At 35.9% G+C, this 144,179-nt stretch overlaps 7 protein-coding genes and 2 pseudogenes across 10 annotated transcripts; 7 read left to right on the top strand and 2 right to left on the bottom strand.

Moving 5' to 3' along the window:
• The first annotated feature begins 19,430 nt into the window (after window positions 1–19,430).
• On the top strand, window positions 19,431–19,510 carry LOC121236272 (annotated as a pseudogene).
• Window positions 19,511–61,700: 42,190 nt separating this feature from the next.
• LOC121234591 (transcription factor bHLH162-like) lies at window positions 61,701–63,969 on the bottom strand. Its single transcript, XM_041130586.1, has 3 exons — window positions 63,755–63,969; window positions 61,877–62,218; window positions 61,701–61,769 (listed from the first exon to the last, which is right to left on the bottom strand). Exons 1-3 carry the CDS (start codon window positions 63,893–63,895, stop codon window positions 61,701–61,703), a joined length of 552 nt encoding a protein of 183 aa, XP_040986520.1. The 5' UTR covers window positions 63,896–63,969.
• An 18,186-nt stretch (window positions 63,970–82,155) lies between these two features.
• Window positions 82,156–84,608, bottom strand: LOC121236143 (polygalacturonase 1 beta-like protein 3). Its single transcript, XM_041132659.1, has 2 exons — window positions 84,386–84,608; window positions 82,156–84,282 (listed from the first exon to the last, which is right to left on the bottom strand). Exons 1-2 carry the CDS (start codon window positions 84,464–84,466, stop codon window positions 82,423–82,425), a joined length of 1,941 nt encoding a protein of 646 aa, XP_040988593.1. The 5' UTR covers window positions 84,467–84,608; the 3' UTR covers window positions 82,156–82,422.
• A 5,612-nt stretch (window positions 84,609–90,220) lies between these two features.
• LOC121235151 lies at window positions 90,221–92,638 on the top strand. The gene is made up of 5 exons (XM_041131424.1): window positions 90,221–90,574; window positions 90,866–91,111; window positions 91,877–91,958; window positions 92,117–92,331; window positions 92,445–92,638. Exons 1-5 carry the CDS (start codon window positions 90,312–90,314, stop codon window positions 92,563–92,565), a joined length of 927 nt encoding a protein of 308 aa, XP_040987358.1. The 5' UTR covers window positions 90,221–90,311; the 3' UTR covers window positions 92,566–92,638.
• An 8,155-nt stretch (window positions 92,639–100,793) lies between these two features.
• On the top strand, window positions 100,794–108,159 carry LOC121235149 (E3 ubiquitin-protein ligase SIS3). The gene is made up of 10 exons (XM_041131420.1): window positions 100,794–101,063; window positions 101,214–101,252; window positions 101,830–101,896; window positions 101,988–102,061; window positions 103,289–103,427; window positions 103,539–103,631; window positions 104,024–104,092; window positions 104,662–104,781; window positions 106,587–106,700; window positions 107,544–108,159. The coding sequence occupies exons 1-10, from the start codon at window positions 101,035–101,037 to the stop codon at window positions 107,943–107,945; spliced, it is 1,146 nt and encodes a 381-aa protein (XP_040987354.1). The 5' UTR covers window positions 100,794–101,034; the 3' UTR covers window positions 107,946–108,159.
• Window positions 108,160–110,358: 2,199 nt separating this feature from the next.
• On the top strand, window positions 110,359–116,680 carry LOC121235147 (protein EXECUTER 2, chloroplastic). The gene is made up of 12 exons (XM_041131419.1): window positions 110,359–110,746; window positions 112,243–112,359; window positions 112,445–112,510; window positions 113,329–113,435; window positions 113,516–113,597; window positions 114,042–114,740; window positions 115,206–115,332; window positions 115,435–115,604; window positions 115,711–115,785; window positions 116,041–116,133; window positions 116,233–116,455; window positions 116,490–116,680. The coding sequence occupies exons 1-11, from the start codon at window positions 110,429–110,431 to the stop codon at window positions 116,332–116,334; spliced, it is 1,956 nt and encodes a 651-aa protein (XP_040987353.1). The 5' UTR covers window positions 110,359–110,428; the 3' UTR covers window positions 116,335–116,455; window positions 116,490–116,680.
• A 955-nt stretch (window positions 116,681–117,635) lies between these two features.
• LOC121235150 (CASP-like protein 4A3) lies at window positions 117,636–120,568 on the top strand. Of its 2 annotated transcripts, XM_041131422.1 has the most exons (4): window positions 117,636–118,624; window positions 119,447–119,582; window positions 119,968–120,079; window positions 120,229–120,451. In XM_041131422.1, the coding sequence occupies exons 1-3, from the start codon at window positions 117,996–117,998 to the stop codon at window positions 120,031–120,033; spliced, it is 831 nt and encodes a 276-aa protein (XP_040987356.1). In that variant the 5' UTR covers window positions 117,636–117,995; the 3' UTR covers window positions 120,034–120,079; window positions 120,229–120,451. The 2 variants fall into 2 exon arrangements, with proteins under 2 accessions (XP_040987356.1, XP_040987355.1); XM_041131421.1 differs by lacking the exon at window positions 119,968–120,079 and having other exon boundaries at window positions 117,643–118,624; window positions 120,229–120,568.
• Window positions 120,569–129,109: 8,541 nt separating this feature from the next.
• LOC121236159 lies at window positions 129,110–133,926 on the top strand (annotated as a pseudogene).
• Window positions 133,927–136,682: 2,756 nt separating this feature from the next.
• On the top strand, window positions 136,683–140,498 carry LOC121234549 (protein KINESIN LIGHT CHAIN-RELATED 3). Of its 3 annotated transcripts, XM_041130512.1 has the most exons (4): window positions 136,683–137,000; window positions 137,237–137,276; window positions 137,508–139,673; window positions 139,999–140,498. In XM_041130512.1, exons 3-4 carry the CDS (start codon window positions 137,572–137,574, stop codon window positions 140,210–140,212), a joined length of 2,316 nt encoding a protein of 771 aa, XP_040986446.1. In that variant the 5' UTR covers window positions 136,683–137,000; window positions 137,237–137,276; window positions 137,508–137,571; the 3' UTR covers window positions 140,213–140,498. The 3 variants fall into 3 exon arrangements, with proteins under 3 accessions (XP_040986446.1, XP_040986447.1, XP_040986445.1); XM_041130513.1 differs by lacking the exon at window positions 137,237–137,276 and having other exon boundaries at window positions 137,572–139,673; XM_041130511.1 differs by lacking the exon at window positions 137,237–137,276.
• Window positions 140,499–144,179: the final 3,681 nt, after the last annotated feature.

Here is a 144,179-nt window from a genome sequence, read left to right as displayed (position 1 = left end):
GTTGAAAAAAGATGAGTTTGATCAACATATGCCAAATCCAAAACCAATAATTCGGGTTGTAAATCAATCCGGTCCAGGTGAAGGATCGAAATTACATCATTTTCCTGTATCGGACAGGACCAAACACCTTAAGGGACCAGACCTATAACAACCGGGCCCAACACTAAACTGCTTTCTAAAATTTTTTGAATTTATACGTATGGAAAGCCAGTTGTCAAATATTTTTATGGGCCGATATTTTTTTTTTTAAAAGACAAGTTGAAATATTGCAGAGTTTGGTTGGTGGCCCAAAATCTAAGAGAAGAGCCCTTTTTATTTATTTATTCACTACTAATCTTGGACCCAAATTTTTTAAAGTGGGCTTTACCCGATCACCCCAAGACCCACGCCCGTTTTTATTAAACTGAGAAACCAACGGCTGTTGTTTGTAAAAACTCCCCACCTTTTTCACGTCTCTTTCCGTTAGTCATAAGCATGCACGTCTCTTTCCTCTCTTTTATCTAGGGTTTTATCATCACCTCTATATATATACGCGTATTCCTCTACTGCATGGAGAAACTGCCCAAACCTTGTTGCTATCGCCAGCCACAGCACAACCCCCATCGTGTTGCACTCCATTGTCGTGACCCAAAAACATCCACCGCAACTCGGTTTTCATCCAACCACCCTGTAATAGCCCACTGCCCTGCCCCATGTGAAACCGGCAACCACCTAGATTCCCTTCTATAAATCGCAACCACCCACACACACGGCAACACCACTGCAAGTCATTGCTGTGGATGCTGCACGTCCTTTCCATCACTCGATTAGCCCCTATATTTGCTCATCAAAACAAAGCACTCCGTTTTTCCCCACCATGAGCCGAGTTTTACCACCAAGCCGCTACCACCCCTCCTTTTGAGTTCCAGCATGTTCGCACTGCCGTCCATCATGAATCAACCACTGGCCAATGGGTAGCATCCTCTCTCGCTCTCTATACGTTAAAGGGTTCATCCCCGAAAACTTCGCATGACACAGCTCCTCCCTACGCAACCACCAACAACCAACAGTGAGGCCACGCCACTGCAGACAATTGCAACAGAGGGCGTTGGAGAACCTTTCATCACCACCAAACACCCCCAGCCCACGCGTTGCCCGTATGTGAGATTTCTCTCTATCCCTTGGTCTCCATCTCTACCTCCCTTTAGCTCTCTCTCTCTCTCTCTCTCTCTCTCTCTCTCTCTCTCTCTCTCTCTCTCAGTGCATTGCTGTCGGGACAGCCACCGCCCACCGCAACCCAGCTCTGCCACGATCTCCTTCCCTCATGGTGAGCTTCTGTCGCACGTCTTCCCTCTCTTGTGAGTTTTAGAAATGTATGTGTGTTTCTAAGTGCTGCAATTATGTGAAGTTATAGGGTAGGGGGAGATTATAGATTTATGAGATTACTATTTTTCCCTTAAGCCAAGTAAGATTTGAATGTATATTTTAAATGGGTTTTGAATGGGCCATGTTTTTAGGTTGGGTTTGGTTTTATGTTCAGCTTGTATTTTACAAAAGTTTTTGTAGTTTAGACTTGGTCTTTAATTGAAGTTGAGATTTGAGATGGATTTTTGTTTATTAAGTGGATATTGAGGATTTTGGAAAGTGATGGTATTTTAGGGTTATGAGAATTCTAGATTTTTTTTAGGAATTAGAATAGGTTGATTTGGTATTTAACATTAAATATTGAAATATGTGTTCAATTGAAAATTTACGGGGGTTACGTGATAATTTTATAGTTGATGAGCAATTTCTGTACGACATTATTAAGGAAAAATTTTTGAAAAGCTAAGAAGTCCAGGTAAGCGGGGTTCCTATGCTAGATTTTACATAAAATAAAAATGAATTGAGTTTGATTTATGAAAATGTGCATTATATGTTTTGAAAAGAAATTTGAAACGACCTCAGCTATTTGTTCTGCATTACTCATGAAATTCTGTATAAGAATAAAGTATTTTCTGGCATGATTGGTGTAGACATGAGCTGATTTTTAGAATTCTGTTATTGAACTGAGAAAAATGAGCGCATATGAAAATTTGATAATTTTTGCATATGACGTGAAGATGTTCTAAAATTGTTTTGGAAAATGTGAAATGATCTGAATTTCAGTTTCTGTTTTGATATGATGTGACTTTTCAAAAACCTTTGGTATGACTTTCTGATTCAGGTTCTGATATGGTGATTCTGATTCTGTTTTGCTCTGATCTCTGCCCTGTCACGGGATACAATAGTGAACTCTGGCCCTGTCACAGGATATAATAGTGACCTCTGGCCCTGTCACATGATATAATAGTGACATTTGACCCTGTCACGGGATACAATAGTGACCTTTGGCCTTGTCATGGGATACAATAGTGACCGCTGGCCCTACCACGAGATATAATAGTGGTCTCTGGCCCTACAACGGGATATAATAGTAGTCTCTGCTCTGAGTGCAATCGCTTTGATAACATGGTGATTTATGTTTTGGTTGGCTTTCCATAGAATGAACAACCCTACCACGGGAGTTAAACACGACTTCTGTTCTGATATGATGATCTGATATGATAAGATGAAAATATTTAGTCATGTTGTGCCAAATGAGTCTTTGAATATGAAAAGTTGGTTTCTGAATATGAAATGTTTGAAATGTCACTTTGATTTTTTGATAATATGTATTTTTGAGATTTGCATATTGAAATTGAAATGTTTTGTTGCTGCATTCTAAACTCTACGAAAATGCTCATGTTTACATACTAGCATATGTTCTCTACTTACTAAGTTGTTGATAACTCCCTGTTATCTTCCTAACATTTTTCAAATATTTTTATGGTTCAGCTGGAGATCAAGAGTAGGAAGTATTGGAAAAGTTTGATGATCATAGATGAATGAGTGCTAAGAGTACAAATATTTTGGAGGATCATATTTAGGAGTTTCATCTCTAACGGTTATTTTGGTACGTTAAGTTATGAATAATTTGAATCTTTGTGGGGGATATTATTTTATTTTATTGACATTTTTGTTTGATATGGACACAGATTTTTGGATCGAATAAATAAGTTGAGTATTTTGTGGAGTTTCTGTTTATTTATTATTGATTGTTAGAGATGTTCTTAAGTGATAGAAGTTAACTCTTCGAACCTCCGGGAATAGGGCATTACAATACCGGTAACTATTAGTTCGGTCTGGTTCGTTTGGTCTTGCCAAATTATTTTGTTATTTTGTTTCATCTTGTTTTGCAATTAAATTAATAATTTTGTTAAAATTACTAAAATTAAAATTAAGTGAATTATTAATGTGGATTATGTAACTAACTCGTTAAAAAAATATTTAACTATAATTATATTTATAATGTTGATAGTTACTACTTACTAACTGAGACTTTACTCTTTAGTATACGTAATTATTAATAATGTCATACATTTTATATATGGTTAATGAAGATCAAATAATTTTATTGTACATTGATTATTCATGCTTGCTTGCAAATTAGGTATTTTAAAAAAATACTTAATTACTTTAATTAAGTATAAGTAGTAGAGTATATATGAACGTTTGATGTATTAACTATTTACATATAATGACGTATATAAATTATCACATGATTTATGATTTATTATTAATTGATAGCATATATTATTTTATATTTTATATTTTATATATTCAATAATAATAAATTAGATGAAAATTATATCATTAACTCATATAATTACTATAAAAAATAATATATTAAATTATTAATAATATTTTAAATATATATAGTTAGGTCCAGTCTAAAATTTATAGACCCTAAGACCAAACCAAATTTTTTCGGTCCACAATTTGTTGGACCAAAATCGACCGGTACAATTTTTGGTTTGGTTCGGTCTAGATCGAAAATTTCGTTCCAGATAATTTTTTCGATCCTGACTGAAAGTTGTATACCCCTAGCAATAATGTTAAGCGAAATAAGTTGACGTGCATGCTTTTGCGAGCATACAAAATACGATAACGGTTCCTTGGTGCTCATCCCCCCACCCCCAAAGCACTTTTACTCTCCTGTGAGCACTTTGCTTTTCCATGATGCTTGCTGAGGTCGTGAGCTACATACTCCTTTATGTTAGGGGTAAGCACGTTCGTTTTCGTGGCGCTTGCATGTGGGCGAGCACTTTTGCTCTCCTCGGGGGCGGCACTTTTGCACTCCATGATGCTTGTCTAGCATACGGACACTTATCTTTCCCTTGTTCTTGTCAGGGGCAAACATTTTTTCTCTCCCTAGAAGTCGTATGGTGGGTGAACACCTTGTTTTCCTGATGCTCGCCTGGGGGGCTAGCAGTTTTGTGCTCCACACTTTTGGGGATTGCCAAAAGGCCAAGTTCTAGCTTGCTATTACCGAGGAGGAAAAAAAAAATAGGCCTTTGCCTAGGATTACTGAGGAGGAAGGGAACTTAGCCTTTACTCAAGATCAGCAAGAAAGACCAGTTTCTACAAGGCACTGGTCATGATTATTGAGCTGAGAAAAATAACTTGCTTGGCATTATCGAGCAAGGTCAATCTCTACAAGATCTCCTCGCGACTACTGATGAGGATTCAAACTAAGCCTTGCTCGGAATCATCGAGTAAGACTAATCTCTACTAGACTTTTTTGCGATTATCTAGGAGGAAAGAAGAAGACCTACACAGAAGCACCAAAAAAGCCTTTATGGTGACATTGAAAATACTTCCATGGAGGCGACATAAAGAACTCATTGGAGGAACCAAAAAAAGATCTCATTCGAGATCAATGAGTAGGGCAACGAATTAGGGTAGAATTCTCTGGTAAACCGCATCCTGAACCATCAAGCCCTAAAATTCACAACCGAATGGTCCCCCTAAACCATCAACCCTAAAATCCATACCAGACAAATTGGAGAACACAACACAACAATTTCATAGAAGGGAAAAATAAGAAGAAACACAACATCAGGCAACATGAAAGCCTGAAATGAAAATAGATATGAGAAAGGAGGAACTCGAGGAAGAAAACCATATAAATGGATGGTGTTGTAAAGCTAAAATGGGGGGTTGAGTTCTGAGGGCAGAAGTGAAAAGGAGTGGCCAACTCTAGAATGGTGAATGCCTATGCCTGTCAATATGAACCATGCATAGTACCTTTACCATGGAACTAAGTGCACCCAAACTTAATTTGGTTGGAGGTGATCGAAGAACGACTAGGCAAAGTAAGGGTACAGAGACAAAAAGAAGGAAGTTGGGGACTAAATGACCTAGAACCATTCGAGAAGGAATGTGCAAAAGGGAAGAGGAGTGGGCCCAAACCTGTCAATATGAATCGTATAGGGCACCTTCTCCTTGGAACCAATTGCACATAGACCTGATTTGGTTGGAGGTGATAGGAACTAGAAATAAAAAGAAGGAAATTGGGGACCCAATGACCAAGAACCACTGGAGAAGAATGGGCAAAAGAGAAGAGGAGTGGATGCTTGAGAGCGATGAATGCATGAGCCTGTCAATATAAACCATGTGTTGAGAGGTGACTTGATTCCTATTGAAAAAGAGTACCTACAGATTGTTAGCTCAAGTGAAGTTTCAGATAGAGAGTTCGCTCGTCACCCGCTCAACACTCAACTCGAGCGAGAAGCCAACCCATGAGTTCGCTCAACACTCACTTGACAATCAGCTCGAGCCCAACGCCAATCCTAATTTTCGCTCGAGCACTACTCGATATACCGCTCGAGCAAATGTTCAGTTTAGGGATTCTCGCGCTGTGGAGTATATATACATAATATTGTTTATGTATTTTCCTTTTGAAGCAGCCGTATTATGCACACACACACACACACACAGAGTCATTTTATAAAGAATCTTAAGAGTTTATTGGGTTTATTGGAGCTCTAGGATTGAAGATTCTGTGATTGATCTCTTATACTCTACCTTTGTTAATAGTGAATTCATTGAGACCGATCTCGCCAGTGGACGTAGGCTCACATTGAGTCAAACCACTTAAATCTTGGTGTCCTTTTTGTGATTGTTGAATTATCTTTTTGATTTGCTTCCGCTAATTCACTTTAATTTAGTCGCTGATAACCAGTTAATCCCAAAAAATGGCATCAAAGAGGTAGGATTTGTGCGAGATCTTGAAGGATGGCTATGACAAAGTTTTAAGTGGAGAAATTTGACGGTTAGAACGGTTTCAATTTATGGCACATCAAGATGAAGGCTTTGCTGCGACAATAAGGTTTGTCAAAAGTATTGGATGGAAATGTGTCTGATGATTCTCTTGCACCTTCAAGAGAAGAAGAAGAGAAAGCACATAATGCTATCTTGTTGTCACTATCAGATGGAGTTTTGAGGGAGATTGCTAATGAGGAGACCACTGTTGGTCTTTGGACTAAACTTGAGAGCCTGTATATGAAGAAATTGCTAACCAACCGTTTGTATCTGAAGCAACGGTTATATACACTCAAAATGAAGGAAGGTACTCCTATCTTTGAACACTTAGATGATTTAATAAGATTATTACGGATCTAAAGAATATTGACATTAAGCTTGAAGAAGAAGATCAAGCCTTAACTGTTTTGTGTTCGTTCTTGTGTTGTTTGATAATTTTGTGAATTCCATGTTGTATGGTAGATATACTATTTCCTTGGCAGATGTGAAATCTGCTTTGAATTATGATGAATTTAGAATTAAATTGAATGTATATGGCACGGATAATCAAGCCAATGGCTTGTTTGTTAAGGGTTTCTTTAGCAGGGGTAGATGCAGTGAAAGGGGTTCAGAGAAGAACATGGGTAAATTCAGGGGCAGTTTATAGTCAAAATTTAATAAGAAAAATGTTAAATGTCTTTACTGTCATAAGTCTGATCATTACAAGAATGAGTGGCCTAAACTGAAAAATAAGGAGGAATGAACTAGTTTCTGTAATACCGTTAGTGTTACTGATGAAAATTCTAACAACTATAATATTGTCTTAGCAATTTGTGGCTCTAATAGTCGTTTTGGTGACAAGTGGGTCATTGACTCAGTTTGTACTTTTCATGTGTCCCAAGAGGAATTGGTTCACTACCTATGAGGCAGTCAACAGTGGTTCCATTATGATGGGAAATGATATGGCTTACAAAATTGTTGGGATTAGTTCAATTAGGATTAAGATGTTTGATGGGATTGTTAGAACATTGTCTAATGTCAGACATATCCTAGAGTTGAAAAAAAATCTTATTTCATTAGGCACTCTTGATTCTCTGGGTTTCTGGTACACCAATGAAAGTAGAGCTATTAGAGTCAATAAAGGCTCCATGATTGTAATGAAAGGAGATAAGACAGAAGGTCTTTATTTCCTTCAAGGTAGTACAATGATAAGTGTACCTGCAATGTCTATTTCATATGATCCAGACTCAAATAATATCCGCTTGTGACACATGCATTTGGGTCATATGAGTGAAAATTGGATGTCTATTCTGAGTAAGCAGAGTTAGTTGTGTGATAAGAAAATAGGAAAACTTGAGTTTTGTTAACATTGTGTGTTTGAAAAACAGTGCAAGGTTCAGTTTACTATAGGGGTTCACAAAACTAAAAATATTATAGACTATATTCATTCCGATCTTTGGGGTTTATCTTCGGTTCCATCAAAAGGTGGAGCTCAGTATTTATTCATATTCATTGATGATTACTCAAAAAAGTCTTGGGTCTATTTTTTGAAACAAAAGAGCGATGTATTTGCTAACTTTAAACAATGGAAGGCTTTGATTGACAATCAGATAGGTAAGAAGGTAAAACGATTTCAAACAAACAATGATATGAAATTTTGCAGATATGAGTTTGATGAATTTTGTAAACATGAAGGTATTGTCAAGCAACACATAGTTAGACACACTCCACAGAAAAATGGAGTGGCTGAATGGATGAATAGGATTCTCTTAGAGAGAGCCCACAGTATTCTTTCAAATGCCGGCTTGTCTAAAGGTTTTTGGATTGAAGTAGTCAACACAACTTGCTATTTGGTTAAGCGCTCTCTAGCTACAACTATTGAATTGAAAACTCCACATGAGGTACGGTCTGGTACTCCCGCTGATTATTTAAATTTAAAATTTTTTTTATTGTCCTGCCTATTTTCATGTTAATGAAGGAAAACTTGAGCCAAGGGCAAAGTAGGGCATATTCATTGGATATGCTAGTAGGGCAAAAGGATTCAGGTTGTGGTATACTAATTCTAAATCACCCAAGTTTGTAATTAGCAAGGATTTGTATTTGATGAACAATCCATGCTTAATCCGAGAAAGGAGTTTACTGTGTTTAAAAGTGAAGAGTAAGGTAATGGCAAGAAGGTGGAGTTGCATGTTGAAGTTTCACAAGGGGTGCCAGGATGAGCAAGACTACATTATAGCTATTAGTAGATAGATGAGATAGATCAGGCTACCTCAAAGATATGCTTATGCAGACATGGTGATGTATGCACTTACAACAACATATGACAATGTTGGTCTAGAACCTTTCAATTATTCAGAAGTTGTTAAGAGTAAAAAGTCTGCACAATGGTGCGCAACGATGACTAAAGATATTACGTCTCTTCACAAGAACCAAACCGGAGATTTGGTTAAGTTTCCTAAGAAGACAAAGACTGTTGTTTCAAATGGGTCTTCAAGAGAAAAGAAAGAATCCAGGGTATTGTAGATGCAAGGTACAAGGCACACTTAGTTGCAAAAGGCTATAGTCAGAGAAAAGATGTGGACTTCATTAAAGTTTTCTCTCTAGTTGTGAAACATAGTTCAATCAGAGTGTTACTTGCTATGGTGACATTGTATGACCTAGAGCTACAACAACTTAATGTTAAAACAACGTTCTTACATGGAGAGATTGAAAAAACCATTTACATGCATCAACCAGAGGGATTCATTGTTGAAGGTAAAGAGGATCATGTATGCAGATTAAAAGAATCATTGTATGGTTTGAAGCAGTCTTCGAGGCAATGGTATAAGCATTCTGATTTTTTTACGATTGATCATGGTTATTTGAGGAGTAGCAATGATAGTTTTGTTTCTCACATGCAGTTGTCTGATGAGTCTTTCATTTACTTACTACTTTATGTTCATGATATGCTTATTGCTACCAAAGGCATGTATGATGTTAGATTGTTGAAAACTCAACTCAGTAATGAGTTTTAAATGAAAAACTTAGGTGCTACAAATAAGATTTTGGGGTGAAGATCCACAGAGATAGGAAATCTGGAAAGTTGTATTTGTCCTAGGGAAAATACATTGAGAATGTTCTTGAGAGATTTGGAATGTCTAATTCCAAACTAGTAAATACACCCCTTGCTACACATTTTAAACTTTTAGCATCTTCATCTCCCCAGACAAACGAGGAGGAACAATTCATGACTAGTGTCTCATATTCAAATGCAGTGGACAATATTATGTATGTAATGGTTTGTACTCATCCAGACATTTCACAGGAAGTGAGCGTTGTTAGTATTTACATGGCTAATCCGGGTAAGGTTCATTAGCAGGCTGTAAAATGGATACTCAGTAATTTGAAAGGGATTTAGAATTTTAGCTTAGTCTTTGTTAGAGAAACATATTTTTGTTCCAAGGTTGTTGGTTATGTTGATTCTGATTATGTTGGAGACTTAAATAAGAGAAGATCATTTATAGTGTATGTATTCACTTTGTGTGGTTCTGCTATTAGTAGGAAAGCAATGCTACAATCCACTGTTGTTTTATCAACTACAGAAGCAGGATATATAGCAGCAACAAAAGCTCTAAAGGAAACCATTTGGTTGAAATGTCTAATCAGTGATTTGGGACTACAACAAGATGAAATTTCAGTGTTTTGTTACAACCAGATTGAAATAAATTTGACCAAAAATCAAATGTATCATGAGAGAACTAAGCACATTGATATCAGGTATCATTTTTCTTCAGAAGGTTGTTACAGAGGGTGTGATAGAAATTTAGAAGATTGCTACTATTGAAAATCCAGTAGATATAATGACAAAACCAGTTCCAGTGTACAAGTTCAAACTCTGTTTGAGCTTGATTGGTGTTCGAGATTTGTGATTCCTTTAGGGGATTTGGTGGAGGGGTCGATTCTTTGTTTGATGGATTTTTGTTAGGCTTGATGGAATCCAAGGTGGAGATTTATTGAGAGATGGCTTGATTCCTGTGGAAAAAGCACTTCTACAGATTCTTCGCTCGAGCGAAAAACACTGCTCGAGCCCAACGCTAATGTTCGCTCGAAAATTGCTTGCACGCCGCTCAAGTGAATGTTCAGTTTAAGGCTTTTCGCGCCGTGGAGATATATACATGCTATTCTGTATGTATTTTACTTTTGAAGCAACCGTATTATATATATATATATATATATATATATAGAGAGAGAGAGAGAGAGAGAGAGAGAGAGAGAGAGAGAGAGAGAGAAGTAGAGAGAAGCAGTAAGAGATTTCGCGTCGCGGAGTATATATAGCAGCTTGGCTATAAGTCGACAATTCCAAGTCCTAAAATATATTTCATCAGTCAAATATCAGACATTGTGGTCTCGAAGCATACCACAAACTCAGTCCCTATTGCACATGAAGCAATAAGAGATTTGTCTCGTACTTTTCCATAAAATAACTCTACTAGATAGCAAAATACATAACCATAACTGTATTTTTCATCATTAGAATAATCCCACAAAATAAGATCTGAATATCCAGCCACCTTAAGAGTATTAGTTCTTCTTAAGGCAACAATATAATCTTTAATTTCTTACAAATAACGTTGCACTTTTTTCATAGCTTTTGGGTCAAACATCCTTGGGTTACTTTGACAACGACCAAGAATGCCAACTGAAAAACTGATATTCAACCTTATATAAATTTGTGCAATCATCAGATTTATTATAACAATTATATACAAGATTTCCTTAACAACCTATTCAATTTGAGGATACTGTATAATACTGAGCATGTTACTTTTTATTTTTAAAGCATTTATTGAAATTCAATCTCAATTACGAATGATGTCTCGTTCATAAATTTCATTTTTAAAGTTCTTTAGAGACATAACTTTAATATCATACTACAAACCATAATTCATACTTGCCAAAAGTCATATACATGCATGACCATAAATACAAATATACTCTCACAGACTCACGGATATATATATTAACAATATTTTTCTTAATTCCAAAACAGTATTGGTATTATCAAATTCAGATAACAAATTTTTTAAGATAACAATTTTTTAAAAAATCTGTTACCTTTTCTAAGTAATCATTTTATTCAATTCTTGTAGATTTCAGACTTTCACTTTACAATTATTTTCACATCTATTCAATATAATTCTAAATCATAATGAGTTACTAATGTCTTAGTGATCCTTAATGAGTTCTTTCAGGTTTAATAGAAAATTTCTCTGATTAATGCTCATTTTTTAATAAAATCCTTAATTATAAGTCTAACTTTATATCGTTCAACATTGCCCTTAAAGTCCGGATTTTGTCTCCAAGACCCATTTACATTCGACTTTTCATACATTTCAGATAAAATTACAGAATTTACACTGATCCATTGATTTCAATCACTCTTTTATGGATCGATCTGTTATAGAATCATTTATTTCTATCATTTGTAAAAACATATGTAAACATTTATTTGTTTTTATATTACATTCAAACTTTGAAAATACACCACGTAGTCTAACCAAATAGCAAATTAAGAAGATTACAAGATTTATTTTTATATCACATTCAAACTTTTATCTTCTGATTTCTCTATGACCAATTAGTTATTTTTGATTCACGACAATCACATCTTTAGTTTTTATACTCTCACTGATTTTGCCAACCATAAGAAATTTGACATTTCAATTTTCTCAAAATTAAAACCATAAATAGAAACAAAACAACCTAGATCATTTAAATCTCTCTAAGTAATCAATAATGATAATGTGCTCAATAACAATTATAGGATTCAACTTTCATTCATTTGGGTTATAAAGTATTACTTTAATTTGATTATCCATACTTTAATTTAATTGTAATTCCTCCCCATGAGAAGTACTTCAAGAATTACCAATGGCTTGAGACTTCTCATGCACCAGATAGATACATTCACATTGTGAAAATTATCTATAAAAATAATAAAATACTTATATGAAATATTATAGAGAAAAAGATTTACATGCGTTATATGCATTATCTCAAGAAACTCTCTATTCCTTGTACCATATTTTCTTGATATGTTTAATTTGCTTTCCTTTTATATAAATCAACACATATCATGAGATTAGAAAATCTAAATGCAAAAACTATTTTATTTACTAATCTCTATAACTTTTCTTGGAGATATTCTCCAACCTTTTATGTCACAAATTATGTTTCAAATTCTATGCCAAAAATTGTAAAATTTTTCATAAACCATTTTTCATTTGGTTCCAATAGATGCCTCATGAGTGAATAGGAAAAACTTTTAACAAAAACACTATTATAAAGGTAGATAACTATTTTATTGGAAGGAAAAATGGAATAAAGATAATTGGCATTTTGAAACAATTTAAATATTTGAACGTTTGTGCCTAAGTTCAACCACTAAAATAAGTATCAACATTTATAGAGTTTGATTTGAAACTTATACAGACAAAATAAATATGAACATTTGCACTCAAGTTTAACTACTAAAATAAGTATCAATATTTATAGAGTTTGATTTGAAACTTATACAGACAGAATACATATGAACATTTGCACTCGAGTTCAATCTAAAAAAAATGTATAAACATGTATAAGATCTGATTCGAAACTTATATAGAAAAAAGGTTTACCTTTCCCTGCGAATCATGTCTTATGCTTAGGGCACCTAAACCTTCATGTATCATTGTTTCTTTCAAAATTCAATTGATACAATTCTTTATATTTTCATTACCATCGTTTTATTCCTTTCCCAAAAGATACAATTGCTTTTCAATACAAATTAACAAAATAAATCTAACAGCCATGCTACCAACTCGTTCATATCTTGTTACTTTAATGAAGTAATAACGCGTTTGAAGTAAACCATTATGTACAAAACAAGAAGATTTCATCATTTCCATTCCTAAAGTTCAATGTTTGATATGTAATAACTAATTTCATCTTCTTAAACATTATACATTTCTGACCCTTACCACTATTATTAATAATAATTGATTTTAGACTTAAAATAAGTGAAAGAGGGTCTAGAACTTCCAACTTTGTTTTGATGGATGAACTAAGTAATGTCATCAAAATTTTCATTTGGGAGTAGATCTTGACATACAAATTATTCACTCTACCATATTCACGTTACTATGGGGTTTAATGATTTGTCACAAAAAATTAAGAAAATCTTGTACCTTTGGGCAACTAATCTTTTCTTTAATTTTGATATAAATCATTTGCCCCATATTGGATAAGCAAATATATACATGTCATGATAATAAGAGCCAAGATAAACAATTCATACATGTATTTAATAATAACGTGTACATAGGATTTAATACATGTATTTAACAATAATAACAAGAATATGACATTTAATAAAATTTAATACATGTATTTATCAATAATAACATGCATATAAATAAACCTTAATACAAGTATATACCAATAATAACATGTATAGAAAATTTAATAAAATTTAATACATGTATTTAACAATAATAACATGCATAAAAATAACATTTAATAAATTATATACCAATAATAACATGTATAAAAAAAATTTAACAAAATTTAATACATGTATTTAACAATACTAACATGCATAAAAATTAATTTTTTTTAATATTCTCTTATTGAAAATATTAAAAAACAATATAATTTAATTGGATCCGGGTCAGAACTGGATCCCGTCGACCAATACAAACACATTGCGTGATGCAATTCAATACTCGGGTTGATCCATGGGTTTGGCATTAGTGATTCAATCATTTTTTTTTTAAAGTCAGTTCGGGTAGGGGTGTTCACCCGGGTATACCTGGACCGGAACCCGGGTTTCAAACTCGGGTCGGAACCCAGACCGGGTTGGTCTGGGTCAGACCCGGGCTGGAACTCGGGTGGATCTGGGTTCCGGGTTGTACCCAGATTTTTTTTTTTAAAGTAAAAGCCTTTATTTTATTAAAATTTTTTTCTAAGCCAAGTTCATGAAACGTTTTAAAAATACTAAATGCATGTAAAACAATAAAACAAATCCAATATTCATCTATGCATGCATCACAATGCAATCCACTACATATGACACTATTGGTATTTATAAATTACATTACCAAACACAAAATTAAAAGAAATGAGTTGCAAAATCAGAAGCACAGTCTTTCCATCAATGATTTAATCTCACACCAAAAAATAGTCCATTATCAATTCCTGCAGCTAAGAAATCAAAAAGCTCATTAACTAGTTTTGCATATCATATTCAAATAGAACATTAAAAGAGAGTATAGAAAATTAGTATAAAAATTGATGGTTTTATGGCCATGAGATCTGACATTGTTTTAAAAGCTTCAATTGGGTTAATTATGATTTTCCTTCTTGAAGGACAGAAAATGGCACATGCAGATTTCAAGAATTTTGTGCACAAGCTGGAATAGATTTGAAAAAGCAGAAGGCAAAAGTAGCAGAGTAACTGCACTGTGAACAAAACAAAAAGGAGAGTTTCATAATAAAAACGACGTTTTTTAGAAAATGCAGGCATGGACTCGAATTAGCAGACATATAGATAAGTAAAAAAATTAAACATAACCAAAACATAAATGATAAAGAAAAAAAAAATGAAAAAAACAGAGTTCTTGGACAAACATCGTTGAACCCTTGAATCTACACATAACTCATAAGTATCATAAACAAAATGTGGCAACACAGAACATGTAATAAAACTTGAACCTCTCTTTTTATTTTACTTAAACATGTAATAATAATAATAAAAAAGTCTATAACACCTGTCCAAAGAAACAAAGTATTGAAGAAATAAGTTTTTCTTCCATTGTTCTCAAAACTTCTATCATTCTTTTTCCTCCAAATCACCAAACCAGGTAGAGAGGCACAGTTCTAAAAGCTCTAAAATTAAATACTCTCTTCACTACCTTATTAATATGATCTACGCTATCTCCAAAAATCCAGACTTTAAACTTAAAAGCAACTTATAATCAAGTAAGATGAGAGGGTCCAGAACAGTGCACACATTAGCCTCAGGAAACGTATGCACTTTAACTAAACATCAGACTAACCTTCGTCTCTTTCCTTTCTATGCTTACCTTTTCAAAACTATTATATAAGACTCATATGCAGTCTGGGCACAGAGAATAAGAAGCAAGCACACAAAATCCATCTAAACAAACATAGAATGACACCAATATCTCTCGTGTGTAGGTATAATTTCTCCAAAAACGCCCAATTCACACTGAGAAATAAAAATAACAAGATACACATGTGCAATAGCGCAAGGATAAAAACTAACCAATTTAGTCATAGACCAAGCAAAATAACACGCAATAATATGAGGGCAGGAAATGGGGAGTACCCTTTCTTTGCGTGCAGCTTTCTTTTGCTCCAACTCTTCGAGGGCGAGGGCGAGGGCAGGGCAGGCTTCGAGGCCCATGAGCTTCTGTTGTGCTTAAGGGAGAGCTTCTTGGCTTCCTTGGCCCTCTTCTTGTCGTGCTCCTTCACCTTCCTTACAATATTGTATTCAACAGTACCATTTTGCTCGTGCTCTCTCTCACAAACAAAAATAAAACCATCTCTATAGATGATAGTGGTACCATTTTACCAGGTCTAGAAGGCTCGGATGGATGTCAGTGAGAGATGGGTTTGAGAGCTTGATGGGTATGAGTGTGTTGGTGGGCGAAGAGGTGTACTGTGACCTTAGGTTGGCTAGTTTGGCCGAGGAAGAGATGATTCTCAAAGCTGAGCTTCCACAAGCCATTTGTACTCGAATCAGCTACTTCTCTCCATCAAGTAACCATCAAGATCATCACGACGACGGCTAGGGTTTCGTAGCTTGGGTTGAGAGAGAGATAGAGAAGGGGGTTCCGGGGTCACGGGCTGAAGGAAATGTATTTTTTTTTTTTACCTTTTATACAAATCCGGTTATACCGAGTTATGAATATGGAACCCGGGTTTCATACCTAGATCCAGACTGGATATATCTAGTTTTTATAATACAGGTTCTGATTATCCCACTTCCGAACCCGGTCAGGAAAAAATCCAGTTCGGATGAACAGTTCTAAGTTCGGACTGGGCCAACTTCAGCCCACTATTTTAATTGTTGTGTCACTCAATACTTCAAACAAGGTCTCCTTGGACTTGGACTAGATCTTGTAATTATAATCACTTGTAATTATATCGAATTGAAGGTACTAGCTAGGGCATAATTTGTACACACACAAAAAAAAAAAAAAGGTGGTACGTACCCACTAGAGGAATACGTCAAAGCTGTATTAATATTCCTAGCAATAATCCGTACGATTGTTCAGCATTAATGCTGATAATTAAAGTTCTCTTTAATTTCAGTTTAATCTAATCTATATGAGATACCGAGAAAGAGAAATATTAATTATTACAATAAAAATTAAGAAATTAAACTTTATGAGATCAGATCGATCAATATTAATAATTAATGGTTGTCAGCTTTGGAAAGATGCAGTGCGAAAGACTTTTCTAACGATCGATCGATATTTTAAGTCTCAGAAACGTCATTGTTCCATGAATCTCTATCATGGTAGAATATCTTTAACGTGAATATACGATAACACATATTAAATATTTTAACATATTTTAACATGGATATTAATAATCGAATTTTTAATTTTTTTTGATTCGTAATAATAAATAATAATTAATAAAATATGTATCTTTCTCTATTTATTTGAAAAAGAAATTAATCTAACTATGAAAGTATGATTGTCTTAATAACTTTGTCTTCTAAGTATCTTTTGATAGCTAGAGGCACAATGATATTGTAAGTGAGAACCCTTAACCCCTCAGATTTATTTATAGACTTTTAAATATCAAGAAATCTAAACTTTGTGTTTGATTATAATTAGAGATATAAAGTTAATCTTATCTCTTAAGAGTTTTCTTATCCCATTATAACTCATTTATTAACAGATAAATTTTAAACTATTTCAAATTGATGGATGTGTGAGACCTAAAGGTTAAATAAAACTCTTATGGTTAATCCCAACAGCATTCACAATACCTTTTCCTTGGCACCAGGTGCGCCCAATTTTGATTGGAGGTGATAGAAGGAACGACGGAAGTGAAAACGCCAATGAAGCCTACACGGATCATGGAAGTCAAAGTGCATAAATAGGGGCAACCAAATCGCTGCAGTGCCAAGACTCCGCTCTGTAGGACATTCTCATCTATTCAAGTGCAAAGAGAAACGTAACATGAACTCTCTCTTTATCTATAGAGAATCTACACTCTATGGACAACCATCATCAGACATCAAGTTCTAGCACTACAAGAGTCAGCACTTTGATGCAGTCAAACCTTCTCCTTTTCTGTATTGATTTCTGTCTTCCTCTTATAGTCAAACCTTCCCTAATTTCTGTTTTGATTTCTACCTTGTTTTGTAATTCCCTCGTGTGCAAGACAAATTGCACATCCTCCAAGGTTAATGTTTCTCTACCATACATCATGGTTTCCTTCAAGTTTGTATATGAAGTGTCTAAAGAACTTAATAGAAGAATATCTTGATCTTCATCTTCTATGTTGATGTCTATGTTTGCAAGATCTAAAATAATCTTGTTAAACTCATCAAGATGTTCTTTCATAGACATACTTGGGGTTATTTTGAAAGTGTAGAGTTTGGTTTTCTTGTGTATGCGATTTGCCAAGGACTTGGTTATATAGTGATTTCAGCCATATACCTGATGTTGTCTCCTCCTTGGCAACCTTTCTCAAAACCTTATCACCAAGAGACAAAATTATGGTGCTGTGAGCCTTTTGCAAGATCTTAGTCTTCTCCTTGTTGGATAAAGATCCCATATTCTTTTTATCCAAGAAATGCATCCTACAGACTTTGTTGAACAAGAAGAGCTCGCATCTTGATTCTCCATAAGCCAAAATCATTTTTTTCAGTGAACTTCTCCACATCAAACTTGGTTGTCCCCATCAACATGGCTCTTATACCACTTGTTATAATTTTGAGTCTTCTTTATGATCAAACTCAGTACTTGAATGCCAAGAATGAATCATGAAGAGTGCAGGAACTTAAGAAAGCAATGTAAAACAATGTAAAGAACACCAAGAGATTACGTGGTTCGATACTATTGATCTACATCCATGGCCGGAACCATCTAAGAGCTTTATTGAAGATTGAAAACTCACAAAACCGGATTACAAGATCATCATCTCTCTCATTTGGTTTACACAATTCTTGAACAGAACTGTCAACCTCTCTCTTAGACTCGATCTCCCTTTCTCTATTTTATTCTATGTGATTTTTTCTCAACTTCTCATTCACGTGTCTTACAGTACAAAAAATAACACTCATATTTATAGTTCTCATTTGAACTAACTTTAACACTGAAAACAAAAACCTTTTCTTGCCACCTCAACACATGCTGCATGAGTATATTTGGCTGCCAGCTTCTTATGGTTGAGCTAAAGAAAAGGTTGACATCACAACATAGAAGCTATCTATCCCATGTTAACTAGAAGATTAAGTCCACTTTCGTAAAGATTTCTGAACTAGATTCTTCATCACCAAATTCAAATTCTGCAACAATCATCTCAGCTGACACTTGATCTTATCCATTGTATTTATTCCGTTTCATCCTTTTTATCTTCCTTCCGCACTTATTGTATTTTTTGTATTTCAAAACTCATGTAATCTTATCAATTCAAGATATATATAAATATAGCAATAAAGGAACAGTTTTGGCATTGAGGCCAGAACACTTTTATTATTTCTTTCATGGTACCACAACCACTCTACTCACGCATCTAATCGATCCTCCCTCTTTTTTTTTTTTTTTTTTTAAATGGCTGCCTCATCCTCTACCTTTGTTGTTCCCAATCTTAGTCAGCTTGGTTCGGCTAAGTTGGATGAGACTAACTATTGGTTGTCTCAACTTGTCTCGATTCTTAAGAGCCATGACTTAATGGGCTTCGTGGATGGTTCTCAACTGTGCCCTTTCCAGTTTCTCACTGATGACCATGGGAAACAAACTACTAATCTGAATCCAGAATACATTCTCTGGAACCGAAAGGATCAGTTTGTTTCAGGATGGATTAATGCCACCCTCTCTGATAAGGTAGCACCTTCTGTGTATGGTATTACCTTTGCCCGACCTGCTTGGCTTGTCTTGGCCAACAAATTTGCTTCCCCATCCAGATCTCGCATCAACCATTTAAAAAGACTTCTTCAAACCTTGCATCAAGGTTCCATGAAGTGTGCAACTTACCTTGATTCTGTAAAGCAACTAGCAGCACAGTTAGGGGTTGTTGATAAGCCTATTGATGATGATGATTTAATTTCTTATATTGTCAATGGTTTGAACCATTCTTATCACCCTTTTGTTACCTCTCTATCCCTTGCTACCTGAGAGAAGCCTCTTTCTTTTGAAGATTTTCAAGCTGAACTGTTGTCCTATGAATTACTCTTAGAAAACCAGTTGCATACCATACCACATGAAACCAACAATTTTGCCTTGTTTGCTCCAAAACCTTCCCAACAATACTTCAACCGCAAGCTAAAATATCCTACCAAACAACATCAGCAACCTTTCCACTCTCAACATTACTCCAAACAATCAACCCCTTCCCCACCAAATAATCATTCTTATCACTCTCCTAGACCAAACTAACACCAGCAACCCTTCACTACTCCCAAATCTCCTTGACAGATCTGTAGCAAATCAAACCATAGGGCTCTTGATTGTTTTCACCGCATGGACTATGCCTATCAAGATCGCTATCCTCCGTCACAGTTGGCAGCTATGATTGCTCAAACCAATGCTCTTTAGATTGCAGATGAACCCTAGTTTGCTGACAGTGGTGCCAATAAGCACATCACATCCAATCTTGAGCAGCTAACTCTTCAACAACCATACACTGGTCAGGGGCATGTTGCTATTGGTAATGGACAAGGTTTGCATATCAAAAATACTGGTTCAATGACTCTCCATACTCCCACTTCTAAACTTAAACTCAATCATGTTCTTCACTGTCCTCAAGCATTTGCAAATTTACTATCCATTAATCAATTTTGTCTTAAGAATCATTGTTTCTTTATTCTATCTGAAACTCATTATTTTGTCAAGGACAACCACACAGGGCAGACACTGTTGGAAGGACGGAGTAGTGGTGGACTCTATCCTATTAATTTGCAGTCATTAGTTCTCAATAAACCACTTGCTATGGCAGCAATTGTAGGGGTCAAAGCTTGTGTTTCAGTTTGGCATTCTAGATTAGGACATGCTTCAAATTCAGTTGTAACTCACTTGTTGAGTAAACATTCACTACCATATGTCAGTTCCTTGAATAAATATGAAATATGTGAGCCGTGCCAACTTGGTAAAGGCAAACAACTTCCCTTTTTAAATTCTAATCGAATAACAAGTTCTCCTTTGGAGCTTATACATTCAGATGTTTGGTCTTGTTCGACTAAATCTCTTAATGGTTGTCATTACTATGTTATCTTTATTGATGATTTTTCTCGATTTTCTTGGCTCTATCCACTCCAAAATAAATATGATGTCTATGTATGTTTTATCAAATTCAAAGTTCTCATTGAAAGTCAATTCTCTTGCAAGATAAAGCACTTCCAAACCGATGGGGGTGGGGAGTACATTTCTAAACAATTTCAATCTTTTTTTGAAACCAATGGAATTAGCCATCGCATAACATGTTCTCACACTCCTTGGAAAAATGGAATTGCTGAGAGAAAACACAGACACATCACTAAAATGGGATTATCTTTACTAGCCCAATCTCATTTACCTACCACCTACTGGGTTGATGCCTTTTTAACTGCCATATACATCATCAATCGTTTGCCTACACAGGTTCTTAACAATGAAACATTATTCTTTAAACTATTTGGTACTCATCTAGATTATACATCTCTTCGAACTTTCGGATGTGCTTGTTATCCTCTTTGGCGCCCATATGCCTCTCACAAACTCATGTTTCGTACGAAGATATGTATTGTCCTTGGTTATAGTTCAAATCAGCGTGGTTATCGGTGTTTAGATCCTACCTCCCATAAAATTTTTATTTCTAGGCACGTGGTTTTTTATGAGCATGCGTTTCCTGCAAAGGAAGGCTTGCAGTCCTCACACCCTTCCACAGTGGCCTCATCTAATGGTAATCCTTTCTCTATCCCTTTTCCTTCAAATTTTGATTATGATTTATCTCTAACAAATATTGATTCTAGTTTATCCCTTAGTAATCCCGCTGTTTCAAATCCCTCTCAACCTTATCTTGAACCTCCCTCCATGTCACCACATACTCAATCTCCTTCATCTACTCATTTTCCCTAATCCAACTTTACTTCTCCTATTTTATCTTCTTCTAAACACTCACCCTCTTCCGCTCCAACACAATCACTTCCCTTGACCATGCCTAGTGACCCTCCCTTATCCCATGCCTCTTCATGTACAATACCTCATCCCAATCCTCTTAGAACTCATCCTATGACCACTCGTTCCCAAACAGGACACCTCAAACCTCATGATTTTTCAGAGTATCAAACTTTTTATTCCACTAAACATCATCTTCAAGCTCTAACTAGTCTTACCATGCCACTTGAACCTCGTTCTTACAAGCAAGCTTCATTGCTTCCTGAATGGCGTACGGCTATGCAAGAGGAATATGATGCCTTAATTGCAAATCAAACTTGGACTCTCTATCCTAGGCCCTTGGATCACAGCGTGATTGACAATAAATGGGTGTACAAGGTTAAATAAACCTCTACTGGTGCAGTTGATCGACTTAAGTCCAGATTAATGGCCAAAGGATTTGAGCAAGAATGTGGTATAGATTTCACTGAGACTTTTAGTCCTGTTATTAAACCTTCCACCATTCGGATTATTCTTGCTCTTGTTGTTCATTTTGATTGGAGTATACGCCAATTGGATGTCTCTAATACCTTTTTACATGGAGTTTTACAAGAGGAGGAATATATGAAGCAGCCTCAAGGTTTTGTTCATCCAGATTTTCCTTCTTATGTTTGCAAGCTCCAAACGTCCCTGTATGGCCTTAAACAAGCCCCAAGGGCTTGGTTTTTGCGACTCTCAATCTCTCCTTGAGTTTGGATTTACCTCTTCACCAGTGGACTCTTCGCTGTTTGTTTATCATCAAGATAATTTTCATTTGTTCTTTCTTATCTATGTTGATGACATACTTGTGACAGGCACACATCAGTCTCTCATCTTCTCTCTAATTGGCAAGTTGCAAACTGAATTCAAAATGAAGGACCTGGGTTCCTTAATTTTTTTTCTTGGTATTCAAGCTCATCGAGATTCTACTGGGCTTCATCTTAGGCAGTCCAAATATATTGGAGATATTCTACATCGTATTAAGATGATTGGGGCTAAACCTTATCCTTCTCCATGTTCTTTGGGTCTTAAACTTTCTGCACATGATGGAGAACCTCTAACACCAGCCCAAATTACTGAGTATCGACAAACTGTAGGTGTTTTAAAATATTGCACTTTGACTCATCCTGACATTGCCTTCTCTGTCAACTAGCTTTGCCAACATATGCATTGCCCAAGTTCCTCTCACTGGTCTGTAGTTAAGCGTTCTCTGCCATCTCAAGGGGACCATTGATCTTGGTCTATGGTATCTGAAAGGTTCAATCACTCTTCAAGCTTACTGTGATTCCGACTACTGGTTATAGTTGGAATCCTGTAGGTGCTTTAAAATATTGCACTTGGACTGCTAAGAAATAAAATGTTGTGGCGATCTAGTACTGAAGCTGAATATCGTGCCTTAGCCATCACTACGGCAAAAATATATTGGGTCTGAATGCTTCTCAAAGACTCGTGTATACCTCTCTCTACTCCTCCCACTATTTGGTGTGATAACATCGGTGCCTTGGCCTTAGCCTCCAATCTTGTATTTCATGCTCGAACCAAACACATCAAAGTGGATTTTCACTTTATCTGTGAGAAAGTTGTTAATAAAGATATTGCTCTCCAGTTTACTTGCTCCCAAGATCAAATAGCTAATGTATTTACCAAAGGTTTAAGTATAGTTCGATTTTGTGAGCTCATGAACAAGCTACAGGTGTGCCTACCCCCCTTTAGCTTGCAGGGGATGTTAACCAGAAGATTAAGTCCACTTCCGTAAAGATCTTTGAACTAGATTCTTCATCACCAAATTCAAATTATACAAGAATCATCTCAGCTGGCACTTGATCTTATACATTGTATTTATTTTGTTTCATCCTTCTTATCTTCCTTCCGCACTTCTTGTATTTTTTATATTTCAAAACTCATGTAATCTTATCAATTCAAGATATATATATAAATATAGCAACAGAGGAACAGTTTTGGCATTGAGGCAAGAACACTTTTATTATTTCTTTCATCCTAGAGTTTCCTCCCATGCCATAGCTTTTGAAATTGTTGTGTGGGTTATTCCCTGATTGACCGTACTCTCTGAATGAGTCATTTGCACCATTACCCAACTCGCCATAGCTAGTGAAACCCGAAGCAATTATGTTGGAGTTGTTGTCTGTTGAACTCTCTAGGGCCACTGTTTGCATTCTTGCAGTAGGCTGTAAATGCTTCGGGACCCGAGTTCGTATCGTCGTTGTAGCTTGAGAAACAAAGTTTATGGTTGTTAGCATCGGAGTCTTAGTTTGTGAATTGGGGATTCAGAACGTTGACGAGTTTGTTGTAGTTCTTAAACTCCCCGGAGCTGCCGGTGGCTCCTGAGCCGTAGCTGGTGAAGTTGGAGTCAGCAACGTTTGCGTAATTGGTGAATGCTTCGCTATGGGCGGTGGAGGCTCCGTTGTACTTCTTGAACTAGTCGCCGGGGTTGTTCAGCCCGTCAGAGTAGTTCTTGAAAGAGTAGATGCCACCTCGACGGGAAGAGCCGTAGTTGGCGAAGCCTTTGTTGGAGTAGACGTACGACGAAGTTGGCTTTGTCATGCTTATTGTCCAGCATTGTGCTCGAGGAGTCGAAGGAACAGTACAAGTTGGCTAAGGAGTAGAAGGAATCGAGGTGTGCAGAGAGGGAGTTTTGGGTGGCTAGTTTGGTAAGAATGGCGGAGTTGATTGCATTGAGTGGGGAGGATTTAGACAAAAGGAAGAGTGGTTTCGGGAGGTTGTTGGAGATGCGCTTGCTCCAGTAGCGGATCAGGGAGGCTCTAGGCGTGAATGGGTTTATTAAGAAAGATGCAGCAGCGAGAGGAAGATGCAGAAGCAAGGAAAGAGATGATGCCACTCACTCATACACACGCAGATGGAATGCGAATAATAGAACGCATGGATACACAACAGAGACGCACAGAGTGTTGGAAGAATGATATTCCGTGTATTCATCTGTCATATACAATGGCTATTTATAGATACATAGGATTGGTAAATGAAATATAAAAAAAAAAACAATGTGTATTTACAGCTCATCAATTAAAATTAATCTCTTCATGACTCATCAATCTGGTGGTCTTTTATGTGTTTGAAAATATTCCTCTTCTAACTTCAATAGCCCCCACAAAATGGAGAGTAAATATTGTTGACTCTTATCTTGAGCATTAATCGATTGAATGTAGGAGAGTGTAATGGCTTGGTAAGTAAATCTGCTAACTAGAAGGAGAAGAAAACATGAGCAGTTTTTACTTGACCTTCGGAGATTTTATCGCGAACTACATGGCAGTCAAGTTCAATATGCTTTGTGCGTTCATGAAAGATGGGGTGTGCGGCAATATGCAAAGCAGCTTTATTGTCATAGTAGAGTGTAGATGGAGTGCCAATGGTGAGGCGCAGATCACTGAGTAGGTAGCGAATCCAAGTGAGTTCACATACGATGGTAGCCATTGCTCTATATTCCGACTCGGCGGAGGATCTGGAAATGGTGTTCTGTTTTTTTTATTTCCATGAAACCAAAGAGGTTCTAATGAAGACACAAAATCCGGTGGTTGATCGTCGCGTGTCTGGGCAATTTGCCCAATTGGCATCAGCATATGCTATAACTTCCACATTCGAACTAGCAGGAAGAAAAATACCCTGGCCAGGGGTTCCTTTAATGTATTTAAGAACTTTGATCACAGCATCATAATGTGGAATACGTGGATTTTCCGTAAATTGACTTAGCAAGTTGACACTATAACTCAAATCCGGTCATGTGTTGGTCAAATAAAGCAGTTTGCCAACTAATTTTCGATAAAGTGTAGGATCATGAAAAAGGTTACCTTCGTCTTTCCTTAGTTTGCTATTTGGTTCCATTGGCAATGGGGAGGGTTTTGCTGCAAGAAGGCCTGTCTCCGAGAGTACATCCAGTGCATATTTGCGCTGGCAAATTTGAATTCCTGCTTTGGAACGTCCAATCGCCATGCCGAGAAAGTAACGCAATGTCCCCAACCGTTTGATGCGGAATTTAGTTTCCAAGAAGTGTATGACAGCAAGGCTTGAGCTGGAATTTGAACTCATGAGGATGATATCATCAACATACATGAGGAGGGCAAGAAATGAATTATCTGTGCATCTGGTGAATAAGCTGTAATCCACCTTTCATTGGGTGAAGCCAAACTCAGCTAATGTGGAGGTCAGCTTTGTATTCCATTGGCAAGAAGCTTGGCGAAGGCCATACAAACTTTTCTGTAAACGGCAGACTTGTTTGGATTTTGCTGCATAGTGACGAGGAGGTGGTCGCATATAAATTTCCTCATCGAGATCGCCATAAAGAAAGACGTTGTTGACATCGAGTTGTTAGAGATCCCAACCTTTGATGGCAGCAATTGCTAGTAGACAACGGATTGAAACTAATTTAGCAATATGGGAGAATGTATCGTGAAAGTCAATGTGATTCAAGATAAAACAGACGAGATGGGAAAAGGAACATTACCTAAAGAATCATGTGATTCAGGACGCGTCATCATGGATGCTTAATGGTGTACAGTAGGTGTGGAGGCTTGTTGGCAATGATAGTCACGGCGGTATGCAGGGGCTTTGCGAGTGCGTGGTGTTCTGCGAGGTGGAGGGAGTGTTGAGGTGGAATCTTCTGGATGTTGGCTAGGCGTAGTTGTGGTAGGAGGTAACGAGAGTGAATTGTTGGTGGGGTTGGATTCGTCAGTGTGTATTGGGAGAGGAGGCCACATTATCGTTATTCTGGGTGGTGGGAAATGAGGTCACGTGTTCATTGTTATGAATGGGAGAATTGAGAGAATGGAGAGGGATAGAAGGGGTGTCGGTGGAAGGAGAATTAGTGGGTGTTGATGAAATGGTGTTAGTGAGAAAAAATGTTTGATTTTTTAGTGGAAAAATCTCTTCATGGAAGATGACGTCTCGAGAGATAAAAATTTGTTTGGTGGTGAGATCAAGCAATTTATATCCTTTGACACCGTATGGGTATCCAAGGAAGAGACATATTTTGGCGCGAGGGTCGAATTTAGTTCGAGAATGTGATAGAGTGGAGGCAAAGCATAAGCACCCGAAAACTTTTAGATGTGAGTAAGAAGGCTTGGTTTGATAAAGGATTTCAAATGGGGTTTTATTATGAAGGATTGGTGTTGGTGTTCTATGAATTAGGTAGACCGCGGTTGTGATAAAATCAGACCAATATTGTAGGGGTAAACCGGATTGAAATTTGAGTGCACGTGCCACGTTGAGAATGTGTTGGTGCTTACGTTTGGCAAGAGCGTTTTGTTGAGGTGTGGCGACACATGTTAATTGGTGGATGACGCCTTTGGAATTGTAAAAATGTGGCATGTTAAATTCGGCGCCATTATCGGATCGAAGAGTTTTAATATGGCTGCCGAATTGGGTCTCAGTGAGTGCAAAAAAAATTGATTAGAGAGGTTCAAGCTTCAACTTTGTTTTTGAGAAGATAAATCCAAGTGCATCTTGTGAATTTATCAACAAGGGTGAGAAAATATTTTGCACCATTGTAAGCTTGTGTTGAGTTGGGTCCCTAAATGTCAACCGAAACAATATCAAAGGGTTTGGTGGCTTTGGATTCTGATTCGGGAAAATAAATTTTGTGTTGTTTTGCTAGTGGACAAACAGTACAGGGAAGTTGAGAATGATCTGAGCAGTTGAGATTAAGATTAACATCATGTAATATTTGCTTAGTCATGGAACTATGTCCAAGCCTATAATGCCATAACATAAACTGAGTAAATTTTGAAGCAAAGGTATGATTGACAGATATTGAAGGAAATAAATTGTGAAAAAAAGATTGCAAGCGAGAAGGCTCTGGTCTGGACAATATCAGGTGATACAAGCCGTTACACACCATCCCCACTCCAATCGTCATCCAGGATGAAAGGCCCTGAATATAGCAAGAATTGAAGAAAACAATTAGATAGCAATTAGAATGTTGGGTTAAGGATTTGGTAGAGATTAAATTGAAGGTAAAATCAGGAACACATAAAACATGACGAAGGATTAAATGGGGCGGTAAATGAAAATCACCAATATGAGAAGCAGTTGTAGTGGATCCATTTGGCAGCTTGATGATGCAAGATGTAAGAGTGATATTGTGTGTGAAAAATTTTGGGCTACAGATCATTTGATCTGTAGCACCGGTGTCTATGATCCAAGGTGTTTGAGTGGTTATGGTGCAAGCTAGTGTGTGTGTATAAAAGGAGGAAGAGATACCGGACACGGGAAGGGAGTTGGCATTAACGTTGTTCGCAGCAGGAGTGTTGGCGTTGTTGGAAGTAGGATTTAGTAAGGCAATGAGTTGCGAGTACTGCTCTGGAGTGAGAGATGGACCATGATTAATTTCTTCCTGCACAAGAGAGGATTGATTAGCATTGGATTTGTATTTGGAACTGTTCTTGTGTCTGGAGGAAATCCATTCAACTTGTAGCATTTTTCCCGCGTGTGTCCAGGTTTGTGACAATGGGAGCAGACTGGTAAATTCGGATTTTCTTTGAAGCAACGCTCCAACGAATGGCCAGGAATATTGCAGTGAGAGTAGAACAGACGTTCACGGCATTGGTTCTGGATTTCTAAGGTCTTGGTGGCCATGGCAAGTGGAGTTGGAATAGAGTGCAGTTTCCGTCACCTCTCCTCTTGTTGGACAAGTGATAGAACCTGAATGAGAGGTGGAAGAGGATCCTGAAGTAAAATTTGTGCATGAATAGAGTCATAAGAATCATCTAAACCAATAAGAAATTGCATCACCTTATGAGTATGGGTATAGTCCAGCAAGTTTTTGACCGCACCACAAGTGCAGGTGGGCATAGGCTCATAAAATTCAAGTTCATCCCAAAATGTTTTGAGTTTGTTGTGGTATTGGCTGATGGAATCGGAGTCTTGTGTGGAGGAGGAAATAGATTTACCAAGTTGAAAAATCCGAGGAGCATTTTGTATGGAGAAACGCTCCTTAAGATCATTCTAAACACTCTCAGCTGTATCGGCATGTGCAATGCTCGATCTAAGGTCTGAGCTAACTGAATGTTGTATCCATGCTATTATCATGTCGTTGCAGCGCTCCCATGGAGCATAGAGGGGATCAGAAGTGTTTGGTGGCTTGGTGATGGTTCCATCGATGAAGCCAAGTTTGTTTTTGATGTTGAGAGCTCGGCACATCGTTCTCGCCCATGTGACATAGCTTTCGGTAATCAACAGATCATGGACTAAGAAATAAGACGCACCTTCGCCTGGTTGAATAAAAAATGGACTAGATGGATTTTGGGGGTTATTTTGAGCTCGGGATGTCATGTTGGCGTCAGAATCTTCGGTCATTGCTCTGGTACCATATTAAGAACGATGCAGCAGCGAAAGGAAGATGCAGAAGCAAGGAAAGAGATGATGCCACTCACTCGTACACATGCAGATGGAATGCGAATAACAGAACGCATGGATACGCAACAGAGACGCACAGAGTATTGGAAGAATGATATTCCGTGTATTCATCTGTCATATACAATGGCTATTTATAGATACATAGGATTGGTAAATGAAATATAAAAGTAAACAATGTGTATTTACAGCTCATCAATTAAAATTAATCTCTTCATGACTCATCAATCTGGTGGTCTTGTATGTGTTTGACAATATTCCTCTTCTAACTTCAATAGAGTTAGCTTGGAATACTTCTGAAAAGTTTGGTATGATTTCAATACTAGTTTCTGTGATCTCGGCTTGAAAAACCTACAAAGATAGCAAAAAAGCCCAAGAAGGTAGAAGAGAGTGTTATAAAAGAGATTTGTGTGATGTTAAGCCAAAACAAGGAGAGATCAGAAAGTAGAGATGGCATAAATAGAGATGGCAGCCTGTCTTTTTCCGAATCTTTGTTTTCTTTTGCTTGTGGGAACTGTTTAGCCTAAGAAAGTAAGCAGGAGTTGTTAATTCTTTTTCCCCAAATGCCAGTATATATTAATATTGTTTGTAAGCTTTGGACAGTATGAGTTAACATAAAAGCAAGAAAGAAGAAGCCAAGATATCATGCTTTTGATCAAGTCTGCCTTCAGGTAGAGATTTCAAACATTAATATATTATGCTTTGGTTCAGATGGAACACAGGCATTCTTGTAAAGAACTCAGATATGGTGCAATATTATATAGAACAAGTATCAAGGATTCTCCCTCTGTACTAGTAAAGATATTAATACAATAATCATGGCCAAAATGATAAGATAGTAATCTTTAAGCATTGAAATAGAAAAACCGGGAAACTAATAGCATAGATTAGGTAGTGGCCAGTGGGAAGACAGCTGTTGTTTTGCAGTGAACCAGAGCATCATCTCAGAAGTCGAGTTTTTGTACATGTTTCAAAGGGCTGGACACGAATACCCAAAAGAGTAGACTCTTGTAGAAGTCCAAAATAATGTGGGGGAATTCGAATTCTTGGTGTTTTGATAATATTTAGAGCTTCGATTTATAATAATCCCAAACTCAGAAATGCTTCGCTTTTGACTCAAGTGCCCCACCCACATTGAGTACTAGTGCGCAGAATGCAGCAGTGTACAGTTATAAGTCTAGGCTATCAAGGAGGGATCCCACCGGCTCTGGCAAGAAACCAAATGCTTGCTTGTTAAACCAGCAAGAGGCAATTGCTTTGGGAACAAAAAGAAAATAATATGGCTCGGAACTTGGAAGAATTGATAAAAAGTAAAAGAACCGCTGTTAAAGAGAGGCAAAAGATGCACGCACATATAACCACACTCCACAGTATATGGTAAGCAAATTCACATCCCTTGTCCCTGGGTTGCCCTAGGTGGGAGATGATGGTTAATCTTGCTAATATAGGCAAAGTTGGGATTGTGCTTTATGGCATTAATATGTGGGCAAGAATGCTACTGTTAGAAATGAAGTTGGAACTTCAATTCTGATTGCTTAGGCTAAAGTAAGTGATCTGGTTTGCTATAGTAGAAGATGAGCGAATTGATACTTGACTATGTACTGATGGCATCACAATGTGCAAAGGAATCCTCCAAGTGTGGTTCACAATTACAGCATCTTTGTATTTTTGCTTTTCCCTCTCTCTCCTCTTAATGTTCTCTCCCAAAATCCATAAGACCCTTCCACCACCATCCGTCCCTGGGGGAGAGCTTCGGCTCCTCCTTCCCTCCTACTCTTAGGAGATGTCCAACTTTTGTTTTTCAAGTTTTCCAAGAAATAACACTGAGATGGGCGTATCTACTGCCCTCTGGCCATCCAAGACTGCCACGTGCTGCACCACTAGACTCCTCAGCTACTAATCTTTCGGCTCCTAGAAAAATTTCGATCTTATGAGTAGCTCGTGAGTCCCACTGACGGACTATGCCGTGCAAGAGATTCACACGCCGCCACGTCACAGTGTGCATTGTGCCACTATGCATGATAGAAATGAGATCAGCTGGCTCAGATCTTGCAATTCTAACCATCATCCTTTCACCAGTGGTGGCACATGATCCCCACGCGCCTCCACAACCACCAACGGTTGTCCGTTGACGTATCGGACCATTTTTTGAATGTTATTTTCCTATGTTTCCACTTCTTCTAACCAAAGATCAGAAGAAAGAGGAAGTGAGAGTTTATTTCAAATAAACCGAACGAGCAATGTGCAGCACAAAACAATCTACTACGGCTTTGGTCATAGTGTTGCAGTCTGAGAATCGGACTGCAATAAAACCGCTTCAGATGGCTTCCTCTTGTGGGACATGGGTGGGAGCAAGTCATTGGAATAATTGTTGAGACCTCCCACCATTTTGAATCTTGTATCTTATAACTATGTAATATATATATATATATATATATATATATCTATATATTTATATGATATGCTTGGTTAGGAAAAAAAGTTACAACATCTTTGTAAGTGAGAAGATGAAGAAGACTAAAAAATATCCTTTTAAGTTCTTATTTGAATTAGTTGAGAGCCTCAAGTTGGAGAGAGATAAGCACATAAAGTGAGCCCAACATCATTTATTTTTAATATTATTTGAAGAATAATGCTAGATATAGTCCTAGAGTGTGCAAGCCCCGAACACTCCATTTGAAAAAAGTGGATAAATCTTGGACACTCGAAAAAAATTATTTCTAATTTTTTTCAAAATGAGTGCGCAAGACTTGTATACTTTAGGACTGCAAATATCATTTCTTTTACTTGAAATATTTATACAGACAACAATATATATTATATGGCTCACTTTATCCATATATCTTTCTTTTTTCATTTAAAACGCTTGAGTTCAGATAAGAACTTGAGGAGGCTTTAATCTTAGAAGATTCAATATTTTTGCTAATACGAAAGAGACTCATCCGAATCAGGAGCCAACATTAGTCTCCCCTTCTTTATAATTAAACCTTGTTGTAAGGAGTGACCCTTTGGAATTCCTTGGTTAGTATGCAGCTGCTTGCACAAGTCAGCAAGTTCTGAGGAGGTTTGGTAACTCCTTTTTAATTTTTCTATCCAAGTAGCTGTTGGGAATGAAATCATACCCAAGCGCACAACCCCTTTTAACTCCTCCTCCCTTCTAGAAAGAGCGTCAGCCACCTTATTCTCCTTCCCTTTTTTGTACTCAATCGAGAAGTCGTAACCCATCAAATTGGTGATCCAATTCTGTTGGGCCTCTGTGCCAACTCGTTGCTCCAGCAAAAATTTAAGAGCTTGCTAGTCAATTTTAACAATAAAGGGTTGCCTTAAGAGATATGGCCTCTATTTTTGCACCGCTGTGATTGGAGCCAGCAGCTCCTTCTCATAGGTCGATGGTAATAGTGCTTTTCCCTTAAGGGCCTGACTTAGGAAGCAAATGGGCCAGCCGCACTGGATTAACATAGCCCTGATCCCCTCCCACTAGCATCACATTCGATAACATAAGGCTTGCTAAAATCAGGCATTTTCAACACTGGTGGGTGAGAAACTACTTGCTTTAGCGCTGTAAAAGCCTCGTTGATTTCTGAACTCCACAAGAAAGAGTTCTTTTTTAGTAATGAGGTAAGAGGGGCTGCAATCAGCTTGTAATTACGGATAAATTTTCTGTAATACCCTGTGAGCCCTAGGAACCCTCTTAAGGCCTTCACATTCTTAGGCTCTGGCCACTCCAACATTGTGGCAATTTTAGAAGCATCTGCCATCACCCCCTTATCATTGACACATGGCCCAAATAATCCACTTCATTCACTGCAAACCTGCACTTGGATTTTTTTGCAAACAAATAGTGTTGTTTTAGCACCTATAGGACTTCCCTTAAATTTACTAAGTGCTCCTCTCGAGATTTACTATAAATTAGAATGTCGTCAAAAACACAAGGACAAATTTCCTCAAATAGGGTCTGAAAACATCATTCATTAACCCTTGGAAGGTGGCTGGAGCATTGATGAGGCTAGGATGCATAACCAAAAACTCATAATGACCCTCATAGGTCTGAAATGCGGTCTTGGGAATGTCACTAGGAACCACACGTACTTGGTGATAACCCGACCTTAAATCAAGCTTAGAGAAAATTATCGAACCAAAGAGCTCGTCCAGTAGCTCATCTATGACTGGAATAGGAAACTTTGACTTCACCGTTTCCTTATTAAGGGACCTATAATCCACACAAAGCCTCCAACTTCCATCGACTTTTCGAACCAGCAAAACATGTGAGGAAAATGGGCTAGAACTGGGCCTCACCACTCCTGACTTTAATAATTCAGCAACAATCTTCTCTATTTCAGTTTTTTGGTAGTAGGGGTATCGGTAGGGTTAATTGGTTATAGGTTGGGTGCCCTCCTTAAGGATTATTTGGTGGTCATGGGTACGAGGTAAGGGTAATCCTTTAGGCTCATTAAATGCCTCTTTGAATTCTTCCAATAGTTCAGAAATTTTCCCATCCAACTTCTCATCTCTCGGTTCCGTTCTGCCCTCACACACAATTTGTAAAAGAATACCCTTCCCTTTAGCCATAGTGGCCCTTAACAATTTTTCACTGTCTTCCACAATTGAAGAATTCAATTTCAGCCCCCTTAATTCTATTGGCTTTCCTTCCCACACAAAACTCATCAATAGCTTCGCAAAATCCCACGTTATAGGGCCCAAGGTCTCTAACTATTGGACTCTAAGAACAATATCACAGCTAGCTAGATCTCATAAATGGAGAGGAGGTTGAAGTAAATTACCTTGGACCTTTAAATGTACAAATCTGCATATTCCTTCATTGTTTAAGCCTTGCCCATTAGCTACTCTCACCCTCAATTTAATGGAGTAATCGACAGCCAGCTACAACTTCGTGGCTAAAGTAGAGTCAATAAAATTGTGTGAACTGCCCGAGTCCACTAATATCACCACTTGTTCCCCCTTTACACTACCCAATAGGTGCATGGTCCTCACTGTGGGGGTTCTTGAAATGGCAGCCAAGGAAATCTCTAGCTCTTCTTTGTTGTTGGGCAGTATCTCACTCATTTGATGCTCTTCTTTGTGCTGACGTGTCTCCTCCTTTTCTTCACAGGCCAACTCTATATCTCCATCACTCTCATCTTCATCTCCTTGCAACAAATAGATTTTAAGACTTTTACATTTATGCAGTGGGTTCCACTTCTCATTGCAATGGTAACACAGCCCTTACGACATTTTTCATCCATTTGTGTTGAATAAACAGGATTAGTGCCCCCATAGGTTTTTTCCATGAATTTCTAGAGTAAGAACCTTGTAAAAAATTTCCCCCTCCCACAGCAGTGGTCTTTTCTCCCATAGGTTTAGTAACTTTTTTTGGTACTACAAAGATATTCCTCTTGCATTTTTGCTAACCCATATGCTTCATTTAAATTTACAGGGTTAAGCGTGCAGATTGGAATGTGAACCTCATCTTTTAAGCCGCTAATGAAGCAACTCAGCTTGTGAGAATCTGAGAGACCTCTCATGCAATTGGATAGTGCTTCAAATTGACTCATGTAGACAGCAACAGTACCTAACTATTTCAACCTTGTCAATGCCTCCATTGGATCGTCATACGCCGTGGGCCCAAAGCAAAGAAGTAACGACCTGGAGAACATCTCTCAATCACGAAATAAACCACCATCTGCAGTCTCTTGGAACCAGACAAGGACCTCTCCTTCCATGTGGTAAGAGGTCATCAATAAACAATGAGGGAGTGGGGTTTGGTGGAAATCAAAGTAGTGGTTGACTTTAAAAAGCCAAGCAGCTAGGTTGGACCCTTGAAAATGAGGAAATTCCAATTTTACACCGTTGTAATTAAATCTTGTTGGTTCCTGGTTTTCAAATTCCAATTAGAATTGATGGTGTGGGGGTGGAGGTGGAGGAGGAGGGGGAGCAGGGTTGTTTTATTGGGTGAAAAAGGTACGTAGTATGCACTTAATTTCCTAGACATCAGCCTTGACCTCACTAAGTTCCTGTTTAATCTGGTCCACTTGAGCCTGTAGAGTATCATTTTGTTGTGTTGTTGATGTTTAGAATGGGTGTTGTCAGCTATGGTTTAATGAGATAGATTTTCTGGATAGAATTTGTGGTTTGGTGGTTTTGTATTTGTGTATTAGTTATTATTAGTGAATATATGTATTTTTTAATATTTAAAAATATTATTTTCATATTGATACAATGAGACACCATTTGCGATCCTTTAGCATTGACGTCCTATTTTTAAAATAGTGGACACTCATAAATGATATAATTAGAGTCTTGGAATAATTATAAATTATAAAAATAATTTTTTCCTATTTGATAATGCAAGATCTCATTCATCAACCAATCCAAGGAAGTAATATTGCTAACGTCATGTTTTGCACGCCCTTGGGCCAAGCTCCAACAAGTCAGGTCTTCTATAACGAGTCATGCACAATGGAGAATATAATATGATTTGGAGAGGGCGGCCTTAGGGTCGGGAATCTCTGATACCAAAGTTAGTAAATGCTCTTGGAGTGTAGTAAATAAATAAGAAAGTCTAGGGATCAGGGAGAGTTTTCTCATACCTAAGATCATCTATTTATACCACAGGTTTGAAGAGCAGATCATGCATGCTACTATGCAGTCTGGGTTCCTCGTACTATTCATTTTGTTAAAACTTCTCAATGTGGTGTGGCTCTACGACTACCCCATTAATGTGGCATGGCTCTATGAGGGCGTCATTAATGTGGCGTGTTGTCTGTGATAGAGCCATTAATGCGGCGTGGTTCTCCAACCTTCTCCTTTTTATCTGATTTTCTCCTAGTCCGTTCATGCTTCCTTTGTCAGTAGATCAACAACTCTTCGTATGTCATGCCTGCCATGTAGGTGGGCACTCGATGACTAGACACTACTCGATGGACCTCAGATCGACGAGTCTCATCCCTTGTTGCGCCATCCCTCCTACAGGTCACGAGCAGAGGATTCTCCAAGTGGGCCAAATTTGTGGCTTTTCGTCCCAGGCCGGGCTTGGCTGGGCCTCCTAGGCCTTGGAGGGAAAATTCCCTTACAGTTACCCCTCTAATTCTAACCGGACGAGTACAGTAAGAATTTATCATGATTAATCTTGCCTTCCTCCCAAGGCCGGGTACTCTATTTGGGTTTTCTGTTGTCCGGGGAGCTCTTGTAGATTGGTCACTCCTGATGGCGTCTTTCCATGATGGGCTTATCTTTTCATCACATGTTTTCAAACTCATCAATGAAAGGGTGTCAGGCGGCTCCTTGTGGTGATGTCGTCTCATGAACCGCATTTCCTGTAACCGAAGCGGCGAGGACCTTGATTGTTACGATCTATGGGAGTGTAACCGTCACATTCTTTTATAAAATGTGGGAGCGGGACCTGACTTGCTCCCACTACAATATGATTATCCATCCATTCTTGTCTTCTTGATTTTTCTTCTCTTCAACCAGTCTCTTCTGTTACTTCGCGTTCTGGCAGTGATGACTTCTGAAAAACCTGTTCAACCCTGCATCCCTGCCAATGTTGGGCCAGTGTTTTTGGGTAGTAGATGGTGCTCGACTACTGACAAGTCAACATTGGCTTTGTTAGCATTCACCTATCGAGTGCCAGAATCTATTTCATTTGAAGTCCCTAGCCCTGATGAGGGCGCCGTTGATGCAGAGGTTCAATCTAGTAAGCTAGTCTTATATCCTTCTATGTTTTCGTGCGGCCTGAGATTGCCATTTCCTCGCCCCATTCATGACCTTCTAGACCGCCTTGGTTTGGCCCCTTCCTAAATGCACGTGAACGTCTGGCGGTTATTGATTTCCTGCAGCATTATCTGGCAACGAGCTTTGTTCGAATCCTACTCGGAAGACGAGAACCTTACTGGCCACGAGTTACTTCTTGCCCATAGGGTGTTGTGCCTAAAGGGGGATGTATGTAGCTTCAAGGTGTCCCATGCCCTAGTTATCTTGGAGCAGCGGTACCGTAAAGAAAAAGACTAGTCTCCCAAGTTCTTCTTTGTTTCTAGTCATGGTTGGGAGTTTTCGGTGGGCCATGTGAACTGCTAGGAGTTTCCCATATGGATAGATCATGGATAAGTTCTGGAGGATAGGGGTTGTGCATTCGACATCCACTCATTTTGAATTGAAGCGTCTGTTCCTAGGTCCTCCTTTTTTAGGAGAGTCTGTAGGATTCTCTACCTCCCCTAGGACACCTTCCTTCTAGTGATAGGCCGATGGTTATGCGGCCGCAGGTTGCTTTACTCCGAAAGCGTTCCTCAGACCTTCCTACTCCGGATAAAAGGAAGAAAGCCCATTAGGAGGGTGTTCAGGCTGAGCACAGACCTTTTCTCAGGGTCCACGACCCTTCAATGCAAGAAATGGGTATTTTGGAATCTAGCCATCTGATTACTAAGGCAGCCCATGCGCTGGTCATAAAGGGCGAACTGGCAGGTAGTTCCCCCGCGATGCCCCTTCCCGTGAAGATTGGCGAGGCGCCTAAGGTTGCGGTTGAGATAGGCCCTCTCCTCGAGAGTATTTTTGCATAGTCCTCTCATGGTGAGGGGCAAAATTCTTCTTCTTGGATCTCTCCCCCTTCCTTGTCTAGTTTGACCGTTGGCAATCATTCTCTTGAGGTGGCCGATGAGGGGGAGGAGTTTCTTCTAGCAACCGCACGGAGGTAGAAGATTGCACAAGAGGTCGATCTTCTCTGCACGTTGAAGTCTTCAGGAGTGAAATGAATCCAGTTGCAGACTCTCTTGTTCAAGCCGACGACGGTTTAAGGGGCTCGGTCATCTCTTCGCTTGTCTAGGTTGAGCCTCTCTAGAGTGGTGATTCTGTAGGTGATGCAATCGATGAAAGTCCACATTAGGAACTGCTCACCCGGGCTGAATGTCCAAGGATGCTGCAGTCGGCCCCCTCTCAAGGCGTTTGACTAAGGAACTTCCTGCTCCTCTTGAGATTTCTAGGGAACCTCCAAAATTTGTTGGTCTTGCGGAGGCCCTTCCTTCTTTGTCCCAACTAGTCATGGAGGGGAGTCAGGAGGAAGCTATTGGCCAGGTTGTCGAATGCCTATCGGCTTTCTTCCACGAGGTTTGATTCCGCCTCTTACTTTTCATGTCCTACCTCTTCCCTTTTTCTCAGTTTTGCCTTTACATCGTCAGGGCACCTCTCAGATGTAGCATTTATCGTGAATGATCAGGAGGCAGCCACCCAGGGGAGCTTGGACCGCTCTTGTAGCAACAGGGAAGAGAAGGAACAGCTGAAGCTCGAACTCGAGAAAACGAGGCTTGACTTGTCTAGTGAGCCCAAGAGATTGAAGAAGTTGGAGCGTCGCCAGCTGAGGCACAAGTAGAACTGAGAGGAGGATAAGACCTGACTGAAACAACTCAACCAAAATCTTTAGGTCGGCCTATCCCGTGAGCAAGAAGAGACGAGGTAGTTACTGGAAGAGGTTGGCCGATTGGGATAGCTGAACACAAATCTTCAGGACGCCAACCTATCCTGCAAAAGAAGCTAAGGTAGTTCCCGATGCTTCCTGATAAGGCGTGGGGACACGGGATTTCTGAGGGCTGCAAGTCAATGTGGTCATTTCTTCTTCAAAGTCCGGAGCTACGTTCAAGGTCTTTCGACAGGTACCTTCAGCGACTTGCGCCTGTCGACATTCATACCAACGAGGCATCTTTTAAATTCAACCGCGATCTTGGGGAAGTGAAGATGCCGAACGCTTTTCTTGATTCAACCATACCCTTGCCGGTGCCAATGGATCCAGCCAACCTTGTTCCTACGACTGTTGAGTCAGGCTACCCCGCTTTTGTTGCCATTGAGGGCGATGCTACTGGCGTAGAAACTTAGGGATTTTTTGTGTTTCGTTGTATGTTCTTTCTTCTTTATCTTTTTTTTTTTACACATGTATCCGCATTTTGCTTTTCCACGACTGTACATAGAGACATAATAATCAATGCACGTATCTTTGTTTCCCAATGCCTTCGCCTTTGCCTCTTTTATTTTTGTTGTTATGTGGCCGACCTTGGGAAACGAGGTAAAGGGGTCCACAAAGCCCCTATCTACCTTTTGTGGATAGTTGTTCTTGGCATGCGGTTGTCATTGCAACCGTTATTTAGGTGGTTGTGTTTGGTTATACCTTTGTATTCCTCCCGACCTACCCCGTTGGCATCCTTCATTTTGTTGATGGAGATTTTGCTCTTCGAGTGGCGAGAGGCCGACCCGCACTCCTCTGCGAGTGGGACAAGGCAACCTTCTTGGCCTACTTTTTCAAGTTGTTAATGGAGTTCCCGCTTCGTGGAGTTGACTTTGCTGATTGAAACTAATTGATTTTCTAGCCATAGAAAATAATTGCGTTAGTGAGACATAATTCATACAAGTTTTTAAGGAAGCAAACTGGAATGTTCAACTGTTGTCACGGCCTATTGATTATTCATACAACTGCTGACGCAGCCTGTTATGTTGACTTCAGGGATGGCCTACCATGTTGATTATTTGGTACCTCCAAGCCGAGTAGCACTTAAATAGTAGAAATAAATCCCTTATAGTATAGTTACCCAACTAATTTTTCTGGATGAGTCAAGGAAAAATTATTCTTACGCCTTGCCAACTTCCTGGCTTGCTTGGTCGCATGCTAAGTGACGGTTGGTATTTTACGTGCGTGGCGATATAATGCCATTTACGTTTCCACAATTAATGGCGTCCCTTTGATTTCTGCGTTATGGCTTCGTTCTTTACTGGCATCAACTCCGCACATCGTATCAGCATATACGTTTTGTGGCGGTTGAGACAATCGAGGGATTCTGGCTCTCTGGGAGGGAACATGTGGCATCTTGTGGTGATTCATGGAGTTATGATGTTTGGGCAAGTCAAGCACCCAACCCGCCTATATAAGGACCCTTTCCTAGTTAGAATTTCCATCGTACTCACTTCTGCCTCTCTTTTTCTTTTGAAGTCCCTTCGTATTGTTTTTCTATCTTCCGTAGTTCTAATGGGTTCTTCACGTCCTAGTAGGGGAGAGGTCCTTTGGTGGCGCTCAGGCCACCGCTGGTTGTGGTGGTCCGTGTGTCGGAGGGTGGAGCCATCCATTCTTTGTTGTTGGGGTCTCAAACCCTTTATTCTCTTTCTTGCCCTTTTGCTTATTGTGCTTTCTCTTTCTCGCCCCTTTGCTTACGAGGCTCAACTTCAAAAGCTTCTCTAGATATTAGAATCTCTTCGGATGCCTGCACCAGAACTCGTTGCAAGCTTGTTCACTGTGGAGAAGTGCTTTTGTTGCAGTGGTAAATGACTTGGTCGCCATCATGTTCCGATTCTCGGCGTTATCCTCGTTGCTGTCTAAAATACAGATGGCTGCATTTTACAGTCTAGTTTCCTTGCATTCGAGAGCACATTTCCACTAGAACACTTCTCCTCCTTGTAGCCCGTGCAATTGTATGCGGCCTTATGGTGTAACTTGTTCCTGGTGACTTCATGATGTAATTTATCTTTGTAATTCTGCATATTTAACAAAATAATTTCGTGTATTCGATTGTATCCTTTCCGTATTTTCCTTGTCATATTAGTTCCAGCTTTCCTTGCAATATTGTTTTCGTATTCTCCTTGCTGTATTGTTTCCAGCTTTCCTTGCAGTATTGTTTCTATATTTTTCTTGTTGTATTTCTTCTCATACCTCCCACTTTTTTCTTTGTAATCCTACATAAGTAATAAAATAATTTTGTGCATCCTGTTGTACCTTCTCTGTATTTTCCTTGTTTGCTGACTCTTTGTGCGGCCCTTTTTGCGGCACTTTACTTCTTTTTTGCAGAGTTTTCTTTCTTCGGGCAATCGTAAGACTTAGACCTGCACTCCATTTAGGAGGGGTCTGGCCACCTCAAGTTAGCCTGCCCCTTTTTGGTTCTCCAATGAGGTAACTTCTTCGGGCCGCCATTGAGACAGTCCGCTCTTTCATTGTGATAGGAGTCAAGGTAAGTTCTTCAGGTTGCCTCGAGGGCAGAGCCCGCTCTCCTTTGTGGGAGGGGCAAGGCTGCCTTTAGGCCAACCTTTCCCTTTTAGGTCCCGCAGGGAGGTAAGTCGTTCCACAGTCTGTTACTGGATTCGCTCCCGCTCATTGACATCACAAGAAAATGTAACGCTTTGAGCCAGACTGGTGTTATACTCACTTTTCACTCACACTGGAGGTCGGGGCAAGTTTTCGAGTTGCCGCAAGGGTCGAACCCCCTCTCCTCCACTGGAGAACAAAGCAACCTTTCAGGTCTACCTTTCTCCTTATATCTCGAGGGGAGGTAAGTTTTTCGGGCAGTTTGTTAGTATACACGCTTCCGCCTGCCAACGCTTACGAGGAAGGTACATTTTTTGATGTCAGGTAGCTGAAGACTATCGCGCACTCCGTCGTAGGAGGGATAATGCAACCTTAAAGCCTACATTTCCCTATGGTATCCTACGGGAAGGTAGTTCGGACAACGATTTGGCTAGCCGCTCTTAGTCGTGATAGAAGTCGTGATAATTTATTCAGGAGGGCCGAGTTCCAGTCCCGCTCTCTTCTATAGGAGGGATAAGGCGACCCTTGAGCCAACTTTTTCCCATAGTGTCCCACGAGGAGGTAGGTTGTTCAGGCAGTAGTTTACTGGACCCGCTCTCGCTCGTTGGTATCACAAGAAATGTAAGTGTTGGGTCATGTTGGTGCTAATCCCACTCTTCATTGTGACGGAGGTTAGGGTAATGTATTTGGGAGGGCTGTGAGCTGGTCCAACTCTCCTCTATGAGAGGGATAAGGCCACCCTTGGGCCGACCCTTCCCTATAGTGTCTCGAGAGGACGTAAGTCTTCGGACAATTTGTTATTGAACCTACACAGGCCTGTTGACGTCAGCAAGGAAGGTAAGTTTTATCTTTGGGCTGCCATCGACTGACCCACTCATCACCAGGACGGATAAGACAACCCTTAGGCCTGCCTTTCCCAATGGTACCCCAAGAGGAGGTAAGTTGTTGATGACCTTGTCGCCGTGGGTCTTGTTAGTCGCATTTTTTATCGTTGGTGTCATACGAGTAATGTGAGAGTGTGTAGCAGATATTTTGTGTTGCCTTGAAAAGTTGTATTTTATTAAATAAAAAGGAATGTACAAGCTCAAAGCAGAGACATTACAAAATTTAAGGGGCCTGGGATCCCGCTTTGGGGAGATTATCGCCCATCCTCTTCTCCAAAGTTGCGCACCATCCCTTCCCCCTAGAAACTAAGCAAGGTGAACTGCAAATGGCAGCCTTCGATTGTTTCGCCAGCGATGCCCGACTTATTTTGCCCTCTTGGTGCCATTTAAGGCGGGTTATTCATCCTTCTGCTTTAGTTCCTGCACGTAGCACTCCCTTACCGACACTTGTTCTCCTCGGACTTCTCCCACTCCCTCGGGAGTTGAGAATTTCATTTTTAGGTAGTAGGTCAACGTAGTGGCCCTTAAGCAGTTGAGGGTGGGCCTCCCCATAATGGCGTTGTATGCCGACAGAGTTTTTACCACTAGGAAGTCAACCATAATAGGGGTCGTGCAGGAGCTACTCCCCACCAGGATGGATAATGTGATGGTTCCTATTGGCAGGACAATGCCTTCGAAGAAACCTTTTAAAGGCATGGGGGCAGGTAGCAGTCGAGAGGTTTCGATGCCCATCTTGACGAGGGCTTCCCAGAATAGTATGTTCATATAGCTCCTGTTGTCGATGAGGATTCTACAGGTGGTGAAGTTGGTGAAGAGCATGGTGACCACCAGGGCGTCATCGTGGGGGTACAAGACTCCTTCTTCATCAGCCACCACAAACGAGATTACCGAAGTGGGGTCGCCCCATTGTTGCTTGGCGGGATGATACTCAACTGAGTATACCTCATAGTATTGGACCCGCCTGACATGCGCTTTCCGTCCCGACAAGGTGATGCCCCGCTCGCGAACCCTCATGTTATAATTTGAATGTCCCCAAGAAGGGGCTACTGCCTTGGTGGCGACTAGAGGGATCCGACAGTGGCCCCCCTATCGCCAACCTTTGAGGGTTGTTCTCTCGTCGGTGCCGGTCACCTCAGTCCCAGCTCTTTTCCCTCTATCTTCTCCTTGGCTCCTGCATTTGTCTCTTGGCTAGGGAGTGGTGGCGCCCTTGTCATTCCGCATATTTCTTCCTTCCTCCTAGGGAGCGACAGTCCTCGGTGTTGTGTGAGGTGGATTGATGGTACGTGCAGTATCGACACATTGCTCCCCGGTCAACCTCCCTTTGAATGGTGAATGTGGGCTGGTCGTACTATGGCTCGGGTCCCTTTGCTAGGACTTCATCTCCCGCTTCTTCTGGGAGTCCCTTTCCCTTTTCTCATGGGGTTTGGCCTTAGGTGGGGCCTTCTCCTTTCTTTTCGCACGCTATATTTCCTTCCTTCATGGCTCAATCAACACTCGGAGAGTGTCTTCCGCATTGATGAAACTGTCAGATTAGTCCATGAATTCCCGCAACATCGCGGGAATCTGCCTGGCCAATTCTGCCATAAACTGGGAGTGCGGCCAAATGCCTCCTGGGAGTGCCGCCAAGGTGATCTTCTCGTCTTGATCGTCAACGGTCATGCACTCTTTGCTCTTTATTGAACTGGATCAGCTAGGATTTTAGGCTCTCATCCTCAATTTGTTTGATAGTGAGGAGCTACGCTGACTGGACATGAATTGGGTTAGGAACAGCCTGGCTAGCTCATCGAAGTTGTCCACTGATTTAGATGCCAGTGACCCAAACCATACACGTGCTGACCCTTTTAGGGTCAGCGAGAACACCCTACAAGCAATTTTCCCAGGGAAACCATGCAACATCATGTGAGCACTGAAAGTTTTCAAGTGCTCAAGAGGGTCCCTGCTTCTGTCATACGTCCGCATAGCAGGGACTTTAAACTTTGGTGGCAAAGGGAATGCCATCACATCTTCAGTATAGGGAGGACCCGTGCCAATGAGCAACTGGTTTACCATCGACGACATACCCACTTTCCGCGCTATTTCCTCGTACTTCTCCTTGAGGCTGCGGAGCTCGTCCTGCATGTATTTTTGCTCATCTTCCTTCTTGGGTCTCTCTCGCTTGCGTATTTCGATACACCTCTTGCTCACCATCATTGGCCTCCCCACTCTCTTGGTCATGTTGGGGTTTTTTGAGTTCTATAGTCTCCTTGCAGAGTGTTTCCACCTCACTAGTCAGTTTGTCACCCACTCCTCCATGGCATCTCCCACGTTTCTCCTAAGTTGTTCAGAACGCGTTGTCTCAGGCATGGGAAGGACACACAAGATCACTTATGATCCCACAGATGGCGCCACTATTAACGTCGCATTTCGCACACCCTTAGGCCAAGCTCCTAGAACTCAGATCTTCTACAATGAGCCATCATAGAAGAGAATATAATGTGGCTTGGAGAGGGCGGTCTTGGGGTCGGAGAACTTCTGATGCCAAAGTTAGGAAATCTTGAAGTGTATTAAATAAGTAAGAAATTCTAGGGATCAGAGAAAGTTTCCTCGTACCTGGGATCAGCTATTTATATCACAGGTTTGAAAAGCAGATCATGCCTACTGCTATGCAGTCCGGGTTCCTCGTACTGTTCATTTTGTCATAACTTTTAAATGCAGCGTGACTCTGCGACGATCTCATTAATGTGGTGTGGCTCTGTGACAGCGTTATTAATGTGGCGTGTTGTCCGAGTGGTGGAGCCATTAATGCGACGTGGTTCTCCAACCTTCTCCTCTTAATCTGCCTTTCTCCTGGTCAGTTCATGCTTCCTCTATTAGTAGATCAACGTCTCTCTGTATGTCACGCCTATCGTGTGGGTAGGTACTCAATGACTAGACACTACCCGATGGACCTCAAATCGATGAGTCTCATCCGTTACTGCGCCATCCCTCCTACATGTCACGTGCAGAGGATTCTCCCAATGGGCTGAATTTGTGACTTTTCATCCCGGGCCGAGCTTGGTTGGGCCTTGGGGGAAAACCCACCCCCTTACAAATATAGTTATGATTTTTTATAAATCTCATCTCTTAAGCATAACTGAAAGCTTTCTAGATTTAATCTTGTGCAAAATATCACTAACTACAAAAACAAATAGGATTTTTTTTTTTTTTTTTTCAATTTTAGATTTTATCATCTAGTTACGCAAACGGTAGTTTTTTTCGTTGAAATAGTAATCTGCTTAAACCGTATCATATTTACGGGTGTAAAATAGAATAACAAACCTGCTTTACCTCATGCAATATTCAAAACGTCCAAACTTTAATTTTCTCAAATTAACTACTATTTTTTTTTTTTTTTTATGATTCTAAATTCAAGTTGAGTACTTTATTTATCTTCAACTCAAGGTTTCAATGTACATTTAAAGCTTCAATTGAAGCGGATAAAGAATAATTTATGTATCAATATTTCTTCAAATCGTTTTTAATTAAGGAAAATATTGTACGTGTCCATCGATTTGTTTTTTTTAACCTAATGATTAAGAAAATAATTTTTAATGAGTTTGTATTTTTATTTTTATTTTTTAATGTTTAAAGGAATTTAAAACATGTTCGAAAAAAAAAATCCACATTCGGTGGCCACCCTCTGCGGATTTTTTAATTATTTAGTATTGTTTTCATGTCCACAATTTTCTAACACACAAGGTCAATATTGCATTTTTATTTGTATTTTTATTATACAACCAAATCAATCTCTTTCAGTTGGCATCTAGATGTTATTGCTACACTACTCGGCAGTGTGAGACTTTGACACATGTTTTATGTTCGAGTGAATTTGCGTCACAGGTCTGGGATCGTGCTGCAGTGGTGATGGGGATGCCAGTTATGACTGGAGGTACCTGGTGGGAGCATGTTTCCAACTGCTTGGTTTATTGCCTATGATCTTAACATGGAGGCTTTGGCAATGCCAGTGCAAGGCGCACATGGAAGGCCTTTTGGAGTCTGTTGAAGGAGTATGGCTTTCTATTAAATATTGGCTCACACTTTTGATGGCCGAACATGCCAAAGTTGACTCGGTCTCGTCCAGTGATGCATAGGTTCTAGGATTTTCCTATGGTGTGGAAGAACACTCACCGACCACGTCTAGTTTTGTGGAACAAACCTAGTTTTGATGGTGTAAAGCTGAATGTTTATGAGAGTTGTAGGGATAATCTGGGGTCTTGTCGGGCAGAAGGTGATCCGAGATGGTTATGGTAAGGTAAAAGGTGCTTTCTCTACTTACTTTAGACAGGTTACGAATAATGAGGCTGAACTTCGGACCCTACTTGAGGGAGTGAATTTATGTAAAGAGTTGGGTTTCATTAATGTAGAAATTGAATGTGATTCCAAAATAGTAGTTGACTGGATCATTTTTTGTAGTTGTACGGTTTGGTACCTTTGGGAGTTTTGGGAAGCAGTGGTTAAGGAGCTTCAAGGGATACATTTCTCTATCAGACACATTTATAAGGAAGCTAACCAAGTTGCGGATTTTTTAGCTTGGTAAGGGAAAGCGGGTTTGACTTGTTGATATGCAGAAGGAGGCATTCTTCCATGACAGTTGAGATGTATTTTTAGGATGGATAAGATTGGTCTTCCTAATCTTAGAACTTAATTTATGGTTTGTTTCTGGTTTTGTTTGCAGGTTTTAGGCATGCTTATGTTGGTTTTGGTTTAATTGTTTACTTTTTTTGTATACGTTTGTTTTATAATTTGGTTTTATGATGCATGGGATGGTTTTCATTGTTTTTCTTGTAAATCTCAAGTGTCCTGATTTGTTACCATAATTTTCTTCCATCATAAATTAGAGCTTTTAATAAAATTAGTGTTCATTCCTTAAAAAAAAATAATAAAAAAAAATCTCTTTTAAGATCAGTAGTACATAGTACTCGTTGAAAGAAAAAACATAAAGAAGTAAAAGTGACACCTCGGGGTCTTAATTTTTTGGACGGCATGCATCTCTCAAGTAAACTTGTTGAAAAGCACACCATTTCATTGTACTATATATATATCTCTTATTTAATAATATCTTTTACTTAATTTTCTTCAAATAATAATACATCCATCCAATCCATCACAACTCCCGTGAACTTAACGTATGTACAACCTTTCGGCTTAATGGCATTCAAAACTACTACAGGCAACCGAGGGTGTGGAACCCCTAGGAAATCAGCTGATGTCAGCTGAGATATATTAAAAAAAAAACAGTGGAAAATAGAGGAATTCGCATTTCACCTGCTTGTTCTGAAACTTCTTAAACGAAGCTTGTTTTGAAACTTTTTAAACATTTCGTCTGCTTGTTGCGGTTGCCGTCATTTGGCGTCGTCTTCATCAGCAGCAACAACATTCCATCTGTGGTCATTGTCGTGGATAGAGGTTGTTGCAGTCACCATCGTCTGTGGTCCCCATCGTGGGTAGGACAATAGCTAGTTGCGGTCGCCGTCGTCTATGGTCGGCGTCGTGGCTACGACCAAAGCTTGTTGCAGTTGCCAAATCTCCCCGGTTGCATATCATTCTAGATCTCCCCGACCGAAGCATTCCATTACTGTATTTCTTCTATTTTTTTGTTTGTGTTTTCAGGAAATTGATTTTCAGCGTCTTGTGTCTATTTGAGCATCTGTCTGGTAAACTTGTAATGCATGACCCACGTTTTTCTCTCAATCTTTTTTATCTATTAGCAAGCATTTCAACTTGGTGTTCTAAATTTGAGAGGCAGAGATGAAGGGGAGACTGAAGTGAAATTGTTGAAGACGAAGGAGAGAGGTAGAAATGAGCCAAAACGCCCGTTTCATTTGCCACTAAGGCAAGGGTTCTCCAAGGCGGTTGCACATAGCATTTTTCTTATATATGTAGGGTTAATTTGAGTGTGGTGGAAATAAATTAATAGAAAATTAATGTGAGTAGTATATTATATGGTATATATATATATGTGTGGCCTGGCCTGCATGGAAAGAAAGTGACCCAGTTTTGTGGATGAGAACGGAACCCAAAAGGGGGACAGAAACAGAAAGAACATGATGTTCTCCCAATATCTAGCATATTTTCTATCATGAAATGAATCGCACATCCGAATTAACAATGCCCGGCCATCTTTTAATTAAGCATGAATCCCTTTGTGCAATATATTTTGTATTTTATATTGTTTCATCATGATCATCAGCTTATTATTATTATTATTATTATTATTATTAGCTAATAAGTTCAAATTACGGTCCCTTTGTGCAGTATTCTATAAGCAAAACCTCCATTAAGCTACCTGCATGATCCAATATTCATAGTTCTCTATATATCGTCTTATGAACATAATATATAGTTTGGTTATACAAAACCAAACTATCTCATCTCATATCATCTCATATAATCATTACAACTTTTTCAAATTCTTATATAAAATATATTAAATAATTCAACTTTTTCAAATTTCAAAATAAAAATAATATTATAATAATATTTTATTCAATTTTTAAAAAAATATCTTCTCTCATTTTATCTAAATTGCGTAAACAAACAAGACCACAGTGTAACATGTCGCAATGCCGAAATTGGGCGATCCCAGTGAGAGATAACTCCAACGCTCAAGCTTGATAATAAAAATGAGTTCAAACTAATAGTTTGATTTTAAACATTTCTACCTCTAGCTACTTTTTGTATTGACAGTGTTATAATTGAGCACTTACGTTAGGGCTGAGCACCGACAATTTCGGAGTTGGAGGGCCCAACCTCCGACTCCGACTCAGACTTTGTCGGAGGTCGAATCCGACCTCCGACTCCGACTCCGACATGTAGAGAATCCGACTCCGATCCGACTCCGACTTGTCGGATCGGAGTCGGATCGGAGTCGGATTTTTTGACTTTTTTTTTAAATTTTTTTTGAACTTCATATTTGACCCACTTTAAAAAAAAAAATTGTGGTCTTTCAAATTTTAATTTTCTCAAAATTACAATCCAAACTTATTAAACTTTTGATTATAATAAAAAATACAACTAAATAAAACAAATAACATACTAACATACATTCAAAAAATAAAAAGAAAGTCATATTTTTACATGTACTCCCATTGTCCATGATTCCATATCCACATCCAACTAATCACTACAATAAACAAAGGCACCGTATACGAAATGAAGATTAAAAAAAAAGCACCGTATAGTTACTATAGTATACTATTATAATTACTATGAATCTATTTTTAATTATATTATATATATGATATATATTATTATATATGAATATTAAAAAAAAAAGGCACCGTATATGAAATGAAGATTCAAAATATAGTATTACTATTTTATATATAATATAGTATTAATATATTATACTATTAGTCTATTACTATATCTTATAGTATAATTACTAATACTATAGTATCATACTATTAGTATGTTAGTGATTTAATATTATATATATTAAATCTCTAATCTCTTATACTTGATATATATATTAATATATATAAATATTAGTAATACACTAATAGTATTAGTATATTAATATTAGTATTAGTTATACTAGTAGTGACATTAGTTATACTAATAGTTATATTAGTATTAGTTATTATTAATACTATATATTATACTAATAGTGATATTAATACTATATATAGTTATAATGATTAGTATAACTACATTAGTTTTAGTTATAGTGATTGAACATAACTATATTAGTATAAGTTATAGTGAATCAATGATTTAGTGTAGGTATAATACTATAAGTTATAACTATAGTCTATAATAGTATTAGTATAAATATTAGTATTAGTTAAAGTGGATTACTAATAGTATTAGTATTAGACCATAAATCTAATTAATATACTAATGTATATTAGTATTACTAATATATTTATCAAAAGGAATATGTTGAGAATTTATTAAGTCAAAAAATATAATTAATACAAGATATTGTTATATAAAATTTATATGAATAATACTTTAGTTATTATTCATTAGTATTATATGTTATTCTAAATTTATAGATTAGTGTTTATCCATTAGTATTACATGTTGATGTTATTATGCATCTTAGTATTTATAGTATATTATATATACATTAGTATTACATGTTATTATATTTATACATTAGTAATTTAGTGTTACAACTTACATGTAACATGGTAGTAATATTATAAATTTGTAATAGTATGATATTTACATATAGTCATATACTAAACTATTATTATTTATTAGTCAATTTAGTCTATATATTATAGTATAAATATATTATTTAACTAGTATATTATTGAGTTTAACTAACTATATAAGATATAGTTGTATAAAATTTAAATGATTAATATATAGAAAAACACATATATTTTTTATAAAATATGTATAAAATCGGAGACGGAGTCGGAGGACCAAGTCGGAGGCGGATCGGAGCGGAGTCAGATTCGATTCTTCAATGACTCCGACTCCGACTCCGACTTCGACTTCTAATAGGGAAAAAACTCCGACTCTGACTCCGACTTGTCGGAGTCGGAGCGGACTCAGAACGGAGCCAGAACAGAGTCGGATTCAAAATTAGATTATCGAATTTTTGCTCAGCCCTAACTTACGTATGGTAGGGTTAGAAATTGTGAGTGATTAGGTTTTTGTGTGTGAGTAGCAATAAGTCACTTTTTCCAACGAATTGAAATTTGTCGCAGCCTTTTTGCGATTTAAATGGAGTGACCCCTTACGAGGCTCATTTACATCGATTTTTAAGGTTATTGCGGCGATTGTTTAAAAAAAAAATAAAAAATCTTGCAACGGGTTGACCATTTTAGTACGTACCATTGTGACGAAAACCTAACCACCCTCGCACGGCTTGACCAGCATTATGCCGATCACCACCCAAGCTTATATTCCTCCACGTCGTTAGCCTCCATAGCGGAAGCTAGGGTCGTCTTCTCCTCCCCATACAACTAGGTGCCATGCGATCAAGGATTTGAAGCATTTGGGTTTTTTCAACGATTTTTAGCAAATCGAAGGTGGAGATTGTCGACCGAGACTCTTGGGTACCTTCCGTCACCACAGGCATGGCTGAATTTTCAATTTTTTCTATCTATACCCCTTCATCCGTGCTTCTAGTATAAAAAATTGGGCTTTTTGTCTGTAGACTAATTTCTAGGTATTTTCGGTTATATGTATATATGTATATTGTTCCTTATTGATATCTTGATGCTATTATTGTTCAGATTTGTTGTACTACTTTGTGCCATCAATAAAATCTGCATCACCTACCAAACCGATCACTTATCATGTGGATTTCACTCTAAAAATTCCATGGCACCAGCGGTTAGGACATCCCTCCAAGGCACCTTCACAGTTTTTGAGTCATGTTATTCCTTCAATTGTATTTAATTCTCCACATTTGTGTGAAAGTTGCCATTTGGCTAAGCAAACACGGCTATCTCTTCCTTCTAGTACTATTCAAACTTTACATTCTTTTGATCTTATTCACTGTGATATTTGGGGACCCCTTCGTACTGCAACTTATACAGGGGCACATTATTTTTTAACCATTGTCGACGACTATACTAGATTCACATAGATATTCCTAATGAAATTCAAATCTGAAACACAAGGGTTACTAAAAGCCTTCATCTCTTTTGTCAATACTCATATTAATTGCCAAGTTAAATGTATTCGAAGTGATAATGGCTCAGAATTCATATCTATGAAATCATATTTTTCCAATCTTGGCATATCATTTCAAAGCTTTTGTCCATCTACACCTCAACAAAACGGTGTAGTTAAATGAAAGCATCGACATCTCTTAAACGTTGGCAGGGCCTTAAGAATTGATGCTAATCTTCCATTGCAATTTTGGGGGAAGAGTTTGCTTACCTCCACCTACCTTATCAATCATCTTCCTACCCCTGTGCTGCAACACCAATCTCCCTATAAAATGTTGTATAACCATTTACTCTAACTTGCGAGTTTTTGGATGTCTTTGCTATGCAATAAATCTGCACCCCACTCAAAAATTTGACTCTCAAGCTAGAAAATGCATCTTCGTTGGCTATCCCATTGGTCAAAAAGCTTACCACTTATATGATCTCAAAACTCACCAATTTTTCTCAAGCCGAGATTTTCATGAGAAAATTTTTCCTTTTCATACCACACCAACTACAAACATTTCCCAACCTGAGATAACTGAATACCCCAATAAGTCACCTTCTCTTACAAATCCCCTTAATTTCCCATTACCTGAGACCACTTCCACAGAAAATTTCTCCTCTCCTGTTTCATCCCCAGCACCTCCTGTTCGTAGAAGTGAACGCACCGAAAAACCATCCATTCTTCTTCAAGATTTTCATTGTGGACAAGTGAGTACAATGCCATCAAATACAATCTCCAACTAGGAATCTTCAACCAAGTCAGGTACTCGGTACCCTTTAAGTAACTACATTTCATATGATTCTTTATCTTTTAATCATAAACACTTTGTCAATTTCATTTCAAGTGTTCTCAAACCAACCTCATATGCACAAGTTGTATTAGATCCGAAATGGTAAGAGGCCATGCAACGTGAACTCGATGCCCTTACTGCTCAAAAGGCATGGTCTTTGGTTCCTTTGCCTACTGGTCATCACCCCATTGGCAGCAAATGGATATATCGTTTCAAATACAATTCTAATGGCACAATTGAATGCTACAAAGCACGGTTAGTTGCCAAAGGATTTTCTCAACAAGAAGGCTTGGATTACATTGAAACATTTGCACCTGTTGCCAAGTTAACAACTGTTAGATGTATTCTTGATGTTGCTGCCACCAAACAATGGCCATTACATCAAATGGATGTGACCAATGCCTTTCTCCATTGTGATTTAGAGAAAAAGGTATATATGACTCCACCACTAGGTCTTTGTCGATAGGGGGAGAAGCTTGATGTCGATTGCATAAGTCCCTCGAAATTGGTTTTGCAAAATTCTCTCATGCTATCAAAAATGCTGGTTTTGTTCAATCACATTCAGATTATTCTTTATTTGTGAAGAACTAAAGGTCCATCTACAACTATGGTGCTCATCTTTGTAGATGACATAGTGATAACAGGCAATGATGCAACTGCTATACAAAGTCTCAAAGATTTTTTGCATCAACAATTTCATATCAAAGATCTCGGTTCTCTAAAATTTTTTCTTGGATTGGAAGTTGCAAGGTCCAAAGCAGGCATTGTAATCTCTCAACGAAAATATATCTTAGAGATTATAGATGATGTTGGTTACTTGGGTGCTCAACCTTTGAATTTCCTAATGGAAGTAAATCTAAAGCTCACGGATGATCAAGGTGATTTGTTACATAATCCAGAGCGCCATAGGAGATTATTTGGACAATTTATCTATCTCACAATCTCAAGACCAGACATCACATACTGAGTCAATATCCTAAGCCAATTTATGCATGCACCTAGAAAGCCTCATAGGGATGCTGCTCTTCGCATTATTAAGTACCTTAAAGGAAGTCCAGGTCTCGGCTTGTTATTTTCATCAAGCAATTCTTTCAACTTGAAGGCTTATTGTGATGCAAATTGGGTAAACTGCCCTATGACTCGAAGATCAACTACGGGTTATTGTGTGTACTAGGGAAATTCACTGATTTCATGGAAGGCCAAGAAGCAGAAAACAGTCTCAGATCATCCTCAAAAGTTGAGTACAGGTCCATGGCAGCAACAACTTGTGAATTAACTTGGCTCAGATTTTTGCTTAATGACATGCAGATTTCCACAGGACCAGCAAAGTTATTATGTGATAATCAAGCTGCACTTCACATAGCAGCAAATCCAGTATATCATGAGTGCACCAAGCACATAGAACTCCATTGCCATGTTGTAAGAGAAAAGATACAAGAAGGTCAGATTGTTACAGAATTTGTTCCATCTCATTTGCAGTTGGCAGACGTTTTTACAAAGCTCTTGGAGGAAATGCGTTTAAGGACTTAAGAAGCAAGTTGAACATGTTGGATATACATGCTCCAACTTGAGGGGGAGTGTTAAGATTTGTTGAGATTTGATTAACGTTAATTTTGGAGATAATCTTTACTGCACATATTTAGGAATTTGTAATCCCTTCATTCATGGGAATTAGTTGAGATTTTATTTTATTTCCTTGCAATTCAGATCATGATTTGATCTTGTATATGTGTATATATTGTAGCCTTTTGACACAGAAACATAATAACAAATACACAGCTTTCTCAATTCTTATTTTGTGAATTACTGTTGAGAATGGCATTATGCAGTTGATTTGTAGCTTGAGATTTGCGTACTCTAATTTTTTCCTCTAGTGTGATACTTCTTGTTGATGACTGACAATTACAATAATTTTATTTTAAAATAACGGGGAATTTGATCGGTATTAAGGTATGGTAAACGTTAATGTGTGGTAATGAGCTAAGAGCACTTGTCTAACCTTATTATAGAAGAAATTAATTTTGGAGGATAAACTTAGGGTTGGAGAAGTACTAGCGCCGCATGATCATATATGCATGTATGAAAATACTCTTGCAATTATTTTAGGACTAATGTAGCAATGTTATGTAGTCTTTTGTTTCTGAGATATATATAGTTTCTTTTGTTTTATTTGTTCATGTAAAAATAAAAAACCATTTCATTATATTAGCACCATCTAGACTAAAGCCTACCTATCCTTCCCCCAAAATAAAATGTTCATAGTTGTTTCTTTCAGCTTGATTCTAATTGGAAATGAGGTCTTAGAATAGTGATATTTTAATTGACCATAGAGATCATATTACATAGTGTAGGCTGGTGAAGAAAAAGAGAGGTGATGGTACTGATCAACCTATTTATAAAATGTTTGTGTTGAATATGGGGCAAAAGAAAAAGAATGCAATATAAGTTGTGCCAATTAATTAAAGAATGTTCCTTTCTCCATCTCATGACTGGTGTTTTATTAAAGCTGATCTTCCTAATATTGGTAGTGATTGGCATAAGGTGGCCAATTAATTACCTGTGTGTCTTCTTTATTGTGCTAAGTACTGAATTGTTTTGCATTTGTTTTGTATTATCTGTGAGCTTGTCTCAGTCTCTAATCATCATAGAAAAAATAAATAAAAACTGGTTTTTATTATTCCAGCTTGTTTTTAATAATATCTATGGACCACATCTTATCCTTTGCATTGTGCTAATTACAAAGAAATTAGCTTCCTTGCACACCAAGTGATCAAGAAGGCAATCATCCAAAATTTGTTCTTTAATTAGCAGCAAAGAATGACTAATCATCTTTCTTAATCAGTCAATATTCCCTTTAAAAAAAACCTATACAAGAGGTAAAGCAAAGAGTCTTAGTGGCTGGGCAACCCCATCCCCATGTTACACATCCAATCCACTTTTCCGTTATGAATAGCACTTCAATTAAGTACTCATTATAACCTTTTCAAACCAGATGCATGAAAAGGAGCCTAGCTAGGTTTTCATATATATATATATATATTATATTTTTTACTCACTTTTCTGTATTACAAGTCCAAAAAGCTTATAACAAAGGGATATTGTATGATTGTTGAGATGTATCTTCATTGCTGCACCAATAACAGCTTTTTATTTATTTATTTGTAATTTAATATCTATGTATTTGTTTCTTTTTCAGCATGATTCAAAGTGAAAGAGGTGCATGCAAGTCTTGTTAACAAGACTAAGGAACCGTTGTACTATTATATATATATATATATATATATATGCATATGTATCAACAGGTCTTGTTTAATGCGATGGGAGGTATGGCATGGTATTCTATATATATATATATATATATATATACATCAATTCATTTAGGAGCCTAGGAGTTATATGTGCTATAGATGATCAATAGCTTTACAAGCTAAACTAGGGAAATGTTTTGGCTACAGTATAATGTAGCAGATGAGAATACTGTTGCAGTGTCAAAATGTACTACTTTTTAGTTGGCCATGAGCTAGATCGAGTTGAGTAGAACAACTGGCAGCATCAGCTAGGCTTTGATAATATAAGCTTGGAATGCAATAGTAATTGGGGATTTACACTTGGAATCATGTGAAAGGAGCTTCATTAGAAGTGTTTGCTTGGCATTAAAGGCCAATCTCTCATCCGCTTTCACATAACCAAACAAAACTATGTTTGATGGCCATTGAAGACCACTTTACTGTTAAACTACTAAGAGCCTTAATAATTGTTCAGTGTAGGTTGTGTCACAATAACATGTAGTTTTCAATTTCCTGAGAGATGTAGTTTTCAATTTCTTGTTCCAATAACATAGATCTGATCCTTTTAACTACCTTTAAAAAGCATGTAAACTACTTAAGTTTTAGATGTTTCGTCCTTTAGTACTTGGATGTTGAGTTTGAGTGATGTATCTTGTAGCTTCTGATTGTTTATCAACTGGTTGGAGCGCCTCTTCTATTCTATTCCATTTGGTGCATTGGAGACCTACAGAAAATCTATTGAATCTCATCTGCTACAGTCTGAGGTAAATATTTTTTTTTCTGAAAATATTCTTCCGTTCATGTTCATTGTGAATAAGAGGGTGCCTATATATCTTTTTCCTATGCTCTCATTGATTTGTTCTATGGTTATGAGTGAAAGCAGATTATGATGTTGATTTCTGATTTTATATTACTGTGTTGTCATGTCTGTCTGCTATCCACTTCATCCCTCATTTCTAGTTACAAAGTATGCTTTCATTAAAATCTGGGTGGTATGCAAAGATGTTTCTTTTGTATTTTTTACTTAGGAAGATCATTTACTGTGATTCCAATCCGTATGAAGCGAATAGCATTTCAATTCTTATTTTATAGATTATGTTTGTTCAAGTATAAGTTGTATTGAAATAACCAAAAACAAACTTATCAAATATATATATATATATATATATATATATACACACACACACACCATAAACAAAAAAAAGATCAACATGCTAGTTTTACTATAGCAGTATCTCTACCAATTTTAAGTGCTGAATACTGCAATTTGCAAGGTAAAAGTCTTATGTTGTTTTGCTCATCATGTGATGAACACAATATCCCTTCATTGTCTCTCTTTTACATGGCAGATAGTGATAAAACCAAGCCCAACTGGTTTTTAAACCATTCATTTCACACTTCTTAGTCACTTTTAGTGAGTAGCAGTGAATGGAGGTGGTATAGCATTTGTACTTCATAAGTGCACGAAATGCTTAATAGATACATGTATGCTTTGTATATTTGCTCTGGCCTCATTTGGTCTTGACATATAATGTTGACTTAAAAACAATACAATTACAAACGTTAATAGCTTATCAGCACACTTTCGTGACTGATATGGTATAGTCCAGATAGCATATCTCTAAAGACCTAAGTTTAAGAAATAGTATAATTCTGTCCACAACAGAGTTAATAGTAACCGGATAACAAAACACCATACCCCGACAAAGAGGAGTAGGGTGCACCAACCCACAATAAGCACTGCCTAAGTAGAGGGGGGGACCACTCCAGGTCCGAATGCACTATTTTTTTGGATTTTTATTATTTTAAAAAGTAAATAAAGACACGAAATAAAATACAATGGAAAAACACACCAACTCTAAATAAACAACACATGGGCTGAAGAAACACATGGCCCAGCCTAAATAAAAAGTCCAGCCCAATTGCAAGTGGGAGGACAGCCCTTAGGGTTTCATCTCAATGTTCACTGCCGCCACCTTTCTGCAATTTTTCTTTTGAGTAATGCTACATGCAGTCGTGGAGTGTGCAAGTGCCGTCAAGTCGCTTTGAAAAAGAGTGGGATCTACTATTAAAAAATTAATTTTCTTTTCATGTGAGTCCCGTATTTATTCATTTTTTTTAAAGTGATTGCGCGACACTTCATTCCCCAATCCACCGCCCATCCACGCGAGCTACGGCAACCTCCACCTGGGCTTCAAAATATAGCTTCTTCCACCGTCCCTCTCACCCATCCCCTGCTTCGCCCACCCTTCGCATGAACTACGGCCACACCGACCACCCATCGCACAAGCATGGAAGCACGGCAGCCTCACACCTTCGCACGGCACAATTGCACTGCACGACACCACAATCGCACTGCACAAGCACACCACACGGCATCGCGCAATCGCACCGCACGTCATTGCACGACACCATGGCATGAGCACCACGGCACCATAGTTCAGACTTCCTGGTCCTTGCGACTCAAATCTCAGCCCCAACACTGGCGTCTCCATGCGAGGAAATGCTGAGAGGATGGGTCAAGGCCTGTGTGGGTTGTTGAAGGAGGAACAGATGCAAAACCGAAAAGAAAAGAGAAAAATGAAAAAAATATGCTAAGACGCCAGAATGTGTTCCTCTTTCATTAGCCCTAATAGAACATAGAAATGAAAACCGAGACCAAAGAACGCAAACAGGGAGGGTGTGAGGGGATAGGAGCGTTGGCTCCTCCCCCTCAGCCCCCTCAAGCTAGTTTTGGATGGTAGGCCTCATTTGGTCTTCCATTGCCTTTAAAAGGAAAAAATTTGCATTCCTTTTTATCTCTAATCATTAAGGGAACAAGGATTTGTTAGAATTTTTATTAAAGTTCTTGGACACTCATTTCTGAATCCATCCTCATTTCTTCATTCACAGCCATGGATGGATTCAGAAATAGCAGCACTGGCACGATGCCTCAAATAGACAGCACTCAACGAAGTGTTATGGGTACCTTGAACCTTTGTATAAGCTAATATAGCAGTACTTGCCATTTTTACGGCCATATGCTTAATTTTTTTGCGAGAGATTGACAATAACCTGTATGACTGCTTCATAGGAATATGCTTCCTCCCTTTTTCTTTCTACTAAATAGAACAAGAAAGTTTTTATAATTGAGAGGGGAGAGGGGAGGAGTAGGTGAAGTGAGAGGAACTTATCTCTCATTCTAACTCACGGGATTGGGAAAGGATTAGAAGTTATGTGAGGAAAGGATGAGAACTTTTGGTTAATTAATGACACTCTAGCAAATTTTGATTTAAAGGACGGCCATGTTTTTTATCTCTTTAATCCAGTATTCTGTTACACCAGATTCCATTATTCTATCTTTGCAATATTTTTTTGAGTCCTAATGCTTTATATGATGTATTGGCTTTACTTATAAAAAAAAAAAAAATGATGTATTGGCTTCAGGATTCTTTCACTCGAGCCAAACAATGGGTTCAAGAATTGCATAGACAAGGTGAGGTCATCAATACTGCTCTCAACATTTCTGAAGTAATTCATTCTTGACATTAAAATCATTTTGGATGATTTCAGACTCACACTGTCTTTTCTTGACTCAGAACATTACACATTCTTAGATATATAATTTGATAGTTAACTTGAGAGTGGGCTGATGATTACATGTTGTAATCACAAGTATGTGGCATATTATGACTTATTCTTAGGGTGCTGAGAAACGCATTACCAAACTTTATGGGTTTGCTTATTTTGGTTTTTCTTTGTAATGTAATTGCTGGTTCTAAGTGCTTGGTTTTGCTCAAGTTGGTAGAACTTGAAGTGGGTTGCTGATAATTAATTCTTATAGTTTGCTTATTTTTTTTTTTGTGGGGTTTATTAATCCAATGGAAGGGATATTTGTGGGGAGAAGGGGAGGAATCTCAAGCTCCCAATGTAAGTACCTTAAACAGAGATAAGTGTTCCTCAAGGAGTCTGACCAATATTTTCTTACATAGGTGAACTTGACTTTGGCTTGGGCTTCTTATTTGCATTGGTGCACTGAGGCTAGTTTAAGTTGGCAGGGATATTGCAGAATGGCAACAACTGTAGGAAGGTCCTATTTGTAGAGACTTAAACTATTATAACAATGATGATAGAATTTATTGCACTTCGAACAGACAGAAATTAAAAAGTGTGTTTGATGAGAGTAGTTAGTAAGTCTTACAAATTTATAAATTTATAGATGTTATGAACTTGGAAACTATTCATGTAGTTAATGTTTTTTTCTGTATTGGGATTTTTTTTGTGTAATGTTTGTTTGTTGAAGTATATATGTTGCTGCAGTTTAGGGATAAAAAAAAAAGGGTATGTTGTTGCAGTAAAAAATAGATTGATGTTTCCATGTTGCTGCAGTTTTACAGATAAGAGACAATTCACAGGATCTCATCATTTTTGCATTACATATCTCCATTTATAGTCCTAATATAATTGCATTGCATAACGAAGTCCATATCTCTGATTTTGGCTTCCCACCTTTCACTTTGCTGGTGACTTTAGAGAAATTTAGTCATTTTGGGAGAAAGCTGTCATTTACTAGATTTCATGTGGGGCAGTATTTTGATTTGCTTTTGCTTGATAATAAAAATGAGTTCAAACTGATAGTTTGATTTTGAACATTTCTCACTTCTAGCTACTTTTCGTATTGACGGTGTTATAACTGAGCACTTAGGTATGGTAGAGTTAGAAATTGTGAACGATTAGCTTTTTGGGTGTGAGTTGTGAAGTTCAAGTAATTTATGTATCCTATTTTTGTGCATTTTTTATTATTATTTTGTGAAAACCTTTTCCTACAAGTATAATTGGCCAAAAATATATTTTTTTCGATAAAGCTTATTTGCGACGATCACAAATACTAGCAAAAGCTCTACTGCGGCAACAATAACCCGCTGGGATTAGCTAATAGCGACGATAATTTATAAGGGAAAAAATATAGTTATTTGAGGTGATTTATTAAGCGTTTGCAAAGATATATATTGTCGCAATTGATTTTTCTCAACGATTTAATAGTAATAAAAAATTCATAAAAAAATTCATGATCATGAGTACTAGCACTATAAAAAAAAAAAATAAATAAATAAAAAAGCTTTTTTTTTTTTATCATGCATCGACCACATCACATGATCATGATGATCAGTACTTCTGTTGATCGAATAACTGATCTAAAACATGCACATGTGCATCCTGCATGTAATTATATAGCTAGCTAGCTGATAAAACCTTTTATTCTTCTTGATATATGTACAAGATTAATAGAATACAAATGTCATTTCTCTTTAGGAGTTAATTCATTGTCAGTATCTCGCTTCTCAAGATTAGTTGATTATTATTTTTTATATTTTTTTTATTTAGTTAAGAAATTGGACTAATAATCAACAACTAGTAGTAATAATTAGACTGATATATTATTATCAGTAGTGCTACTTTACCGCCTGAGTAGCACCACTTCAAGTGACCGCTAAGTCAATTTGGTTTTTTATTTTTTTTTAATTTTTTTTTCATATTATTTTATTATTTTAAAATATTTTTAAAAAATATAAAAAAAAAAATCAATACACTAATAGTTACTTCATTAACCATTGAGTAAAAAAAGTTAAAATAAATGAGGTATCAAAATGAGGTGCCAAATTTAAGTGTCAAAGAAGCATTTTCCTATTATTATTGGACTGATATATTATTATTTAGAAGTTAATTAGAATTAAGAAAATTAATTATCTAGAATTGATTAATGCTCGCACAAGATCGAGGTCAAGAACTTAATTAGGATCATATACGGACCTTTAATATCTAGCTAGCACATATATATGGCAGGGTGAAGACACATAACTTGCTCACAAAAGTGAATAAACAGGCTTAATTAACGGCTGATTTGCTTTCAAGACTAGAATTTAAAATTTTGAAAATATCTCATCTCATTATTATAACTTTTTCAAATCTTCACACAAAATAAATTAAACAATTCAATTTTTTCAAATTTTAAAACAAAAATAATATTAAAAAATATATTCTAACAATATTTTATTCAACTTTTTAACTTTAATCTCAACTCATATCTGAAAACAAACGAGACCGTCCTCATGTTGCTGAATGCTAGCAGCTCTAACGAGAAACTAGTAAGATTTGCATAGGGAAACCCACTCAATTTTTTAGTTCTTGCAATCTTTGCCATACCCTTGAAGTCTCAACCCCAATTCTAGAAATCTTTGCCTGGAAAAATCATCAAACAGAAATGATGATTGGGATCGAAGAAAATAATTATCACAAAAGAATTACTAGCAATTAATTAAGATCATGTTGTATATATAGATATATACCTGAGCATGAACTGTATGGAAAATTTTATCACCCACAGTAGAAAAGCTACTGCTGACAACTTCAGCACCTTCTTCCTGAAGAATACAAGTAACTTCATACATGAAGTTCTTCTGCAACCCACTTATCAAAATCACTTCTATACTGGAACCCAAGTCTCTTAAATCAACAATAGGAAGCCATGAGCCATTCCCGTACGTGTCATCAATCATATTCCAGCTACCAGTACCTAAACTACTCACTGCAACTTGTTCCTTCCTACGCTTTAACTTTTCTATTCTTTCCCTCAGCTGGGTGATATAGCGGGTGGCGTAATCAAGCTTATCTTGCTGCGAAACCATGTCCTAAAACATATAATATAGAAAATAAATAATTAGTACTTAACCAAATTAAACTAGCTAGCTGTACTGAAATTAACAGATCATCTGGGTACTTGAATAAGATCTCTTCTAAGTTATAATTAACTAAAGAAAAAGAAAGCTGGAGACCGCGTAGATTAATCAATATGAGGTAATACTAATATTTATATGTGTGTATATATATATATATATAGGAGGTAATGCATATAATCTGAATGTATATATATTTATGGATGGATTCTGGAATTTATCATATCGGATTATTAATTTAGACTCTTAATAAGTAAGCTGCATGTATATCGATCATGCACGTCATTGAAAATAGCTGTAAAGCCGGCTAGTTTTATGATATTTTCCAGCTACTAATTTGATAGCTGGAAAATGTATTTATGTTACGTTTAAATGTTGAGTTAAATTATGAATAGTAATATTTTATAAATTTTATTGAAATGAGTTTAACATTTTAAGATTGAAATCATATGCTTAAATATATGAAATAAATTGAGATAAATTATGTAAAGTTGAAAAAAGAATGGATTCCGCTTGGTTTGAAATAAACAACCAAACACAATGTTGTAGTGTTAGTACATGATGTCAATAATTTAAAAGAAACAACAGTACTGGGAATAAATCAAGCTGATATTATTTGTGAAATGATACTTGTAATCGTAAATATATAAGTATTATATAGTCGTTTTGAAAAAAGTAAATAAATACGAAATTTATATAAAAAAAAATTAATTTTTTAATAATAAATCTTATTTTTTATAAAATAATTATATAATATTTATACATTCTACAACTATACCTAACATTGCTCATATTATTTATGCCAACAATTTAGAAGAAACAGGCCAGACGAATTAATAGTGGACAGTGGCATTTTTTTCAATGTGCAGGCGAGAAGATCTCTACGTACGCCATATCATGAACACGTACGTACGACCGACAGAGTACTACCGCAATCAATAAATTGCAAGAAACAGGAAGAAAAGGTCATGCATGTCTCAGCAAGCTTCTTGGCACAGATATATGGTCGTTTCTCTCTCCCTCTTGAATATCAACTCTCGTACACTGCCTAGCTAAATCTCGTTGTAAGTTCGATTGTTTTTCAACGATATCGTCATGTATAGTGTCTCATATCTGATAACCCAGCCCTTTGATCCCATTATAACCCCACCGATTATCCTCTTTCTAATTAACGATATCGTCATGTATAGTCTCTGATGACCAGATGATTATATAAACACTTTGTACAGATGGACTTCTAATTCATAATGAACTTCTAAGCTTAGACCTAAAGTCCAAAACATACGATAATGAATGAAAGTGCAGAAAAAGTTAGTGAGATTACTAGCTCATGATCTCTGAAACCAAAAAAGAAACAAAGCTTAATTTCCAATGGCAATGAATTCGAGAGAGCAGATTAAAAAAAAAAAAAAAAGTAAATGCGTTTAGTCTGCAAGCATGAAAATCATATCTTCAACTAAAGATAGATAGTGAATAATTAGATGTGAGTACCCTGGAGGGGTTGATGTAGTGGAGATCAGGAATAAGAGAAGCAAGCTTAAAGCATAGCCCTTTCATACGGATTCTTCTGTTCCTCTCCACTGTCTTTCTATCAGGCTTCGTTGCATCATCATTACTGCTTGTCTTCTTCATTTTCAACCCTCCAATATGATCACTATGCTCTCTCTCTCTCTCTCTCTCTCGCTCTGTTCTTTTCTCCTTCTTTTAAGCTCTGTAAACTGAGGGTTTTGAGCTCGAAGTGCGACTACTTTATATAGAAGTCAGGAAGCTTTCATGGGCATGGAGATATAATACAAAAGATTTGAATTTTGAAATTAAGGGAAAAGAAACGCAGGAAGCACAAAAGCAAGTGATGAGTGGAACTTCACAGGAAAGATCCGTTGTGAAAGCAAGCCGAATAGTAAAAACTTATATACATTCGATTGAGTTTGTTGGCCGTGTGAATGGGCATATCTGATCCCACTGCAAGAATGCCGATTGATCTTGACCTCTTGACTCCGTCTAATTCCACCCTTTTATCAGTCTCTTTTTATCAGATAAAAATTTATTTGTTCTTTCATGGTAAAAACGTCCGTGCTTCCACCGACCATATTTATCTTATTTTCATGACACATGATAACTCTTCTAATTTTTATTGCTATTCCTATTAAAACAGGAGGAGTTTATGAATCTGGAGTACTAGCTAGATCGATACATTTACAGTAATATATAATATCTATACTTCATTGATTATATATATATATATATATATATATATGTATGTATGTATGTATTCATTCCAAGTTTTTATCTTCATGACACATGATTCTAGCTAGAATCATGTTAAATTCTTTCCCCGTGAATCGTAATGGTGGGTATTTTTGGCGAGACGAATATAAATAATTAAATTTATATAAATCTTCTGGCTATCATTTTAATCTTTTAGAATGAGTGATCATTTCATATAATATCAAAGCTAACTCCCGAACCTTAATTCTAAACTTTATTTCATTTAATTAAATATACCATATATTAGATTTACTTATTGAGAAATCATCACAGCCTGACCTGTACAAAGCTGAACAAAGCTGAGAGGAAATATTAAAATAAATATAAATAATTAAATCTACTTCTTATTTTCATCAAATCGCAATTTTGACACTAAGCAACGTGCGTGCATGGCGGAATTAATGGCCAAGTACTGATGCATAAAAGCTCAAATAAAAAAAAATATATCTAATCTAATATTGAAGATATCATGAGTACTGCTTTTCTGAACATTTCTTGCATTAATTATCGCGATCATGTTCAATTTCAAGAGGGAAAAAAAAAAGAACTTTCTAGTGACCAAATAAGTCAGATCATTTGCAGTCTAATAAGAGTAAATTGAGTAATTTAGTTTGCATTAACTTTTAAAGCTATATATAAGACGGATGTTGATTGGTCACTATTAAAATATTACTCATTTTTTTTTTAATTTAAAAGTTAGATCAATTAAACTATGTACGTACGTACGTACCCATGCAGTCGCATGCATTCTTTTCTATTCGTTTTAAAGTCTTTTCATGATGTGCGTGTGAATTAGATGAAGCCATGCATGGTACGTAGTAGTCATGATATATATATAGTGACTTGATCCCCAGCTTTGAGAGGTGATTTATTCCAAGACAACTTTTGATAATCGTGTACCAATGAAATTAGGTAATCTCAAAGTCAGGTGGATCGATCGAATTCAACACCTTAATGAACAAAAAGTTCAAAATATTGTATCTCAAGAATTTCCTAATTGAGTGAGCAATGGTATAACCAGAAACCATCCAACAAAACATTATAATTTTAGTTGTAGCTTTGTAAACCAGCTTCATGAATCAACTTGTAAACATCAACACATCCTCAGTACAACGTAGTGTACATATTGTTTACATTACAATGAAATGAAACTTGTCTTTAGATTCAAAATACAAATTGTTAAATTGTTGGTACGGTTATTGATGGGTTGTCGGGTGTGGATATAGAAACTACAAAACTAGGAGCCATAGAATCAAAGATCTCAGGCGAGATGGACGTTTTTCGGCGGGACTTTGACCCAAAACGCTGAAAACAGGACCCTGAATTGAGATTCGGTCTAATTGCATGGGATCCTGTTTCTCCTTTTCGAATACACATAATACATTATATAATATATTATATAATAATATTAGAAAATAAGAATATAAAAAATCTTCATTTAAAACATAATTATATAAAATCTTATAAAGAATATTATATGTAAATCATTTTCTTTCTTAAAAATTAATATTTCATTTGTACGTTTGAGTTTCGTTGGTAATTTATAAATAATAGTAATATAATTTATAAATAATAATGAACAATATGTGAATATTGATAAATTATTTATGAGTAGTAATAAAGTAGTTTGTGAATATTAAAAAGTAATTATGTTTTCAAACAGACCATAATATTTGAAATAATTTTTTTCTTTTAATATCTAAATAAAATAATATACGTTTCTTATTTAAAATAGTGAGATCTATAATTAAAAAAAAAATGAATTTTCTCACCTCATCTCGTATGCACTTCACTTTTTTTAAAAGATTTTATTGAGCTTGGATATTTTAAAATGGTACAATTATCGAATATTTGATGTTGTTCAAAAAATAAATATAAGACTATCTTCATTGTTTATTTTTCTTTCACTTAAGATTGATAAAATCAGACAATAACTTGAGAAGTTTTTTTTTTTTTTTTTTTTTGGTTTAATTTCTCTCTTTTATGCGCGCATTTGTAAAAATGATATTTGGTTCTCCAAATTTCAGTAACTAAAGTGGAAGAGATATTAAAAGTAGGATATTTGCATTTATATCTATTTAAGTGAATTTCACAAACAATATTAAATATTCAACAAACACTATATAATCTTTTTTATCTATGTATCTCTCTTCCACTCTAAATTGTAGAATAAAGAGTTTTAGGATATTTAAATCCAAATAAGTGAGTCTCTGAAGGATTAAGTATTAGATATTCCAAAAATATGGATGACATGTTATTAAAATTACTTATATATCTTATAATAAGTTAGGAGTACGTATCATGTATTCATACTACACGACTATCTACGAACTGCTATTACTTAGGTGGGTCAAAACCAGTGTCCCCCTTTTACATTATTAGTTAAGCATGCACGTGCTTGATTCCTCGTATAGATTAATAATTTCAAATTAAGGAAAAAAAAAAAACAGCCCAAACCTACAAATTAATAATATTAAGTTGAAAAAAGAAGAGTTTGATCAAAATATGCCGAATCCAAAACCAATAATTAGTGGTGTAAATCGGTCCGGTTCGTGTGATGGACCGAAATTACATCATTTTCCTGAATTGGACAGGACCAAACACCCTTAGGGACCAGACTGGTAGCTATCAGTTCGATCTGGCCAAATTATTTTGTTATTTTGTTTCATCTTATTTTACAACTAAATTAATATTTTTTAAAATTATTAAAATTAAAATTATGTGAATTATTAACGTGGATTATATAACTAACTCATTAAAAAAAGTATTTAACTATAATTATATTTATGATGTTGATAGTTACTACTTACTAACTTAGACTTTACTCTTTAGTATGCATAATTATTAATAATGTCATACATTTTATATATGGTTAATAAATATCAAATAATTTTATTGTACATAGATTATTCATGCTTGCTTGAAACTTAGGTATTTAAAAAAAATACATAATTACTTTAATTAAGTATAAGTAGTAGAATATATATGAATGTATGATGTATTAACTATTTACATATAATGACGTATATAAATTATCACATGATTTATGATTTATTATTAATTGATAGCATATATTATTTTATATTTTATATGTTCAATAATAATAAATTAGATAAAAATTATATCATTAACTTATATAATTACTATAAAAATTAATATATTAATTTATTAATAATACTTTAAATATATATAGTTCGGTCCGGTCTAGTCTAAAATTTATAGACCCCGGGACCAAACCGAATTTTTTTGGTCCACAATTTGTGGGACCGAAATCGACCGGTACAGTTTTCGGTCCAGTCCGGTCTAGATCGAAAATTTCAGTCAGTTAATTTTTTCGGTTCGGACCGAAAGTTGTATACCCCTATCAATAATGTTAAGTGGAATAAGTTGACGTGCATACTTTTACGAGCATCCAAAATACGATAACAGTTCCTTAGTGCTCGTCCCCCCACCCCTAAAGCACTTTTGCTCTCCTATGAGCACTTTGCTTTTCCATGATGCTTGTCGAAGTCGTAAGCTACATACTCCTTTATGTTAGGGGCGAGCATGTTCGTTTTCGTGCTCCACGATGTTTGTCTAGTATACGAACACTTATCTTTCTTTTGTTCTTGTCAGGGGCGAACACTTTTTCTCTCCCTAGAATTGCATGGTGGGTGAACACTTTGTTTTCCTGATGCTCACCTGGGGGTAAGCAGTTTTGTGCTCCACACTACTGGGGATTGTCGAAAGGCCAAGTTCTAGCTTGCTATTATTGAGGAGGAAAAAAATAGGCCTTTGCCCGGGATTACCAAGGAGGAAGGGAACTAAGCCTTTACTCAGAATCACCAAGAAATATCAGTTTCTACAAGGCACTGGTCACGATTATCGAGCTAAGAAAAATAACTTGCTTGGCATTATTGAAGCAAGGTCGATCTCTACAAGATCATCTCGCAACTACTAATGAGGATTGAAACTAAGTCTTGCTCGGAATCATTGAGTAAGACTAATCTCTACTAGACTTTTTTGCGATTACCTAGGAGGAAAGAAAAAGACCTACACAGAAGCACCATTAAAGCCTTTATGGAGACATCGAAAATACTTCCATGGAGGTGACATAAAGAACTCATTGGAGGAACCAAAAAAAGATCTCATTCGAGATTAATGAGTAGGGCAACGAATTAGGGTAAAATTCTCGGGTAAACCGCATCCTGAACCATCAAACCTCGAAATTCACAACCGAATGGTCCCCCCAAACCATCATCCCTGAAATCCATACCAGACAAACCAAAGAACACAACACAACAATTTCATAGAAGCGAAAAACAAGAAGAAACACAACATCATGCAACATGAAAGCCTAAAATGAAAATAGATACGAGAAATGAGGAACTCGAGGAAGAAAACCATATAAATGGACAGTGTTGTAAAGCTAAAATGAGGGGTTGAGTTCTGAGGGCAGAAGTGAAAAGGAGTGGCCATCTCTAGAATGGTGAATGCCTACGCCTGCCAATATGACCGAAGCACGATACCTTTTCCATGGAACTAAGTGTGCCCAAACCTAATTTGGTTTGAGGTGATCGAAGAATGGCTAGGCAAAGTAAGGGTATAGAGACAAAAAGAAGGAAATTGGGGACTAAATGAGCTAGAACCATTGGACAAGGAATGTGCAAAAGGGAAGAGGAATGGGCCCAAACCTATCAATATGAATCGTATAGGGCACTTTCTCCTTGGAACCAATTGCACATAGACCTGATTTGGTTGGAGGTGATCGAAGAACTAGTGGGAATGCAAGGATTTAGAAATAAAAAGAAGGAAATTTGGGACTGAACGACCAAGAACAACTAGAGAAGAATGGGCAAAAGAAGGAATGGATCCTTGAGAATGATGAATTCATGAGCCTGTCAATATAAACCATGCGTTGAGAGGTGACTTGATTCCTATTGAAAAAGAGCATCTACAGATTGTTAGCTTGAGTGAAGTTTCAGATAGAGAGTTCACTTGTCACCTGCTTAACACTTAGCTCAAGCAGGAAGCTAACCCATGAGTTCACTTGACACTCTAATCAAGCGAATGCCAACTCGAGAGTTTGCTCGACACTCGCTTGACAATCAGCTTGAGCCCAATGCCAGCCCTAATGTTCGTTCAAGCACCACTTGATATACCGCTCGAGTGAATGTTCAGTTTAGGGATTCTCGTGCCGTTGAGTATATATACATAATATTGTTTATGTATTTTACTTTTGAAGCAGCCATATTATACACACACACACAAACACGAGAGAGAGTCATTTTGTAAAGAATCCTAAGAGTTCATTGGGTGTATTGGGGCTCTGGGATTGAGGATTCTGTGATTAATCTCTTGTACTATACCTTTGTTGATAGTGAATTCATTGAGATCGACCCCGTCAATGAACGTAAACTCACATTGAGTCAAACCACTTAAATCTTGATGTTCTTTGTGTGATGTTGAATTATCTTTTTTATTTTTTTCGCTAATTCACTTTAATTTAGCTGTTAATAACTAGTTAATCACAAAAAACTGGTATTAGAGCCCCAGGATCTATGCGAGATCTTGAGGGATGATTATGACCAAGTTTGAAGTGGAGAAATTTGACGGTTAGAACAGTTTCAATTTATAGCGTATCAAGATAAATGTTCTGCTGCGACAACAAGGTTTGTCAAAAGTATTGGATGGGAATGTGTCTGATGATTCTCCTGCACCGTCAAGAGAAGGAGAAGAGAAAGCACATAGTGCTATCCTGCTGTCACTATCAGATGGAGTTTTGAGGGAGGTTGCTGATGAGGAGACCACTGCTGTCTTTGGACTAAACTTGATAGCCTGTATATGAAGAAATTGTTCACCAACCGTTTGTATCTGAAACAACGGTTATACATGCTCAAAATGAAAGAAGGGACTCCTATCTTTGAACACTTAGATAATTTAATAAGATTATTATGGATCTAAGGAATATTGACATTAAGCTTGAAGAAGAAGATCAAGTCTTAACTATTTTGTGTTTGTTGCCTATGTCGTTTGATAATTTTGTGAATTCCATGATTTATGGTAGAGATATTATTTCCTTGACAGATGTGAAATCTGCTTTGAATTCTAAGAAATTTAGAACTAAATTGAATGTAAATGGCACAGATAATCAAGTCAGTGGCTTGTTTGTTAAGGGTTTTTTTAGCAAGACTAGATCTAGTGAGAGGAGTTCAAAAAAGAACATGGGTAAATCTAGGGGCAACTCACAGTCAAAATTTAACAAGAAAAATGTTAAATGTCATTACTGTCATAAGTTCGGTTATTACAAGAATGAGTAGCCTAAACTGAAAAATAAGGAGGAATGAACTAGTTCCTGTAATGTCGTTAGTGTTACTAATAAAAAGTTTAATTACTATAATATTGTCTTAGCATATTCCAGAGTTGAAGAAAAATCTTATTTCATTAGGCACTCTTGATTCTTTGGGTTTCTAGTACACCGGTGAATGTGGAGCTATTAAAGTCAATAAGGGCTCCATGATTGAATGAAAGGAGATAAGACATATGGTCTTTATTTCCTTCAAGACAGTACAGTGATAGGTGCAGCTACAATGTCTGTTTCAGATGATCCAGACTCAAATATTACTCACTTGTGGCACATGCGTTTGGGTCATATGAGTGAAAAAATGGATGTCTATTTTGAATAAGTAGGGTTTGTCGTGTGATAAGAAAATAGAGAAACTTGAATTTTGTGAACATTGTGTGTTTGAAAAACAGTGCAAGGTTCAGTTTACTACAGGGGCTTACAAAACTAAAAATATTATAGACTATATTCATTATGATCTTTAGGGCCCATCTTCTGTTCCATCAAAAGGTGGAGCTCAGTATTTACTCACGTTCATTGATGATTACTCAAAAAACTTTTGGGTCTATTTTTTGAAACAAAAGAGCGATGTATTTGCTAACTTTAAACCATGGAAGGCTTTGATTAAAAATCAGATAAGATAGAAGGTAAAGCAACTTCGAACTGACAATGATATGAAATTTTGTAAATGTGAGTTTGATAAGTTCTACAAAGACGAAGGTATTGCCAAGCACCACATAGTTAGACACATTCCACAACAAAATGGAGTGGCTGAATGGATGAATAGGACTCTCTTAGAGAGAGCCCACAGTGTTTTTTTGAATGCCGGCTCGTCTAAAGACTTATGAGCTGAAGTAGTCAACACAACTTGCTATTTGGTTAACCGCTCTCCAGCCACAGCTATTGAATTGAAAACTCCAAATAAGGTATGGTCTGGTACTCCTACTGATTATTCAAATTTGAAAAAAAAAATCGTTATCCTGCATATTTCATATTAATGAATGAAAACTTGAGCCAAGGACAAAGTAAGGCATATTCATAGGATATGCTAGTAGAGTGAAAGGATTCAGGTTATGGTGTACTAATCTTAAATCACCCAAGTTTGTAATTAGTAAAGATGTTGTATTTGATGAACAATCCGTGCTTAATCCAAGATAGGAGTTTACTGTGTCTACAAGTGAAAAGTAAGGTAATGGCAAGAAGGTGGAGTTGCAAGTTGCAGCTTCACACGGGGTGCCAGGGTGAGCAAGACTACATTATAGCTATTGGTAGATAGATGAGGCAGATCAGACTACCTCAAAGATATGCTTATGCAGACATGGTGATGTATGCACTTACTACGACAAAGGACATTATTGGTCAAGAGCCTTCTAGTTATTTAGAAGTCGTCAAGAGTAAAGAGTCTGCACAATGGTGAGCAACGATAATTGAAGAGATTAAGTCTTTTCACAAGAACCAAACCTGAGATTTGGTTAAGTTTCCTAAGAAGACAAAGATTATTGGTTGCAAATAGGTCTTTAAGAGAAAATAAGGAATCTAAGGTATTGCAGATGTAAGGTACAAGGCACACTTAGTTACAAAGGGTTATAGTCAAAGAGAAGGTGTGGACTTCAATGAAGTTTTCTCTCCAGTTGTGAAACACAATTCAATTAGAGTGTTACATGCTATGGTGACATTGTATAACCTAGAGCTACAACAACTTGATATTAAAACAACGTTCCTACATGGTGAGCTTGAAAAAACTATTTACATGCATCAGCCGAAGGGGTTCATTGTTGAAGGTAAAGAAGATCATGTATGCAGATTAAAAGAATCATTGTATGGTTTGAAGCAGTCTCTGAGGCAATGGTATAAGCATTTTGATTCTTTTATGATTGATCATGGTTATTTAAGGAGTAGCAATGATAGTTTTGTTTATCACATGCAGTTGTCTGATGAGTCTTTCATTTATTTATTACTTTATGTTCATGATATACTTATTGCTACCAAAGGCATGTATGATGTTAGATTGTTGAAAACTCAACTCAGTAATGAGTTTTAAATGAAAAACTTAAATGTTGCAAAGAATATTTTGGGATGGAGATTCACAGAGATAGGAAATCTGGAAAGTTGTACTTGTCCTAGAGAAAATACATTGAGAAAGTTCTTGAGAAGTTTGGAATTAGACATTCCAAACCAGTAAATACACCATTTGCTACACATTTTAAACTTTTAGCATCTTCATCTCCTCAGACAAACGAGGAGGAACAATTCATGACTAATGTTTCATATTCCAATGTAGTGGGTAGTATTAAGTATGCAATGGTTTGTACTCGTCTAGACATTTCGCAGGAAGTGAGCGTTGTTAGCATGTACATGGCTAGTCCAGGTACGGTTCATTAACAGGCTGTGAAATGGATACTCAGTTATTTGAAAGGGGTTTCGAATTTTAGTAGTCTTTGATAGAGAAACAGATTTCTATTCCAGGGTTGTTGGTTATATTGATTTTGATTATGTTGGGAACTTAGATAAGAAATGATCATTGACAGTGTATGTTTTCATTTTGTGTGGTTTTGCTATTAGTTGGAAAGCAACACTACAATCTACTGTTGTTTTATCAACTACAGAAGCAAGATATATAACAACAACAGAAGCTCTGAATGAAGTCATTAGGTTGAAAGGTCTTATCAGTGATTTGAGAATACAACAAGATGAAATTTCAGTGTTTTGTGACAACCAAAGTGCAATACATTTGACCAAAAATCAAATGTATCATGAGAGAACCAAGCACATTGATATCAGGTATCATTTTCTTCGGAAGGTTGTTACAGAGGATATGATAGAAATTCATAAGATTGCTATTACTGAGAATCCAACATATATGATGACGAAGCCAACATTTGGTGTTCAGGGTTCGTGATTCCCTTAGGGGATTTGGTGGAGGGGGTTGATTCTTTGTTTGATGGATTTTTGTTAGGCTTGACGGAATTCAAGGTGGAGTTTTGTTGAGAGCTGGCTTGATTTCTGTTGAAAAAGTACTTCTATAGATTGTTCGCTCGAGCAATGTTTCTGTCGCTCAAGCGAAGTTTCAGATAGAGAGTTCACTTGATACTCTGCTCGAGTGGGAAGCCAACCCGTGAGTTCGCTTAACACGAGCTAAGCCCAACGCTAGCCCTAATGTTCGCTCGAGCATTGCTCGCATGCCGCTCAAGTGAATGTTCAGTTTAGGGCTTTTCACGCCGTGGAGTATATATACATGCTATTTTATATGTATTTTACTTTTGAAGCATATTACACACACACACAGAATCCCTTAGTAAAGAATCTTAGGAGTTCATTAGTTGTATTGGGGCTCTGGGATTGAGGATTCTATGATTGGCCTCTTGTACTCCACTTTTATTGATAGTGAATTCATTGAAACCGACCCCGCTAGTAGACGTAGGCTCACATTAAGCCGAACCACTTAAATTTTGATGTCCTGTGTAATTGTTGAATTTTATTTTTGATTTGTTTTCGCTAATTCACTTTAACTTAGACGTTGATAGCTAATTAATTTTAAATATTTTACCATGAACATTAATAATAGGATCTTTGATTTTTTATGATCCACAATAATAAAAGAATGATAATTAAACACGTACATTTCTCCATCTGTTTGATGAAGAAACTAATATGACTATGAGAGAATGATCATCCTAAAAACTTTGCCTCCTAAGTGTCTCCCGATGGCTAGAGGCACAATGATGTTGTAGGTGAGAACCCTTAACCCCTTAGCCTTATTTATAGACTTCTGACCATCAAGAAATCTAGATTTTGTATTTGACTATGATTAGAGGTATAGAGTTAATCTTATCTCTTAATAGTTTTCTTATCCCATTATAACTCATCTATTAACTAATAAGTTTTGAGCTATTCCAAACTCTATCAAGATGGGTGTGTGAGACATAGAGTTTAAATAAAACTCATATATTCTCCCACTTCGCTCATACGCCCATAAAATAATATTTTCAGTTTATGGGTTTATCACAGAAAATTAATCATACTGCACAAAAATTTCCTTTCATGTACCAAAACACCAGTAAGTTAATTTAACATAATCTTTAATTGGAATAATTAAGGCTAATATTGTAATGCCTTGGGCTCCAATTAATGTCTATTGTAGATATTATCTTGTCATCATTCATCCACACCATTTAATGTACATATAAAGTGGAAAAACAAGAAAATAGAAACAACCATAACAAATATCTTTCAATGTCCAGTAACAAAATGCTCAGCATATCAATGATCTCTTTAACATGTTCACATCATGAGTATAAGCATATAACCCATCTTTTCAACATGTCCTTTAAAGTATAATCATTAATACACTATTGTTATGGACATATTTGTTTCTGTACTTTCTTCTTAACACTTAGGTATTTAAAATTTTATTAAATAATTATCATTCGAAGAAAAAATTATTCTGAGAAATTCTTGCAATACTTTCTTAGCGGCTTGGCTATAAATCGACAATTCCAAGTCCTAAAATATATTTCCTCAATCAAATATCATGCATTGTGGTCTCAAAGCATACCACAAACTTAATCCCTATTGCACATGAAGTAGTAAAAGATTTGCCTCATACTTTTCCATAAAATAACTCTACTAGATAGCAAAATACATAACTATAACTGTATTTTTCATCATTAGAGTAATCCCACAAAATAGGGTATGAATATCCAGTCACCTTAAGAGTATCAGTTCTTCTTAAGACTACAATATAGTCTTTAATTTCTTACAAATAACCTTACACTCTTTTCACAACTTTTGGGTCAAACATCCTTGGGTTACTTTGGCAACAACCAAGAATGTCAACTGAAAAACTGATATTCAGCCCAATACAAGTTTGTGCAATCATCAGATTTATTATAACAATCATATATAGGATTTCCTTAACAACCTATTCAATTCGAGAACACTGTAAAATATTGAGTATGTCACATTTTGTTTTTAAAGCAACTATTGAACAACAATTCTTCATATAAGATCTTCTAAAACTCTATGTAACTATACTAAGACAATCCAAACACTCATCGTCTTGGTATTAAAATTCAATTCCAATTACAAATAATATCTCATTCATAAATTTCATTTTTAAAGTTCTTTATAGACATAACTTTAATGGCATATTACAAACCATAATTTATTCTTGCCAAAAGTCATATACATGCATGACCATAAATACAAATATACTCCCACTGACTTACGGGTATATATATTAACAATATTTTTCTTAATTCCAAAACAATATTGGTATTATCAAATTTAAGATAATAATTTAAAAAAAATATATGTTACCTCTTCTAAGTAATCATTTTCTTGTAGATTTCAAACTTTCACTTTACAATTATTTTCACATATGTTTAATGTAACTCTAGATCATAATGAGTTACGAATGTCATGTCATAGTGATCCTTAATGAGTTCTTTTAGGTTTAATAGAAAATTTCTCTGATCAATGCTCATTTTTTAGTAAAATCCTTAATTACAAGTCTAACTTTATATCGTTCAACATTGCCCTTAAAGTCAGGATTTTATCTCCAAGAGCCATTTCCATTCAACTTTTCATACATTTCAGACAATTTAGACAAAATTTCAGACTTTATATTGATCCATGGATTTCAATCACTCTTTTATGGATCACTCTGTTATATAATCATTTATTTCTATAATTTGTGAAAACATATGTAAACTTTTATTTATTTTTATATCACATTCAAACTTTGAAGATACACCACGTAGCCTAACCAAATAACAAATTAAGAAGATTACAAGAGATTACCTATTCTAATTTCTCTATGACCAATTCTTCAATGGTATTTCTTTGATGAGGCGGATGATAATTTGCTTGTTGTTCCATATTATCATTAAGATAATCATAAAAGGAAACTACCAGAATTTTCAAAAGTACAAGAATGCACTTCACGACAATCACATCTCTAGTTTTCATACTTTTACTGATTTTGCCAACCATAAGAGATTTGACATTTTAATTTTCTCAAAATTCAAACCATAAATAGAAACAAAACAGCCTAGATCATTTAAATCTCTCTGAGTAATCAATAATGATAATGTGTTCAATAACTATTATAGGATTAAACTTCATTTGGGTTATAAAGTATTACTATAATTTGACTATCCATACATGTATATCAATCCATAACTCAAAAATAAATCATTAAGGCTACATTACTAAGAACACGATATAAGTTCTACATATGATTTTGAAAAGTTTTACTACATTTTTCAAGAAGTTAATGAAATAGGTCAGAATTATAGCCCAACTCTTAATATTTTTTATGACACTACTTTAATTCAATTCAATGATTTTCACATTTCTATTTAATTGTAATTCCTCTTCATGAGAAGTACTTCAAGAATTACCAATGACTTGAGACTTCTCATATACCAGATAGATACATTCACATCATGAAAATATCTATAAAAGTAATGAAATACTTATATGAAACATTATAGAGAAAAAGATTTACATGTGTCTATATCCATCATCTCAAAAAACTCTTTATTCCTTGTGCCATCTTTTTTTGATATATTTGATTTGCTTTCCTTTTATATAAATCAATACACATCCTGAGATTAGAAAATCTAAATGCAAAAAATATTTTATTTACTAATCTCTATAACTTTTCTTGGAGATATTCTCTAATATTTTATGTCACAAATTATGTTTCAAATTCTATGCCACAAATTGTAAAAATTTTCATAAATTATTTTCCATTTGGTTCCAATACATACCTCATAAGTAAATAGGAAAAACTTTTAACAAAAGTACTATTATAAAGGCAGATAACAATTTTATTGGAAGGAAAAATAGAACAAACAGAAATGGTATTTTGAAACAATTTAAAGTTCAACCACTAAAATAAGTATCAATATTTATAGATTTTGATTTGAAACTTATACAGACAAAATAAATATGAACATTTGCACTCAAATTTAACCACTAAAATAAGTATAAATATTTATAGAGTTTGATTTGAAACATATATAGACAGAATACATATAAACATTTGCACTCAAGTTCAATCTAAAAAGAATGTATAAACATGTATAAGATCTGATTCGAAACTTATACAGAAAAAAAGGTTTACCCTTCCCTTTGAATCATGTCTTATGCTTAGGGCATCTAAACCTTTATGTATCATTGTTTCTTTCAAAATTCAATTGATACAATTCTTATATTTTCATTACCATCATTTTATTACTTTCCCAAAAAATACAATTACTTTTTAATACAAATTTAAAAAATCAATTTAACAACCATGCTACCAACTCGTTCATATCTTATTATTTTAATAAAGTAATAATGCATCTGGGGTAAACCATTATATACAAAACAAGAAGATTTCATCATTTCCATTTCTAAAGTTCAAAGTTTGATATTTAATAATTAATTTCATCTTCTTAAACATTATTTCTTTCTGACCCTTACCACTATTATCAATAATATTTGATTTTAGACTTGAAATAAGTGAAAGAGGGTCTAGAACTATAGTCATTCCCAAATTAGACCTTAGTGAAAATCTGACATGCTCATATTTCTCTAAATTACTGTATATTTTGTATAGAAAACCTTGTAAAGATATTTGTATTCTTACTACAAGAAAAACATTTTAATCACATTAATGATTTTAGTTCGACATTCATAAACAATAACATAATTTAAACTATTATGTATGAAATAATAGTGTCATTGAGATCCCTCCTTTGGGAGTGAACCCCAACATACAAAATGTTCCCTCCAATTTTAAATTAAGTGGATGAACTAGCTGTATCATTATAATTTTTCTTTGGGAGTAAACTCTCACGTACAAAATGTTCCCTCTAACTTTAAATTATATGGATGATTAGCTGTATCACAATAATTCTCCTTTGGTAGTAAACTTGACATACAAAATGTTCACCCCAACTTTATTTTAATAGATGAATTAGTAGTGTCATTAAAATCCTCCTTTGGAAGTAGATCTTGATACACGAATTGTTCACTCCAACTTTACTTTAATGGATGAACTAAGTAATGTTATCAAAATCTTCATTTGTGAGTAGATCTTGACACACAAAATGTTCGCTCCACCATATCCACCTTACTATGAGATTTAATGATTTGTCACAAAAAATTAAGACAGTCTTGTACCTTTGGACAACCAGTATTTTCTTTAATTTTGATATAATTCATTTGTCCCGTATTGGATAAGCAAATATATACATGGCATGATAATAAGAGCCAAAATAAACAATTGATACATGTATTTAATAATAACATGTACATAGGATTTAATACATGTATTTAACAATTATAACATGCATAAAAATAAAATTTAATAAATGTATATACCAATAATAACATGTATAGAAAATGTAATAAATTTAATATATGTATTTAACAATAATAACATGCTTAAAAATTAGTTTTTTTTAATATTCTTTTATTGACAATATTAAAAAAATATATATAATTTGGTTGGATCCGGGTCAGAACCAGATCCGGACGGTCAACACAAACACATTGCGTGATGCAGTTCAATACTCGGGTCGGTCCATGGATTTGGCATTGGTGATTCAATCATTTTTTTTTTTTAATAAAGTCAGTTCGGGCTGGGCCAACTTCAGCCCACTATTTTAATTGTTGTGTCATTCAATACTTCAAACAAGGTCTCCTTGGACTTGGACTAGATCTATAAGACTGCGTTTAGATGTTGAAGTGAGTTGAGTTGAGATAATAAAATATTATTAAAATATTATTTTTTAATATTATTATTATTTTAGAATTTAAAAAAATTGAATTTTTTATTATATTTTATTTTAAAATTTAAAAAAATTATAATAATTAATTAAGATGAGTTGAAATGGATTGATAATTCAAACGAAACCAAATTATAATCACTTGTAATTACATCGAATTGAAGGTACTAGCTAGGGCGTAATTTGTACCCAAAAAAAACAAAAAAAAAAAAAAAAAATGGTACGTACCCACTAGAGGAATTAGTCAAAGCTGTATTAATATTCCTATTTATCATCCGTACGATTGTTCAGCAGTAATGCTGATAATTAAAGTTCTCTTTAATTTCAGTTTAAGCTAATCTATATGAGATACCAAGAAAGAGAAATATTAATTATTACAATAAAAATTAAGAAATTAAACTTTATGAGATCAGATCGTTCAATATTAATAATTAATGGCTGTCTGCTTTGAAAAGATAAAGACTTTTCTAATGATCGATCGATATTTTACGTCTCAGATCCCATGCATCAAAATTGGTACCCACCTATATATTTCTAGTTTTCTTCTTTATCAAAATAATATATATTTCGAGAAAGAAAGCATGTCAAGTTACTATGCAAAATTAATACACACAGTAATGAAGATCAAAATCAAAATTTATAGTATAATTTATGGAGATCATATGATATCTATAATCTAAATCTCTGATACTATATGTTAAATATTTTAACATGAATATTAATAATCGAATCTTTAATCTTTTATAATCTATAATAATAAAATAATAATAATTAAACACGTGCTTAAGTCCTAAGAGAAACGTAACATGAACTCTCTTTGTCTATAGAGAATAGATATTCTATGGACAGCCATCATCAGCCATCAAGTTCTAGCACTACAAGAGTCAGCACTTTGATGCAGGCCCGATTAATGCTTTAGCTGCACTCAAAGCTGCAAGTGTGCGTACTGTAGTCTCTAATTTTTCTTTTGACTGAAACGCGCACTTTTATCCTTTGTTCTTTACCACTTTCGATGACTTGACTCACACATTTCTACCATACATGTTTGGTTTTGGTGTGACCTTTCTTTTTATAAACAAAATAAATTATAATATTAAAGTAAGTTCATCTAAATATTAATATATTATTTTATATTTATTAATACTAATAAATAAAATAAGTATAGAGTTCATAGCAATACAACTTTGTACTGTGATGACCCCTATAAAACTTGGTACATAACATGAGAGAAATGTTATTTTTTTTTACATTATAAGATATGAATAAATAAAAATAAATAAAAGGTTAAAGAGAGAGAAGAATATATCCGTTTGGATAGTGAAAGCGTTTCATTTTATATTATCATTATAATTTTTTTAAATTTTCAAACAAAATATAATAAATAATTCAATTTTTTCAAATCTCAAAATAATAAAAATATTAAAAAATAATATTTGAATAATATTTATTTAACTTTTATCTAAAATTATATTATCTCATCTCACTATCCAGATTGCATCAAAAGAAACTTGAAAAAGATTAAATAAAAAGAGAAAGTCAAATGTAAGTTTTTGGAAACGAGATAAATGTAGAGTGAAATGGGAAAAATTGATTATGAGGTTTAAAGGTAAAAAGTGTCAATCGATTTTTATTTTTATTTTTGTTAGCCACTTTTAATTTATTGATTTTTTTTTTAATTCAAATTTATAAGCTGATGTTCTTTTTGTCAAAAGCTTTGCTTTTTTGCCAAGTCTTTTGTAAGCCATTGATAGCTTTCTTTCTTTATTAGACCCTTAATAATTTCTCTTTTTAGACCAAATCAGAACAGACCAAATCATTCTCAGATGGACAGAATGCAAGGATTTTGTTCCTTCAGAACCATTACCTTAACTTAATTTCTGCCTTTTGCACCGCAAACTCTTATTTCTTTTTCTTTTTTTTAAAAAAAAAATATATATATATATTTATGCGTACGTGGCTTTTTGTTTTGGGAATAATAATAAGTAAAAGTCTTGTGCAGAATTTTTGTGAAAAAAGTGAATTTTATTAAAAAAATTAATTTTTTTATAGTAAAATTTATTTTTTTTATAAAAAAATTGCGTGACATTTGTATATTTAAAATTTTAAAACTCGTACAAATCAAAAATAAAAATTCTGGCTTTATATATGCTTTACTTCTAATTTCTTTCAAGAATTGTAATTTTTTCATTGGGAGAATAGTTGCGTTTGGGTAGTAAAGTATTCTCAGATATTTGTGAATAGTAATGAATAGTAATAAAAAATATGTAAAAAATAATAAATCGTAATGAATTATTCTGAAAATATCTGAGTATCCAATATCCAAACTAAATATAACAACATCATTTTGGATGTTTATGGTAAGTTTGCTTAAAACGATGTCCAGGTTGATGATCTTTGGGATCCACCTTTGATCATGTCAAATTAAAGTTCATGGTTTACATTAAATGAAAATCCAATAAATATATACCTCTTGGAGCAATGATTTTATTGGAATTAATAAGTATGCAGTAAGATATACATAAAAATGAAGCGTACGTGTAATATTTATTGAAGTAATACCATGTGAGAAATCTATATCAAAGATACAATGAATGATGCATGATGCCCACTCACCTTAATACACTAAATTATTGAGTGAAAAAGAGCCTTAAAAAAAAAAAAAAAAAACATGTTATGGGTCCTCAAAGTCCCAAATCACACCAAAACTCTAATGCAATATCTCAACGCTATGATAAATTTTATATAATAAAATATGAGATTAGCTAATTAAGCAATTGGTGGTCCTCTCAATCAGCAATGGTCCACGTCATGTCGTTTTCGAAGATCCAATGACAAACTTCAATCTTCCCCGGGATGGAACCTAGTGCCACGAAGGCACCATGCTCTGACCCCCAAGCTGACGTGTCAATATGACATATGGCAATGCCTTCGTTGGTCTTGGTCTTGCTCTCCACGTCCAGAATATCAGCCTCATACACCCTAACTTTGGGTACAGAGTGACAATAATACAATAGGTATGGGTACAAGCTTTGATGGCATGAGACTGATTTGGTCACTTCTCCACCGTTGATCCCTTTGACCTTCCCAATCATCACCTTTTGCTTTGACCCACTCACATTTTTTGTGGTTCTCACCGTCACGTCGTGGCCCAAGACCGAGACGGCAAAGTCTACCATGTCCTCCGCCGAGCCCACACATCGCTTGGTCTCGCCCCGGCTGGGAGCCTTCTCGCACTCCGCCAGCGCGTTGGATAGCACGCTCTCCATAGTCGAATTCTCTCGCGCGTGGAAGATTTCCTTGAGCTCGGACAAGCGTGAGGTCGAGAAGGGTAATTTTGACAAAATCCCTGGAGGTAAAAATGATCTTCTGGGCATTCGGTCTCTGATGTCGGGCATCATCATGACATTTCCCTGCTTCAAATCAGACTCCCGGAAAAACTTGCCCGGTTCTACCCATCTATTTACATGACTGCCACCCTCCCGTAAAGAACCCTCTGATACTGTGCTGAAATTGTTGTACTCAGAGAAGGCGACACCCTTAACGGTATAATCTTTGAATGTCCGATCCATGCTGTAAGATTTGAACTCGACATTGGTCCGACCTGTCGACCCCTTACCGTACTCTTTGAACGTGTCGTTTCCGTGATTGAACGATCTTCCATAGCTCGCAAATCTCACTTTGCCGGAGTTGGAATTCCTGGCATAAGATTGAAAAGAATCGTCGCCCACATTTGCTCCATTTCTATATCTTGAGAAGCTATCTATCCCAGAGTTTCCTCCCATGCCATAGCTCTTGAAATTGTTGTGTGGGTTATTCCCTGACTGACCGTACGCTCTGAACGAGTCATTTGCACCATTACCCAACTCGCCATAGCCAGTGAAACCCGAAGCAATTATGTTGGAGTTGTCGCCGTAGCTGTTGAACTCGCTAGGGCCACTGTTTGCATTCTTACCGTAGGCAGTAAATGCTTCGGAACCCGAGTTGGTATCGTCGCTGTAGCTTGAGAAAGAAAGTTTGTGGTTGTTAGCGTCGGAGTCATAGTTTGTGAATCGGAGATTCGGAACGTTGACGAGTTTGTCGTAGTTCTTAAACTCCCCGGAGCCGCCGGTGGCTCCTGAGCCGTAGCTGGTGAAGTTGGAGTCAGCAACGTTTGCGTTGTTTGCGTAATTGGTGAATGCTTCGCTGTGGGCGGTGGAGGCTCCGCTGTACTTCTTGAACGAGTCGCCGGGGTTGTTCAGCCCGTCGGAGTAGTTCTTGAAAGAGTCGACGCCACCTCGACGGGAAGAGCCGTAGTTGGCGAAGCCTTTGTTGGAATAGACGGCGAAGTTGGCGTCTTTGTCGTGCTTATTGTCCAGCACTGTGCTCGAGGAGTCGAAGGAACAGTACAAGTTGGCTAAGGAGCAGAAGGAATCGAGGTGTGCAGAGAGGGAGTTTTGGTTGGCGAGTTTGGTAAGAATGGCGAAGTTGATTGCATTGAGAGGGGAGGCTTTGGACAGAAGGAAGAGTGGTTTCGGGAGGTTGTTGGAGATGCGCTTGCTCCAGTAGCGGATCAGGGAGGCTCTGGGCGTGAATGGGTTAGCTTGGAGTACTTCTGAAAAGCTTGGTAGGATTTCAGTACTAGTTTCAGTGATCTTGGCTTGAAAAACCTACAAAGATAGCAAAAAGCCCAAGAAGGTAGAAGAGAGTGTTATAAAAGAGATTTGTGTTATATTAGGCCAAAATAAGAAGAGATCAGACAGGTACACTTACATTGAAAGATGAGAGCAATAACACCAAGAAGAGCAAGAGGAAATTCGTCGTATTGATTTGTCTGTCCATTGGGAGAGACATGCACAGAGAGAGTACTTGGTCTACTCAGAGCATAAATAGAGATGGCAGCCTGTCTTTTTCCTAATCTTTGTTTTCTTTTGCTTGTGGGAATTGTTTAGCCTAAGAAAGTAAGCAGGAGTTGTTAATTCTTTTTCCCCAAATGCCAGTATATATTAATATTGTTTGTAAGCTTTGGACAGACAGTAAGAGTTAACATCAAAGCAAGAAAGAAAAAGCCAAGATATCATGCTTTTGATCAAGTCTGCCTTCAGGTAGAGATTTCAAGCATTAATATATTATGCTTTGGTTCAGATGGGACACAGGCATTCTTGTAAAGAACTGAGATATGGTGCAATATTATGTAGAACAAGTATCAAGGATTCTCCCTGTACTAGTAAATAAAGATATTAATACAATAATCATGGCCAAAATGATAAGATAGTAATCTTTAAGCATTGAAATAGGAAAACTGGGAAACTAATAGCATAGATTAGGTAGTGGCCAGTGGGAAGACAGCAGTTGTTTTGCAGTGAACCAGAGCATCATCTCAGAAGTCAAGAGTTTTTGTACACGTTTCAAAGGGCTGGACACGAATACCCAAAAGAGTAATTGTAGAAGTCCAAAATAACGTGGGGGAATTCATGGTGTTTTGATAATATTTAGAGCTTCGATTTATAATAATCCCAAACTCAGAAATGCTTCCCTTTTGACTCAAGTGCCCCACCCACTTGGAGCACTAGTGCGCAGAGTGCAGCAGTGTACAGTTAAAACTTAAAAGTCTCGGCTATCAAGGAGGGATCCCACCGGCTCTGGCAAGAAACCTAATGCTTGCTTGTCAAACCAGCAAGAAGCAATTGCTTTGGGAACAAAAAGAAAATAATATGGCTCGGAACTCAGAAGAAATGATAAAAAGTAAAAGAACCTCTGTTCAAGAGAGGCAAAAGATGCACGCACGTATAAGCAAAGTTGGGATTGTGCTTTATGGTATTAATAGGTGGGCAAGAATGCTACTGTTAGAAATGAAGTTGGAACTTCAATTCTAACTGCTACATTGACAATGAACCAGATATTGTTAAGTCTAAAATTTAGTTAGAATGTTATAATAACATGGATTTGTAGCTAGATTAGTCCATATTAGACTAACTATCTTAAAGTTTAAATAATAATAAAATATTATATATTTTAATAATATAAATTTTTATTTTAATATTTTACAAATACACTTCATATATTAATTAATAACTTTATTAAAAAATAAAATTATTATTTTTCAACTATTTTTTCTCTCAATCTAATTATTCAATAAATATATTTGTCCAACCATTCACCCAACAATCAAATATACAAACATACCAACATTTTTTCTACCCAACAATTACATGGTTACCATAGCACTAACATCCAAGAATAGCAATTACAAATAGCACTAACATCCATAGTTGTAAATCACAAATATTTTTCAATTTTTACAAATATTCTGAACATCCATAATTGATAGACAACAACCAATCTAGCTATTAGTACCCCAAAATTGATAGACAACAACCAATCTATTTGGTATAACTCATGTTAATGAGACAACAACTTGAACCATACTTCCTACAGATAACCCGTGTCCAGTCCAGCAGGAACACACAGTGCAAATGAACGTGAGCTATGGTTTTACCAAGAAACCCACTACCCCTCCCAATTATCTTTTCCACTTCTACTTGTGCATCTTTAAGATTGATTCCCATAGATTTAAGAACCTTTGCAGTAATTCTTATTCCTTCGCCAATGAGACCCAACAAGATCTGCTCTAGCAACTAAACCAGAAATATTAGCTGACTGAACCAAAACCCTTGCCATGACGCCAACCAACTACCCTGCATATCAGTTAACACGTCAGTCTAACACAATAACAAAGTTTCAAAGGAAACCTTCAAGAAGAAATATAGAGCATCCTCCCAACATACACCAGAGTTCTCAAAATTATGAACCAACAGCCAATTTATTCACAAAACAAGATGGGAATAAAAATGCACTTCATAGTTCAGAATTACCAATCAAGGTGCTTTTGACAAATTGTTGTGTCTATAAACACAAGCATTTAAAACACGTATGGCACAAACTATCTAAATCATGATTTTCAATCTAGCAATTCTTCAGAAATGAACAGGGAAAATACCATAGCAGACGTTACACTGTAAGTAGTAGAAATTGTAGTGCTGACAAGGGAAAAAAAAAGAACAGCACTGTACAGCGAGATATATAGATGACCATATAAATTGCTTTTTGATTTGTATAGATGAACATATTAATTAAGGATCAATAAATAATATATGACTCTAACGGCTTCATAGACAAGTTAATCTCCAGCCAATTGAACCCAGTGAGGTAATTGGGTGACAATAACCACATATGAAACAGCTCCCGATAACAATACTTGATGATGACCACCGACTTTCTTAAATAAACCTATACCTTTAATTATTTCTGATAAAATAACACATATGCATCCAAAACAAACTCCTCAAGAAATACCCAAAATTTGGACTTGATAAGCTAGGATCGCTGTAAAATCAGAGACAGATTCAAGAAATTGAAAGCATTAACCCGCCAAGAATACAGATACTGCAGCCATGAGCAGTTCATTTTAGCAGCCATGAAATACCCTTGTGAAATACCTGAGTTCGTCGAGAGAATATGGCGTTGTTGATTTCGACAGTCTAGGGCAAAAGTCATGGCTAGAGAGAAGTCTAGATAATCTATGTTGCTGATGCCTTCGATGGGTTCTCTGCAAATGGAAAGGAAAGAAAATCTGGAGGGAGGGAACGAAAAAGGTGTGGGTTGGTCTACAAATGGGTTTCGAGAGCGAAAAGGAAAAAAAGGTTTTGCTAAGGGAGTCAAAAATGGGAGAAAAAGAAAATGGGAGGGAGAAAGGAGAGGGTGCGATTCGGTGATGGTGCAGATAGAAGACGAAAATGGGAGGGATAAACGAGAGGGTGCGATTCAGCGTGAGAGAAATGGAAGAGAAAAAGAAAGAAATGGAAGATGACGGCAACGTGGACGATCGACGAAGAGTAGGGTCCGTGTGGGTTGAAGAAGACGAAGCTGAAGGAGGAAAAACGAGGGAAATGGGGCTCTTCGGGATGAAGAAAGAGAAAAGAACAAGGGAAAGAGAGAGGGAGGTAGATAAAATAATAAAATATTACTTTACATAGTGAACAGTAACTCGCCATGTTTGGAGAGCACTTAAGATTTACTGTAGCTCAAGTTTTAAGCTTTGGACTATTGGCTAGTCGAATGTGGAGGCTTTTTCTCACATCTAGCTAAAGTTTGGACTTGCATTGGCATTTGGCTAGTCCATTGCCAATGCTCTTAAGCCGCTAAAGTAAGTGATCTGGTTTGCTACAATAGTAGAAGATGAGCGAATTGATATTTGACTATGGACCGATGGCATTACAATGTGCAAAGGAATCCTCCAAGTGTGGTTCACAGTTACAACATCTTTGTATTTTTGCTTTTCCCTCTCTCTCTCTCCTCTCTTAAAGTTCTCTCCCGGGGTGGAGCTTTGGCTCCTCCTTCCCTCCTACTTTCCAGAGCTGTCCAGTATTTTTTTTAAGTTTCTTTTCCTTTTTCCAAGAAATAACATGGAGATGGGCTAATCTATTGCTTTCTAGCCACCCAAGACCGCCACGTGCCGCACCACTAGACTCCTCAGCTATTAATCGTTCGACTTCTAGAAAAACTTCGACCTTATGAGTAGCTTTTGAGTCCCACTCGCGACCTATGCTGTGCATGAGATTCACACACCGCCACACCACGGTGCACATTGTGCCACCACACGTGACAAAAATGAGATCAGCTGGCTCAGATCTTGCAATTCCGACCATCATCCTCTCACCAGTGGTAGCGTGTGATCCCCATACACCTCCACAGCCACTGGGTGCTCCGTCGGCGTATCGAACCATCTTCTGAATGTTATTTTCTTATGTTTTCACTTATCCTAACCAAAGATCAGGAGAAAGAGGAAGTGAGAGTTTCTTTCAAATAAACCAGACCAACAAAGTGCAGTACAAAATAACCAACTACGACTTTGGTCATAGTGTCGCAGTTCGAAAATCGGACTGCAACAAAACCGCTTCAGACGGCTTCCTCTTATGAGAAATAGGTGGGAGTCAAGTCATTGGGAATTTGGGATGATTGTTAAAGCCTCCCACCATTTTGAATCTTCTATCTTATAACTATTTAATATACATATATATATATATATGTATGATATGCTTGGTTAGGAAAAAAAGTTACAACATCTTTGTAAGTAAGAAGGTTAAGAAGACTAAAAAATATGCTCTTAAGTTCTTATTTGAATTAATTGAGGATCTCAAGTAGGAGAGAGATAGACACATAAAGTGAGCCCAATATCATTTATTTTTAATATTACTTTAAGAGTAATGCTAGATATAGTTCTAGGGTGTGCAAGTCCTAAACACTTATTTTGAAAAAAGTGGATAAATCTTGGACACACATTTTTCAAAAAGAATGCACGGGACTTGTACACCATAGGACTGTAAATGTAATTTCTTTTACTTGAAATACTTATACAAACAACAATATATATGATATGGCTCACTTTATGCGCATATCTTTCTTTTTCGTTTAAAACGTTTGAGTTTGGGTAAGAACTTGAGGAGGCTTTAATCTTAGAAGATTCAATATTTTTGCTAATATGAAAAAGACTCATTCGATCCTTATATCCCACCAATCTTATGCTAACTACAGTCAATCAACGCCAATACTGATTTGGAAAATTTGACAAGCATAAGGTTGGTTGTCAGTTTTGGCTATTGGTATAGCTTGACTGACCAACACATGTTGGGTTTGTAAGGCTTGGTTTATTCTTATGGCGGTATAATTTGATGACTTGACTCAACAAGGATTCGTTAAGATTTTTAGGTAGATTTTCAATGAGGCTTGTGCCATGGAGCATATCAGCCCAAGCTGAATTAAAAGTTTGCTCAACATCTGTTGCCCTCAGGAGAGTTCACTCGAAATTCACTCAACATGTTGCTTGAGGTTCACTTGACATGTCACTTAAGCGAACATCGAACATAAAGTTCATTCGAGGCACGTTCGATACTACGCTTGAGTGAATATCTCAGAAAAGTTAAAATTAAGGCTTCTGCTGTGCAACCCTATAAATATGTTTATTATGAATAGTGTGGCCAACTGAACATTGTTTATTTCGCCCAAAGTGTACAGGGTTATACCTTAGCATTATAAAATCATTTGCAGTTCCGTTGACATAAGCATCTTGCCGAACTGCGTAAATTTAAATTATGTGATTGATCATTTATTTATTTTCTTCTTTACTTTTATTTATCTGTCATCGTTTTCACAATAACATACAAGTGTATGTGTATGTTGTTGTGAAAACGACAAACCAAAGTGTAAATTTGGCTCGCTCAACATCTCGCTTGAACAAATATTGCAGAAAAGTAAAAATTAGAACTTTTACCTTTAAACCTTATAAATATGTTTATTATGAATAGTGCGGCCAACTGAACATTGTTTATTTCGCCCCAAAGTGTACAGGGTTATGCTTTAGCATAATAAAATCTTTTGCAATTTCTTAGACATAGGTACGTTGCTGAATAAGGTAAATTTATATCGTGTGATTGAATTTTTTTTTCTTCTTTACTTTTATTTATCTGTAATCGTTTTCACAACAACATATATTTACACCACAAGCCATCTAACTTCATGTGTGATATTTGGATAAATAGTCCTTTTTTTTCTTTTCGACGATCTTTTGTCACAAATTAGAGAAGTATACAAAGATGTTCTCACTTCTCAGTACTCGGAAGCATCGCAAGGACCCGCCAAAATGCGTAAAATATCTTCCTCCTCCATTACAACCCCTCTTCTCTCACTACGTTCATCTCTTCCTCCATCATCGATCCCCAAACCCCACAATATTCCCTACGTCCCCATCGGTCGCCGGCACCTGCTCACTGCAGTCACAATCTCCATCTCCATCTCCGTCACCCCTTTCACACCTCCTCAGCTCAACTCTCTACTCCCAGTGTTTGTACCAGTCGCAGATGCCCGTGGCCTCTTCCAGATGCCTCCATTTCGTCTCAGCAATAGGTAACTTAACAAACCCATAAGCTATTTCTTTCTATCTAGCTATTCGTAATTGCTGAGGAAATTGACTAAACAATGGAAAGTAAATAATGGGTTTTGTGGTTATGGTTCGTGCGTGCATTTTATTTCAGAAATGAAATAGAGTCGGGTAAAGGCCTTGGCTTTACCTGGTTCCATACGGTGTTTATATGGGATGGAAAATGTTTATAGATGTTTTGTACTTTCGTACATTTTCCTAGCAACAAACTGAGCAACGGTATTGCTGTTATTGCTTCTTATTTTGTTGGTGGGAAGGTATTTTCTTGTGAGGGCTGGGGAGTCTGAGTATGAGAGCTTGGGAATCATTAATACAAACCCAGTTGCAAAGACTTCCGTGGATAGCGGGTTGTCGGAAAAGGGGAAGAAGCAGACTCTGAGGGCTGCTTTTGAACTGAAGGCAATGGGGGCTTGTGAAAATGGATGTTGGATTTGGCCTTCTATTACTCAGAGGGCTTATCAGGCTGCGGAGATTATAGCATCGGTTAATAGGGTCAGCCGAAGGTGCGTGAATTTGTTTTCAATAGAATCATTGGTTTAGAGAAAACAGAATGTGATTTTTTATAATATATAAAAAGAAGATTTTGGAGTGGAATGGTGCTCTATATGATATTTTGAACTTTGATATTCCATTTAGTTGATCGTAATATTTTGAAAAAGAAAACAATTTCTTGGGTGCAAACAATCTCTAAGGGTCATCGGATTGGGAAATTTTTTCCTTGAATTATCTGAGGTGCACTTGCAGGAAACTCCTTGCTGAGGGCCTGTGTACCTCCGGAATTAGTTGGGACACTATTCCTGGACACCCGGTGCCAATAAAAAAAATATATATTTTGGAAAAGAAAAGGGTTATATTTTCTTATGTCCCGTGTACTTAGCTTTGCCTTATTCAATAAAATTCATATTTACCGATCAAAAAAATAATTGAACTTCTAAACTCAGAACAGTCTTTCATCTGTCTTGCTTTCACTATTTCATAGTTATCAAAGAAGAGAAGTTTCTTCAACTTCGGGTTTACTATTTTTGGGGAGATACAGATTTAAGATTTTGCAGACCAGTTTGGGATTGGAATGCAGTAATCTATTTATTTATTTCATGGCAACTTTTTTTTCGTACTTTTGTTTTTCCCTAAGTGAAAAGGGTAGCAGAGCTACCAGAGTTTGGTACTGTAGTATCACCCTATCCGCTGCGGCAGCTGGTTCAGTCTTTATTTAATTTTTACCTGTTTGGCTACATAGTTAGCTTGCTTATTTATATCTTGGGTTTCAGTTATATTGTACCAGAGTACAGCTTTCTAGATGCTCGTGGATTGGGAGCGTATGAAGGCAAAAACTTGGACTCTGTCTCTGAAGTAGGACTTTGCCTTTCCTCTTTGTTGGGATTAGGAGGGATTTGAATTCAATATCTTCTTAAAACAGCTTTATTCTTTCTTTCCTCTTATTGAGCGTAAGAAGCATATACATCAGTATCCTTAATGATACTAAATATGCTGGCTTGGAAATGCTTCAGGTATATGCATCAGATAGTATCTCTACTAGAATAAAACCTCCTCCTATTGACGATGGAACCCCGAACGAAAGTGTTGCAGATGTGTTTGTTCGCGTAACACAACTCATGTCAATTCTTGAGACCCAGTATTCTGGTGACACTGTCATTATCGTCTCACCAGACTCTGATAACTTGACAATCCTACAAGCTGGTTTGGTTGGACTTGACCTACGAAGGTAACGAGATGGTCTTAAATCCATTATGTGAACCATAGAGAATTCACTGTCAAATTCTTTTTAAGTAAAAAGGAGAATGAGTCATTAGGTTTTTTTTTTTTTTCCAATTTCAGGCATAGGGATCTTTCTTTTGCTCCTGGTGAAGTCCGATTTGTTGATGCCAGTAGTATCCCTACTTACAAGCAACCTGCCTCTGCCTTATATAAATGTTTGAATCCACCAAATTGTAACTAATTTTTCCCTTTGTTGTAATTTGTACTCAAGCAGAAGTAATGGATGTGGCAGATTGTCTACTTGTTCCAGATCATCTACTTGTTTTCTATTGGTTGTTTGCCATCACTTCTGGAGACAGTCAATCTGGGGTACTGTCCAACCTGGGTGAGAGGTCAGCACTGAATATAGCAACTCAGGTTGCAATACATGCAGGCTTAAGGGGCCCAAACCTTGGCGCCTATAATTATGTTACAAGGGAGGGCATCTTAAGGTGGGTTCTATGAAAATCTATGATCAAAGTTATAATAAAGCTGGGGAACGTTAGGTACAGTTCACTTCATATGAGAAGTCAGTTTGGGTATGCATCTTTAATTTCACTGCACAAACAACCATACATGCACCATGATTTTCTTTCCTGCCATTGACTTTTACAAAATTAGCACATCCTTAGTTAATTATTCAAGGGCAGCTATATTATGGAAATGTAGACTTATATTTCGCTCAAGTATGCAGAAGTAGTTTTTTTTATAAGTATTCAGAAGTAGTTTATTGATCCTAGAATGTATTTAGGTGTTCTTTGGTATACCTCTTGTGTACACGGGCTATGCCCATTTCATTCGTATCAATAAAACTTACCTCTTATTCAGAAGTAGCAAGCCTTGTGAATAAAAGACCAAAACATGCACACAGAACACAAAAATCAATGATTTGACCAAATATAAGAAAAATAAGAATACAAGAAGCCACCTTGATAAGATGAACCCTTTTAAAACCTTCTGAGTTCAAGAAGCTAGTGCTGAAAAAATGTATAAAATTTGAGTGTACCTGAGAAAGCTCTGAGGAGTGATTGAGTGCAAGCCACCACAATGGATTGAGTAAGATTTTCCAGAGATGATTTGCCCACATGCAAAACAATGAATAAAATTAAACCTTCGCAAACCTTACAAATTTTGGAAGCTAGATTCACCTTAAATTTGGCTGTACCTGATAAAGTTCAAAGGAGTGATAGAGAATGCAGGCTGTGACAAGGAAGTAAAGAAAAAATTCTACAGATAATTGAGATCCAAACTGCTACTTTTGGAGCTTCTGATACAATTGGAGCAAGGAATAGAGACATTTATAGAGCAAAACCAAGACATTGGTTTTGACTGCTTTTCTATTTCTTTCTTTTAGAAGTGTTGAGAGATACTCAAGGTAGATCTAATGAGTGTTTCCCATGAATCTCATATGCGGGGTAAGTGAAAAAAAAAAAAAAAACTTTTATGACACCCATTTCAAAGAAAGCAGGGGCTGTGGAGACCAAGGATTTCGATCCTGTTAGCTTGTTGGGTGTTGTCTACAAAATCAGTGCCAAGTCCTAGCAGAAGACAGCATTCGAAAAGGTGATTTTGAAACCCATAATGCTTTCATTAGGGGGAGGTAAACTTTAGATCGTGCCCTAACTACCAGTTGTCTACATGGCAGGATCCGTTCGGGGACCCCAAGGGCATTATTTAAATTAGATTTAGAGAAGGCTTATGATTATGCCAATTGGAGCTTTTGGTTATACCTTTTTTTTTTTCCTCTTTTTTTCTTCTTTTAATGTCAAGGAACCTCTCCAAAGAATGGCCCTTCAGATCTACCCTTGCAAAATAAATCTCGGTCCCGTACACCGCACCCTAGAAAATTTTCCTACACAGAACTGGTTAAATTGCTGGCTTTTTACTAGGGGATGTAGCCCCAAGGGATTGTTTGCACCCATGAGATGTTGAACCTTGGACCTTGAAATGAATGATATCCCAAGACCAAAGCTTTCACCACTTGGGCCAACCCCTTGGGATTTTGGTTATAGCACATTGAGGAGATACAGTTTTGGGGAGAAATGTACAAGTAGATAGCCCATTGTGTATCTTATGTGAGATTCTTTACCTAGATAAATGGTGCGTCATTAAGTCTGTTTAATAGTTCTCACGGATTGCGACAAGGAGACTCATTACCTCCATTATCTTTATATTGGTTATGGAAGCTTTAAGTCGGATGTTATGCGTTACGGTGGATGTGGGGCTCTTATTAGGCTTCTCAATGATGCATAGGAACATGAATGAACTGTTAAGCTGTGTTTGGTTGTTGGAATGAGCTCAACTCATTCAAAACCAATCATGGATGAGACGCACTACTTTCCAACTTCCCATAAAAAAATTTAAACTCATCTCAACTTATTTCATACATTCAAACACATATATCAACTTATTTACATTCAAACATATATTAATGAGACCCACAAAATACTACTATTCACAGATCAACTCAAATTATTTGAGATCATCTCAGCATCCAAACGTAGCCTAGTGTTCCATCTCCTCTTTGAGGGCTACACGCTGATCTTTTGGCGAGGCTTACCAAGAGCACTCAAGTCATTTGAGATGCTTGTTTCTATGCTTTGAGGTTGTATCAAGGCTAAAAGTTAACTTGAAAAATCAGAATTAGTCTCTGTAGGTAGGGGTGTCAAATCGTGTTAACGGGTCGTGTCAAGATATGTACATTATACTTAATGAGTCAACCCGAACACGACCCGTTAAAGATTTCGTGTCAAAATCTCAAATTTTAAAATGACTCATTAAGATAACGGGTTAGCACCACCCGTTTTGACCCGTTCCTAAATACGAATTAGATTGACACGACCCGACCCTACCCATTTCAACCCGTTTACTTTAATGGGTTGAACAGACCCGTTTCAACTCGTTTGACCTGATTGATTTTATATAAATATTAAAATATAAAAAATATTTACAAAAAATAAAAACTAATTATAAGTCCAAAATTACAATCCAAACAATAAAAATACCGACATTAAAATCCCAATAGTACCAAATATGATAAACACACATTTTAATAATATTAAAGTTATAATCCCAAATATGATAAATACACGTAAAATATTGATGTTACAATTTTAGGTCGAAGGGTATAAGTGTAAATTCAACTTTCTTAACGGGTTATAATGGGTTGACCCGTTAGTAACCCGTTAAGCAATCATGTCTTAATGAGTCAACCTGTTTTGACCCGAACCCGTAAGGCCAAACCCAAACCCAAACCCAAACCCGTTTCTATCGTGTCTTGTTCGTGTTGAGTTAACGGATCGTGTCACATATTGCCACCCCTACCTGTACGTGATGCGGAGGACATTTGGGTCTCTGATGATGCAAGAGACACTCTTTCAACTCTACCTACTTATTTTATATCATTGTTTTCCATCCCAATAGGTCTGGCCAAGCATCTTAAGAAGCTTCAAAGTGATCTAGCAAACCAAAAAAGAGGCTTCAAAGTTCAAAGTGACTTTTATGGGAAGGCAGATGGGGTACAAAAATATCATTAGTTAGTTGGCCAAGAATTGGAATTCAATTAGGCGTCATGGGAAAATAGGTGTGCTATGTAACAGAAAATGAGGCCTTGTAGCGATTGGTGGTGGATTTCCCCGTTTGGATGTTGGGATGAGATGAGATTTTAAATACAAACATTTTTCAATTTCAAATATTTAACTTTTTCATCTAATATTATCTAATCATTACAACTTTTCCAACTTCTAAACAAAACACAAAAAAAAAAAAAAAAAAAATTCAACTTTTTCAAATTTTTTAAAAAAAATTATATTAAAAAATTATATTATAACAATATTTTAACTTTATAATATTTTTATTCAATATTTTTTCTCTTATTTTTCAAAACCCATAAAATATCTTAACTCAAACTATTTCACTACTATTCACAGTTTTTTTATCCCATCTGAACATCCAAACGAGGCGTTTGGCATGTAAAGTATAAAACCATGTTAGTTGAAAAGTGAAATTTCTCCAAATCTAAGGGCATATGATAATTTGCATCTATAGCTCTTCAAACATCTTCATGCATGCGAATTGTCATGTTATTCCTATTATGCTGCCAATTGCAAATACTTATAAACTAAAGGAAGCATGAGTCTGCTGGTTTTTGTAGCCAACTGATACAGTAAGGTCACAGTTAAACCTGATGGAGAATAAGGTTCTAGGTGAGAGATGGTGGACTTCATTTCAAAAGTCTTCCATTGCTTTCTGATAATATATCAATTTTCTGATTTGATTTATTTAAAAAGTGTTGGTTGCTTAGAGCTTCCAAGATGCTTGTTGATTGGTGGGTCATGGATACAAAGAAGTTGGAATCTGGCCGCAAAGTAGGCTTATTATTGTTATTTTCATATCATGAAATTGTAATGGCCATTATTCGCCTACCTTTATGAAGCATAATTTCTCTTTTTCACTGTTATTTGCCCCCTTGCCTACATGCGAAAAAATGCCTCGCCTATATGTGGGATGGCATCTTCTTCCAAGCATCTAAGACCAACATGAAAGCAACATGTGTCTGCATGTTGTATTTTAGTTTCTGGACACTGCATTTGTTGCATTTGTATGTACAAAACTCCCCGCTTAACTTTTCCTTTGGTAGCATATATGTGAATGGATTGAAACATGTCAGCAAATCATCTGACCTTTCTGTACTGATTGATCTTCTGTGGTAAACTAAATCATCCGCTATGTATTATCAAGATTTCCCTTTCTAAATCAGAAGCAAATCATACAGTATCAGTTTGTTCTACTCTAGTCATGGATCTTTCAGATTTTGGGCACTGATTGTTACTGGTTTTTGGCAATGCTCCTTGAGACACCATTCTGAATATAAGCCATGGATCTTGGCATGAAAAACTTGATGGAAGTGGAATCAACCATTTTGTATGTTTGTTCTGTTCTACCATTGGCATGACCTTACATGAGACTGGATATACAATCGGTTGGCAGGCTTGGGATTTGGTTATAAGGCTTGATTGACACATATTCTGAACCTCATTGCTTGTTTAGACAGACATTATGTGAAGAACACTCTTCCTTATTATGGATTCGGAAAGTGAGAGGGAGAGAGAAGAAGAAACAGAGAACAGTGAGTTGGAAGTAATTCCAAACCCACATGTCCAATTCGAGATGTATTGTACTCTTAAATGCAACTTGTCAAAGGCAGTCGATTTCTAGGGAACGAGAGTTTTGTGCACTTTACATGACAAACATGAATGTAGAGCACAAGGCAAATCTGGTTCCAGCACGTCAGCCATGGATTCCCCCTTGAGCTCTTCACTTGCTTTTAGTCCAAAATCTCACTTTATTCGTCCTCATGTTATTTTTTTCTATTTATTAGAAAAAAGGGCTCAAAGTCATTCCCAAATCCCAACAGACAACGAAGGTTCCCAAGGACTTACATTATCTTGTCTTTCTTCTGTATTATCATCCTTATAAACCTTCAGGCCTCGTTTATTTTCACATCTTTAGATTCCATTCCAGTTGTCTCGCTTGGAAGCAGCCAAACAAGAAAATGACACAAGCTGCTATATAGGGAAGATGCATACCTGCTGCACCTTCACCGGCAAGACTTATATTTTTTTTAACCCTTGATACAATGTAACAACCCGATTTAATAATTTTAAGATCGAGATATTAATAATTTTTATTAGGTCTAAATTATATTTAATAGGTCATATTAGATAAACTCATGAGTGATAAATTATTGAGATTGATAATGAGTTTTAATTAAACTCAATAACTAGGTTAAATTACATTTATTATTTATTGAATGAGTTAAATTCATTTTAGAATTTAAAGATCGACCATTAGAAATTTATTTCAATTTAAAATCATTACTGATTGAAGTCTCTTATGCAGTCTCAGTTACTGTCAATCCTATATTGAATGAACTATTAGATCATGTTTTTAAATTCAAACTCTCTTCTTGAATGATCTTGATCGAGTCTAACTCAAACTCAAACTTATCGGCATCCTATTTCAACAAGGATACAACTCTACAAGTCATTTTCACATTAAAACTCTTTAATTGAGTTCAACTCAAATTGGTCGTCACCCTCTTCCAAATCTATCTATAAATATCTCCCTTCCGCTTGTTATTTAAAAAAAAAAAAATCATAACCTCCCAGTCTAGCATCGTGATCAATTTTGTGTCAGAAATTTTAGAAAACAATACTACAAGATAAGTAGTTTGATCATAAATTAGGATTAGCATACGTTATCTAGTTATATATATTATTATTAAAAGTAGTTCTTTTGAAGCCAGTGTTTACGTACCACTCATGTCATGATATTTGCAAGCACGTTATCCATCATATTTCATTCGCATATTATATTTATGTATGTATTATGCATCTTGCATTGCATAAGATACGTAAGTTTTCATAAGATCTAGTGTAAGATAAGCTCATAACAGCTAATCAAATGGTTATTCAGATGTATGGTACCAATGAAGTTTCAGGGTAGGCATGCAAGCTACATACTTAAGCGTGATCTACTGTAGTACGCCAGAGTACTGCACAGTCGGATTCCTTTGCTGCAGCAGAGAAAATTAGTGCACAACCTTTGCCCACATTATTAAGTGTGTTAGCCAACCAAATAAGTTAGATCAGTAAGTTAATTCAGATAAATCAGTCGTGCATAGTACAAACATTAGTATGATCGATCGTGATTTTAAGTTCTCGGCATTAAATATTTTATGAAAAATTTTATGTTAAGTATGTTTATATTATGATGAGTTTCTTATTGGGTCATCAACTCATTTTAGGCTTAGTTTGGATCTTCAACTCCTCTCAACTCATCTTAACTTATCATTACAACTTTTTCAAATTCCAACACAAAATATAATAAACAATTCAAATTTTTTAAATCTCAAAATAATAATAATATTAAAAAATAATATTCTAACAATATTTTATTATCTCAACTCAACTCACTTCAACATCCAAACGTAATTTGTTTTTATGTTTTTAAATTACCCCAGATCAGAATAATTATGACGATAAAGCTGCATGATGAGATTTAGTTCAATAAGGCGTGATAGTGGCCTAAATCATGTATAGAGATTTTAAGTTATGATTTTTATGACACGAGTTTTGAAAAATTCTAATAAATACTTCCGTATACTCTCTTTTATGATCTCAATATTTTAATAAAAAATTATTTTATTTATAGAATCTTTGTATCTGGCGCTTTATTTAGAATAAAAAAATATTTTTAAGTCAATGTATAGTAGCAGCACTTCAACTCCTGATAATTTTTAAAAAGTAACTTTATTATTAACCATATAGATGCGGATGTTACATATATATATATATATATATATATATATACTATAAGATTTGCCTCCAAGCATCTGATCAATAAAGACTCTAAATTAATAAATATATATATATATATTTCTCTGTCAGGAAATATCATGTGTAGTGATTTAATTTTTAAAATATATTATTTAAAAAAATATGATAAGACAAGACAATTACGCTTAAAATAATAATTATGACAAGAGAGAACTTTATGCGGAAGTCTGTACTCCCTCCCTCTTCTTTTTCCTACATCTTCTTCATTTTCCCTTCATCTTGTAATACTAAAAATAAATACTCATTTGTAATATAAAAAAATATCGTCCGGGAATTTATAACATCCAAACTTTGTGGAGATAGGTTATAATATCAAACCACATAAATTTCTATCTTACTTATTTTCTCATATAGATGATAATACGTTTCCTTTGTCATCATGCCATTCATCCACCTCAACACCATAAATTTTGTTAAAGAAATATGCATTTTTTCTTTTTAAAGGGCATGCACGTTGAAATGGAAAATTTTATCCAAATAGTCTGATTATATATATATATATATATATATATATATATATAATAATATATATAATATATAGGGTGAGGTTCGAACTTGATTTTCTCATTTTAAAACTCTTGAGACTTGAAGAGTTGATACTTAAGGTTGGTTTGAATTCAAATATGATATGATATGATTTTAGATGAAACATGAAAGTTGATAAAAATATTGTTATAATATTATTTTTTGATATTATTATTATTTAAAAATTTGAAAAAATTAAATTAAAATTTAAAAAAGTTGAATTGTTTATTATATTTTATATAAAAATTTAAAAAAATTATAAATATAAAATAAGATACAATGAGAAGATACGAATACAAACGGACTTAATAACTTCTTTTTATTAGCATATGATAATTATTGACTACTCCATCTGGTAACTGCCACTCGCAACTGTTCTAACCGAAGAGTTTTTTTTTTTTTTTTTTTTTTTTTTTTTTTTTTCAAATAAAAAATAAAACAAAGAGGTCAGTTGACGTCGTGAAGTAGCGGCGTTATAAAAACCGTCCCATTTTAATTCCTCCTAGTACTTTCACCTCACTCCCTCAGCTTCCTCTCACTTGAGACGGAACTTCGTTCTCTCCGTACACTCCCTTTCTTTGATCTTTCTTAGCTGAGTTTCTGCTTTTGATGGTTCGAGCCGATTTGAGCAGGTTTATGAGAGATCGGATCTCGATTTCGCTCTCGGATTCAAGCATTTCCATCCTCAAATGACGATAGCTGAATCCTGTGCGTCACTTTAGGGCTTTCGCTTCTGTTCCCACTTCATGGCCATGAGAGGCGTCGATTTCAAGTGGTTAGTTTCAGCCTCGCTCCCAACATAAACATTCATACGTATTATATATATATATATATATATGTTGACTGTTTGTATGTATACGTGTGTGCACCTATCCGGATCGATTTGATTTTTAACTTATTTTGATGTGAAATTGGGGTTTTGCAGGTATGACGGGTTCTTCTTGTCCATGCTCGCGACTAGTGTGTATCCTTTAATGTTCGTGATTAAGATTTAAGTTCGGTTTTGATCGCGTCTGAGTCAGAGCAATTGGTTTTCTATCTTTTAAATACTGAGAAATAGATAGTCTCGTAGATATTTATGTATTTATGTTCTTTATTTCAGTATAACGTTTTCTGCAAACCGAAAAAACGTGAAATGTGAAGGGCTTGTTTGGAAATAGATCTCATTCCGAAATTCTCATGTTATCTCATTCCATCTCCTTCCCAAACATAATTCAAATATAAAATTTTCAAACTAATTATTACAAATTTTCCAAACTTTCAAACAAAAAATAAAAAATAATTCAACTTTTTCAAATCACCAAACAAAAATAATATTATACAACTATATTCTAACAATATTTTAATTTTATAATATTTTTTATTTAACTTTTTCTCTCCCCTTTCCCAAAACTTGAAAAATACTTAACTCATACTTTCGCACCACTATTTATAAACTATCTTGTTACTATTCACAAAACTTTCATCTCATTTCACTTTCCGAACGAGCCCTAAAATATGCCATTTTTTCAATAAGTTCTCTTTAACATTGTTGCTTATAGAGTAATTGTTGCGATTAATTGGAAGCGGTACCATTCTTGTACATTCCCGTTGCATATATGGATTGTGGTGGGTTTTCTGAATTTTAAGCAATTTGATTCTAATAACATGCTTTTTTTCCCTTTTATCTTCTGAGCTATGTGTTTTCTCATTGCTTCAGGTTGATTACACCACAGTGTTTGTTTTTCGCCTGTTGATGTTTGTAGATAATGGATTTGCTGCTGGAATGGGTTTGTAAGTCTTCTCTTTTACTCTTGAGGTTGCTGTTGATGTCGTTACAATCTTATGATAATCTATTAAATTTGTGACCTTCTAATTTTAATTTTATCATGATGGGTGGTTGACATGGATATGCAGTGATTGGTGTGTAAATTCATATGTACAATTGTTTATGTGTGCTATTGAGTGATAGTTGGGATATTATTATTCAGTAATAGGATGAAAGAAAGGTGATGATAGTTGCATGGGCGGAGGTTGAGCCTGCTATAAGGATAAGGGAAAGACTAAGGCTATGTTTGGGTGTCAAATCCATCTCAACTTATCTCAAACCAATCATTGATGGGACTCATTACTTTTTCAACTTCCCATAAACGTTAAACATATCTCAACCTACTTCATACATTCGAACATATCTCAATGGGACCCACAAAACACTACTATTCACATATCAACTCAGATCATCTAAGATTACCTCAACACCCAAATGCAGGCTAAAAAGTACATTGCTGGAGGTTGTGGTAGGAAAGGCATTTTGGCCTGTGCTACAACAAAAATGTTACCCTGGATGTTTTCAACTTGGAATGAAAGATTGGTGTTGTTGATGTGATATGGTTGAAAGGGGGCTTTGTTAGGTCAGTATCAGTCAAGTGTTTTCCCATGGCTGCATTGGGCCTACTGTTGTTATTCTGCATTTAAGAAAAATTTCGAGTTTAAATCTGCACTAAAAGGGATTGAATACTCCATAACATGGACTAATCGAATACATATGAATGCAAAATTGCATTGTCTACTCCAGATATTTGCATTCGCTTGAAATCTTTGCACTCACAGTTTTCCATTTGGAAGAATGCGAGGATTAATCTTTGCACTCATGGTTGCATTTTCCCGCCTTGTTGTTGTGTGTCGGTAATTATAAGGGGAGTGCTGCTATCTAGAGCATGCAGTTAGCCGATTTAGGTTTCGGTTATTAGTGGGTTCATAAATTGTAACCATTGACAGAAGTTTTATTAATATTATGTTTAATAATCTAGAAACCTATGGTACTCTATTTTTGGATAAACATATTTCCCTTCCTAAAAACTCAGATCTTATCACTCCATTGTTTTATGTTGTTCTCTAGTTTTCTTTTAGAGTGCCTCTATGGTGGTTCTTTGTATTTCTTTGTCAGTTTTCTGACAGTGCTTTGTACAGTTAGATCTTAAATAAGACATTTTTTCCCTTGTCAAATTTATGTGCTTTTAGGGACTTTGGGTGGCAACAGAGATATGCTCGTTTCTGTGGAAGAGTAGTGGTGCTTTCAATTCTGTCTCTGCTACTTTATCCATTCCTCTGGGCTTGGACTGTAATCGGTACCCTATGGTTCAGAAGTGCAAAAGATTGTGTAAGCTATTTTATAACCTCATGCTTCATGCCATTGAATTCCGCTGTTATCAAAGGAATCATCCTATTTTAATGGCTTGATCATGGAGCTAATACATTAAAATGCTTGCAGTTGCCTGAAGAAGGTCAGAAATGGGGTTTCCTTATTTGGTTGCTTTTTAGCTACTGTGGACTTTTTTGCATTGCTTGCATGTCATTGGGGAAGGTTAGTGTTGTTGTTTCAACTTGTGCATTTTTCAGACATAAATATTCTTTGGCTCTATATTATTTGTGAGACCTTTCTTCTCATGTTTTGTCTGGCCTATTGCATGGCCAGACAAAACATGATTTGGATAGTGAAAGTGTTTCATCTTATCTCATCATTACAACTTTCCCAAATTCTCACACAAAATATAATAAACAATTCAACTCTTTCAAATCTCAAAGCAATAATAATATTAAAAAATAATATTCTAACAATATTTTATTCAACTTTCATCTCAACTCATCTCATCTCAACTCACTATCTAAACAGCACCTTAGTCATATAGTCCTTGATTTTTCTTACTTTCAGCTAGTGCTGTTCTGATCCTTGTTTATTGAACATCACTATTGCAGTGGTTGACACGAAGACAGGCGCAGCACCTACTACATGCTCAACAGGGGATTCCTCTATCCGAATATGGGGTAAGCTCTTGAATTTCTTGGATCTTGAACTCTTAGAGTTTGTTGCAACATTTTCATGTTCAGTAATCTTTGTATGGTTTTTCCATCATTGATTATCAATCAACTGTTTACCTCCTGGAAGCATGGAATCCTGATTTCCTTTTACTATTAAAAGTAGTATTAGAATAGAATGTTTTTACTGAAGTAATGGAATGACTTGGAAATAATGATTAGTTTGATGTGAAAGGAAAAGAGAAAAAAGATAAAATTTAAACCTTTTATCCGGTAGTAATTTATTTGGGCATGAAGTTTAACCATTATCATGTGCCGAAGCCTGGTATTTCCTTAGAAACATCTATTAAACTCCTTCAAGGAAGTCCAATGCAGTGCAGCCCATTTGGGATGCCTGGTTAATATTGATATGAACACATACGGTTGATAAGTTCAGTTCAATCTATTAAACCAATATACCATGCTGCAGTTGATATAGAGTCTAGTTCGTAGTTCATTTATTTGTATGTTGCCTATGTTTGTTGGACCCCTTAAATAAGACTAAGCAAATATAAAGAGGATATCCATCCTTGTCCTAGGTTCTGGTGGACATGATCCGTGTACCAGATTGGGCATTCGAAGCTGCTGGTCAGGAAACAAGAGGCATGGGCCAAGATGCTGCTGCATACCATCCTGGACTTTACTTGACTCCAGCACAGGTAAGCATTCAGTTGCCTCTAACTTTTATCCTTTTAACCAATACCCTTCTATTCCACATTCCCTGGCTAGTATGAGGTTAAAACTTTTCAGGATCCTGACAGCTATTTAGATGAGTTCGAGGCTTAAACTGACATTCAAATTAGGGCTGTTCAGAAAATTAAGGAAGCATTTAGGCAGTGTTTGTGACACACAAAATGAGGAAAATATATTTTTGGTAAAAAAAATTAGATTTTCTTTTTTCCATTGCTTGGTGGAGATTCTACAAAATATCTTGAAAATCTTTTTGACTGCTGTTTTTTTGCAAAGTATTTGCAAAACCAAAACCATCCAAAACCTTGGTGTCACCAATTTTTTGGTTTTACAATCTTCACCAAAAGTCAAAATTGGCTCCAGTCCTAACTGTAACTATTAAGGTCTCGTTTGGTTACACATATGAGATGAGATGAAAGTCGAATAAAATATTGTTAGAATATAATTTGTTAATATTATTTTTGTTTTGGGATTTGAAAAAGTTGAATTGTTTATTGTATTTTGTGTGAGAGTTTGGAAAATTGTAACGATTAAATGAGATGAGATGAGATGGTTTATGTAACCAAACGAGGCCTAAGGCCCTGTTTGGATACAAGAAGTGTTTCATCTTATCTCATCTCATCATTACAACTTTCCAAAATTTTCACATAAAATATAGTAAACAATTTAAAATTTTCATAATCTAAAATAATAATAATATTCAAAAATAATATTCTAACAATATTTTATTCAACTTTTAATCTTTATCTCATCTTAACTCACTATGCAAACGGCACCTAAGGGAAGGTTTGAATAGTGAGTTGAGATGAAAGTTAAATAAAATATTGTTAGAATATTATTTTTTAATATTTTTGGGATTTGAAAAAGTTGAATTATTTATTGTATTTTGTGTAGGGATTTGGAAAAGTTGTAATGATTGGATGAGATAAGATGAGTTAAAAGACTCTTTGTATCCAAACCTTCCCTATGTCTCAAACCCCATCTCGAGGGAGACGGAAGTGTTTTCAATGGGTGAGGTGGAACTTGATGGAGCGCATAGAGTTAGAGAAGTCTGAGAGAAAAATGGAGGACGAGGATAAGTTGCATGATTCCAAAGCAGGGTTGTTGCAATAAGTAAGAGGGATGGCGGGCAGTAGAGAGTTGTGTAGGTAGAGTGGTGGTGGCTGGTAGGGTGTAGTTTAGGTGGAGTGCTGGGTGGTGGGCGAATGGAGGTGGTTGTTGGGTTGCTGTGCATAGGTGGACAAGCCTAGTTATGGGATTCAAACTCCAGGAGGGAGGTCTGGAAAATGGCCTTGCGTTTCTTGAGACGGATAAGCCCTTTTCCATCCCAAAGCTTAAATGTCCTGTTCAACAACGTAAAATTTTCCTTTGACCTTGAATCTCCGCCCTTATCAAACACATAAAAGAAAATGCCCTCCCCCCAAAAAACGTTTACTGCCACAACAAACACAGCCTCATGGGCGTTGCTGATGCTGTATGTGTTTTGCTTATACATATTCATAATAATGCAGTATGTGCATGTGGTCATGGGTATTTTATGCACAAACTATGCCTGGGGATTTGGTGGACTTGTATTTGATTTATTCAAGAATGCATTAGTTACTACTCTATTGGTTTCTTTTTAGTCTGTTCTGTTTATAATGCTCTCATAATATTTCTAGTTCTCTTTCGATGTGAAAGCCATGTTGCATCTACCAACTTTATTACTAATATATCCAGTTCTGAATCCTGAAGTTTGGGTTCTTTTTTTTAATGGGGCGGGGGGGTGTCACAGAGAGAAGCAGTGGAAGCACTTATTCAGGAACTTCCAAAGTTCAGGCTAAAGGCTGTTCCAACAGATTGCAGTGAATGTCCCATTTGCTTAGAAGAGTTCCATGTAGGGAATGAGGTAATTTTGTGTTCCTGTCTGCTTTTATTCATCCTTTCAAACAAATCAGTTGCACTACTGTATTTGTCGTGGTGAGGCAAAATAGTTCGTCTGTTTTCTCAAAATTTATTGCACAATCCATTCATGATGTATCATGGACACCCTTCCTGTCACAGTTGTCGAAACTGTATGTGATTCTCAAACTCAATGGTGGAGATGATAAACTGTGAAAGAAACCTTGTGAAAAGAGCATTACTCATAGGAAAACCTATATTTTCATATTAATGAATTCGTATTCAAACTATATGGACATTGTTGGTTGGAGTTCCTTTCTAGTCATTTGGCTCTAGGTGGCACCATATGAAGGCTACTTGAGATAGGTTTTTTAGTCATTTAGGTTTATTTTTGTGCAATCAGATTGTTTAATGCCTGATTCCTGAGCTATGTAAACTATCGTCTTTTTTTGGGCATGTTCTGGATCTTTACAATGAAGGTGTCCTAACATTCTTTAATACCTTCTTCTCCTATAAAAAAAAAAAAACATAATTCAATCAAAAAAAGCAAAACTTGTTTGACAAAGACAATTTTCACCCCCTAACTATCAGACGTTTTACACTTAAACTACCAACATTGACACATTGCACCCTCTAACTATGAAAAATTAACAAATAGCATCTTTGTCCAGTTATGATCATTTAGATGGATGAAACTAGGTGATGTGACACAATCTTAATGGTCAAATCCTAACCGATGATGCAAATTGCAACTTTTTGGTTGTTTGAGGGTGTTAAATGTCTGGTAGTACGAAGTGTACTTTTGCAAACAAGTGCAGTTGAACACAAGTTTCTACTAAAATTGTTGCAGGTTCGTGGCCTGCCATGTGCTCACAATTTCCATGTAGAATGTATTGACGAGTGGCTTCGACTGAATGTGAAATGTCCTCGGTGCCGTTGCTCAGTTTTCCCTAATCTTGACCTTAGTGCTTTATCCAATCTTCGTGCTGATACCGAACGGACATCTGCCAGTGTCGTGACAACTAATAGATATGTAAGAGAACCTTCCAGCCAGAGCTATCTGTTGAGATTGCAGGGTCTTCTCCGTCCAGTGCGGACAGGAAATGCAGGGGCAGCTTATGATGATGATACTTCTTTGGAAACTGTAGAGAATGGGGGATTGGCTGTAACGACTCTGGACCCATCAAGCCCCGAGCCAGCCCCCTCAGTCGAAGGAATGGTTGTTGGTCAGTCCACCCCACCACAGCACTAAGACCGTTCCTTTATTCTTCTATTTTTCCCAAATTTTTACTGAATTTCCTAACCCTGTGCTAAGACAAGCTAAATGATACTTGTCCATATGTGGCCATCACTTAGTAAGGTCTAGTAATGGTTTGTCATTGTAATGAAGAAACGTTTTTTGATTGATCCAAGTATATGGACTCAATGGACATAAAAACTGTATACAATACTTTTTTTTTTTTTTTTTTACTTTTTTTGTTTTGCGGATGGAGATTAGAATTGCAGTTGTGGTAAATATTAGTTTCCTTTTAATAAGAAGGTTACTCTATTTACTCTCTGACTACAACTGACAGGAAAATGCTATCCAACCATTACACATTTGATTGCACTATGCATTGCAAGTGATGTTTCAGCCTTTACACTTTGAATTGGTGGTGGCTCTCAGCATAGGGAAAATATATTTGTAACCGTGAATTATGTAATCGTCACGTAATCGTTTTAAAAAAAAGTGAATAAAGCATATGATCTATATGAAAATAATTAATGTTTTAATATTAGATTATATTTTTTCATAATAATTATGTGACGTTTACACACTAGTTATATATAAAATTATTTCTCAGCAAAAGCATCAAATCAAAACTCTATAAGACTGTAGAAGGCGGCCGACATTACTCCCTGCTGCTTTTATGGATATCTAACCCTATATTTCAGTTCACGCACAAAGAGTGCAGAAGTTCGAACTATTGCATGGTTTATGACATCTTATTTCGATTCTACGAATCGATTCCAAGAATTGGAATAAAGCATCCTGTGCCAGAATAACGTGTGTGTATCCTTAAAATCCCCAGGCAATATTTTTTATGGTCCAAATATCAAGTACTTGTTTTTAGCATATCCTAATGGAATTCTTCATGAGTGGTGATAGATGGACCGAAGGTATGTGGGACCAGCCGTCAAATCTAAAGCCAGGTTGCTAAGAAGCCTTGGGGGAGAGGATCTGATCAGAAAGATGATACATAAACTCGCGCTTGCCATCTCATCCAATCCAAAACACACAGTTTATTGTAATTAACTTTCAACCACTCGTTGAGTGAAGCAAAAGAGATCATCATGAGTTTCTTATCACTTTGCCTGCGCTTGGAAGTCAAGTTTCTCCACCTTTACATGCCCAAATAGCCACTAGTTATAAGGAGCAAAGTCAATATCATGCAAGTTTACAACTCTCTGAATGTCAATAATTCCAAACCCCACTTCCAAAGTTTAGTTAAAACGATTTATATGGGACAAAAACATTAATATGAGTCTAATGTAAGGTGAATCAGATAATTATTTAATGAGAAATAATTTATACAAACTCTAAATAAATAAGTTCTGTATAAACCTTTGTAAAAATGTTAACTCTATCTTGAAAAAGTATTAAAAAAATTTAACGGGATCATTTTTTTTTTTTTTTGTTTTATAAAGAGCCTACACAATACACAAAACTTATCTATTTAAGATTTGTAACTAACATTACTCCTATAATCATATTTGTTACATATAAGAGATTACAATTAAAAACTCAAATGCCTTATGCAATAAACTCACTGGAACCATTATATTATTTGTTAAGATATAAAATAAATAATAAAATCTACCTCTTTCTATCAATTTAAATTTTTGAGACAAATGGTGATTTCACATATATCAGAGCAGATATCTTAAATTCGAACCATGATTCTACACTTTATCTTATTTAATTAAATATTCTACGTGTTGAGTCACATATTGAGGAAGAATCTGACCCACACGTAAGAGTGAATGTTAAAATATAAAATAAATAATAAAATCTATCTCTGATTAACTTAATACTTAATAGTTAGTTTTGAAATGTGATGCTTAGTTTATTTGGTTCTTTAAAAAAAAAAAAAATTCCTTTATCCTTGGATTATTTCTTGGATAGTAATAACCCTCTTGCTACCTATTAATTACTTACATATATTTAAAATATTTTTTTTATTATTTTTTTTTAAGTATTTTTTAACATTTTTAATCATTAAAAAAATATATAATTTTATTAATAATTAATTTTTTAATTATTAAATGAAATAAAAAAATAAATATAAAAAAATAAATAGATAATAAAATGATAATAACCTTATGAATTTCCTTGTTTCTTATGTTTGTGGCTGTTTCAAAAGATATCAAAAGAGTTTTGAGATGAATATTTTAAATTTTTTATTGGGCAAAACTCAAAAAGGTGATTAACTTTGGCATGGTTCAATTAATGAATGCCTTGAAAATATAAAACAGAGGTGGTCACAAGAGTAAGAAGCTGTAGTAGAGGAACCCAGCCCAATTCTGAATGTCAATCCACCCGAACACATGTGAAGTAGACCCCACAGATCCAACGGATCTGAATATACTATTTGGGCTCTCAACTTTCCGTTCCTATCCGTAAAAGAAATCAAACAAAGCCCCTTCACTTCGAAACAGATTTGCAGAGAGAGATAGAGATATAGAGAGAGAGAGATGGTGGCGGTGGGTAATGCATGGGGGGTGGGACAAGCAATCCCAATTCCCCAATTGAGACCACCCTTCTTCTACTGTTGCTCGGATTTCCTATCCAAGAAATCCAAAGCCAATCTGAATTTTGTTCTGGGTTGGGGCTGTTGCTCTTTTCAGGCCAGGAATGGTGTTTCTTCCAACAAGAGCCGCAAAACCCCCGGCTCCCGTTGCCTTTGCTCGAATAACAGCAACAGAAATTCTTCCTTGGAATGGGATTGGAACCGCTGGAACCGCCATTTCTCTGAGATTGAACAGGCCGAGAGCTTTGCCTCTGTTCTCAAGGTACCGCCCTTTTTCTCCTCTTGTGTGACTCTGTTCCAGTGAGACTGTGAGAGACTCATGGATTACTTTTTTTTTTATTTTTTTCTCCATTTTTGTGAAGCGGGTTCCTGATATGGTGCGCCCATTCAGCCAATTTACGGATAATTCCCTGCTTAAGATTGAATAGCAAGCTCATGTAAGCATGACCTAATAAGATAGGGGATCGGAAAGTTTTTTTGTTTGGTTTTTATTAGCACGAGAAACTTGGTAACTAATAATTTGAAGACTTTAATGTTGTTCAAGTGTCTTGAAAATTGTGGCCGACATAATTTGTGGAACCTTACATGGTTGGCTCGTTTTGGCCGACCCTCCAATAAAAAAAAAAAGTGTCTTGAAAATTGTAATATTGCACAAAAGTTGCTACTTTCCTTCAGTTTTGCACAAAACAGGACAAAAGTTGCTTGTTTTTCTTCTTTCTTTCCTTTTTCTTCCTGTTTTCAGTGGTCAAAAGTGTAAGGATATGTAGCTGAGTTTTATGCGGTGTGACTTTTTCTGAGGCCCAAAGGGTGCAAACAATTTGTGGACATAGGAACCAATAACCTGGAAATTATTGGACACTAGTCCTGTCCAATCAGTTTTAGAAACATCTTGGCAGCAGGGTCCTCCCCCCTCCCCCAGTTCCAAAATTCTGTAACTAGGATTCGTGTTTATAGTTATATTTTTTCTCCATAGACTAACTTGAACCCAAATATAATTTAGTAGAATGTAGAATGTCTTTTTTTTCCTGGCTTTCTATAGCCTTCAGAACTGTTCTTTAGTTTTTTTTCATAGTTGTTTTTTTGTGGGAAAAAAAAAAGGAATTGAACTTCATTTATGGAATTTAAAGTGATTCTGACATATTGCTTTGCTTGGTTCCCATGGAATAGAATGAAAGAGAAAAAGAGGGGACTGGAGAAATTTCCATCCCTCCATTTTGGAAGCTCAAAACTAAGATGGAATAGATGGTTTTGTAATTATGTTTTTCTGTATCAAAAATTTTTTTGAGTCACCACCAACTAGTGGCTGGCATCTTGGAATATTTTGCCACATAATGACCTGAATACCTGTCTCTAATGATGCTGAGATTCATTTTGGAGAACTACAGAGCCTATGGTTCATGTCTACACTGTCAAAAAGGTTCTTAATCCTGATCTGATTTTCCAACTAAATTTTATATGTACTTCTTATATTAAAGATATAATTTAAGTGATAAATCGTATTTTGAAATTGAGCTCAACTCAGATGATGAACCTATATGCGGTATTTTTTTTTAATAATTTTGTTTGAGAACGAACAGTATTTAGAGCTGACACACCTAGAAACATGAGTACATTGCTTGCTGGAACTACTGGCCTAAGGTTGAAATCTTTGCCATAACAATTTTTTTTTTTCAAAAAAGAAGAAAGTGCTGAGTGTCAGACTGGCACATACAAGTTACTGTCTTTTTATGGTTCTGAAGGGATTTCCATGTTTGGCAGTTTCAACTTGAAGATGCAATTGAGAACGAAGACTTCCAAGAAGCTGCAAAGTTGAAAATGGCTATTGCAGAAGCTACATCAAAGGACTGTGTTGCTGAAATCATGTCTCAGTTAAAGGTCAGAGCAAAATGTGACTTGCTAGATGTGCGGACTGGCACACATTTTAATTTGACCATTGATCTGATCCGTTGTATGTTTACAGAATGCAATTGAAGAAGAGCGTTACCTGGATGCTTCGAGGTTGTGTAGGTATACAGGAAGTGGACTGGTAATTTTTATCACATCTAATACATATTAAATTCAATAGTCACCCTAGTCCAATTCTACTAATGCCAGTTCGCACTTTTGTTCAGCTACTGTTATTATCTTCCTTGGCCTCAGTAGGCATCTTCTTTCATCTCTTGTTCTTTTCTTTTTTTTTTAAATTTTTCTTTCAAGTGACAGGTTGAAAATGTAGTAGAATCTGAAACAGAGACTATTATTGGGAAGAAATTTTCTTATTTTGCGTGACATTAATTTTAATGTGGGCTATAGGCATGTTGTGTTAGTTGAATTCTTTTTTCTCTACATTTATTAATGTTGATGGCTGACAATGTAGCATTGATGGGACTTTAAACCATTTTAGAACAAGGGGATGGCGTTTTTAGTGATCTAACTATGTTTGTGATAATTTTGGGAGTGCAAAATTATCATGAACTGTTGCTAGATGTGTGAAAGACCTAGTGAACTGTCATAAAATGTATGGCGAACAATTTTATCTTTTTTAGTTAATGTAGAATATGCATTAGTATCCATCTGAGATTTCTGTACTAATGGAGTTGTGTGATTCTCCTACTTTCTGCAATAATTATTTCTTAAAAAAGAGGGGCTCTAACATGAGCAGTTTGCTGAGCACATCCTTTAAATAAAGATATTTTAATTTTTTATAAATAAATAATTTTGAATTAATTTAATAGCTGTCTAATATCAAGGTCCTTGTTCTGTTTAATTTATCTTATTAGAATACTAGCAGCAGCCTTACAATGAGACATGTTTCTGTGGATAAAGTGTTTATTTGTCAGTAAACCATCATCTCTATATATGTAGGTCGGTTGGTGGGTGGGCTACCCAAAAGAATCAGATGATCCCTTTGGCAGATTAGTGCGCATAACTCCTGGTGTGGGCAGGTTCGTAGGCAGGAGTTACAGTCCAAGGTAAGGTTTTTCCTTCTTTTCCTTCTTATTTTCCTTTATTTATTTATTTTTGTAAATGTCTTGTCTATTGATTGTTGCAGACAGTTGGTAACTTCAGCTCCGGGAACTCCATTATTTGAAATATTTGTGGTCAAAGACACTGATGAGACATATGTCATGCAGGTTATTTACTGATGCTTCTTTTAGATTATTGTTCGTTGATGTATGACCTGGGTTGATTGGATTTTTTTGTTATAGTTTAATTTGGCTCCAATGGTTTCAAGTTTTGACCTGGACCAGGTAGTTCAATTTGACATTGCATTGTTTAAATACTGTTAATTATGAATTATCATTTGTAGCCACAGTATTCCTCCAATATGAGTGTATTATAAAACCTGAGGTACAGTTCTATTAAAAAATAAATATATTAAATTAAATTAAAAGAAGACAAGTTTTTATGTGGAGGAACTATGCATAGCATCTGTGCAGACTGTTCTTCATCCCATGTACTGTCTGTTAGTCTCTTGATGTGGCTTAGGTAGGGGTCTTGTCCCTTAGGATTCGTCAGATTTCCAAGTTTCTATTACAGTTTATATGAAATGCTTATGGTACATTAGCTGTTGACAGGTAGTATGCTTGCAACGAGCCAAAGGAAATTCAGCAAATTCCAATTTGCCATCCAAGCTCACAAAAGACCATCACCCTTCGACTTCCAAAGTTGAGGATGAATCTGTAGTGGACATACAGGAAAATGAAGGAAAGGCAGAGAGATCTGAGGAGATGGGAACTAACATTGAGGGAGTGACTGAGGAGGGGATTAAAAGTGTGATAAATTTTCTTAAAGAAAAAATTCCAGGATTGAAAGTTAAAGTCATGAATGTCAATGTCACTGAAGAAGTTGTAAAGGATAGTGACTCTGTGAAGCAGTTGATGCAAGAAGACAGTGAGAAGATGGGATCTACTGAGAATTCTGAAGAAGGAGTTGGCAATTTGGACGAGATTCAGCCTGATGGGGTCACCATAGGAGGAGGTAGTGATGCCTCTGAAGATGAAAAGGATTTGGATATGAAGCTTTTTATAGGCGGGATTGTACATAATGAGGATACTCCTATCAAGGACGAGTATGTGCGTCTTCCTGCTGAAATTAGAGATATGGAGAGAGATTCTTTTGTGCTACATATTCCTGGGAGAAGCTTAGATCATGATGCAGGAGAAAGTAAAGCATCCAGAGTCAAAGTGGCAGCTCTAGCAGCTCAAGGTGTTTCTGAGCTTATGCCTCCTGATGTTGCCAAGGCTTTTTGGGGTGCAGACAAAGTTTCTTCAAAGGTGAGGTTAAGATTTAGAGTATTGCCACTAAGGTGTGGGCATTATCTGTAGTTGACTACTCTTTTGCTTTACTACTAATAAATATTGGAATGACTTCATTTGCATGTTTTTCTTTTTACTTGGCAAGCATTGTTGTTTTCTGCATTCAGAACTTCCCTTCATGTTTATAATTGAGGTTTTGAAATCCAAAGGAAAAACCGAAACTCCATCGATTTAATAGAAATCACATACTTTTCTTTCTAGGGGTTTAACGATTAAAATGTCAGTTTTCAGTATTTAGAGCTGAATATATTTTTTTTTTTTGTCAATGTTAAAATTTGGATATCATCACCCCCCCCCCCCCCCCCCCCCCCCCCCCCCCCCCCCCCCCCCCCCCCCCCCTTGTTTTTTTCTCTCCATTAATTTTGGTTGCAATGGCATGCTATTCTTGATAAATAAGCATGTTTATGCTTAACTTAATCTTAGGTTTCTAGAAATGTCCGTGAAATTGTCAAGCTTGCTGTTCGTCAAGCACAAAAGCGCAGCAGACTATCTGAGTATACAACTTTTAGTCGGATTACCACTTCCAGAGGAGATTTAGATCCTTTTTCAGGTGAGTTTTCCCATCCATCCATTTTCTTTCTTTATTAGCTAGCCCTTAAAATTCAATGCAAGGATGTCTGTTAGATGGTGTAACCTTTTGATTGATGGATAGGCCTGTATGTTGGTGCATTTGGCCCTTATGGCACTGAGGTGGTACAATTGCGGCGTAAATTTGGCCACTGGAATGCTGGGGATGATGAAGACAAGTCTTCAGATGTGGAGTTTTTTGAATATGTAGAGGCAGTGAAGCTGACTGGGGATCTAAACGTTCCTGCTGGCCAGGTTTGTGGCTTTTTTTTACTCCTTGATAGTGCTGGTTTACCTTGTATGCAAATGCACGTATAAGCACACTTTTGCAATACTAAGCCATGTAGTTTGGGGCATCCAGGTGACATTTCGTGCTAAAATTGGGAGAGGAAATCACTTGTCCAGCCGTGCAATGTATCCAGATGAATTAGGAGTGGTAATCGTAATTGCAATTATTCCATCATGTATTTAGTTTTCATTGTTTCTGACGCTAAGCACGTGAGATCCTCAACCATGTATTTCGTGCTTTGGGAACTAGTAGGTTTATGCAAACATATTTCATATTTCATCACCCATAAAATTGTTGCTCTGCTTGAAGAAACTTGTAGTGCATAGCATTGCTTACACTCTCGTTTAAGCTGCCTCAAATTTCAGTCTCCCTGGACTTCTCAAACATTGCGTATTTAACCAGGTTGCAAGTTACAAAGGTCAAGGGAGAATTGCAGAATTTGGGTTCCGAAATCCAAAATGGGTTGATGGAGAACTTCTCCAACTAAATGGAAGGGTAATGAGACTGTTAACTATTTGTACCAGCATGTCTTCTCAGTACATCCTGATTACTAATTGTGACTAGAATATTCAGCTGTAATTTTCTTTATTACAGGGCATCGGTCCGTATGTCAAAGGCGCAGATCTTGGTTTCCTCTATGTTGTCCCTGAGCAGAGTTTTCTTGTGCTCTTCAACAGATTAAAGCTACCAGACTGACCATTGGATCCAGCATTTGAGACTGAGATTGATTCCTATCTGTGCCATATTTGAGCAAAGAAGGTAGATTTACCTTCTTCTTTTTTGGGGGGTAATTTTTCCTGTTTAAGCCTTCTTTTTTCTACTTTTTCCCTTCTTTTTTAGCTTCTCTTTCGAGCTGTATGTCAATTTTGCTGACCGACCAAGTTATGGTAAAACACTCCCCTCGTGTTGTAGAGGAAGATTTCTTAAATGATGTCTGAGTTGTGTAAGCATTAGCATAATCCCTATTGTAAGCTATGAAAGGCTTTTGTATTTTCTGAAGGAGACCTACTAAAATCGTATGACATGCGCTTTTGTTCTTGAACTTGTGTATTAACTATTAAATTAGTCACAAGTTTAAAGATGACAGTTGTTTATTCCATATGAAAAGGTCGATTATATCATGGGAGTCCTTAAAAAGTAAAAGAGAAGGGTGTGGGGATTTTCTTTCTGTTAGTTAAAACACAAAGGCAAGTGATAAATTGGGAGAGAGGGATAGATGCTTTTCCTGTTCCTTTTAGGTATATCCTATTTAAATCTATAGGTAGGGAGGCATTGTTGAAAGTAATGTCTTTGTGGGCAAAGGGCAAGGTCCATTATTTTTGTAGGATGATGCTTCCTATGATTGTTCTTCTATTCACACCAGAGTGGTAGAATCTGTCTACTAGAAGAAAACTCTAACAAGGGAACAAAAAAAAAAAAGGAGAAGATTGTGAAGGAATTTGTGCTCTCTAGGGCTTTATGTCACAAAAGAATGCTCCACTCTTAAAGCAACCAATAGAACTTTAGTGACTTTCTTTTTGTATTGGCTATTTCATTTTGTGTCATAGCCCACACATATAAAAAGTCTCTCACTCAAAGCTTCCCCTAGCTAGTTGTGCTTGGATTTTATCTCTGCATTCTCCACTTTGATTCTTCTTCCTTTTCTCCCATTGTACATCTTGGTTTCAGAGAAAATAATTATAAATAAATAAATAAATAAAAATTCTCCAAATTGGATTAGTGGAAATTCCTTCCAAGCAATCTATTAAATTGAGGTGCCTTTTTTTGAATATGAGTTCAAAATTATAGCGTTAATAATCTAATACCATTTATCATATTCATTTTTTCTTATGCATATTCAAATGATAACAATCCAATTAAGAGGAAATATTTGTTTAAATTATCCCCTTTTCACAGAGAATAATAATTAGACAATGATTGGTTATTATTATGCGAAGGGAGATGGAAAATTGGTTTAAGGGTAATATTAACTGCAGTCTTTTTATAAAAATAAAATAAAAAAGTAGATCACATTAGAAAAAAAAAAAAAAAATTTATTTTTTTTTAGTATGGTTTACCTTCTACAAATAACGTGGATGAGACTGATATTTAAGATTTATAAATTAGTTAAATAATAAATTATTTCTTAGTTCCAAATATTTTTGGGAAAGAAAATGAGACCTGCGACAGGTAGAAATACAATTTACTGGGAAAGTAGTGGGGACACGTGGCGTGGACCCACAGCGGAACATGAATAAAAATAGTACCCACAGCGGGACATGAAAGTTTTAAAAAGTCACTTAGTTTCTTTTCCGAGTCCCCAAACAGAGAGATCTTTCTACCCCGTTTAAATTCGAGAAAGTGTAAGGAAATTCGAAATGGAAGCTGAAGCCAAAGCCCAAACTCAAACGGAAAACCACCACCAGCAGCAGCAGCAACACAAATCGACCATGAAGAAATCATCGTCGAAGAACTCTGACTTGTCGTCCACTCACATGGACTCGCCGCATTCTCCACTCCGCTTCCACACCCCGATGCCATCCGACTCCGGCGACCCGCACGATACTCCACCCTACGAGTCACCGGAAAACTCTCCAGGGAAACCTCCGGAAAACTCCATGGCTATGGTTATCTTCGACAAGTTCACGCGGAATTCGCCGCTGACGTCTCCCTCGGACGGCCAGAAACCGCCGGAGAGCGCGAGCAAGAACAGAAACGCACTGGCGGTGGACTCTCCGTCTCCGGGGATTGTTTTGAATCGGGCGATCAGGGAAGAGCCGCCACCTTCGGTGTCGAAGGTGGGACCGGTCGGCAGTGGGGATGGACGGAGATTGGGAACGGTGGCGTCGATTCTGAAGAGGTCGAAGAGGGAGGTGATGCTTAAGAGGGCTGCGCTAGGGTTTCGGCTGAGCGAGTTTGTGCTCTGCTTAATTTCCTTTGCAGTTATGGCCGCCGATAAAACCCAGGGTTGGAGCGGCGACTCCTTCGACCGCTACAAGGAATACAGGTCTCTCTCTCTCTCTCTCTCTCCCTCTCTCGATGTGATTTTCATACATACATAGATGTCTTATATATAGAGGTTTCTCGTAATTTTATTTTTGCAGTGAAACTTGATACTAATTCACTCTGAATAGGCACTCTTTATGGTTTCCTTAATGATTTTGGTTTAAATTTGGAGACTTTGATCTTAATGTATGTTATCAACTTCTCAGTATATATGATCGGCTTCATCGGGTCACCTTTTTTCTTCAGTGTTAGTTTGTCTATTAATGGAGGAGTTTCGTAAGCATCCTTAGAAATTGGTTTGTCTGTTCCTCAGCTTAGCAAATGCTAACATTCTCGTGCGCTTGCTGTGAGTCAGCCTGTGACCCAGTGATACCCTCTTCATTTGGTTTCTGTCGTAGTAAATTTCTCCTTAAGGGAATTAATTAAACAATGCTTTTGAGCTTACGTAAAATCAATGACACCTGTCATAATGCTGAACTTTCTGATAAATTGTTCCTCAAAAAATAATGCCAAGAGGCTAAAGGACTGATTGATGATTATAGCAATATAAGTGCACTGTATCCTGATAATTTTCTTGAACATTGCTTGTACACGAGCCATGCCTATTTCATTCATATCAATAAATTTACTCTTACTTATTAAAAAAAAAAAAAATCTTGAACATTGCTTGAACATTCTCTAATATTTATTCTTTTTTAATCTATATATATAAAAAAAAAATGATTATGATTATTTGCAGTCCTTGTTCTCCCCTTTTGATTTCTCTCCTTAATTTTATTCTTTTTAGAGATTTGATGTGATGATAAAGTTCATGCATTGGCAGGTATTGTTTATCTATTAATGTCATCGCATTTGTATATTCGAGTTTCCAAGTATACGATTTAACCTACCATCTGGTGACCGGAAATTATGTGATTCGCCACTACCTACGGCGTCATTTTGTTTTCTTTATGGATCAGGCAAGTTCTGCAACTTTCGTATCTTTTAGTCTTCTTACCTTTATTATGCAGATGATTTCCATGTCAATTCTGTCATGTTTTCTACACAATGGAAACCCCTGGAGTATTGTGCGTTAGTTCACCCTATGGGTTTCAGGTTTTCCAGGTCTATTCACTCATTGTTACAGGATGCCACAATAGGCTATAGGGTATCAAGCTCATTCTAGAAACAGTACTTTCTATCGTGATGATGTAGGCATGAGCCTTGGACGTTATACGGGTCAGACAATATCCTTGACTTGTTGGGGGATTGTTGCTGTTAGTTTGCATTTTGTCATATTTTAGTTTGTTTATTACTGGTTCTTTGCAAGTTTTGAGTTGACTAAGACAGTAGGTGGTGGTGCAGATTAAGTCAACTGCTGAAACCATTAGGAAGTGCTACAGGTGTTCAGACCAGTCAGCCCCAAGCTAAGTGATATTACCTCTGAAATATAACTTAGCTTGGGTCTGTTCTCTATGTTAGTTTCCAAACGTTCTCATCCCTTGGCATGCCAAATTTATGATTAATATTGAGGGTCTTAACCTCTTATTGTCATTTGCTTGAGCACCTTCTGTGTTTACATCCTGAGCCAAATGGTACTTGTTGCTTTGTTAATTTGATTGGCAGGTACTAGCATATCTTCTCATATCTTCATCCTCATCAGCAGCCACCCGGGTTGATGATTGGCAATCGAACTGGGGGAAAGACGAGTTCACAGAGATGGCTACTGCATCTGTCAGTATGGCCTTCCTAGCTTTTGCTGCTTTTGCCATTAGTTCCCTTATATCTGGTTACAACCTTTGTACCCGTGAATCCACTTAATCTTGGAACCGGTTTCATGTTCCTTCAATCTCTGTGTTGGGGATGATTGAAGAATATATCACATATAGGTTATGTTGTACAGACAGATTCAATAGATTTTAGTTCCCTTTAAAATTAGACAAAAAAGAAAAACGTTTTGATTTCATTTGAATGTTCAATGGTAATGAAACCATTCTAGTTTTGCTTTAAGCATTTTACCCAAGAAACCATTTTTGTTCAAGTCGTGTTGAAAAACAAATGTCTTGGTTGAACTTCCTAGTTTCTGGAAGAAAAGATTAAAACAAGGGTAACCAAACACTGGTAAATTTTCAAGGTCCAAGTGGGTTACCAACAGAATGGATGAAGCCCTAAAGCTTACCGAAACTTTTACTGGACTTCATTCTTTAGTTTGTAACCTATGATTGCTTGTTTGTGTGAAGCATGTAAAAATTGTTCTTGAGTTGTATAAATATTGTTATAAATGGTAGGTAGGTAAGCAGTGTAGGTGGAGCTGCTTTTTAACGTGTTTAGTGTCTAATAAATTTATTATTTATTGGAGTTGACATGTATTTTTAGACTGATATAATATTATAAGAAAAATTCTACTCATCATCTTCACACACTATACTTTTTTTTTTCTCTTACTAAATGTGTAGTGTATGGATGATGAGTAGAAGAATTCAATTTATTTAAGAATAATAAAACAAAAAAAATAAAAGTAAGTGTGATGTGTGAGGATAATGAGTAGCAAAACTTACTTTTTAAAGGTTGTATTGAATTTTTATGTTTAGGAAATTATTAGATGAAAAAATAAAAAAGTTAAAATACTTTTATGTTTTGAGTGATGTTTATAAAAATAAAAATAAATAAATAAATTTAAAACATCTCATTAATCAAACAAGGCCTTAAACTTTTCTAAAATGGTACACATACCCCCAAATTATTCCCGATCAAACTTATTTCTATCATAATTCAATAATAAATTTAAGAAATTACAGAATAATTCAGGGGTGGCTAGGGTGAGCTCATGGGTGGCCGAACACCCCCAATCTGGGATGACGCCAGCCACCCCGGCGGGAGTCACGCCTGACAGTTTTATTATTATTATTATTATTATTATTATTATAAATATATTTTGCTTCTTAAAAAAAATTGAAATGATTGACAGCTAGGATGTAAATGACTTTTGATTTATTTCATGTTCGCTACTGCTGTGTGTCATGGTTGGTGATTGTCGATTGATTATCTTTCCGCGTCTGGAATGGGCCCTTTGGACACGCCACAGCCAACCAATAAATTCATTGTAATAATACATAAATATATATATATATATGTATTATTGGTGGTAGCAGGGTAGACTACTTGATCAAATTGATGTGGAAAAAAACATTTAAATTTAATTTTTTATTTCGAATGAAAAAAAGGGTTCACGTGATGTCCTTACCCATATAAATATTAAGGAAATGCTCAAAACGCGAACTACATGACAAACATTCTCAACCAGCTGACTCATCTTTTCTTAAGCCTTACAAACATAAGATTTTAATCCTTTTGCTTTCACTTTCAGACAAAACAGAAAACATTTGTCACTGAATAAATTGTCCTTGGGCATATATATATATATATATACGTCAATGTCTTCTTGTTAAAGCTAAAATCAAAGTAAAAAACAGAAAACAAATTGATTTGAAAAAATATTTTTCACAAAAGAAAAAAAAAAAATACATCAAGTGGGTAACAATCTGGCAACCCAGTTATGATTGTTATCCACCTGTTACCATTGGCTGGCTTTGTTTATTATTATTTTTTTTAACTGGTTGGCAGGTGACAGGTGGGATATATACTCACTTGGATACCCGGTATATACATTAGTAATCCCTATTAATCACTTCCTTAATTATTAAATAAAAAAATATTAAAAAATAAATAAAATATATAAATGGTCAAATTGAGGGAACAAACTCAAGGGACATAATATCATTTTTCATATATATTTTCATAGAAAAATGATAAACACACAACACTTTACACAACACTTTATATAACAATATTTTAAATTAGAGGTATTTTTATAAAATACATTATAAAACTAATATCATTTTACAAAAATACCTTTATTTTATAATATGTGTTGTAAAATATATGGTAAAATGTGTTGTGTAAATATCAGTACTCATTTTCATATGAGTCTGCTATGTTGCCTGATAAAAGTGACCAACAAAGTAACCGATTTTTTATTTCTTTTTTTATATATTAAAAAAATAAAAAATAAAGTATCAATCACGTTTGTCTATCAATGCTATAAGAGGAGGTATGAATAATGAGTTAAGTTGAGATGAGATGAAATGATAGTTGAAAGTTGAATAAATATTGTTAAAATATAATTTTTATTTTGAGATTTAAAAAAGTTGAATTGTTTATTATATTTTATATGGAAATTTGAAAAAGTTGTAATGATTAGATGAGATGAGATAAGATGGTTTTGAATTCAAACAAGGTTAGTCATACAAGCATTTTCTATATCTAAAATATATGAGTTCTACTACATACAGTCACTTTTGCGTACTCTCTTCCTCAATTAATCTAGATTTTTCTCCAACTTCTCTGTTCTCCTTCCTCAACCATGCAACCCTCAATCCTCAACCACCATGCAGTGCTTTGCCTCAACCCTCAACCATCGCCTCTTCGAGATCTTTCCTCCATCTAATTTTGTACTTCGCAGTTTAAGCTCTCTTTTTATCTCTCTATTTCTCTCTTCTTTGTCTCCCTCTATTTTTTTCTCTCCTCTCTCTCACCATGGTCTCCATCTTTCTTGGTTTCTTCTCTACGTCTCCTTTGTGATTGTGATGTCTCCTTTTCCTCTATTTCTCTAGCTTCATCTCTCTCTCTCTCTCTCTCTCTCGCCAAAACCAACGACTCTGTATCTATGCCTCTTAATACTCAATTTCTATTTCATTGTGGATTACAAGATCTCTTAGTACAAGTTCTCTTAACTCTCAGTACGATTGCACCAATTTACAAAGTTAGAGTCAAGTGGCTTGGCTGGAATTGAGTTTGTGTGTTGAGAGTTCGAATTGAAGTTTTGTTGATTATGGGATTTGGATTTGTTGTGAAATTGGAATTAGAAAGTAGAAACCATAATTTCCGAGAAAGATTATATTCTCAAGCCAATGTAACGAATATACGTAATAAAGTGTTTATATGGTATAATTTAATTTAAAAAATAAATTTAAAATTTGAATCTTATAAATTAAATTTTACCATTTAAGTGATGTGGATAGTATGTTCTACACACTAACTTGATAATAAAATAAATCTAATTTCAATTTAGACTTTTAGTCCTTGAGAGGTAGGGAAAAGAGCAAACAGCCTCCAAAATTCACCCGCTCAATCTATAGATATAGTTGAGTAGGGTGAATATAGGTGAGTGGGAGTAGGAGGTTGCTACCAGCTGGTTTAAAAGAAAGACTATTTAGGCCCCATTTAGAATTTGGATTGATCTGAGATCAACTCAATTTAATCTAATTTTAAGCTGAGTTTAACATCCAAATATTCAATTATCAAATCACTAAACTCATCTCAACTCAAAACCTCTTTACATGCGGGACTCACAACTTTTTTTCAACTTCCTATAAATACATTTAAACTCATTTTAGCATTCAAACATATTTAAACTCATCTTAGATAGGCCCCACAAAACTCACTTAACTATCTCAACTCATTACTATTCATAAAGAATTTGAATCATCCCAACTCAGCTCAACATTTAAATAGGGCGAGAAATTCCATTTTGAAATATTACATCACACACATCCACCTAAGCAAGATTTGATTTATCATTTTTGTCATTTTATTTTAATGCTCAAATATATGTGTATTTAAATAGAAATACAACAATGACAAATCACATATTAGTTAGATGGAAGCATGTGATATAAGACTTTCTTATAACATTTGTATTTATATATATATATAGATAAATTACTTTATGGTCTCGTTTAGTTACAGAAATTATATCATCTGATTTAATCTAATCATTACAATTTTTTCAAGCTCATACACAAAATATAATAAATAATTTAATTTTTTTAAATTTTAAAATAAAAATAATATTTTATTTAATTTTTATATCATTTCATTTTATTTTATTTGTATAACCAAACTGGACATGTAGACATGTAGTAAAAGTTTTGGACTCCATTATTGAGCATGATGTTACGGGATAAACACACGTGATATATATTTTATCCAAGATTACGTACACTTGCATGTGCATGGCCTTTAAATGATGTCTCTTTCCTTTATGGGGTTTAATACCAATGTAAGCTTTAAAAACTTTCGAAATAAAATAAAATAAAATACAGTTGAGCATCATATATATCCGATTCCTTCACAATGTTCTAACTATATATATACACACGCACAAATATACAAAGATTTGAAGTTTTTATCATTTTTTTTTCCTAGCTCTAGAATTTCGAGTGTGAGAAATATAAATGTTACATAATTCATTTTATAAATAGGTTGGAGTCGGACCCAGGACAAGGAGTCATCACCTAAAATACTATGATCGATCATTGGTTCCCGATTAGTTTTTCGAAGCTTGCTTAAAAAATGTGTAAGCTTCAACCTTGACCAGATGTTTTGTTCTTAATTAATTTCAGCAGCCCTTTTATTTTAGTGAGCCCAACCTACTCAGATGATCACTAAATTGATATCGGAATCATATCCAGATAGGGATTAAGCTATAAAGCTAATATGTGTGTGTGTATATATATATATATATATATATATATATATATATATATATATATATATATATATATTGAGTTTATAGGTAATTAGGTGGCACTTCAATGATTTTATGATGACCATGAACAGGAAACTTCTTTTTCTCAAATACCTAAATATATTAAATTGTAAATTTATTTTTATTATAAAGTAAATTTAAAATATTATAGAAAGTTATGTCATTTTGTGTATTTATTTTTATAAAATCTTTTTATTATTATAGCACTTCTAAAAAGATACACAAAAATACATACGGAAAAAATAATAAAAAATAATAGCACTCAATTGTTGTGTTGTATATGAAAAATATATAAACAATTATACTGTCCATACCTTGTTTTATCTCTTATTTTTAATTAGAGTTTTGTTATTCATCATCCACACACACCACACATCACACTTTTTTTATTATTTGTTTTGAGATTTACTGTACATTAATTACTATTCACTCTCACACTCCACATCTATAACTTTTTTATAGGGTGTAGGGGTGTTTTTCATAAGGTATGAGGGTGATTTTCATAGAGCGTGAGATATGCATAGGGTGGTGAATAGTGGCTGACGAGAAGAATTTTTCATTTTTTTTAAAAAAAGAGTAATGATATTTATCATCTCAATTCTCATCATCCCATGATATGATATTAGATGATTATAGACTATTTATTATACTTTATTTATAAATCTATTATCTAATGTCACATTATGATCAGAAGATAAGAGGATAATGAGAAAATTGATGACGAATATATTTTTTCTTAAAAAAAATCTTGGTTTTATTATTCTTAAAACTAATTGAATTTTTTTTTACTCATAATCTATATATCACTCATTTAATAATAAGAAGTAAAAAGCGTGTAAAGATAATGAATATAATTTTTTTTAATCAACATTAAAGTTGTTTAAAAAAAGAAAAAGATGGACAAAGTATGCCTGCATGTACGGAAGATATTAGGAAATGCCAAAAGGGTGTACCTTCTGTTGGGGTGCACGAGGGACACTCCACCTTTTAATGTTGTTGGCACATCTACCTTTTATTCTATCTATCCAGCTGGCTTTCTATTTGGAAAATCATTATGGGTTTTAGATGACTCTCGGACCATCATCAAGCTCATTTTAATCATTACGTCCTTGAAATTGCATATATCTTCCCTCAAAATCAAACCTACAACTCATAGTTTTCGTCATTTCTCGATACATATCAAATATGATTGTCACCTATTGCATTAATTGCTGTCAATTCAATCATCCTATATATATTTATTTACAATTAAAAAGTGTTTATATTTTATTAATATCTCAAAATAAAATTATAAAAAATATTAAGATGAGATTAAATGAGACAATTTATACTCCCGAATAAGTCCTAATTCTTAACTTATAATCATCACTTGATTGGAATCAAAACCATATACAAAATGCTATTATTAGCAAAATATACGTGGACAAATCGAAGAAAATCCTCAAATAATTACAAAACATATTACGTACCTTTTCTTATTTATTAATTATATGTCATTATTTCTTATTTTCTAATCATAGATTTATAAATTAATATGATTTAAAATGGTGCGTGAGATTTTAAAAAATATTTTATTATAAAATAAATTTAACGCATTAAGTAAAATTATATTATTTGATAAGTTTACTTTTGAAGATTTTATGCGGAACGAATTATTTTAAAAAATAATAATAAAATAAAGAAATAACTTATTTATAATTCAAATACAGATTTAAAATACAATAAATATTTTTAAATTTAAACACATTAAAATAAATGTAAAATTTAAAATAATTTTAGTTTTTAGTTGTCGCTTTTGGTTTTAGCTCTCCAATTTTATACAAACTAAGAGTATTAATATCGGCTTCATCACAGTCATCTTTAAAATATTTTTCATAAATTTAAAATCACTCTAGTCATAACTTTACGTTGGATTAGTCAAAATAATAATATAATATTATTTTTTAATAATAATTTTTTTTCATATTTTTAATTACACTAACTATATATTAATTAATAATAATATTTATTCTTTCACATATTTCAAAACTGAACAGTTGGAGTAATTTTTATAATAAAGTATTAATTGTAAAAATAAATAGTCCATTTTCAAATTTAAAAATATACTTAAAAGGATTGTAACTCATTTTAAGTTTTTATTTTTTGAAGTAGTGTTGAAGTTGACTTCTTAGCTTATAGCTGGTAGTTTAAGTTGAAAAAAATATTATTTTTATTTTAAAATTTGAAAAAATTAAATTATTTATTATATTTTATTTAAAAATTTTAAAAAATTATAATAATTTAAAATGATTTTATTATTTAATCTACGGAATTAAATTCTCACGGAGGAGAGAGAGGAATGGAATGGAAAAGTAGTGACCGTAATACGGAAGAGGACCATACGGCAAATGTACCGACACATGCAGGTACAGTACCCTCCGTGCTTGTGGGCCCCACGTTTGTGTCCTTTTATTTTTTGTTTATATATATATATATATATATATTTTTTTTTTTTTTACCACCTACCCTTACAAGACAACACCAGCAACAGCAACAGCAACCTCAGCCAACGCCCTCCTTCCCACCGTATGTTTCTGTTGTAACGTTTCAAAACCAGATACCTTCCTCCCGTTGGACCTTATTACCCTTTTTTCTTATTGTGAAATCGATGGATGTAATATATTATTCATATATATTTTTTTTATAAGGGGTGGAGGTTTAAATCTAGATTTTTTATTTAAAGAATCAGACTAAATGTTATCATACTATTAAGTTCTTGATATATTATTCATATACTTAAATGTTAAGATTTAATTTGTAAAATTTAATTTTTAAAATTTATTTTCTAAATTAAATTATACTATATAAATATTTTATTAAGTGGACTTTGTATACTGGCTTAAAAAATGTTTTAAATATTTTTAAATTTTAAACTTTCTAAAAATATATAGTCAATCATATTAGTGGAGTACGTAAAAGTAATTATATATAGAATTTTTTATTTTATATTAGAGTTTGTGAAATTGAGTTTTCTTTTTGAGAATGTAAGATATTTATATTGAAATTGATTTTTTATTTTTAAGTTTGAAGATAAAAAAAAAAGTCAAATCTTGGACTTATAAAAATATAAAAAATTAACTGACAAGATTTATTTGTTTATTTATTTTCTCATTTTGACTGATTCTATCTATTTATTTATAGAATTAAATATATTTAATATTTTTGCCAAATTCTTCCATGAAATTGCCAGCATGGAAGATCTCTTTTTATGTAACTCCTCCAAAGTGGTTGCAAGCATTGAAGATCCCTTTTGGATTTGCATTACAAGGACCAAATTTTTAATAGCAATCCTTATTTATAATATGTGAGTTTTATTATTGTTGGATAATTAATAGTATGCTATTTATGTCTTTAATTTATATTGCTTGCTAAGTAAGGTATACCCATTTAATTAAATCTCCAATTACTTCATACCAAAGAAAACTTTTTTATGGGACTCATCAAACATTTAATGGCATTAGAATTATTAAACATTTAAGTTGTTATGAAAAATTGCTGACAGAAAAAAAAAAAAAAAAAAAAAAACAGGTTAAATGGAAAAGAGTTGTATATTTTTATTTAAATCCGAAAAATGATTTGAAGTATATTTTTTTATTAACAAATATTATTTGTACTTACAGTTTTTGCTTACATAATAATATATGCTGACGTATTGATACGTTAAAGACTATAAAATTAAAATATAAAATTAAAATAATAAATAAATTTTATGCATAAAATAAGTAAAATTATATGTTCATAACACTAGTCATTTTTTATTTTATCTATTCCTTGACGAGTTTGTGAGGATATTTGGGTTAAAGCACTGAAAAAAAGTGGATGACAATTCGGATAATGGCAATGAACAAAAGGGCAAACCGGGAAAGAAAGAGGTAGCGGTCATTATCAAACAAGACCTTGTCTGCTCAGGAGTGGATCTTCGCACGTTATGAAATGTAGAGTTTTTCAGTTTTAACGCAGAGAGAGAGGGAGGGAGGGAGAGAGAGAGAGAGAGGAGGCGCCAGTTCTTCTGCATATGCGTTCACTGCACACCAGAAACCACACCAACTACACCATCCCAACCCAACCGTCTCTCTCTCTCTCTCTCTCTCTCTCTCTCGCACACATTTGTTTTCATTCTTAATTTCAAGCTCTAAACTTTGGGTGTAACTGCGTTTATGGGTGTGTGCAATCATCATATGTTATAGCTTTGGCTTGGGAAGATCAGAAACCGTGTGTTCCCAGCTATGTTTCATTCGAAGTGGTGGTTTCTCCATCCATTGTGCCCCCTTTAGTTTGCCTCAGACTTATCCTTTCGTTTGCTTTAGAAACAAGTTGTCGTACTTGTAAATGAAAGTTATTGGCCGTTGATTTTTTTTCATTCTCTTTCATTTTTCTTCTTATGTTTTTTAAAAATCTGCCGAAAAATTGTTTTTACTTTTATTTTTTGTGGTCATATATCTGAGAAAATCAAGAGTTTTGAATTTCATGGATGATTTGCTGGCTCGAGTTCTGTTCATCGGTGCTTGAATGCTGGAAACTCCGCAATGTAGTGTGGGATATGGAACTGTTCGAAGCTAGCAGGTTCAGTTTTTTCACTTCTGGGTCTTCTTCAACTTAAGCATTTAGAAGGGATTTGCTTCGTTTTGGAATGTACATTTGGTTCAAGACGCTAAGGGGGGACTTGATTTAAGTGGTTTTGATGAGTTTTGGCTCAGACCCATGAAGAACTTATCCTGGTTTAAGCAGATGTCCACCAACGGGAAATCTGGGAGGAGGCTTTCGCTTGGAGAGTACCGGCGGGCGGTATCGTGGTCCAAGTACTTGGTGTCGTCGGGGGCGGAGATAAAGGGGGAGGGAGAGGAGGAATGGAGTGCAGATATGTCGCAGTTATTCATCGGCAGCAAGTTTGCATCAGGGAGGCATAGCAGGATTTATAGGGGTTTATATAATCAGACGGATGTGGCCATTAAGCTGATAAGCCAACCGGAGGAGGACGAGGACTTGGCTGCCATGCTTGAGAAGCAGTTCATTTCGGAGGTTGCTTTGCTATTTCGGTTGCGACATCCGAATATCATCGCTGTAAGCTCTGCTTTCTTCAATGGGTTTGTACATACTTACCTGTATTTTGGATTGTTTGGAATCTTTAAGGCTGTGGTCCTGCAATAATGAAATATTTTATATGAACTTTTTCGTTTTTGCTATATATATTCTCTTTTGTTGCTATTCTGTTTGGCCTTGGAATTGAATATTGCGTTATATATCCATTTCCCTTGAAATGGAGAGATCCTTGTCCAATCACTCCCTCCCCGCTCCCCTTTTAGCTTGAACCAAACGCCACTGGACTTACACTTCATCTAATTATGTCAAGATTTTCATTTTCGCGAAGATTTTGGACACAATCCAGCTTTCAGAGGGGCAGGTCGGGAAATGCAAGCTTAATTCTATACCCACCTGTTTATCTACTCTTCCTTACATGCTCTGCTATCAGCAACGAGGAAGGAAAATAAGGTGGAATTGTTAGGAGTAGTCTTTGAGTTTTCAATTAAATGGCTATGCGCTTATTGAGGTTGGGGATTTGGAGAAGGGGTGGGGAGCCTATCAAAGTACTGTAGTGAAATGGATCACAATTACTGCAGTGAGGCTAGAGATTTGAAATGCTGATTCCCTGTGAAAAGAGTTATTCATTATTTAATGAAATATTATAGTGGATTGGGGATATCTTAATGATTTTTGGGTTCAGTTTATTTTAGGAGGTGAAGCTATATATATATATATATATATATATATATATATATATATATATATATTTTGACATATGATATTGTCAACTAGTATACGATCTGATCAGTCTTTCTGACCACTCTGTATCTTTTCTACTGTCTTCATGCAGTTTGTTGCAGCTTGTAAGAAACCTCCGGTGTTTTGTATCATCACTGAGTATTTAGCTGGAGGTTCATTGAGGAAGTACCTCCATCACCAGGAGCCACATTCTGTTCCGGTCAACCTAGTTCTGAAATTAGCCCTTGACATTGCACGTGGGATGCAATATCTTCATTCTCAGGGGATCCTTCACAGAGATCTGAAATCGGAAAATCTGCTGCTAGATGAAGATATGTGTGTGAAGGTAGCAGATTTTGGTATTTCATGCTTAGAGACGCAGTGTGGCAGTGCAAAGGGTTTCACAGGCACTTACCGTTGGATGGCTCCTGAAATGATCAAAGAAAAACACCACACGAAGAAGGTCGATGTTTACAGTTTTGGCATTGTTCTATGGGAGCTTTTAACTGCATTGACTCCATTTGATAACATGACTCCAGAACAGGCAGCATTTGCGGTCTCCCATAAGGTATGTACCTGATGACCTGAAATATATCCAATGTAGCTTTTTAAATGTCTCAAATGAAAGGCTTTCAAACATCTGTATCAATGATAAGAAGTTAGGAACCAAGGTCCTGAAAACTGAGGCTGTTCTTTTTTTTTTTTTTTTTTTTTTGGGTTTCTCTGAAAGTAAATAATAATTCATGTAGAAGAAGAAATTTGGGAGGGGGAGAGAGAGAGAGAGAGAGAGAGAAGTAGATGCCAGCAAGAAAATCACCCATCCTCCACTGCAGCTTATGTCCTTTGTCCAGTGAGTAAATCACACACATAAATTTTATACCTTTTGCACTCAAATCATTATTAACATGTCATTTTGTAAAACTGGAATAGACTTTTGTATTTCCACTTCATTTGGCATAAGTTAGATGATACCGGATGCCCTAAATCATCTGATATTCCTAAAGTTACCAAGTAAATATCTTATAAGAACCAATGAGTTATTTAGCGTTCTAATTTCTTCAGCAGCTAGCCTCCCTCTCCCTCTCTCTCTGTCTCTCTCTCTCTCACTCTCTGTCTGTGTGTGCGTGTGTTGTAAGAGTAGATTTAATTTGCTGTGTTTTTATGTTGTGCAATTGTTCATTATAGTTCCCTTTTAATATTTGTTTAATTCCTAAATAAGTTATTATTCCGATATTTTTCTTTTACACTGTTTAGCCTACTTAGTGTTGACTGTTGAGGATTTGAACTGTGAAGAAGATGAATAAGAACAAAGGGGTTCTAAAAGCAATTAATGTCGGATGTCCTATGCACCTTTGAGTTGTAGTCCGCTTACACAAAAGCATGAAGACAGAGTTATAGACTTTGCTTCTAGTTACCAACGGTGTCTGCAAAAAGGAACCACATTTTTAAGCTGCAAATTATGGGACAGCAATTATTCAATGGACACTTAGTTAAGATGGTGCCACATTTTAGCTACACATCATTAATACAATACAATTTTCTGTGTGCCTTTTTTATTTTTTTTCCACGGTCATGGCTCATCAACCAGACAGTTTTCTGTGTGCTTACAGCTGATTTTTTACCTAAACAAACAACATGTAAAACCTTGGTTTTGGTTGGGGGGGGGGGGGGCGCGGCGCAGTATATAAGAAACTCATAAAATACTGAGGAATCATTATGATGGGTTACATCCTTTGCAAGCTTTTGTCTTCAAGATGCATCCCAAAACAATGTCTTCCTCACATGCAAGGTGGGGTGTCACATGCTTTCCCTGGAGTTTTTTTTCCAGTTCATGTGGGACTGGCTGTTTTGGTCATTCTTATCCATCCAGGACATGCGATCTCAAATTACAGTACTAGTATAAAATATGATATAGCCTTATCCACATTTTTCTAGAAGCACCAATGAGCTTGATCACTTCACTTTTAATTTTGAAGGTCTGAACACATTTTTACATAGAAATTACCGACTATGACTCCAACAAGACCAAGAAAGTAGAAAAATCCACATTTGCAGCCATAAAGTCTGGTAATGGTGCTGTGGTTGCAAATACTGTCTATCATAATCCAAAGAGTTTTCTAGGTCCGTAGCCGCTCCTGGTTTTGGACCATTAGCCATGTGGTCCAGTGGTATCTGTGCTGAGTGCTCACATTTATGAGGATATTTAGCCCCATACGCTGGTTATATTTACCTGAGCAGTAATTTTGGGGGGCCATGTCAGGCAAACCTATATTTGCCTGGGAATTTTTATCAATTACAGGGAAAATGTATCTTTCTTACTATCTGAAAAAATCAGGCTCTTTTCTGGCTTCAAACTTAAAAGTTTCATAGTCGAGCTAAAGATAAATACTTTGTTTGAACATCACGAAAACTGTTTGCTAGTTTTAAAATGAAGAATTGCAAAGATAAACTTATCAAGATGAAAAATTGCAGAGATTTAACTTTTGACCTTTCATTTTAGTATGGAAGCTTCATTAGTTTCTTATGAATTGAATCTGCTTGGCATTGTGCAGAATGTAAGACCACCTTTGCCACCCACATGTCCTACTGCATTTAGTCATCTCGTCAGCAGATGCTGGTCAAGCAATCCAGATAAACGACCACATTTTAATGAGATAGTTTCTACCTTAGAAAGTTACGGGAATCCCTCGAGCAAGATCCAGAGTTTTTCTCTTCCTTCAAACCTTCCTCTGATCACACCCTTTTTCGATGTTTGCCAAGATGCATTGCTCGGGATAGATCTGCTTCTTTAAAAACTTAAAGCCTCTTCCTTAGCTACCTATGATGCAACAAGTGTATCATATCATTGTCTGGCTTATCTGTTCAATTATGATTATGAACTTTGTAAAAGATTTTGCTTTCTATATATATATATATATATATATATATATATATATATATAAATATATATACTGGAACTTAAAGCATTTCCTTCCAGCAGTATTAGATTGCTTTTCAATATGTGCAATATTCCTTCTCACCTGTCACCACAGATCATGTTCAATCTTGATGATTAGATCTTAATAGAGAGTGCAAAGTTTCAGGTTGTCGTAGTTTGAAGGTACCTAACCTGTCAATTCTTATGGTTTGGAGTGAAAAATGCAACTTCTTGATAGGTATACAAAGACTCTAATATGTCTCGGTTGCTACCCGAGTTTCGGACAAAATTGGTTGGATCATAAAAGTATGAAAAATTCTTCTTATCAGTCGCTATTCACTACTCCACACTCTATAAAAAAAAAAAAAAAAGATTGTAAGTATGAAATGTGAGAGTAAATAACAGCTGAGGAGGAGTATTTCTAAAAGTATTGGGCACTCAGTTTCGTCTCTTTCCCTTTCCATTCGGCTCAACATGAAGTGTCGGACCTTATCTTAAATGATTGAAGCCCATGACTCCTATTTGACTTTACATGAATGAAATTTACAATCCAGATTGGAGACTTTACATGAATGAAATTCGTGATAATCACATTTGGTTAAAAGAAAGTTTACAATAAATAATTCGAAATATTCCCCAAAATTATGAACATAGAATCGATTTGGACCATTGGTACAATTGTCCCTAATAATTGAAGAGAAATTCTATTTGCAGTTTTCATTTAAAAATTGCATATGAAAGACTTTTATTAAATAAAAAAAAAATATCATTTTAATAAAGATATTATTGTAATTTAAAAAAAATAAAAGATAAAATTAATTAGACTTATAATATAATTTTTATTTAAAAACTATATATAACATTGCTCATAATTAAATAGTTGGTACTTCTGTTTTTTTTCCATTGGCTATGTCTATGAGTAGGTTTGGCTTTGTAGAAGGTTCTGTAATTTTTATGTGATTCTCCCATTATTATGATTGGACAGTGGATGCCATATCAGTTCAAGCTTGAGAACTCACTTGCTTCAATAATATTATTTTATTTTATTTTATTTTATTTTATTTTATTTTATAGGTTACTTACTTCAATAATTATTCAATAAAGTTTTACTATCTTTCGCCTTCCAAATTGGGCCTATATTATATTAGTTGGACGTGGTATATGGCTGCCTAATGGCACACCTTAACGAATACATATGTTTAACTATTTTCTGTTTTTTGTATTTATCTAGCCATTTTCCTTACTGGAATATGTTTTTTTTTTTAGTATTTTTGTTTATATATATATATTTTTTAAAATACACAAAAAAAAGCTGTATAAAAAGAAAAAATACTTTAACACTCTCGATACGAAATCTCGGCAGCTTATGTTAGGCGTCTTTTATCTGAAGTATACAAAGAAGTATTGTCCATCATTCTTTTTAAAGAAAATACTTTAGTCACAAAGATATTACAAGAAAATAATCTCACAAACTGATGTGTCTTAATGTGGTTCGTTAAATTATAAAATTGTTTTTATTGTAAAATAAATCTAACGGATTAGATGAAGTCACGTCAGTTTGTGAGATTATTTTTATGTAATTCTTTTATAGATATAGCCGTACTCATTCGTATTAAACTTGCAGATTAAAAAATTATCAATCATAACTAAAAGCATCATTCTTGCTTGAATGAATGAAAAATCAACTCAATCAATATTTAAGAGGAAATAACAATTGCTTCGAGAGGCAGAGAGTGACGTATGAACTACTCTTGAGTATGTAGTGTTTATGTTTAGTGCATATATTGCATAAAACAAAACAATTAGTCTTGATTTTAATAAGTACCTATATTGACCCAAAAAATGGTACCCATATAAGCTATGTTTCCATTTATTTTGACATAATTATATCTATATAAATAACCATGAGATGAAACATAACATTCTACCATTTGAGATGATTCTCAAGACACCATAGTATTTGTGATCTCAACTATGTCATTATCGATTGATCGATGCGTGCGAAAAGTTTAAATAATAATAACAAAAACACATTATTTTCTAATAAAAATGTGTCACATTGCGAGATGATTGCATGATACAACAAATTTTATATAGTAGTACTCCTTGAGACATCATTTTTCACAAAAGAATATAAATCCTTAAAATCCATTAGAAAATTGTTTAACTAGGGAAAATAAATTAAATTTACTAAAAAAAGTCTTCTTGTAAGAGAGTTTGCGCATCAAATCACGTATCGATACTGACATGTAAAGCATTGGTTTAATGAAAAACGGTACGAATTGAAAACGAAAATGATTTTTATGAGACAGAAGATATTTTTCTTCTCTTAAAATTTTTCTTTTCAATAAAAGTAATTATGTCAACATGGCGCGGTGTACCTAGTAAGGCTCAATTTATTATATTAAAATTTTTATGTGATTAGTTTTGTTGTAAATAAAAAAGACGTTGAATGCTTTGTCATGTGTTTACTGTTTAAAAACAGGAGAAAGGAAAGAAAAATCTTGATAAAGAAGAGTAGCAGAAGGCAAGTTAACTTCATGAGTTGGACCTTTTGTCCACAAAACCTAACATTCCCACCCAAAAAATGAAGGAAAAAAAAAAAAAAAACATTTTCTTCCTTTTACAGATATTCTGATACTTATTTTAACAAAGTTAATAATTTATTACTATTATTATTATTCATTAAAATATCTCAGGGGTAGAATTGTACTTTAAATCGACAGCCATATTCTTGCAATGCCAGGTGGGAGGGAAGTTACAGCGAAAGAAAAAGGCAAATGGACAGATTGCAGGCGCGAACGCAGATAGGATGGGGCAGAGAAGTGAGAAGTCGCCTTCTGACCTCTCTCTTCCCTCTGACGCTGCATCTCTGCAAAATACCCACTTTTGCCCCTACCCTTTGGTCAAAATCCTTCCTTCCTGACTCCTTCAATATCCTGGCTCATATATATTCAACCACCAAAAGGAGAACTTTCTTTTATTTTCATTATTTGTATTTCTGTTTCTGTTTTTGTATGACACCCAGAGAACAGAATCCCTTTGCTGTGAAATTCGGTTCCGGGTTTTAAGGTTTGGCTTTCCATTTCCTATTCAGGTGTTTCTTCTTTTATGGTTGAACCCAATTTTTTCTCCTTTCTATTTCTCATGCGATTCTGAGTGATATTGTTTATGGGCTTGCGTTATTAATTCATTTTGTTTTTTGGGTTTTTATAATTGTTATGTGTCAATTTGTTATGAGTTATTACTCAGTTAAGTTTCTACTGGTTATGTGAAGATCTGATGAGAAACTCTATTGGATTCTACAGATGTATGAGGAAAGTCCGAATTTTGTTACACTTGATTGCGGTAAACACAGGCAGTTTGTTCACGAGTTGAAATCTTTGACATTATCTTGCATTTGCGCTATAATCTTTTCCTAACATAGGTTAAATTAACTACTGATCTGTGCGCTGCATATGTCATTGGAAGTTTTCTTAAGCGGGCTCTGTGTGTGTGTGAAAATGGAAATTTTTATAAATGTAGTGCTTCGTTGGTTGGATCTGCTATGACAGTTGTTTGATTGAACGTGTTCTATAGGTGGACCATTTGTTGTAGATTATTTATTCATTATCAACCTTCTTCTCCGTTTGGGTGCATAAAGATGCCTGGCATTGTTATGGAAGAAATTAATGAAGAAAAGGTCGTGAATGAAGTGAATGGAAATTCTACACCTATCAAGGAAAATTTAGTTGAAATGCCTGGCATTGTTATGGAAGAAGTTAATGAAGAAAAGGTCGTGAATGAACCGAATGGAAATTCTACACCTGTCAAGGAAAACTTAGTTGAAAATAAGTTGCTGGAGAGTACTACGAGTCAAAGCCCTCAGAATGCGGTTACCGATCTCCCTGTTGACGGGGTTGTTGAGACCTCGATTGAGCAGCTTTATGAAAATGTATGTGACATGCAAAGTTCTGATCAATCACCCTCCAGGCGAAGCCTTAGATCTGATGGTGAAGAGTCTAGGATTGATTCAGAGTTACGCCATCTAGTAGGAGGGGAGATGAAGGAGGTGGAGATAATCGAAGAAGAGGTAGCTGATAAGCCAGGCAATGATTCTCGGAGCAATTCTTCCCCTAAGAAGGGAAGTTCATCCACTGGTAAGAAGTCAGGGAAGATGGAGGAGATCCAGTCTGTGAGTACGAAGTCTGTTTCTCCAGGGCATTCCAAGAAATCCTCTCGCTTGCAGTTGAAATCTGAAACATCATCAAAATCTAATACTAAGGGAAAAAGTCCCGAGAAACTGCCTACTGAGAAGCGGAACAATAAGAGTTTGAAAAAACAAAACACAGGTGTCACTCCCGTGAAGAAGCAGCAAACCTCAACTTTGGGAGGGTCTAAGTTACAGAATGGACCTCAGGATTCTACTGAATCAGAATTAGCAAATCCAGATCTGGGACCCTTCTTGCTTAAGCAAGCAAGGGAGTTGATTTCTTCAGGGGATAATCCCCAGAAAGCCCTTGAATTAGCACTCCGGGCAGCAAAATCATTTGAAATATGTGGAAACGGGAAACCAAGTTTAGAATTGGTCATGTGTTTGCATGTTACCGCTGCAATATACTGCAGCTTAGGCCAGTACAGTGAGGCAATTCCAGTTCTTGAGCGTTCAATTGAGATTCCAGCAATTGAGGAAGGTCAAGAGCATGCTCTTGCTAAATTTGCGGGTCAGATGCAACTGGGTGATACTTATGCAATGCTTGGCCAGCTGGAGAATTCAATTATGTGTTACACAACGGGATTGGAAGTCCAGAGACAGGTTCTGGGAGAAATTGACCCAAGAGTTGGTGAGACTTGTAGGTATTTGGCTGAGGCTCACGTTCAAGCATTGCACTTTGATGAGGCTGAGAGGCTTTGTCAAATGGCACTTGACATTCATAAAGACAATGGTTCGCCTGTTTCTCTTGAAGAGGCAGCGGACAGGAGGCTCATGGGTCTTATATGTGAAACAAAAGGAGATCATGAGGCTGCACTCGAGCACCTTGTTTTAGCCAGCATGGCTATGGTGGCTAATGGCCAGGAAGCGGAAGTGGCTTCTGTCGATTGCAGCATTGGGGATAGCTACTTATCTTTGTCTCGGTATGATGAAGCTGTTTTTGCTTATCAGAAAGCACTCACAGTTTTCAAGACCACCAAAGGAGAGAATCATCCAGCTGTTGGTTCGGTCTTTGTCCGTCTGGCTGACTTGTATAACAAGACAGGTAAACTAAAGGAATCAAAATCATACTGTGAAAATGCCCTCCGGATTTATGAAAAGCCTATCCTTGAGGTCCCTCCAGAGGAGATTGCAAGTGGGCTCACTGATGTTTCTGCTATCTATGAATCAATGGATGAGCTTGAGCAGGCACTCAAATTGCTACAGAAGGCATTGAAGATATATAATGATGCCCCTGGTCAGCAAAGTACAATAGCCAGCATTGAAGCACAGATGGGGGTCATGTACTACATGTTGGGGAATTATTCTGAGTCTTACAACTCCTTCAAGAATGCTATCTCAAAGCTTCGTGCAAGTGGTGAGAAGAAATCTGCCTTATTTGGAATTGCTCTCAACCAAATGGGCCTTGCTTGTGTGCAGCGTTATGCTATAAATGAGGCTGCAGAGTTATTTGAAGAAGCCAGGAGTGTTTTGGAACAAGAGTGCGGACCATATCATCCTGACACGCTTGGGGTTTATAGCAATCTTGCTGGCACGTATGATGCAGTTGGCAGGTATGCACTTTCTATCGTCCTTGAGTCTTCCTTTCCATGTACTACTCATCATGCAAGGCCGAGTCCATCTTTGGTGGTACTAAAACCAAAATCAATGAAATGTCTGATATTTGCTTTAATTTCTTCCTTCTTTTGTAATGAACAATAGGTGATTGTTAGATTTGAATGGTTAACTCTTCTGATATTATGAGAAAATGGAAATATATTTAGTTATGAACTGCATTAAAACAATAATTATTTATCAGGATCTTGATTTGGTTTGTAGTTTTGAATGCCGAGCGTACATTATCATTTTTAGTAGTGCCTTCCGTTATATCACACGCAGGTTGGATGATGCGATTGAAATTTTGGAGCATGTTGTTGGAACAAGGGAGGAAAAGCTTGGGACCGCAAATCCTGATGTAGATGATGAGAAGAGGAGGTTGGCTGAGTTATTAAAAGAAGCAGGCAGAGCTCGGAACAGAAAGGCCAGATCACTAGAGACCCTTCTTGATGCCAATCCTCCTCATAATATAAACAATGATTGCATCGAGGTATGATGAAGATGTTTATGGCTTCAGGTACGACTATGGTGTATTATATGGCTTACTTATGTTCGAAGAAAAGAAGAAAACGAAGGGGGGGGGGGGGGGGGGGGGGGGGTATCAATCAGATTCCTGTTGTGGGTTGAATCTAATAATTTTGGGGCATGGTTGTATTATTGGTCCATACTCCACAGATTATACTGGTTGAACGTAATATTATTTGTAATACACCGTTGAGGTAATTATGGTAAACCTTCTGTAACAATCATTTCTTCATTGCATAAAACTCTAGATTTGCTTACATTGCTATAGCATGAGCATTCTTCTACCATGTCTGTACCATAATTTTCGAGGAAAGCTGATGAATAACAATTTTTTTTTGTTGTACCGGACTGAGTTTTTGAGTTCTGAATCAAGTTTCAAATTTTTTCTCACTTGTACTGAGTTAATGAGATTATGGGACGAAAGTTAAAGTAGCAGCATACGCTCTTGGTTTCTTTGTTGAGATTCATAATGGAGCAATAAATTTTGGTGGCGCCAGTTGCAAAACAATAATACAACAACGATAATCGTAGGTTCAGGTGAATGGTTTCCGCCAATACTAATAATCTCTCTACTCTGCCAAAATCAGATCGATGCCAGACAATGATATGCAGAGATTATGCGGTGCGCACGAATTACTGGAATGACAAATACTCTATGTAACTAAGCATGCATGTTTTGAGATATTATAAAATTAATAAAACCCCAGGAAAGGATGCTTCTGTGGCAGATTTGCCGGCATCTCCTGATGGCCCTCCTCAATGGAATGTCCCTTTCAACTGGGATCCTCGTGATTGAGAATTACCCACAGTTTCAGATTTTTTCAGCTTTATATATGCCATGGGAAACACCATGGCACAAGGGGATAAGATGCAGTGGAGGGTTAATGGCAGCAAAAAATGTACAGTCAGGACGTTTTACAAAATATTGATATCACAAGCTGATGTACATTTCCCTTCGAAGACTATCTAGAGGTCTTGTGTGCCTTTTAAAGTGGCTTTCTTTATATATGGACAGCTGCTCATGGAAAGATATTGACCACGAACAACTTGAGAAAGAGGAGTTACGTTGTGATGAATTGGTACTATTTGTGTAAAAACAATGGAGAATTAGTAGATTACTTATTATTACATTGTGAGATGACAATGGTGTTGTGGGATGAAATCTTTAAAATAGTTGACGTTGCATGGGTCATGCTTTTGAGGGTGGTGGATTTATTGGCATGTTGGAAGGAGATTCAAGTCTGTCCTCAAGTGGCAGCAGTGTGGAAGATGATTCTGTTGTGCATCATATGGTGTATTTGGTCGGAAAGAAATGAGCGGTATTTTGAAGATAGAGAGTGTAAAATGACGGAGTTACAGAATTTTTTCGTACACACTTTTAGTGCTTTAGTTTTCAGCCATTGTACTAATGGAAACAATGTGCATGACTTCTTGTCTTTAATCTCTTGACCTTAGAATATATTTATGTGTCCTTTTGTATACGTCATATTATACCTATTTCATTCGTATCAATAAAATTACTATTACTTATAAAATAAAACTCCAAAAAAAATTATGCTTTGAAAATTATATAGTATAAAGATATAGATTAGGAAAATCTCAACTTACGCCAACTTGTACCTGTAGAATATCCAAATCTAATGCTTATCATTATTCTACTCGCAATCTTGCTGTGAGCCACTTCTTCCAGTTTTTATTAGGTAGCTTTGGGTGGTTTTAGTTTGGTAGATCACTTATTGATGTTAAAAAATTCAGAGTCTTTATAATTGGGGGTCTTAGGTATTATGTTCAAATCAATGTCACAATGCAATTCTGATGTCAACCATTTATTAACAGTGTTAGAACTTAGGTGGAAATAGGAACAATGGTTGGTTTTTTTATTTTTTTATTTTTACCGGATCATTTACATACCATTTTTTTGACATATAATGTTCATGAACATAATAATTTGAATAATGAAGTATTTGAATTGAATAAATACTATTTATCACCATTTTTAACTATCAGTATATGTGTTGAAGACTGATAGTTACTCTATAGGAGAGGTTGAGGACCAACTGCAACTCAATAGCTCGAGAGAGCAGCCTTGTATTTGAACATGTGATATTTTTCCCTTTTACCAATCTGGTTTATTCATGAGAGGCATTTGTCACCAAATGCATAGCTTGTATTGTTGGCTCAAAAACCACAACTGGAAGTGAAAAGGAAACAACCTAGTTTTTTAAGAATGCAGCAGGGTCCCAGAGAGTAGTTCAAATGTCTTGAACATGATTTTGCTCTGTCTGCAGCAGCAATGTAGACACTCTTGCTGCCCACCACAATTGCCCACCACAATTACATGTTTACGAGGGCATATGGCCGGCCGACTGTCAGGATCAGAGAGGTCATCATAAAGCCATTCAAAACATCAAAACATAGGGGCATAAAAAATAGTACATGCATGTTCATGGGAGAGAGTGCGTGTAAATCTGGTGTAATGCCCCCCAACATTCTCAATTGAGAAAACATCATGAACTATTGAATGAGTAAAAAGGACCGAAAGGACTTACACAATAAATGCTTGACAAAATTCCTGAAAGAAATAAAACCTTCTTAAAAGATGTTTCTATTTCTTGTATTTTCCTTGTACAATGAGTACTCAGTCACTGAGTATTTATAGACAATTTCTATAACAGAAAAAATACAGAGATCAAATCTACATTGTACACCTCAGCACAGTCTGTTTTGCTAATTTCTTCAAGAGTCTTCCTTTCTTAGCATTCTGCAGTTGGTTATTTAAGGACTGAGTCATGCAGGGCTTTTTGGTAATTCATCGTGGACCTTTGCTTCAATAGCCCCCCTCGCTCCAACTGGTATCAGAGAGATGGTAAGGCAGGACTGCAGTAAATTGAACCGTACTAGTGAAAGTGGCTTTGTGAGAATGTCAGCCACTTGGTCTTTGCCAGGAACAAAGGAGCTTTAAGGGTCACAGATAAGTATGTGGCAGCAAGGTTATCATGCCATAATGTGGGTGGATCAAGGCAAAAAATTGCCAGTTCTTTTAATAAGGATTGAATCCATAAAAGCTCACAAGTGGTGTTAGCCACAACTTTGTACTCAGCCTCTGTAGAAGACCGAGCAATAGTAGGTTGCTTTTTAGAACCCCATGAAATCAGATGAGAACCAAAATAAATGCAAAAACCACAAATTGATTTACGATCATCAAGGCAACCCGTCCAATCCGCATTTGAGAATGCAGTGAGTTTAGGAGAGGAAGATGGTGAAAAGTGAAGGCCAAAGTTGGTGGTAAGTCGAAGATAGCGTAAGATACGCTTGACGGCTTGCCAATGGGGAACCTGAGGGCAGTGCATAAACTGGCATACTTTGTTCACTCTAACGGATAAGTCAGGTCGGGTAAATGCTAAGTACTGGAGGCTCCCTACGACATTTCTATACAGGTGAGGGTCTTCAAATGAGGGACCATCAAGAGCAGAAAGTTTAACATTGGAACACATGGGAGTAGACACAGGTTTTGATTTCTGCATGTTGGTCCTATGGAGAAGGTCATTAATGTAACAAGATTGTGACATGTATAAACCAGAGGAATTACGGCAGATTTTGAGACCCAAGAAAAAATGCAAGACACCAAGATCTTTGACAAGGAAATCAGAACGAAGGGAGGAAATAAAGTCAGTGATCAGTGATTGACTAGAGGCAGTAACAATAATATCATCAATGTAAACAAGTACATAAATGGAATGAGAATTAGCAGAAAAAATAAAAAGGGATGAATCGGAGACAAAGGCATGAAATCCTAAGGATAACAATTTCTTAACTTGGAGAACCAAGCCCTGAGAGCTTGCTTCAACCCATAAATGGACTTACGTAATTTACAGATGTAATGAGTGAAGTCAGGATTAACAAACCTGATAGGTTGATGCATGAACACATCCTCCTCC

This window comes from Juglans microcarpa x Juglans regia, chromosome 6D (assembly GCF_004785595.1).
Source record: "Juglans microcarpa x Juglans regia isolate MS1-56 chromosome 6D, Jm3101_v1.0, whole genome shotgun sequence".
Classification (NCBI taxonomy): Eukaryota; Viridiplantae; Streptophyta; class Magnoliopsida; order Fagales; family Juglandaceae; genus Juglans; species Juglans microcarpa x Juglans regia.
This window is presented reverse-complemented; position numbering and strand designations above follow the sequence as displayed.

Coding starts and splice junctions, on each gene's coding strand:
- LOC121236143 (XM_041132659.1), bottom strand. CDS start 84,466: ATGTCTCTCCCAATGGACAGACAAATCAATACGACGAATTTCCTCTTG. Junction 84,283..84,385: donor TATTGCTCTCATCTTTCAAT/GTAAGTGTACCT, acceptor CTATCTTTGTAG/GTTTTTCAAGCCAAGATCAC.
- LOC121235147 (XM_041131419.1), top strand. CDS start 110,429: ATGGTGGCGGTGGGTAATGCATGGGGGGTGGGACAAGCAATCCCAATT. Junction 112,360..112,444: donor AAATCATGTCTCAGTTAAAG/GTCAGAGCAAAA, acceptor GTATGTTTACAG/AATGCAATTGAAGAAGAGCG. Junction 116,134..116,232: donor TTCTCCAACTAAATGGAAGG/GTAATGAGACTG, acceptor TCTTTATTACAG/GGCATCGGTCCGTATGTCAA.
- LOC121235149 (XM_041131420.1), top strand. CDS start 101,035: ATGGCCATGAGAGGCGTCGATTTCAAGTG. Junction 101,897..101,987: donor CGTTGCATATATGGATTGTG/GTGGGTTTTCTG, acceptor TCATTGCTTCAG/GTTGATTACACCACAGTGTT. Junction 102,062..103,288: donor TTTGCTGCTGGAATGGGTTT/GTAAGTCTTCTC, acceptor ATGTGCTTTTAG/GGACTTTGGGTGGCAACAGA.
- LOC121235151 (XM_041131424.1), top strand. CDS start 90,312: ATGCGTAAAATATCTTCCTCCTCCATTACAACCCCTCTTCTCTCACTA. Junction 90,575..90,865: donor CCATTTCGTCTCAGCAATAG/GTAACTTAACAA, acceptor GTTGGTGGGAAG/GTATTTTCTTGTGAGGGCTG. Junction 91,112..91,876: donor GTTAATAGGGTCAGCCGAAG/GTGCGTGAATTT, acceptor CTTGGGTTTCAG/TTATATTGTACCAGAGTACA.
- LOC121234591 (XM_041130586.1), bottom strand. CDS start 63,895: ATGAAGAAGACAAGCAGTAATGATGATGCAACGAAGCCTGATAGAAAG. Junction 62,219..63,754: donor ACTACATCAACCCCTCCAGG/GTACTCACATCT, acceptor TATATGTTTTAG/GACATGGTTTCGCAGCAAGA. Junction 61,770..61,876: donor TCCATACAGTTCATGCTCAG/GTATATATCTAT, acceptor TGATTTTTCCAG/GCAAAGATTTCTAGAATTGG.
- LOC121234549 (XM_041130513.1), top strand. CDS start 137,572: ATGCCTGGCATTGTTATGGAAGAAATTAATGAAGAAAAGGTCGTGAAT. Junction 139,674..139,998: donor ACGTATGATGCAGTTGGCAG/GTATGCACTTTC, acceptor TATCACACGCAG/GTTGGATGATGCGATTGAAA.
- LOC121235150 (XM_041131421.1), top strand. CDS start 117,996: ATGGAAGCTGAAGCCAAAGCCCAAACTCAAACGGAAAACCACCACCAG. Junction 118,625..119,446: donor GACCGCTACAAGGAATACAG/GTCTCTCTCTCT, acceptor ATGCATTGGCAG/GTATTGTTTATCTATTAATG. Junction 119,583..120,228: donor TTGTTTTCTTTATGGATCAG/GCAAGTTCTGCA, acceptor TTTGATTGGCAG/GTACTAGCATATCTTCTCAT.